Source organism: Aquarana catesbeiana, linkage group LG02, assembly GCF_042186555.1.
Source record: "Aquarana catesbeiana isolate 2022-GZ linkage group LG02, ASM4218655v1, whole genome shotgun sequence".
Classification (NCBI taxonomy): Eukaryota; Metazoa; Chordata; class Amphibia; order Anura; family Ranidae; genus Aquarana; species Aquarana catesbeiana.
In genome coordinates this window covers 184,452,689-184,564,754 of record NC_133325.1, presented here as the reverse complement: position 1 = coordinate 184,564,754, position 112,066 = coordinate 184,452,689, and the positions used below count along the sequence as shown (strand labels likewise).

The following is a 112,066-nucleotide window of genomic DNA, read 5'->3' as shown; positions in this document are numbered from 1 at the left end:
TAAGGGATGTGGGAGAAGTAGTTTACAGAAGAAAGATAACATTGTCTGTGCATTAAAGTGGGGTTCCCATTTAAAAAAAGAAAAAATTGGGGGCGTGGCTTGGATGGCTTCCGGAGCGGACGTGTCTCCTTAGAGCTCCTGACCAGATCCACCTGCAAACAGCTAAAAGCAGCTAAAAAGCACCGATAACATGGGCAAACCTCGAAAGGCTAAAGACCCAGAACCCAAGGGACATGCCACAAGATCTTCCTCGGCTCCCCCACCTCTCATAACGGAGTACTTTGGCCCCGGAGCTCTGGCGGGACACCACGAGGCCAAGATGGCGCCGGCGCCGACTCCACCATCATACGCAGCGGCCCTCTCCTCCTCTCCTCAGCGGCTCTCCCCGGGAAAGCGAACGGACAGGTATGCCTCTGAAGGGGAATTGTTACCCGATCGCCCGCCGCTCCCACCTATTAATACCCAGGCCGGCCCTATGCTATCCAACGCAGGAGACACACTAGGCAGCCTGTCTCAGCCGTTTCCTCCCTGCCTAATAGGGCCTGCATCGTCACCGAGTGCAGGCCAAGCCTCTCCTCTGTGGGAATCCTCAGCCCAGGAATGGGACCCATGTTCCCTGCCACAAAGATCCCAGGCTACAAGGGACAAGTTACCATCCTTATCCCTGCAGCACAAGGAGTCTAACCAAACGGCAAGGCCTTCCTCACCGCAGCGGCCTGAAGAGCTGCAGGAGGCTTATTCACATGTAGCTCATGTAGCATAAGTACATGCCAGTGATCCGGCAAGGCAGTCTAATTCCAAGACCCCTCCACATGCATTACAGAGGGGACTTACCCCACCGGGCACTTCCTCCATCGCCATGAGGGATCCACATGCCCACATCATAATGGACCCTGACCCTGAACCTGAAGCATGTACTTCATGGAGAGATTATGTCCGTTGCATGCCCACAAAACAGGACTTTCGTATGCTCATCCAAGAGGTACGTGACACATGTAGATCTGAAATTAACATGCTACGCACTGATCTACATCATCTGTCTGCTAAGGTCCATTCTATAGAAGAAGAAGCATATGATACAAGGATGGAAGTCTCCCACATACATGATCGACTGTCCATGCAAGCTTCGGCCCTTAGAGAGTTTCAACGCCATCTCGAGGACCTTGACAATAGAGGCAGACGTAACAATATTAGAGTCCGGGGCCTCCCAGAAGCAACCCAGGACGAGGACTTACAAGTCACACTGCAAGCTATTTTCAACAACGTTTTGGGTCGCCCGGAAAACCAAAGAGTTAAGCTGGACAGAGCCCATCGCGATCTTCGACCCCGAGGGCCAGGCCCAAGACCATGAGATGTAATCTGCAGGGTTCATAACTACGCTCTGAAGGAAGACATAATGAGAAAAGCCCGCAACATGCGCACCATCGATTTTGATGGTGCCCCTATACAGCTGTACCCGGACTTGTCCTGGATCACCCTTCAGCAAAGGCGCTCCCTACAGCCACTTCTCACAACACTGAAAGAACATGACTTCCGATACCATTGGGGTTTCCCCTTTAGCCTCACAGCAAAGAAAGATGGGAGATCCACCACACTGCGATACCCGGAGGACCTCCACTCATTCTGCAAGGACTTAGACTTTCCGGTTCCCCCCACACCAGGGTGGGACCCCTTACCCACTCCACCACCTCGCCCAGAGCCTTGGGTTCAGGTGAACGGGAGAAAGCGACAGAGGCCGCATTCCAACAGCCCCTCGGCAAACACCCACCAGAGATGACTTTTTGCTGTCTGAGAGGCTCCAGATCAGGATAAAACACTAGCAGAGAAGTCACGAATATTGCTTATTATGCTGAGAACTCAGGAAATAATCTGTTTTTCTTGTTCCCATTATAGAGGGTTAGACCTTAATTTTCAAATTTTTCATTTCCACTAGGTGGGAATACGGGTTAAAGGTTTAGCAATTATACAACTTTAAGGTACAATATTATTGTTGATATACTACGGTTACGCTTTAACTCTCATAAACTATCAATGGGGTCCCCCTCTCCATTATTCCCCCTCCCCTTCCATCCCGCTATCCTTGTCCTTTCCCCCCCCCCCACCCCATACTTACCATTCCTCACCCTCCCCTATCCCTCCCTGTCCTCCCATCCTATACCCCACTAGAGTGTACTAACATATGTACCTAACGGCCCTCGCCCTTCCCGGGTTCCTAAAGGGCTATTGGGAAGGGTTGTTGGATCTCTACCTTGCAGTACCCCCTATATTAGTTTGGTCGGTCCATCACTGAGTATAAACAGCAATAGCTGAACTTATCTGTTGCCTTGGTCTGGACCACATGGTTATCTGGTTAATAGCTGTTAAATGAAAGTTCTTCCTTATTTTGTTGCTTCACCACGGTGTGCTGCATAATTATTTAACTGCAGGCGGATCTGGGAGGGGATAGCGGCCGGTCTGGAGTTGTCCTATCCTCCCCCGGGAGTCCTTCGAATGGCTTCCCCTATAACCCTAGTGGAGAGTAGTGTTTTCAGTCCCCACATAGGGGGGGCCCTCCGAGGGTTTCCAACCCACCACTCGGTTTGAGTGGGTTAAACTTTATTTGGTTACTACTTGATTTTGTACTAATCTCTGTTTTTTTTGTTGTCTACTTCTTCTTCTATCATCTCGCTCCTGGCTTCTCTCCTCTCTCTTTCCCCCTAATCTGCCGTATTGTGGGTGCCCCCCGCCTCTGGAGCCCAGGTCTAGCCCGTAGGAGCATGTTCTTGGTTGGGTATGTACCTTATTTGAGAGTTCAGTCGATCATCATCCTCTACATCCAAGTGTGTTCCATTCATCTTGGTAAGCTAACGCTCCTTATATTTTTATCACCCAATGATTGACATATTATCATTAAATGTGAAAGGTCTTAATTCCAACACCAAACGAAGCTTAGCCCTAAGGGAATTTAAAAGATCTAAAGCTGACATCATTTTCACTCAGGAAACGCACCTCACTAAGACCGATAATATGGCATTTGCCACTAAGTACTACTCCCAGATATATCTAGCTTCTAATCCTCGTAAACGAGCAGGAGTGGCTATTCTGTTCAAAAAAGACTCCCCTTTCAAGTTACAATCACTAATTTTGGATCCCCTAGGACATTATATCATCCTGAGAGGCATGTGGAAGGATGCTAACCTTACACTCTGTAATATATATGCCCCTAACACTAATCAAACTTCCTTTTTATCTAAAGTGTATAAACAATTATTTGCATTTCCCCACCAGTACCTGGTCATTGGCGGAGATTTTAACCTGACATTCTCCTCCTGCTTAGATAGACACTCTCTCGGGCAGAGTCAGGCTCCTAAAGCCCTTGAGAGAAGGTCCTCTCTCTTCCGCCAACTGACCAGGAAATACGCCCTGTTTGACTGTTGGAGAACTGCAAACCCTTCAGCTAAACAATTCACTTTTTACTCCCACCCGCATAAGTCCCACTCACGCATAGACTATTTTTTTGTGAATGCTCCAACCCTGAGAGCACACGAGAGCTCAGATATTCAGGCTATCTCATGGTCGGACCATGCCCCAATAACCCTGTCCCTGGCACTGTCCCCAGGAACCCTTCATACATGTCACTGGCGTTTGAATGATTTTCTGCTTAAGCATGACCCCTCCAGAGCGGACCTGGAAAAAACAATGAAACTATATTTTGCAGAAAACAGCTCACCAGAGGTTTCCATTGCTACTCTCTGGGAGGGTCATAAAGCCGTCCTCAGAGGCCAATGTATCTCGCTATCCACGGCATTCAAGAGGAAAGCTAATACGGCTCGCGTAGCCCTATTGGCTAAGCTCAAATTGGAAGCACGGTTACTCTCCTCTCCGTCCTTAAAAACTCTAATGCCCCGTACACACGGTCGGATTTTCTGATGGAAAATGTCCGATCGGAGCGTGTTGTCGGAAATTCCGACCGTGTGTGGGCTCCATCGGACATTTTCCATCGGATTTTTTGACACACAAAGTTGGAGAGCAGGAGATAAAATTTTCCGACAACAAAATCCGTTGTCGGAAATTCCGATCGTGTGTACACAAATCCAACGGACAAAGTGCCACACATGCTCAGAATAAATAAAGAGATGAAAGCTATTGGCCACTGCCCCGTTTATAGTCCCGACGTACGTGTTTTACGTCACCGCGTTCAGAACGATCGGATTTTCCGACAACTTTGTGTGACCATGTGTATGCAAGACAAGTTTGAGCCAATATCCGTCTGAAAAAATCCTAGGATTTTGTTGTCGGAATGTCCGAACAAAGTCCGACCGTGTGTACGCCCTATGAGAGAGATTGTACAGGTACGGGCCGGTCTCAGCAATATAGACGTAGGCAAAATTGAGAAGGCGCTAATACGACTACGACAAACCTACTATGACAAGGCAAACAAACCGCATACACTACTAGCCAGACAATTATGGGATAAAATCGCGACTGCCTCTATTGCCCATCTTAACGATGGAAGGGGTACTCCCCAAACTCATCCCACTAAGATCGCTCAGATCTTTCATGACTATTATTCGACCTTGTATAATAATCCGGATGTTCCACACAACCCCCCCCCACAAGACCTCTCCCAAAGAATTCATTCCTATTTAGAGGAATGTGACACACCGAGACTCACCCCCTCCGCCTTGACCACCCTAAACTCCCCCATTACAGAGGAGGAGATCATGGATATAATTAAATCGCTTCCAAACAATAAAGCCCCAGGCCCTGATGGGCTTCCATATCAGTACTACAAAACTTTCCTACCGCACCTACTCCCCTATATGACAACATTGTTTAATTCATTTTTGTCTGAGACACCTATACCACAAGATATGCAAAATTCCTACCTTACGCTGATTCCCAAGCCTGGCAAAGACCATAGCTTACCTTCAAATTATAGACCTATTGCGCTACTTAACGCTGATCGTAAAATTTTTACGAAACTACTAGCTAACAGATTAAACAACTTTATGCCATCACTGATCCATAAAGACCAGGTAGGCTTTATACCCATGAGGCAAGCAGGGGACAATACCCGTAAGGTTAGTGACTTAGCAAACAGGACTAAAGTAGAGGCACTCCTGCTCAGTCTTGATGCAGAAGAAGCTTTTGATAGGCTAAGTTGGCCTTTCCTGGTTTGCGACCCTACGGCGAGCCGGAATCACGGGCCCCTTTTTGCGAGCCATCCATCACCTATACTCATCCCCATCAGCCATGGTGCGCACCCAGTACGCAACTTCTAATACCTTTTCGATCTCAAACGGAACGCGACAGGGATGCCCGCTCTCACCGCTCCTCTACGCCCTTTGCATAGAACCTTTGGCAGCCCACATTAGGGAAAACTTAAATATACATGGTATCCCAGTCCGAACCAGAGACTTTAAGATCTCCCTATATGCCGATGACGTTCTCCTTACACTCACGCAACCTCACATCTCCTTGCCGAATCTACATGTAGAACTGGATAGATACAGCGCACTATCGGGATATAAGATAAACAACTCTAAAACAGAGGCCCTCCCTATCAACATGCCTCCTCAAACACAAGCTGCCCTTTCGCAAGTATTTAATTACTCGTGGAAAACTTCCTCCTTAAAATACCTTGGAGTCCATCTCACTACTACATATGATTCCCTATATAAAGCTAACTTTCCACACATCTATACCACTATTAGAGCCTCATTGACTAAATGGAAACCCCTGAAATTGTCCCTTTTTGGGCGACTAGCTACCCTTAAAATGATGATTCTACCCCAACTCCTATACTTATTTGAGACGCTTCCGATACCTATACCAGCCACACACCTAAAGAGACTGCAGGGCGACCTGATTAATTTTTTCTGGAACTACAAGAGACATTGCTTGCTAAATCGGTTCTCTATGATCCCCGCAATCAGGGAGGCCTAGTGTTTCCTAACATAGCCAAATATTACTTGGCAGCTCATCTACGCCCTATAGCCTCTTGGTGCACCCTGCACGCCTTCAACCGCTGGACGCAAATCGAAAAGCTATGGTTAGCCCCTGTACATCCGAATTCACTGTTGTGGACTTCTCATGTAACTTCTGAAAACTTGCAGTTACTGGGGCCAATGTCCCTCCTATGTCAGCTATGGAGGCGTGCAAGATCGATATACCCACTTACCACCTCTTCATCACCAGTCACGTCCTTCTTATTTACCCCCAACATCACAGACAGTCTGACCTCTCAAATGTCCCATTTCTGGATGAAAAAGAACCTATTCCGCTATGGCCAATTGATAGACCCCAGGACCCGCATTTTAAGGTCATTTCAAGATCTGCAAAGAGAATTTGATATCCCCAAACAGGCCTTCTTTAGCTACTTACAAATACGACATTATGCACAATCCTTAGTCCCTGACCTTCATTTCTCCCCGTTAACTGAGTTCGCAAAGTTGTGTTTAGAGAGCTCATCCCCTAAAGGCATGATCCCACAAACCTACCAGCTCCTAACGCATGATTTCTCACCAGAAGGTCCCCGGCATGTATACATGGGCAAGTGGGAGCGAGCTCTGGGTGTGGATCTACCTCTCCACATATGGCAGCTTATCTGGTCTCAAGCTCTATGTGTACGCTATATAAAGAGAACCAGTACAAGATTTTGTTCCATTGGTATCAGATCCCCGACTTGCTCCACTCCATGTATCCACTGTCTGACTCTCGCTGCTGGCGGTGCCATAGGGACAAGGGGACGCTATACCATATTTATTGGACATGCCCTCTGATTGTGCCGTATTCCGAAATGGTTCACTCCCTCCTGGGGGCCATCCTTGGTGCGGAGGTGCCCTTCGATCTGAAGGTTTTTGTGCTGGGTCTCCCACCAATCTCCCTCCCTAAAAGATCCAAGAAACTTCTATCACATATACTAACTGCCGCACGCTGTTTGGTAGCATTGAAATGGAAACAGAGGGAACCACCTTCGGTGTCGGAACTGCACTCCAGGATCAGGGAGGTCAAGAGGATGGAGTACCTCACGGCCTCCTTAACTGACAATCTTGAGAAACATAGTCAAGTATGGGAACTATGGGTCCTTTTTGAAAATCCCATAACCTAAACCGTCACAAGATGGTCTCGGGAGGGTTGGTATCTGCCTCTGGTGGAGGGGACCGGGCTCCTGGGGCGGGGCGTGATTCCGGTGCCTTCATTCTTCTTCTTCCCTACTTCCCTATCCAATTCTACTCACCCCATCCTGGACTTTCTGCTAACCCCCCCTCTTCTCAATTCCTCTCTATATTATCTAATCTTATACTTTCTCCTATCAACCTCCCCTTTTTTTTCCTTTTTTTTTTTTTCTTTCTCTCTTTTTTCTTTCTTTTTTTTTTTGTTATGTTGTACAAGGTATACAACCAGTGGTATTAAACTAACGTATGTCCACCTAGTATAACTATTTCCTATTTTTCACACATTCAGGCAGACATGTACAGAGACACTAGCTTCATGTTATGATGGTTATTAGAGCTGGGCTCTTTTCTGGAAATAATTACTGCACTTTATTATGTATCACCTTGTACTTCAACCTACTATTTGTATTTATTTATGGAAAATTTAATAAAAATTGTCAATTTTTCAAAAAAAAATAAAAAATTAAAAGTCAGCAGCTAAAAATACTGCAGCTGCTGACTTTTAATCGAACACTTACCTGTCCCAGGGTCCAGCGATGCGGGGGATCGAAGCCCCACTCGTCCCCCCCACTGCTCGGTGGCGCCAGCATTTTAACTGTGGGCGCCCGGCTGTGGCTTCACAGCCGGGCACCCACTGCGCATGCGCGAGCCGCGCTGTGCGCCGTCACTGGCCCCGTAATCATCTGGAACCGATCACGTGTCACAGATAATTGACAAGAGGGAGGGTAGAGAGGCGATCTCCCTTCCTGCACCGAGGGAAGTGATGTCACCAGCCCAGGCACCGAAGAAGGCAGACTACAAGGGACCCCCTAGCAACAGCCATTTAGAGGTGAGTAAAAAAAAAAATTTCTCCAAATGTTTTTTTTTTTGTTTTTTTGTTTTTTTTTAAGCACAATACTATTTTTTTTTGGAGTGAAACTCCACTTTAAGTTCAGCCGACAAGGAAACTACATTTCTGGCAAGATCAACAGGTACAGTATTTTCTTTCGGGGATGCTCATATGTCCTTGGTCATAAGTACTGCTCAGATTTGCATATTTCTGCGTACAGCCACTGTATATTTCAGCCTGTCTGTATGCTGTATGCTGCGTTTAGAACTCCCAGGCAGAGAATTACACCTGGATGTAAGCTGTATGGCCCTCTTGCAGCCATGTGCATGAAGCAAACTGAAGTGAGAGCTGTATGGCACAGGGGCCCAAAGGTCAAAATAGGCTAGCAGGCTTGTGTAGAATTTCGATGAGAGTACAGGTTAAACTGGAAGGAGAGCAGAGAGGACGATGGCGCATTTCCCCTGAATACAGGCTAAACTGAAAAACTGGAAGGAGAGCAGAGAGGACCCTGAGGGCGGTCTAAAGTGAAAGGAGAGCAGAGAGGAAGATGGTGCATGTCCCCTGAGGACCGACTAAATTGGAAGGGGAATAGAGAGGTAGATGGTGCATGTCCAATGAGTATGGGCTAAACTGCAAGGAGAGCAGAGAGGATGATGGCGCATTTCCCCTGAATACAGGCTAAACTGGAAAACTGGTGCATGTCCCCTGAGGATGGGCTAAACTGGAGTGAGAGCAGAGAGGGAGATGATGCATGTCCCCTGAGGATGAGTTAAACTGGAAGGAGAGCAGAGAGGAAGGTGGTGCATGTCCCTCCAGGATGGGCTAAACTGTAAGGAGAGGAGAGAGGAAGATGGTGTATGTCCCCTAAGGATGAGCTAAACTGGAAGGAGAGCAGAGAGGGAGAAGATAGATGGGGGGAGAGTTTACAAACCAAAATTTTACTCCATAAGAGGCCTGCACTCCAGTAAAACCACAGACATGGATTAACAAAAGATGGTGACTGCAGCTAAGATCAAAATTAATTTGACCTGGTGGGTCATCAAATATAATAACTCTTGAGTGAATTTATCAGCACGTATTACATGAGTGCTAATCCTAATATACTATTGTGCATATTACTTGTTTACGTTTTTTTATTTGTTTGCTTTAGAAAAGAACCAAGGCAATTATAAAGATTGCTACCTTTCCTCTTCTGCTTGTGAATGTGTTTTCCACTGCCTAAAATATTGCAAAACATTTGTAACATGTAATGTAATGAAACTTTATTTATATTTGTATCATTCCCTGCACACCAGATAAAATTTAGAATTGGGCTGTACTGGCTGCTGAAATTAGAGAGGAAGCTTAGGGCTAAACTGAGTATATCTTTGAGTCATCCCTTAGCTATTACTTACATTAACCACTTCAGCCACGGAAGGATTTACCCCCTTCCTGACCAGAGCACTTTTTGCTATACGGCACTGCATCGCTTTAACTGACAATAGCGCGGTCGTGCAACATTGCAAAACAAAATTGAGGTCCTTTTTTTCCCACAAATAGAGCTTTCTTTTGGTGGTATTTGATCACCTCTGCATTTTTTATTTTTTGCGCTATAAACAAAAAAAGACAGACAATTTCGAAAAAAAGCAATATTTTTTACTTTTTGCTATAATAAATATCCCCAAAAAAATATATAAAAAAAAAATTTCTTCCTCAGTTAAGGCCGATATTTATTCTTCTACATATTTTTGGTAAAAAAAAGAAAAAAAAAAATCGTAATAAGCGTTTATTGATTGGTTTGCGCAAAAGTTATAGCGTCTACAAAATAGGGGATAGATTTATGGCATTTTTATTATTAATTTTTTTATTAGTAATGGCGGCGATCTGCGATTTTTATTGTGACTGCGACATTGTAGCGGACACATCGGACACTTTTGGCACTATTTTGGGACCATTGGTATTTATAGAGCGATCAGTGCTATAAAAATGCACTGATTACTGTGTAAATGACACTGGCAGGGAAGGGGTTAAACACTAGGGGGCGATCAAGGGGTTAACTGTGTTCCCTCACCGTGTTCTAACTGTAGAGGGGGTGGGCTCACTAGAACATGACAGAGATCACTGCTCCTGATCACTGGGAGCAGTAGATCCCTGTCATGTTGCTAGGCAGAACAGGGGAATGCCTTGTTTACATAGGCATCTCCCCATTCTGCCTCTCCATGTCACGATCGCTGGCCAGCGGTGGACATCGAGTCCGTGGGGTCCGCGGGCACACTGACACGGCGGGCGGCGTGCGTGCCCCACCAGCGGCGCATGCGCCCACTAGCCCGTGATTTGAATGGGACGTACAGGTACGCCCATTTGCGCAGCTGTGCCATTGTGCCGACATACATCATCGTGCGCTGGTCTGCAAGCGGTTAAAGTGAATGTAAACCCGATTCCTTAAATTTGAACTGGGCACATATATCTGCAGTGTTTTGTTATCTCTCTTCAAAGCCCTATGTCCAGTAGCTTTCTCCTGCTCAGTCCTTCTGTTATCAGCCTGATAACTTCTGACAAGTTCTCATCACATATGATAAAAGCAGCTGGAGTTTTGTGTTGGGGAGGATGCTATAAATAGATTAGCAAAGCCCTGAACTATTCAACAATCAGCTCTGAAAGTCTATACCTATGAGGAGAGGGGGGGTGTGCTTTTCCTCCAATCAGCTGTCTTGGCTGTATGCCCAGACTTCACTGTAGTGCTAACTAGGAAGAGAAAATCTCCTAACACGATCTGAACTTTCTAAAGAATATATAAAGCTAAAGACAGCAGATATACATGTAAAACTTATGTAGGGAGATTTGTTTCATCTCTGTGTATCATCTGAGGCTGTTCACTTCACTGGGTATATGTAAGGGTTTACATCCACTTTAACTAAAGTTAAAGCTGAACATCAGTTATAATCTTTATTCCATACTTACATTGGTCCAGCTTGGCACAATTTAAGTATATACTGTACATATCACATACCTGAGGGTGCACTGGGGACAATTAACATCACATACCCGAAGGTCCGCTGGAGAATTTGACCATTACTGTAGTAGTTGATGCTACTACAGTGATAGCAGCTATCTTCGGGGTCCTGTGCTGAAAGGCTTCTCCTCTACAGACTGACTACAGAGGGTCGCTCACTCAGCATCACCACCATTCATAGAATGCCTTTAATTTTTTTTCAGTGAATACAAGGCATTGTCTAATTGGATGATGTGGAGATGAGGGGTGTCATGAACTGTACCATATCTAATCAGAGATTGCATTGTATTTATATAAAAGATACAAAGAGCTCTGTAAATGGCAACAGTGCTGAGCAAGTGATCCTCTGTGGTCAGTGTGCAGAAGGGAAGCCGATAAGCACACAACCCTGAAGAACACATCTATCACAGTAGTAGCACTGACTTCCTGAGCTGAACCCTGGGTATTAGGTGTACAGTACATACTTACATTGGTCCAAGCTGGATTAATGTAAGTATGCAATAAAGATCATGCCTAGAGTTCAGCTTTATTATGACACTGTGCAGACATAAAAGAAGGTGGAAGTAGTGCTTAGACAAATGCAGATCAAACTGTGAAACTGTGCCCACAAAGACAAAATAATTGCAGGTTCAGAAAATGGGCTCATTATCTTTATAAAGAGGCTTTATAGCTTATGGGAAGCCGAAAGAGCAAATCCAAAAGCACGGATAAAAAGATTGTTCACACAGGCAGTGACCACTAAAATGGTTAGAAAATCTTTTTTTTTTTCCTTAATTTTTGACTACTCACATTATTTGTGGCAATATATTTTTTTACTTTCTTTTTATTAAAAAAAAATCCAAAATTTTATACATTTAGTTACAGAAAATATTGGTGTAATCATGAAGATACAGTAAAACCTTGGATTGTGAGCATAATTCATTCTGGAAACGTGCTCATAATCCAAAGCACTCATATATCAAAGCGAATTTCCCCATAAGAAATAATGGAAACTCAGATGATTCGTTCCACAACCACAAAAAAAAAAAAGTATCAATAGGGAATGCATAAATCAGAATCCAGCAGGAGCTACAGAGTATAAAAGAGAGGAGAGGCGCCTCTAGGTGTAGCAATATGGTTACATTTAATGAAAGTACAACATTTAGCAAACTCACATGGTTGATGATTAAAACAGGCACATCTAAGTATGCAGGCATCCTGAAGTTAAATATTAACCTTTTTCTAGTTAAACATTTGTTGATAACATCACTGTTCCTCCCTGTGACATGGATAGCCCCTCTCACTGAAGCCATATCAAATGGTTACAAATCTCACAGAAGTAGTGCTGAAGTAGTGGTTGAAGTCGAGCTTTAAATCGCACTACTTTAATTCATACCTGGTGTGACCGCAGGCTTCTACTCAGTTACTACTCGTATTGCATCGCTCGTTTATCAAGTTAAAATTTATTTAAAAAATTTGCTTGTCTTGTAAAACACTCACAGACCAAGTTACACGCAATTCAAGGTTTTACTGTATATCCAACATTGAAAAACGTATATTACTTCATGTACACTTAAAAAATGAAACAACAATACCACTGTAACCTAATCTATGCTTTATCACTTTAAATACAGGTGAGAACAACAAGTAGAGCAATATAATAAAGCATCTTTCAAGTACCGTATTTATCAGCGTATAACACGCACTTTTCCCCCCTTAAATTAGGGGGAAAATTGTGTGTGCGTGTTATACGCCGATATAGGCTGCCACCGAGGGGAAGGAGGGGACAAGCGCTGCCGAAATAGAGCCGGATCTCCTGTGTTCTCGGCTCAGCTCGCAGTCACGCTCAGTCCCGCCTCCTGGACATCTCCTAGCATTGACGTCCCGGCATTGGTCCGGCGTTATGTCCATCATAGGATCCGGGCCAAGGGGCGGGACTGGGCGTGAGATCCGGCTCTATTTCGGCAGGAGATCCGGCTCTATTTTGGCAGCGCTCGTCCCCTCCTTCCCCTCGGTGGCAGCCTATATTTCGGCAAGGCTGCAAATGGACACTGATCAGGCTGCAGAGAGGAGCAATGCTGCAGGTGGGCACTAATCAGGCTGCAGTGAGGAGCAAGGCTGCAGATGGGCACTGATTAGACTGCAGATGGGCACTGATCAGACTGCAGATGGGCACAGATCAGGCTGCAGATGGGCACAGATCAGGCTGCAGATGGGCACAGATCAGGCTGCATTGATGCTCACTGACCATTATTTTGCTTCAAAGTGGTTTATTTAAAAAAAAAAAAAGTTTATACGCCGATAAATACAGTAACTATCAACGGTATGTTCTTTGGATTTTGCATGAATAGCCGATTATTATACACCATCTTATAGTAAGGCGTAAAATATACAAAATGCAGACAACTGCTGTGTCCTAGGCTACGCATTTGTGGCTGGCAATATTTTAATAACACATTTGGGACAATGGCAGCCTAAATAAAGACCGATATAAGAATGTTCACATTATAATGTGTTTTCTTTGATCCTATTGGCACAATAGTGTCATTTTCCACAAAATGAGCATGTTGTGAACCTGAGAAAAACTCACACTTGAGTGGCAGGAGCAGCTGCTGGCAAGGGTGCATGAGATTGGCCCCGATTTTAGCAGCTTAGCCATGCTCTGCCAGAAATATCTGAGATAAGGCCCCTACAGCACAGAGTTATGTGCTCTGAAGAGCAGAGAATGCGCAGCGATATAAGCAACACAAATAGCGGGAGAACATTAGTATGGAATGTACCATGAAGCAGGCAGTCTTGTCAATGAGCATAAACAGTCTTCTGTGTATAGACCATTTGTATAAATGTCTGAGCTGTACTGCCCTGTACACACGATAGGATTTTCCGACAAAAAAATCCATGTTTTTTTTTCCGACGGATGTTGGCTCAAACTTGTCTTGCATACACACGGTCACACAAAGTTGGTCGGAAATTCTGAACATCAAGAACGCAGTGACATACAACACGTATGACGAGCCGAGAAAAATGAAGTTCAATAGCCAGTGCTGCTCTTCTGCTTGATTACGAGCATGCGTGGCATTTTGTGTTTCGGAATTGTGTACACACGATCGGAATTTCCGACAACAGATTTTTTTGTCAGAAAATTTGAGAACCAGCTCTCACATTTTGTGTGACGGAAATTCCTATGGAAAATGTGCGATGGAGCCTATACATGGTCGGAATTTCTGACAACAAGATTCTATAGAACATTTTCCGTAGGAAAATCCTATCGTGTGTACGGAGCATTAGAGGTATGTTTGTGGAGAATAAACCACCTATACCTCCCACGTATGCCTCTCACCACCAATATGGAGCGCATTTCTTTCATGTATATGCCCACTCTTATTCATTGCCATTACCTCCAGAGTACAGGGATTGTCCCTTTGAAACTAACATAAAAGGTAACATATGGCTGCATAGTTTATTCTCTATAAGACCTCATGGACACTGGACATTTTTTCTGCTGCTTCTAGGGGCATTTGGCTTTTTTTTCCCATGTTTTCTAAACGCCCTGCATTTCAGCCTATGTGTTAATGCGCACATAGGTGTTTAGCCACTTGAGATCCGCGATATAGCCAAATGACGGCTACAGCACGGACCTGCTTTGCCGGGACTACGTCTATTGACGTCATCCCGTGCCTGAGCAGCCTGCGTGCCCCATCACAGATCAGAGTAAGGGGTCGATCCCAACTCCTTAACACATGATCAGCTGCCAGCCAATGACAGCTGATCATGTGATGTCAACAGAGCCGGTAATCGGCTATTTTTTCTCCTCGCGCTGACAGCGTGCCGTGAGAGGGATCATCAGTCCCGATCACGGTGAGCTGCTGCATACCCTCATTGCCCACCTGTGCCCCCTGCCAGTGCCACCTAGCAATAGGCAGCAGTGCTGCCTACCAGTGCCCACCAGCGCCACCCATCAGTGCCCACAGTGCCACCCATCAGCGCCCACAGTGCCACCCAGTGCCCACAGTGCCTCAACAACAGTGCTGCACATCAGTGCCACCTATCAGTGCCCATCAGTGTCACCTACCAGTGCCCATAAGTGCCCATCAGTGCCGCCCATCAGTGCCACCCAGTGCCCATCAGTGCTGCCCATCAGTGCCACCTATCAGTGGTACCTATCAGTGCCCATCAGTGCCACCCATCCGTGCCACCCATCAGGGCCCATCAGTGGCCATCAGTCCCGCCTTATCTGTGCCCATCAGTACCGCCTTATCTGTCCCCATCAGTGTCGCCTTATCTGTGCCTCTCAGTGTCGCCTTAACTGTGCCCATCAGTGCCGCCTTAACTGTGCCTATCCGTGCCCATCAGTGCAGCCTATCAGTGCCCACCAGTGCCACCTCATCAGCGCATATCAATGAAGGAGAAAAATTACCTGTTTGCAAAATTTTATAATAAACTATGAAACATGATTTTTTTTTTTTTTCAAAATTTTCCATCTTTTTCTGTTTGTTTAGCAAAAAATAAAAATCCCAGCTGTTGTGATTAAATACCACCAAAAGAAAGCTCTATTTGTGGGAAAAAAATTATAAAAATTTCATTTGGGTATAGTGTTGTATGACCGCGCAATTGTCATTCAAAGTGCGTCAGTGCTGAAAGCTGAAAATTGGTCTGGGCAGGAGGGAGGTTTAAGTGCCCAGTAAGCAAGTGGTTAGAGAAGTTTAGAAGCACTGACATAAGGCATAGAACCCCCCCAGCTAGCGTGTCCAGGAGCAGCAGCGTTTTTGCAGAAAAAAAAAATGTTTGATGCACCTAAGCGCATGTAAACGCGTGTAAAATTGGAAGTACAGTTGTTTTTTAAACAAATGGCTGACAGACAGGGTATTTATGACAGAAGAAACCCTATTGGGCTCTTCTGCCATAAATGTATCTTTCAGCATGTGCAGCTCAGTGATCATTTACGGCCCAGATCGGCCCCTATCCGTGCCGCGGCAATGCGACTCTCATGCACATGCATGGGAGCGGCGTCATTGCAGCCTGGCCTATCATATGGCCAAAGGCATGGGACCCGGAGGGAAGACCGGACAAAGGTGGAAGCGCTGGGGGCCCGCCGGATCGGTCCCATCGCTGTGCTGAAGGACACCATATGACAGGTACAGTGCCTTGAAAAGTATTCATACCCCTTGAAATGTTCTACATTTTGTCATGTTACAACCAAAAACGTAAATGTATTTTATTGGGATTTTATGTGATAGACCAACACAAAGTGGCACATAATTGTGAGGTGGAAGGAAAATAAATGGATTTTAATTTTTTTTACACATAAATATCTGAAAAGTGTGGCGTGCATTTGTATTCAGCCCCTTTACACTGATACCCCCTAACTAAATTCTAGTGGAACCAATTGCCTTCAGAAGTCACCAAATTAGTAAATAGAGTCCACCTGTGTGTAATTTAATCTCAGTATAAATACAGCTGTTCTGTGAGGCCTTCAGAGGTTTGTTAGAGAACCTTTGTGAACAAACATCATCATGAAGACCAAGGAACACACCAGTTTGGTGATGGGATCAAGTTTGAGTCAGGGATAAAGTTGTGGAGAAGTTTAAGGCAGGGTTAGGTTATAAAAAAATATCTCAAGCTGTGAACATCTCACGGAGCACTGTTCAATCCATCATCCAAAAATGGAAAGAGTATGGCACAACTGCAAATCTGCCAAGACATGGTCGTCCACCTAAACTGACAGGCCGGGCAAGAAGAGCATTAATCAGAGAAGCAGCCAAGAGGCCCATGATAACTCTGGAGGAGCTGCAAAAATCCACAGCTCAGGTGAGAGTTTTATTTTTAAAAAAAACACTATATTTAACTAATTTTTTATATAAATTTTACTTCAGTTTATTTTTACTAGCGTGAAGTTTCCCTTTAATGAGTTAAGGTTAGGAGTCCTCTTTTAGTAAAAGTAAGAAAACCAATCAAAAAATACAGTTGGAGTTCCACTTTAGGGAGCATGTGGGTCCTTTAAGAAATGAGGAACCAATATATAACATTCAGCAATTAATAAAAATGATTAAGCTAATAGCTAAAAGTATGCCCAGGGTATTTAAGTAGGGAAGTCGACCTTTTATAATAATATGGATCCTTTAATAATTTAGGAACAGAGATGATATATACCAATATGTGGTTAACAAAAATATCTCATTAGGTGGTACTATTGTAGCAGTAGTCTTTTGGTAATGAATGCGTTAATGTAAGCCTAGGGTATATAAGAAGCAGAGCATACCATCATGGCGCCCCGCTCCTGATGACATCAGTGTGATGAAACGTGTTGGACAGAGGTGTAGATTTTAATGTCTTTATGGACTTTGCTTTGTGCACTGGTCCAAATCATTTGGTGGAGGGGCGATTATGGTGATGGGTTGGGCTTGGCCCCTTAGGTCCAGTGAAGGGAACTCCTAAGGCATCAGCATAACAAGACATTTTGGACAATTTTATGCCCCCAACTTTGTGGGATGGCACTTTCTTGTTCTAACGTGACTGTGCACCAGTGCACAAAGCAAGGTCCATAAAGACATGGATGAGCGAGTTTGGGGTGGAGGAACTTGACTGGCCTGCACAGAGTCCTGACCTCAACCTGACATAACAGCTTTGGGATGAACATCCCACATCAGTGTCTGACCTCACAAATGCACTTCTGGAAGAATGGTCAAACATTCTGTAGACACACTCCTAAACCTTGTGGACAGCCTTCCTGGAAGAGTTAAAGCTGTTATAGCTGCAAAGGGTGGGCCAACCCAATATTGAACCCTACGGACTAGGACTGGGATGCCATGAAAGTTCATGTGCGTGTAAAGGAAGGCATCCCAATGCTTTTGGTAATATAGTGTATGATGCTGTCAGGATTTTGGATTCCCTAGTTCAGTGGTTCTCAACTTCTGTCATCAGAACCCACTAACAGGCTAGATTTTAAGTATTACCTTGGGGAGATGCAGACTAGAATACTGCAATCACTGAGCAGCAAATGATATCACCTGTGATTTATTTCAGTTATCTTGCAAACCTGGCCTGTTAGCGGGTCCTGAGGAAAGGAGTTGAGAACCACTTCGCCTAGTTGTTGATAAAGGCAATCAGCTGATCTCACAAGTTATCACCTTCACCCCTTGTGGTCATCACGCAAATCACAGAAAATAAAATCACTGCAGCTAAACATAAGACATTATCAAATATTCATTGTAATGATATCAATTACAAAAGAAGACAGAGGACATCCACCATACAATAACTACACCTTTTTAAGGCTGCATTTAAACTCAGATCCATTACTAATGTATGATTATGCTGTATCATATACCAAAGTAGCTGGAATAATATGTACTAAGATTTCTTAAAATAGGAATGGAAAATAAACAATTTGTAAACAATTGTGTTCTGAACATTAGGGCTTGAGGTTAATAGGGATTAAAAGTACATAAAATTCTCGACCACTATATATGTTATTGGATTATTTGTTAAGTGTTATATTTAACGGCTCTGGGTGGTGTAATGTTTCTAAAGAAGAAGCATTTACCAAGAACTAAAATAGGCAGAAATATGGTCACAGATATACCCTTCCTTTTGTCCCAGACAGGCTAATTTGAGAGGGCTCAGGTATCGTCACAGAATAAGCTCCAGTTACTGTAGTCTTGGGAGTGCATATTTTATAGCATCCTGTAGCAAACCCACTTACATCACACCCCCCCCCCCCCCCCTTAGTGGATGTCAGATGACTGCTTTCAAAGCCATGCTGGACAGTTTAAAGAAAAGTCTACTTGTGCAAATACAAAATTGGTATAACTCACATAATTGCAACGCAACCATTTTCGAATGTAATGTTTTAGGGCTAATTTACACTGCATTTATTTCCATTTCCCAATCATGAATTCATGAACATCTGGGAAATAATTTCTTTTAACAGTTATTGTTTATACAAATGCACTTAAAAATGTTCTGCATGCTGAGTTTGATTTGTTTGCCTGCAGTTTGCCATTCAAATCAGCTGGAAGAAGGTCATTATAAAATGCAAACCAAAACACCTAAAAAGCATGTCAATGCAGCACGCATTAACACGCATTATGGTGTGAATAAGTCCAAAAAATGACCTCTCCATCTAAAGCCCGTCTCTCAAGTAATAACTATTTCCCACCAGGGAAAGAGACTAAGCTGTATTTAAAATGGATCCTCTCGGATTGTCTGAGACTAAAAGATGTTCTGAAAGGAAATGCTCTTTGTTCATTACTGGAATTGTGAGAAAGATATGGTACAACACCATGGGATGTTTGGAGATATAGACAACTCCAACATTTTGTGGAATCCCTCCCAAAACCTCTCTGCTCAGTCAGCAGGTTAAGCCCATGGGAAAGACTTGTTGACCAAAGGGAATAAACAGACAGGGTATTTCTAGAATATACAAGAAGTTGATAGACCCCCCCAGATTCTGGGTCCATGTATCTTTTGGAGAGTTGGGAAATGGAATTGAATCAGCCGTTGCCAGAAATACGCCCCTTTTTAACCGATGACACCACCAAACTTCTAATTCACTCCCTGGTCATCTCTCGTCTCGACTACTGCAACTCACTCCTCATTGGGCTACCTTTACATACACTATCCCCCCTTCAGTCCATAATGAATGCTGCTGCAAGATTCATCCACCTTACAAACTGTTCAGTGTCCTCCACCCCTCTCTGCCAATCCTTCCACTGGCTTCCATTCACCCAACGAATAAAATTCAAAGTACTAACAATAATTTACAAAGCCATCCATAACTCTGCCCCCAGCTACATCACTAACCTAGTCTCAAAATACCAACCAAGCCGCTCTCTTCGGTCCTCCCAAGACCTCCTGCTCTCAAATTCCCTTGTCATCTCCTCCCATGCTCACCTACAGGATTTCTACAGAGCTTCTCCCATCCTTTGGAACTCCCTACCCCAATCTGTCCAACTGTCCCCTAATCTATCCATCTATAGACAATCCCTGAAAACCCTTCTCTTTAAAGAAGCTTATCCTGCTTCTAACTAATACACTGTTTTACTTTCTCCATCAGCTCATCCCCCATAGCTATTACCTTTTGTATCAAATGATCCTCCCTCCTAGATTGTAAGCTCTAGCGAGCAGGGCCCTCTGATTCCTCTTGTACCAAATTGTAATGTAACTGTAATGTCTGCCTTCATTTTGTTAAGCGCTGTGCAAATTGTTGGCACTATATAAATCCTGTATAATAATAATAATAATAATAAATACTGAAACGTAAAGTTATTGATTATATACATTCCACTTCAACGGACACAAGGACAAAAGAAATGAATTATAAACTATTAACTAAGTGGTATTATGTTCCATCAAAATTGCATAAAATCAACCCTGATATTTCGCCTCTGTGCTGAAGGGAATGCGGGGTTGTGGGAACCCATGCTCATATATGGTGGCAATGCCCTTTGATCCAGCCATATTGGGAGGAAGTATTATACCTAATTAAGAAGATCAGTGGGGCTAAAATTGGGCAAGACCCTTGGCAATGTCTGTTCCATGCGATGGGTGACTCAAGGAAAAACTATAGAGCAGCAATTACTCCATTCCTGTTAAATGCAGCGAAGGCATTAATCCTGAATCAATGGAAATCAAAGAAAATACAGATGATAAAGGATTGGTTTAGGGAAGTGGATAAAACTAGGCTAATGGAAGAACTAATATACTTTCAAAATGACTCTGAAGTAAGATTCTATAGGACCTGGAAGAGTTGGTTAGAATTCAAACAATCCTTGATTTACTTGAGTTACATGGGTAGTGAGAGCGTTATTTAGAGGCCTTCTCTCTGTTCCCTCTCGACCCCCTCTCCCTCCCCCCTTTTTTTTGGGGGGGGTGGTTTTAGGTTGGAATCTAGGGGGGAGCTATAAGTAGTTATCCTACCCTGTATCCACCCTCTTAAAATTAAATAAATTTAATTATATTTACATTTTTGATACACGCAGTAATTCACGGTTTAGTAAGGGAGATTGGGAATAGAAAATTTGGTAGGTGTATTTGAAAATGTGGGAAGGAATAAGGGGAAATGGTGGTAAAGGGTTGAGACTCTCCCCCCCCCCTCTTAAATAAAAGGGAAGGGGAAAGACAAAGATTCACTTTACACAACAGAAAATTTGGTAGGGGTATTCAATATCTTGGGAGGGAATAAGGGGAATCATCCACTATAAACAATAATATAAAAAAATATATATATTCTCTTACATTATGTAATAGGGAGTGGGGATTTTGTATAAGTAAGTTGCGGGGGGGAGCGGAGTGAGTTAATGGAATATAGGCTCTTTCTTAATTTTTTACTTTTTCTAAGAACTTTGAAATTTTTGAGGATAATATATTCTAGGAGAGATCCATTCCTGTGTTTTTGAATGATTTATATATATATTTTTGGAATGATATGTAAGGCTTTATATTTGTATAATAATTTAATAAAAATAATCTAAATAAAGGCCTGTACACACGATACGAAAATCAGAAGTAAAATTTCATCCAACGAACGATCTGCCGATTTTCGGATCATTAGTAGGGTGTTTTCAACAGCCGATTCCGGTTTTTCGTCCGACAAAATCTGGATGTGCAGACTATAACATTTTTGTCATTGTGAACTCAACGTCCGATTTTGGTCTGAAAAAAATCCTGAGAGCAAGACTACCCATGCTCAGAAACGAAAGAATACATACAAAACTATTCAACACATTACGTCACTTCTGAAGTTGAATTCTGTCGTACAAAAATTTTCTTATTGTGAGTAACCTTTCGACATGAGACTAGCATGCCACAAAAAAAGGACGAACGGTTGTCCGAAAATCTGATCGTGTGTACGAGGCTTTAGTCTCTGATTTTCTAAAACTGACAATACATTTTAAAAATGTCAACCATATTACCGTAGAAGCGATCTGTACAAAGTTGATGTATGAAACACCCCGGGAAAAAGCATTTTTAGTTTTTGTGATTGGCACACTGCCTTACCCAGAAGTCTGCACCAAGCTTGGCGTAATATGTAAGGCATTATCACAATTCCAGTGAAGCTACCAACTTGGTGCAGTTTTCTTCTTGAGTTTGGGTGGGACTCATCAAGCACACTTGATCAAGCATAGTGCACATCAATAGTTGTCCAGTCTAGATAGATTATACTTGGCTTTTCCTTCCTGCATGGGTACATCAGGCAATGGGGTTGATTTACTAAGGGGGAAGGTGCACATTGTAAGGGAAGTTTGGCCAGTGCTTAGTGAATGTGGTGACATTTCACTTTGCAAACAATATCCAATCATGTGCAAGGAAAATGAAAAAAAATGCATTTTTGCTTGCACATGATTGAATGATAGAAGACAACAAGGGTTTGCCTCGTTCACCAAGTCACTTTGTGACAGTCAAATAGACATCTAGCTATCTGCTGTGGTAACAATATTGCTAACAGCAGGTTCCCACATCTGAGCAGGGTGGGAGGTATAGGTTAGGGCTGTTGTCTGGTATGTAATATGCTTGGGTTGAAATAAGTGACAAAAGGGGTCACACTGCAGGAGTAGCTCCAAAAGAGCAAACAACTGCTCCTCAAATGCCATTCATGTGTGGCATTTGAAGAGTAGAGACGGCATGGAAAATAGTCATATGCTTTCCAGCGCTGCCCTCTACTGCTAGACGTTTACTATTCCTAGGTAGAATATGGATAAATGACAAAAGGCTACAATGCCTCAGCATATAAAAAAGTAAATTTACACAGACTATCACACATATTATCACCCTTTAAATTTCACTAAATTAAAGAATATATAACATAATATCACTAACATCTAACTCTAAATCATTTTAAGGTTCTATGATGTGTATTTTGAGGAGAGTAGGAAAAGAAGCATTTTGGGATGAAGATAAAATAATGATCTAGGTCTAGAAGATAATATATAGAGTCCAGTAGTTAAATAATTATATAATAATGATCTAGGTCTAGGAGATAAAATATCAATTCTTACGTTATAGAGTCCAGTAGTTAAATAGTTATATACTTGTGGTAAGTTGACGTACTGGACACCTTTGCTGCCATTGTGCTATATACTTGGTGTCCAGTGTACCCCTGTGCCTTTAAGAAGGGGTGGGTTCCCTCCATGCTCACCTGATGTTATCTCTGCTCTTTGACATCCCTAGTGCCCAGGAGATGGCACTTGCAAGTAGGGGCAAGTATGTGGTAACCCTAGCCACTTGAACTGGTTTTTAGGGGTCCCTCAGAAGTAAAGTAAAAAAAAAAAAAGACACAACACCGGTCTTTATTAAATCTATTTTAAGTTAATACTTACCTTCCAGGGTCCAAAGATGTCCGAATGTGTCCTCAGGCATCAACAGGTAAGAAGGAAGAGGATCATCTATTCTCCCCCCTTTCAAACTGCTCAAGCCTCACCTGATCGTTTGATTTTAAGTGCCCAGGTTATTCTGGGGAAGGGGTTGCCCATTATATCACTGCCCATATTTGGTCTTAGTTCAAATATGGGCAACAATGGTCCTCATCTGGGGGATGAGGACCACTTTGTGTTTTTTTTCAAAAATAACATGAAAATGTATACAGGTTCATAACACAGGTTTAAAACAGTACACCCAATAGAGTTCAAGATTAAGGTACTGTAGGTGTGACCAATTTGTTAAAGCCACTTTAATTTTGTTAGGCAGGGGTATATAATTTGAATGGTAAAAATCGTTAATATGTGTAAGAGCAATTCCAAGGTATTTAAAGTGTAACTAAAGGCAAAACGGTTTGCTTTTTTAGTTTTGGATAGAGCGGACAAAGATTAAAATACCTCTCAGTTTTTATTGCAGCCTGCATCCCCGTTATATTTGTCCTGTTTACCATTGTCATTGAAAGTAAAAGAAAATCCCACATTTTGCTTTGTAATTAGAACATTAGGCTGGCCTTATATTATGCAACTTTCTTGTACAATTTTGCTTTAGATTTACCAACATTTTTAGGAAAATAATGAATTTAATCAATTTTGGAATAAGGCTGTAACATAATAAAATGTGGAAATTGTGAAACGCAGTGAAAATTTTATGGATGCACTGTAACCCTTTACTCTATTCAAAATGAAAAATAAATCTTTTGCTTTTAGTTTCAATTTAACCACTTCCGGACCAGCCGCCGCAGTTTTACTGTGGCAGGCTGGCTCCCCTGCGCGAAATCACGTTACTGTATGTGATCTCGCGGGGTCCGGATAGCAGGTGCGTGCGCCCGCCCGCTGCACAGCAGGGAAGCCGATGCTCGTGGCTGATGGTCACGATGACCGCCGGCCACGAGCGATTGTGACCAGGAGAGCCAGAACAGGGACTAGTGTGTGTAAACATTGCATACTAGCCCATTATGTGGCACTTACCTGCAAACAAAGCCTGCGATGTCCCCGCTGGTGGCCGCATCCATCTTCACCTCTCTTCCTTCCAGGGCTGCAGACTCTGGCTCTGTGACCGGCCGAAGAGGCGTGACGTCACTCCCGCGCATGCGCACGGGAGTCATCAGTCACGGCACTTGCTAGTGAAGAAACGGCACGGAGGTCCGTTTCTTCACAGCGCATGCGCTGATAATGTCGGGGCAAGCGTATATGGTAAAGCCTTATTATAGGCTTACCTGTAGGTAAAAATGGTGTAACTAGGTTTACAACCACTTTAAGTTAGTGATTTTGCCAAGCAAAATGAAATGCAGGGAGCAAGGCCTTAATTTCTATCCAAGGTATTGACAAATTAGGAATTCCTGACTTTGTTAAATTAGTTTTACATTTTGAAAGTCCCCCCTATTTGTTAAGCTCATGTAAAATAATAGGCAGAGAGAGTCTGTGGTTAAAAAGGTAAAAAAAAATATTGTCGTCTCCCTGTTTGAGATCTCTTCTTTTTTTTCAGTTTATTACTCTTGCTTGGCTATGTTGGCTGCAAGGGGATACTTTATATGAATTGTTATTTTCATGATTGTACTACAAAACTTCAACAAAAATATTGAAAATAAAAATAAAATATTGTCTGCCAATTTATGTTTCCTTTAGCCATCAGAAATTCCCCTTATGTCAATTAATTGCTGCCAGTAAAGATTTTAAAGATAATATTAACTATAATGGAGATTGTAGAGTGAGAAAATTAGCTTTTACTGGGAAGATGGACAAGTACAAAGAAACCCTATCCACATTTCTAACATTCTCGATCCTAAACCAAGGTAATGCTCAGTGGTAACCCCATATCCCAGTCTACCCTAGGTTTTTCATAACCTGTAGATAGAGTAGGAGTGGTATATTTTGCATTTCTTTAATGCTACATAATGTCAGATCCTTCCTTTCTTTAGTGAGGACAGTAATATGAAGTATATGATTCACAGGATGAACATCAGCCATTCTTCCTAAGGGGCTCTTTAGCCATTTTTTCCTAAGGAGAAGCAAATCCTGAAATTACTTCCATTAGGCTAGAGAAAATCATCCAGGCCACGGTGTTTACCAGCTGCAGTATATTTGATTGTGTAGCAAGGTCCCAGGCCTCCTTTGATCTAATGGGAACCTCCAGTGCCAGGGCAAGCTGACATTCTTCTGTATGTAGTGGGTTGTGAGGCATGGTGGGTGTAGAGTAATTAAGGTTATTGGGTGCCAGACACTTCTTGAATGCAAAAGAAAGTTTATTTCTCTTAACAAACTTTTTGGGGGAGAGGGGGTTAGGGTCTGGACACCCTTAGGTAGTTGCAAGATTAATTGGCACACTCCGAGACTTCAATTGGAGGACAGCCATGCAGGGAAAGGTATCCAGCAAGACGCCACATCTGCATGTGCAGGAATGTTGTCTCTTATGGCAACAGTCTTTAACAGTTCCTAACACAAAACGTAACAGTTCTTTCACTTTCACTACAATCGCTCCTTATAGTTCTTCAACCCACTGAGCTTGCGGTCTCTCACTAGACCCACTGATTCACTGCCACTGAATCCCTTGAGCTCCTCCAATCTTCACGGTGGTATCTACCTCAAGCGTCACCCCCGCTTCTCTGCTGGGTCCCTAGCTTGGCACTCTAGATACCTCTCAAGCGTCACTCCCGCTGGTCTGCTCGGTCCCTGGCTTGACACACAAGGCTGCTCTGCAAGCGTTACCGCCGCTGGCTGGGTCCCTGGCTTGATGCCCACTGAAGTTTCCAGATTCTTCATCCCGGTCCCTGGTTGGTGAGAATGCTGCTCCAGTACTTGCTTCAGATACTCACTGTGGTCCCTGGTAACCAGGCGGATAGTCCCTTACTGGCGACAGCCTCCCCTCTACCTCTGACTACGACAGGTTCTCCGGCTGGCAGAACTGTCACTTCTGGCTGGACTGCAAGCCGCAGTCCCAACCCCACGCCGCTCTGTTGCTTCAGGATAGGCCCTCAGACAGCCTAGCAGCCAGATGTACCCGGGATAAGCTCAATCTCCAGTCTAGCTGCCCGGGCAATACAACACACGTCCACTCAGACAGCCGTCCAGGTGGCACAGAACACAGGACACCTGACTCCACCCAGCAGGCCAAGGGAAAACCCCTGCCCATTGGCTGAGATGCCCCATATACCATAGTTCACCTTTTTGAATTATTTTACCTGCTGCCGCCTGTATTTGGAGACTTAACCTCCCCACCTGAGGGGGGCAGGTGATCTGCAGCAGGTATTTGGTCATTCTTATATATAGAATAACCTATTTTCTTTTTATACTAAGTACTAACATGAACTATGTCGTCTTCTTTTTCATTATTTTTATTTTATTCTTATATTTATATCAAATTTAACATCATTCACTTTATCTTTTGCAAGTTACTCATGTTAATAACCTTTTAACAGACCTCCAATTCCAGTTTAGGCACTTTTGTTCCTTTTTTTCAATCATTGCATTATTCATGTAAGCCAATTATTTCTCCTCCCTGGAATGTATTTTCACTATATACGTATTTACCTTTACCATTACACTCCTTTTGTATTTCCAGTTCTTTTAATTCCACTCCCTTTTATGCACCACATTGCAGGCTAGATCTCAGCCTTCAACTTCCCTCAAATTTCATCATGGCGTTCTTCCATGTGCACTACCCATTGACGGTTTTTCGTGACTTGACCCTGAGTCGCAATTTTAAGATCCTCATTTGGGTGAGCTTTTGTTGATGAGCATGTCAGTCAACAGTCCATTTCAATACATTATTCCTATCATTATTCTAATTCTTTTTATTGCTGTATTTCCAGTCCATACAACGGTTCTAACTTTGGCTTTTGCAGTGTTACATGTAACTGTTTCTAAATTATCCCCTGATGAGCCCGGAGGGGCAAAATATGTCGGGACCATCACTCCAATGTCATCTCAGAGTGATTTTACTTGTCATCTACTTTGAATTGTTGATGTAACCCTGTATTTGTGCACATAATTCATACCAAACCTTTTATTGTGTTCTGTACATAATAATAATAAACTTCCAATTTCCATACCCAGTATGGTTTTTAAAAAAACCTTTTTGTTTTTTCTTTCTTGGCACCCATAAAGTCCCGCTAAACAATCTCCCTTTCTACATTTATCTACAGGGATGTTGGTGCCCATTTTCTTGTGCTTGTTGTTGTCACCCACCCATATTGTTGTCGTTTATGCAACTTTTGCAAATGTGCTGTTAAATTTAATTGAATATGACTGGATGATGGAAGTTAGCAGGACTTTGCCTCGTTCACTAAGCTAAGGGGAAATTCCCTTGCAAAGTGAGCAGCCTTTCCGGTAATACCTAAACGTTGGAAATGTCATGTGTTGAGGACGGTGGGTTCCTTTGCTGTGATTACCCAAAGTTCCTCTGCTGCAGCATAATATTCCCCTCATCTCGTCTATCTTTTGTAGAGTATCCTTTCTTTGAATCATTATTCATTTATTTTATTTGTAATCTCATCCCTATTTGAACTGCTTCTAAGCTCATTAGTAACATCTGCATGTAGCTATTCCTTCTCTTATAGAGTGTTCACACATAATCGCACATGTTGTATTTCTGTTTATATATATTTTTTGTACCCTTACTTATCATGTGCTATCACTAACAATAAGTCGAAAAACTTCTCATGCATTTACTATGATTTTAGGTATTTTCCAATTTCGTTTTATTGAAAATGCATAGACAAAGAAACATACATTCACAGTACTATATGCCAAATTTGAAAAGACGTGCTGGTAGGTTAATTGGATCCTGTCTAAATTGTCCCTAGTATGTATGAATGTGAGTTAGGGACCTTAGATTGTAAGCTCCTTGAGGGTAGGGACTGATGTGAATGTACAATGTATATGTAAAGCGCTGCGTAAATTGATGGCGCTATATAAGTACCTGAAATAAATAAATAAAAATAAATAAATAAGTACAGGAAATACTATATACAGTCAGGCCCATAAATATTGGGACATTGACACAATTCTAATCTTTTTGGCTCTATACACCACCACAATAGATGTGAAATGAAACAAACAAGATGTGCTTTAACTGCAGACTTTCAGCTTTAATTTGAGGGTATTTACATCCAAATCAGGTGAACGGTGTAGGAATTACAACAGTTTGTATATGTGCCTCCCACTTTTTAAGGGACCAAAAGTAATGGGACAATTGGCTGCTCAGCTGTTCCATGGCCAGGTGTGTGTTATTCCCTCATTATCCCAGTTACAAGGAGCAGATAAAAGGTCCAGAGTTAATTTCAAGTGTGCTATTTGCATTTGGAATCTGTTGCTGTCAACTCTCAATATGAGATTCAAAGAGCTGTCACTATCAGTAAAGCAAGCCATCATTAGGCTGAAAAAACAAAACAAACACATCAGAAAGATAGCAAAAACATTAGGTGTGGCCAAATCAACTGTTTGGAACATCCTTAACCACTTGAGCCCCGGACCATTATGCTGCCTAAGGACCAGAGGTCTTTTTCCAATTTGGCACTGCGTCGCTTTAACTGCTAATTGCGCGGTTATGCAATGCTGTACCCAAACGAAATTTGCGTCCTTTTCTTCCCACAAATAGAGCTTTCTTTTGATGGTATTTGATCACCTCTGCAGTTTTTATTTTTTGCGCTATAAACGGAAAAAGACCGAAAATTTTGAAAAAAAATGATATTTTCTACTTTTTGTTATAAAAAAAATCCAATAAACTCAATTTTAGTCATACATTTAGGCCAAAATGTATTCGGCCACATGTCTTTGGTAAAAAAAAATGTCAATAAGCGTATATTTATTGGTTTGCGCAAAAGTTATAGCGTCTACAAACTAGGGTACATTTTCTGGAATTTACACAGCTTTTAGTTTATGACTGCCTATGTCATTTCTTGAGGTGCTAAAATGGCAGGGCAGTACAAACCCCCCCCCAAATGACCCCATTTTGGAAAGTAGACACCCCAAGGAAATTGCTGATAGGCATGTTGAACCCATTGAATATTTATTTTTTTTGTCCCAAGTGATTGAATAATGACAAAAAAAAAAAAAAAAAAAAAATATTTACAAAAAGTTGTCACTAAATGATATATTGCTCACACAGGCCATGGGCCTATGTGGAATTGCACCCCAAAATATATTCAGCTACTTCTCCTGAGTACGGGGATACCACATGTGTGGGACTTTTTGGGAGCCTAGCCGCGTATGGGACCCCGAAAACCAATCACCGCCTTCAGGATTTCTAAGGGTGTAACTTTTTGATTTCACTCTTCACTGCCTATCACAGTTTCGGAGGCCATGGAATGCCCAGGTGGCACAACCCCCCCCCCAAATGACCCCATTTTGGAAAGTAGACACCCCAAGCTATTTGCTGAGAGGCATATTGAGTCCATGGAATATTTTATATTTTGACACAAGTTGCGGGAAAGTGACACTTTTTTTTTTTTTTTTTTTTTTTTTTTTGCACAAAGTTGTCACTAAATGATATATTGCTCACACAGGCCATGGGCCTATGTGGAATTGCACCCCAAAATACATTTAGCTGCTTCTCCTGAGTATAGAGATACCACATGTGTGGGACTTTTTGGGAGCCTAGCCGCGTACGGGGCCCCGAAAACCAATCACCGCCTTCAGCGTTTTTAAGGGCGTGAATTTTTGATTTTACTCTTCACTGCCTAACACCGTTTCGGAGGCCATGGAATGCCCAGGTGGCACAAAACCCCCCCAAATGACCCCATTTTGGAAAGTAGACACCCCAAGCTATTTGCTGAGAGGCATGGTGAGTATTTTGCAGCTCTCATTTGTTTTTGAAAATGAAGAAAGACAAGAAAAAACTTTTTTTTTTTTTCTTTTTTCAAATTTCAAAACTTTGTGACAAAAAGCGAGGTCTGCAAAATACTCACTATACCTCTCAGCAAATAGCTTGGGGTGTCTACTTTCCAAAATGGGGTCATTTGGGGGGGTTTTGTGCCACCTGGGCATTCCATGGCCTCCGAAACTGTGATAGGCAGTGAAGAGTGAAATCAAAAATTCACGCCCCTTAGAAAGCCTGAAGGCGGTGCTTGGTTTTCGGGGTCCCGTACACGGCTAGGCTCCCAAAAAGTCTCACACATGTGGTATCCCCGTACTCAGGAGAAGCAGCAGAATGTATTTTGGGGTGTAATTTCACATATTCCCATGGCATGTTTGAGCAATATATCATTTAGTGACAACTTTGTGCAAAAAAAAAAAAAAATTTGTCTCTTTCCCGCAACTTGTGTCGCAATATAAAATATTCCATGGACTCGACATGCCTCTCAGCAAATAGCTTGGGGTGTCTACTTTCCAAAATGGGGTCATTTGGGGGGGTTTTGAACTGTCCTGGCATTTTATGCACAACATTTAGAAGCTTATGTCACACATCACCCACTCTTCTAACCACTTGAAGACAAAGCCCTTTCTGACATTTATTTTTTACATGAAAAAGTTTTTTTTTTTTTGCAAGAAAATTACTTTGAACCCCCAAACATTATATATTTTTTTTAAAGCAAATGCCCTACAGATTAAAATGGTGGGTGTTTCATTTTTTTTTTTCACACAGTATTTGCGCAGCGATTTTTCAAACGCATTTTTTGGGGAAAAAACACACTTTTTTAAATTTTAATGCACTAAAACACACTATATTGCCCAAATGTTTGATGAAATAAAAAAGATGATCTTAGACCGAGTACATGGATACCAAACATGACATGCTTTACAATTGCGCACAAACGTGCAGTGGCAACAAAATAAATACATTTTTAAAAGCCTTTACAGGTTACCACTTTAGATTTGCAGAGGAGGTCTACTGCAAAAATTACTGCCCTCGATCTGACCTTCGCAGCGATACCTCACATGCATGGTGCAATTGCTGTTTACGTTTGACGACAGACCGCCGCTTGCGTTCGCCTTAGCGCAAGAGCAGGGGGCGACAGGGGTGCTTTTTTTTTTTTTTTTTTTTTCTTTATTATTTTTTTGCTTTTTTATCTTATTTTTAAACTGTTCCTTTCATTTTTTTTTTTTTTAAATCATTTTTATTGTTATCTCGGGGAATGTAAATATCCCCTATGATAGCAATAGGTAGTGACAGGTACTCTTTTTTGAAAAAATTGGGGTCTATTAGACCCTAGATCTCTCCTCTGCCCTCAAAGCATCTGACCACACCAAGATCGGTGTGATAAAATGCTTCCCCAATTTCCCAATGGCGCTATTTACATCCGGCCAAATCTAAGTCATAAAATGCTCGTAGCTTCCGGTTTCTTAGGCCATAGAGATGTTTGGAGCCACTCTTGTCTCTGATCAGCTCTATGGTCAGCTGGCTGAATCACCGGCTGCATTCTCAGGTTCCCTGTTGAGACAGGAGAGCCAGAGAAAAACACGGAAGACGGTGGGGGGGGGGGCATTCCCTCCCACGGCTTGTAAAGGCAGTCTAGAGGCTAATTAGCCGCTAGGATTGCTTTTACATGAAAGCCGACCGCTGGCTGAAAAGAATGATACCAAGATGATACCTAAACCTGCAGGCATCATTCTGGTATAACCACTCAAAGTTGTGAATGGCGTACCTGAAGACAAAAAAATGGTTAACAATAAAGCACAGTAAACAGTAAAGTATAAATAATTACATACCTGAAAAACAAACATGATAAAACATAATAACAATAACAATAACAATAAAACACTGCAGAATAGAATACAGTAAAAAAAGAGCAGAACAATAGAGAGAGAGAATAGAGAGAGAGAACAATAAAACGACAACTATTTTTTTTTATTTTATATATATATTTTTTTTTTTTTACACTTTTTTTGTAACTAACTTTTATAACTGTAACCGGTTCCAGGTTCGGGTCTCTCAAAATGCGATGTCATCTGGAGAGACCCTGTGAAAGTGTGCCTAGTCTGTGCAATGCTGTACCCTACGCTAATACTCAACTAGTGTATGGTAGCGTTCAAAACATTCACCAATGCAAAGACCAGGATTGTCAGGACAGGAGGGACAATAATAGCGGGTGTCACGCCTATATCCGCGTTTGCTGCAGACACAACATCTTTTTGGGGGGGTTCGTTGGGTAGGGGTACTCGGGAGCACATAAAAATGCCTCTCATGCAGCCGACTGCATTTGGTTGGGGATGTGAATGGGGGAAGTACGGGCGCTGCAGAAGTGGTGGGTTCCCAATTAGGATTGGCGAATGCAGCAGGAAGGGCATTATGGGCACGACGGGCCTGTGTTTGTCTTCTTGGTGGCAGCGGGACACTACTTGTGCTTGCCACCTCACCAGCTTGAACTGCACTTATGGGACTCGCCACGTCACCAAGTGTTACTGCAGCGCTGGTTTGACTACGACCGGGGTATACTAGGCCGCTGGTGCTTGCCAGTTCAATAAAAAGCTTCCAAAAAAACTGTTAGCGATCGCAGGGATCAGGCCTGACTCTGCGAACGCTGCAGTTATGCGTTTAGTGTTTTGTAAGTGTCAGTGATCGATCGATACTGCACTTGGGTGGGCTGGACTGGGCCGGGCGGAGGGGCAAAACGCAGGTGCTAGCAGGTATCTGGGTTGATCCCGCTAACACTGTGTTTTTGGGAACCCTAAACTGCTGGGGACGCTAGTATAGATCTGATCGGATCAGATATTGATCCGTTCAGATACTATACCACTAAAGGAGGCGTATGCTGCGTGCGTGGGTGTTAGCGGTACTGGCGCTAACCTGACGCTGCCTGGGGCCGGTGCTTGCTAGTTCACCAAAATGCTACCAAAAAAACTGTTAGCGATCGCAGGGATCAGGCCTGACTCTGCGAACGCTGCAGTTATGCGTTTAGTGCCTTGTAAGTGTCAGTGATCGATCGATACTGCACTTGGGTGGGCTGGGCTGGGCCGGGCGGAGGGGCACAACGCAGGTGCTAGCAGGTATCTGGGCTGATCCCGCTAACACTGCGTTTTTGGGAACCCTAAACTGCTGGGGACGCTAGTATAGATCTGATCGGATCAGATATTGATCCGATCAGATACTATACCACTAAGGGAGGTGTACGGTGCGTGCGTGGGTGTTAGCGGTACTGGCGCTAACCTGACGCTGCCTGGTGCTTGCTTGCCAGTTCACCAAAATGCTACCAAAAAAACTGTTAGCGATCGCAGGGATCAGGCCTGACTCTGCGAACGCTGCAGTTATGCGTTTAGTGTTTTGTAAGTGACAGTGATCGATCGATACTGCACTTGGGTGGGCTGGGCGGAGGGGCAAAACGCAGGTGCTAGCGGGTATCTGGGCTGATCCCGCTAACACTGTGTTTTTGGGAACCCTAAACTGCTGGGGACGCTAGTATAGATCTGATCAGATCAGATATTGATCCGATCAGATACTATACCACTAAGGGAGGCGCATGCTGCGTGCGTGGGTGTTAGCGGTACTGGCGCTAATCTGACGCTGCCTGGGGCGACGCATATCACTGCCGGGCGATCAGGGGGCTAAACCTTTATTAGGTAATAAACGGCGGGTGCCCTGACACTATAAAAAATAAACGAACTAACCTGCGTCACCCGTAACGGTTATACGGTGATCAGTGGTGAAAGGGTTAACTAGGGGGCAATCAAGGGGTTAAAACATTTATTAGATAGTATATGGGGGTCCCTGTCACTATAAAACGCTGACGGCGAACCTAAATATTTACCTCACTAACTAGCGTCACCAGCGACACTAATACAGCGATCAGAAAAATGATCGCTTAGCGACACTGGTGACAGGGGGTGATCAAGGGGTTAAAACTTTATTAGGGGGGGTTAGGGGGGTACCCTAGACCTAAAGGGGGGTAATACTCACTGTCCCAACACTGTAACTGTCACAAACTGACACCAATACAGTAATCAGAAAAAAAAAAAAAAAAACCTGCTGGTGTCAGTTTGTGACAGGGGGGGGGATGATTGGGGGGGGGATCGGGGGGCGATCGGGGGGGGGATCGGGGTGTTTTGTGTGCCTGGCATGTTCTACTGTGTGTGTGTGTGTTGTGCACTCACATTGATGTCTTCTCCCCTCGGCGCTGGAACGGAAACTACCGAGCCGAGGGGAGATGACATCATTTCCTTTGCTGCTGTTTAGCATACAGCAGCAAAGGAGTGTTCCCATTGGCCGGCGGCGATCGCGAGGGGGGGGGCCACGAACGGATGGCCTCCCCCTCATCTCGGATCGCCGGGGAACAGAACGGGACCGCTTCGGGCACCGGGGGGGGGTCCGATCGGACCCCCCACCCGCTAGAGGCAAATCACGTACATGTACGTGATTTTGCCTGCCCGTGCCGCCTTGCCGACGTAAATCGGCGTTAGGCGGTCCTTAAGTGGTTAAAAAGAAAAAACGCACCGGTGAGCTCAGCAAAACCAAAAGACCCGGAAGACCACATAAAACAACTGTGGTGGATGACCGAAGAATTCTTTCCCTGATGAAGAAAACATCCTTCACAACAGTTGGCCAGATCAAGAACACTCTCCAGGAGGTAGGTGTATGTGTGTCAAAGTCAACAATCAAGAGAAGACTTCACCAGAGTGAATACAGAGGGTTCACCACAAGATGGAAACCATTGGTGAGCCTCAAAAACAGGAAAGCCGGATTAGAGTTTGCCAAACAACATCTAAAAAAAGGCTTCACAGTTCTGAAACAGCATCCTATGGACAGATGAGACCAAGATCAACTTGTACTAGAGTGATGGGAAGAGAAGAGTATGGAGAAGGAAAGGAACTGCTCATGATCCAAAGCATACCACCTCATCAGTGAAGCATGGTGGTGGTAGTGTCATGGCGTGGGCATGTATGGCTGCCAATGGAACTGGTTCTCTTGTATTTATTGATGATGTGACTGCTGACAAAAGCAGCAGGATGAATTCTGAAGTGTTTCGGGCAATATTATCTGCTCATATTCAGCAAAATGCTTCAGAACTTACTGGACGGCGCTTCACAGTGCAGATGGACAATGACCCGAAGCATACTGTGAAAGCAACCAAAGAGTTTTTTAAGGGAAAGAAGTGGAATATTATGCAATGGCCATGTCAATCACTTGACCTGAATCCGATTGAGCATGAATTTCACTTGCTGAAGACAAACCTGAAGGGAAAATGCCCCAAGAACAAGCAGGAACTGAAGACAGTTGCAGTATAAGCCTGGCAGAGAATCACCAGAGATGAAACCCAGCATCTGGTGATGTCTATGTGTTCCAGACTTCAGGCTGTAATTGACTGCAAAGGATTTGCAACCAAGTATTAAAAAGTGAGTTTGATGGATGATTGTTAATCTGTCCCATTACCTTTGGTCCCTTAAAAAGTGGGAGGCACATATACAAACTGTTGTAATTCCTACACCGTTCACCTGATTTGTATGTAAGTACCCTCAAATTAAATCTGAAAGTCTGCAGTCTTGTTGGTTTCATTTCAAATCCATTGTGGTGGTGTATAGAGCCAAAAAGATTAGAATTGTGTGGATGTCCCAATATTTATGGACCTGACTGTATTTCGGCATCAACTACCTCAAAATCCAGAAGATATCAGGATACTAAGTATCGAGTATACAGAATATAAGTGAATGCGTATATAACCACTTGCTGACCACCCTATAGTGGATTTACTGCTACAGGGCGATCGTTCTGTGCATGTGTATATATACGTATAGTAATTCTGCACTTCTGGATAGGGGGCGCTTTGGAGCAGGTTTTCACCAAGGATGTCTCTGTACATTGCTGCACTCATCTTTCCCTCGATCCTGACTAGTCCCCCAGTTCCTGCCACTGAAAAAATCTCCACAGCATGATGCTGCCATCACCATGCTTCACTGTAGGGATGTATTGTCCAGGTAATGAGCAGTGCCTGGTTTCCTCCAAACATAACGCTTGCCATTCAGGCCAAACAGTTCAATCTTTGTTTCATCAGACCAGAACTTTGTTTCCCATGGTCTGAGAGTCCTTCAGGTGCCTTTTGGCAAACTCCAGGCAGACTGTCATGTGCCCTTTACTGAGGGGTGGCTTCCATCTGGCAACTCTACCATACAGGATGACTGGTGGAGTGCTGCAGAGATGGTTGTTCTGCTGGAAGGTTCTCCTCTCTCCACAGAGAAACGATGGAGCTCTGTCAGAGTGACCATCGGGTTAACTGTGGGACCTTATATAGACAGGTGCGTGCCTTTCCAAATCATGTCCAATCAACTGAATTTACCACAGGTGGACTCCAATTAAGCTGTAGAACCATCTCAAGGATGATCAGTGGAAACAGGATGCACCTGAGCTCAATTCTGAGTGTCATGGTAAAGGTTGTGAATACTTATGTACATGTTTTTTTGTTTGTTTTGTATTTTTAATAAATTTGCAAATATTGCAAACAAACTTCTTTCCCGTTGTCATTATGTCATTGTTTGTAGAATTTTGAGGAGAATAATGAATTTAATCCATTTTGGAATAAGGCTATAACGTAACAAAATGTGGAAAAAGTGAAGCGCTGTGAATACTTCCTGGATTCACTGTAATGCCCTGTACACACGGTCGGACATTGATCGGACATTCCGACAACAAAATCCATGGATTTTTTCCGACGGATGTTGGCTCAAACTTGTCTTGCATACACACGGTCACACAAAGTTGTCGGAAAATCCGATTGTTCTAAACGCGGTGACGTAAAACACGTACGTCGGGACTATAAACGGGGCAGTAGCCAATAGCTTTCTTCTCTTAATTTATTCTGAAAATTTTATAGCAAGCTCTCAAACATTGTGTGTCAGAAATTCCGATGGAAAATGTGTGATGGAGCCCATACACGGTCGGGATTTCTGACAACAAGGTCCTATCACACATTTTCCATCAGAAAATCCGACTGTGTGTACAGGGCATAACTCTTTATTTTAGATGAGTTTTTTGGGGAATTGCAAAAATATTTTTGAAAATCGCTATGAGCTATTTTATCTCAGATTTTCAACAGTAAAATAACTCTTCGTGAACTGAGCACATTGATATTAATAATCATTCAATTTTCCATGGTTTGCCAACCAGCTTTTGCCACCACTGTGTTCAGATTCTGTATTTGTCTCCAATTGCTTCCTTTCCCCTATAATAGTCTTGTGCTTGAGTGCTCAAGTAGAAGTCACGTGTGGTTCTGCAACCAAGGTGATGCGCCAGGCAGAAAGCCCTAAGGCTGGATTCACACCAATGTGTTTTTAGTGCTTTTTGCATTTTACAGATTTGCACTACAGTCCATTTCCATTTAACATGGTTTCCTATGGAACACGTTCTGTAGTACAAATCTGCAAAATGCAAAAAGCACTAAATATGGATAGGTGTTAATCCAGCCTGAGTCAGAAAAAGTCAGATGTCACAGAAGTCAGGGTTTACCTTCAGGGAAAGTACATGAAGGTGGAATGAATAAATGACCAGTTCTGGGTGGACCTGGCATACTAAGTAGGCACACTGCAGAATTTGATGCGCGATGAGACCCTTACAAACAGGGCTGGGACAAGGGGTGGGTGTGAGGGGAAGTTGCCCTGGGTGCGGTGGTATTATGTGAGGTAGGTGCACCGCATGGAGAGTTCCTACCTATAAGCTGACAGGAGTGGTGACGGCAGCTTCACTACTCCTGTCAGCTTAGTGCTGGAGGAGACAAGCTAGATCTGGAGAGGAGGAGAGAGACGGGAGGAGTGACAGGTTGTGCTCTTTCTCCCCTCCAGCTCTGTTTCCTGGCACTGCAGCTCTCCTAAATCGGCACTGCTAGATAGCCACTGAGTTTGTTTATCTTCCAGCAAAGAACATGGGTAGGGGTCGGGTAAGCAAATACTGCACAGTGGCAATCTGACAGCCAGGGCCATCTCTTGTGCAGTGCCCCAACGCTGTGATCTTATAGCCCTCTATTGCCCCACTATAGTGCTTGAATTTTTATTTGGGGGAGTATGTCCATACATTTTGGGGGGGGGGGCGCGCCATTTGGCATTTTCGCCCTGGGTGCTAGATGACCTTGCCCCAGCACTGCTCACAAAGAATTTCCATGAGACACTCTTTTCCTAAGCTTTCTCAGATTCTACAGACTGCAGCCAGCTGAAGAAGATAGGGCAATGCCCAATCTGGCCCATTTTCCTCTTCTTTTAGGTTTCCACATTATGCTCTCCTCGCTATTGCAGCAACAACATGCGGACTAGAAGAGATGACTTCTCCCTTTCTCCTATCCCCCCATATCCCTACAGCAAAATGAGGGAATATGGGCTCAGAGACATTGGTCAAAAGGTCACAATTTTATAGTATGTTTTTAGCAACACCCAAATATATCCATGCAGCTGTTCCTATGGGGTAATACATATCTGTAGTCCCCTAGAACTTTGTCCAGTGGTATACTACTCAGTCCTGGTCCCTGTAACCAGTATGCAGTAATCTGTACTATCTAAAAAAGTTGGACTATAAAAGCTGTCATTTAATCTCCTGCAAAATGTATTAAACAAGCAAAGAATGAGTGATTCAGGCACTCTTGGTCTAGATAAGGTTTAAAAAAATAGTTACATTTTCACAGGATTCAAAGCACAGTAACTTTTTCCTAACTGTCTATTTTTATCTGTTCTGGCTCCCTGAATAATTCTGGACATGATATTTTTGGCAAGACACCACAGTGCTGCTGCTGGAGCTCCTCCAGACAACACTGTGACATTATTGGCAAAGTCATGAGGGTTTTCACAGCAGTGAGAGGACAAAGTCTCAAAAACTGCAGGAGCAAAGGTTTTCCTTGGACAGCACATTTTTTATAGGAACCTCAGCTAAAGAGTTTTATTGGTTAAAAATGCATCTACAGTGCCCAGTATTCATACCCCTTGAAATTTTCCACATTTTGTCATGTTACAACCAAAAACGTAAATGTATTTTCGTGGGATTTTATGTGATAGACCAACACAAAGTGGCACATAATTGCGAAGTGGAAAAAAAAATGATAAATGGTTTTCAAAAATGTTTACAAATAAATATGTGAAAAGTGTGGAGTGTGTAGCAAGGTCCCGGGTCCCCTTTAGTCTAATGAGAACCTCCAGAGTTAGGGACAACTGACATCCTTCTGTGTAGAGTGGGTTACAAGGCATAGTGGATGTAATGCAAGATAGATTCATGGGCGCCAGACACTTCTTTAATGCAAAGAGATTAATTTTCTCTTGAACAGAACTGTGGGAGAGAGGGTTTAGGGCCAGGACACCCTTAAGTAGTTGCAATGGTAATTAGCAGACTCCGAGACTTCAATAGGCAGACAGCCATGCAGGGAAAGGCACCCAGCCGGACACATCTGCATGTGTAGGAGCGCTGTCTCCTATGGCAACAGTCTTATAACAGTTTAACACAAGTTGTAACAAACTCCTTTACTTCCTCTACAATCTCCTCTTGTAGATTTTCACTCCACTGAGCTCCCAGTCTCTCTCACTAGAATTGCTGATCCACTGCCACTGAATCTCCTGAGCTGTTCCAACCTCTTCTCTCTAGCTTTGCACTCTAGATACCTCTCAAGCTTTACCCCATTGTCCTGCTTGGTCCCGGACTTGACACACAAGGCTGCTCTGCAAGCGTCACCTCCACTGGCTGGGTTCCTGGCTTGACACCTGCTTAAGTTTCCCACTTCTTCACCGTCCTCGGTTGGCGAGAATACTGCATATTTTTTTTGCAAAAAAAATGACATTTCTTTTTTTTTATTGCATTTTAGTGTAAATGTTAGATCTAAGGTCTATTTGACCCCAGATCTCATATTTAAGAGGTCCTGTCATACTTTTTTTCTATTACAGGGGATGTTTACATTCATTCTAATAGTGACCCCCCTTTTTTTAAGGACAGTGTAAAAATAGAAAATAAAAAAGTAAAATAAATAAGAAAAAAAAATGTAAAGCGCCCAATTCTGCTAAGTTCGCGCGCAGAAGCGAACACATACATAAGTCGCACCCGCATATGAAAACAGTTTTCAAACTACACATGTGAGGTATCGCTACGATTGTTAGAGCAAGAGAAATAATTCTAGCACTAGACCTCCTCTGTAACTCTAAACATGTAACCTGTAGAAATTTTTTAACATCGCTTATGAAGATTTATAAGGGTCAAAGTTTGTCGCCATTCCATGAGCGGGCACAATTTTGAAGCATGACATGTTGGGTACCAATTTACTCAGCGTAACGTTATCTTTCACAATATAAAAAAAATTGGGCTAACTTTACTATTGTCTTATTTTTTAAGTCAAAAAAAGAGTATTTTTCCCAAAAAAATTGCACTCGTAAGACCGCTGCGCAAAAACAGTGTGACATAAAGTATTTTATTCTCTAGGGTGTCTGAAAAAATATCTATAATGTTTGGGGTTCTAAATAATTTTCTAGCAAAAAAAAATTATTTTAACTTGTAAACAACAAGTGTCAAAAAGAGGCTCGGTCCTTAAGTGGTTAATATCCAGAATTAGGGGACCCATCCATCAGTAGCTCCTTCAGGAGGAAGCACTACAAATATATAGAAGGTAAGCTCAGAAGCGGTTTATTTATGCCCCTTTAACCATTTGCTGCACCCCGACATACCGGTATGTCGCAGGACTTCAAGCGGTTATACCGGGATGATGCCTCCAACTATAGGCATCATCCTGGTATTGTTTTTTAGAGCCTACAGAACACTTTCATGTAAAAGCAATCCTAGTGCTAAATAGTGCTATTGTGTTCTGCTGGCGGGGAGCCTTCCCCACCAGCAGAATACAGTGATCACTGCCAGGGGCTATAGCTACTTTGCTGTGTTTGTCACATGTAGGACATATAGGAATGAAGCGGTTGCCCTATGTGGTGCAAAAACGCTCAAACACGTGACACAATTTTGGCAAAAGATCTAAATGTGGGTCTAGCCTAATAGAGGCCACACACGCTTTTTATGAAAATGATTGAATTCACAAGCAATTGCATAGCCATAACTTCCCTGCTAATCGATTTAGAGCCCACTTAGATTGGATTTGATCAAACTGAGTGGATTATCCAGGGTGGAAAGTTATCAGTTGTTTTACATCAATTGGCAGCGCTAAAATACTTTCGTTCATGAATACGTTCATATGCCAGTTGATCAGATTGTGAGACTACACGGCGGAAATATGTAGGCAGGTTGAACTGTATTTGGTTATAGTATTCAGAGGCTGGCCCAGGCTGGGAGAAAGGGTTAAATGTTACAAGCTCAGTCCCCAGGCTTTTGCTCCTAACCAGCTCACTTGTGCTATAAAAAGTGGGACGGCTGAGGTCCAAGGGTTCCTGGGTTACGGTGGGTTCCAGATTACCTATGAGTGGAATTGTTTGGTGCCCCTAAGATACTGGGATTTTCGCAAGACATCCAGCCATGGACAATGCCATTATGGACTCTCCTCTCACTGAGGTGTGCCTAGACCACTACACTATTCTAGTTAGGGCTAAGGGAAGGATGTTGACAATATTGAACTGTTCTGCCACGTTTCATCAGTAAAAGTTACATTAACCATTATGAGCCTGGTCTGAAGATATTTAAATAGGTTCATGTGGGTACTGGTGTATGAAAAGAACCAAGGTCTGTAAAGCTCTATGGAGTATGAAGTAACACCATTACAAAGGGTTAACAAAACAAGGAGAGGAGAGTAGCTGCTATGGGTAACCAAGTAAAGAATCAAGCTACAAGCAACCAATCATTAGGAGTGGTACCTGGTAAGGTGACAGGTCCTCTGGTTTTGAGAGGGTTGCTGTCTGGCTCCCTCCCTAGTAGTTGGTATCTAATAGCAACCCGATCCGAACACGCGTTACAGAGATCTATGCTGTGATCATGAGGTACAGGAAGAAAGGAGTTAAAGGGGTTGTAAACCCTTGATGAGGTTCACCTTAATGCAGTCTATGCATTAAGGTAAAAAACCTCCTGTGATGCAGTAGCCCCCCAGAGCCCCCCTTTTACTTACCTGAACCCGGTCTTTCCAGTGACAGGGACGAACACACCAGCTCCAGCCAGTATCTTGGGTCCTGATTGGAGATATTGATAGCAGCGCAGCCATTGGCTCCCGCTGCTGTCAATCAAATCCAATGACATGGGAGCCGGGGGCGGGGCTGAGTCCTACTGTCTGTGTCAATGGATGCAGCAGCAGGACACAAGAGCGTGCCCGCACGAGTGTCCCGAAGGACAGCTGCTCTCCAACGGGGCACTCGAGAAGAGGAGGAGCCAGGAGCACCCCTGAGGGACCCCAGAAAAGGTGGATCGGGGGCACTCTGTGCAAAACCAACTGCACAAAGGAGGAAAGCATGACATGTTTGTTTTTTAAAATGAACCTTTACATATCCTTTAATGATCACGCATGAGGACTGCACTAGACCCCATTCTGTTACTGGGAGTGAGGTAACAGAGGTATGGTGGACTAGGGGAGTGGGCGCAGGATCCACACCTCCCTCCTAATGCAACATACAAGATACAGTGTGTAGTGACATAGGACAAGTCACTTTTCAGAGGAACTCTGCACTTTATTAGTGCGCACAGTGAAGGCTCATTTCTAAGTTGGGGAATTGCCTTAATGTTCGCTTCTTCACATGACCGCAGTCTCCACCTGGTCCCGGGCATTGATGAGCACGCTCTGCCTGAAGGGCCCCACATGCATGGGCGCTGATAACCCCGCCCACAATTAGAGTTGCAATCCAGTGGCGGCTGATGCTCATCACAATTAGAGATGCAATCCAGGGGCGGCAAACCAATGCCAACCCAACCCCCCCTGGGAGAAGGACGGGAATGCGGCGGCGATCAGAGGCCTCCTTACCTTAGGAGGCAGATCAGGCAGACATGGATCCGGGCTGCAGCTCCTCGCTCTGGGGCCACCGCCAGGACAGGCCGAAAAGGAAGTGGGTCCTGACTGAGGCCCGATTAGCCTAGAGTCCTAAGACTCCCTGGCCAATCGGGGCTCAGGAACTGCCTCATGATTGGCCAGGAGAAGAATCAGGAAGACAGTAGCTAATATTAATTTGCTATTGTCACGCAAGTAGGTGGGCACAGGATGCAGTGCCCTATGCCCCAAGCCCCCCCTTTTTTGAAGCCAATTAGAGCCTCAAAACCCTATTGAAATCCATGCAATCCATGTAGATTAGGAGGGCGGACGCATGGATGGGGGGGAAAGGTGCCCTTTCCCCCCCCTATGGATGGGCCGCCACTGATGCAATTGATGATTTACAATTAAGGATGATCTCCGGTGTGTTTGCACATGCCATGTGCAGAGCCCGCCAGGAAGTCAGCACTGCACTAATCACAGGCAGTGAGACATTTCCTGATCTATGCAGCTGCGCATCGGGACAATGTCTCACTGCCTGTGATTAGAGCAGCGCAGTGCCATCTTCCTGGTGAGCTCTGCACGTGGGCTGTGCGAACACGCCCGAGCCCATCCTTTTTTACAATCCCAGAACTACAAGTGTATCCTAACTATTGATTGAAGTCCACTTCCCTGTGTATGGCATATTGATTGTGAGTTGTCAACTATAGCTAGATAGATTATTCCTATTAGAAGAGATCAATTGGAAAAACCACCCTATTCAAATCTAAAAAAAAACAAAACAAAAAAAAAAGACAAAGCACCCTTACTAAAAGAACTTCAGGACAGGATACATAGATGGAACTGCTAGTGATGGAATGTACAGTATAACTGTGGGCAGTGTTGCTGTACACAGCGCCATCTGCAGGGTTATGTCGTACATTGCAGGCACAGAGTACAGCGCATGCTCAGTACAGGGAAGCGCTATTTGTCTAGGAGGGGGCGTACACTCCATTGGGCACAGTATAGAGGAAGTCCTCCCCTCCTCGGTCAGGTTCTATCATGCTCTCCCGGCTACTGAAGGAACATCAGGTTAAACAGAATGAGCGGAAGGAGCTGCAAGGTACGAGAACCCCCCTATATCATCCATAGCAGGGCCTCGGCACAGCACCACATTGCACAGCGCCTTCACTATAGAGGGACAGGAGCGCGGCTCGGGGTTTGCAGGACTCTGATTGGTGGATTCTCCTGTCAATAACTGCTGTGTTACCGGAAGTGAAAGTAGAACATTAGAGACCAGGAATGATGAATGTAAATAGTGGTTGTCATCCCTCCCTGTACTCCACTCATTACTTCTCAGCTATCATATGTGTGTATAGTGCAGATTTTAGTGTGTGTGTTGGTGCGATTCATGTACATGCTTTAGACCTGGAGCTGCAGTGACTACTAAACAAAATTGAAAGCTCCTCTGCTGTGTCTCCATAATAACAAAGAGGGGGAGAGCAAACCTTACCAGATCCCCAGAACATACCTTGGCTGTAGAGTGGCCATTGCCCCAGACACCAAAGCTGCTGATCTGGAATAAGGGTGTTGCAGATCCATTTAAACTGAGGAATGGGCCTCTAAGCCTATACCCTCACCGGACACTTTATTAGGTACACCTTGCTAGTACCGGGTTGGACCCCCTTTTACATTCAGAACTGCCTTAAAGGTTTTTCACCTTTAATGCATTCTATGCATTAAGGTAAAAAAACCTTCTGTCACTCAGTAGCCCCCAGCCCCCGTTATACTTACCTAAGCCCCGTGTTTCCCACAATGGGAACGAGCACACCAGGTCTGGCCGGTGTCTCTTGTCCTGAATGGATAGATTGATAGCAGCGCAGCCATTGGCTCCCGCTGCTGTCAATCAAATCTAATGTCGCCAAGGCCGAATCCTGCTTTCTGTGTCAATAGACGCAGAAGCAGGACATGGGAGCACGCCCACACAGGTGTCCCGAAGGAGAGCGCTTCTCAGACGGGGCACTCGAGAAGAGGAGGAGCACCGCTAAGGGACCCCAGAAGAGAAGGATCGGGGCCACTCTGTGCAAAACCAACTACACAGAGGGGGTAAGTATATGTTTTTTTTTAATTAATTTATTTTTTAAACCCTGAACCTTTATAACCACTTTAAGTCTTTGTGGAATAAATTCAAGAAGGTGTCGGAAACATTCCTCAGAGATTTTGGTCCATATTGACATTATAGTACCACACAGTTGCTGCAGATTTGTTGGCTGCACTTCCATGATGCGAATCTCCCTTTCTACCACATCCCAAAGGTGCTCTATTGGGTTGAGATCTGGTGACTGTGGAGGCCATTGGAGTACAGTGATCTCATTGTCATGATCAAGAAACCAGTGGTGAGATGATTTGAGCTTTGTGACATGGTGCATTATCCTGCTGGAGGTGGCCATCAGAAGATGAGTACACTGTAGTCATAAAGTAAAAAACTGCCGCTCACTGGATAATTTCTCTTTTTTTTTGGACCATTCTCTGTTAACCCTAGAGATGGTTGTGTGTTAAAATCCCAGTAGATCAGCAGTTTTTGAAATACTCAGACCAGTCCATGTGGCACCAACAACCATGCCACATTCAAAGTCCCTAAATCCTTTCTTCCCCATTCTGATGCTCAGTTTGAACTTCAGCAGGACGTCTTCACCCCGTCTAGATGCCTAAATGCTTTGAGCAGCTGCCATGTGATGGGAACTGTGTGTTAACAGTTTGGGGATGGCCCCTTTCCTGTGCCAACATGGCTGCACGCCAGTGCACAAACAAGGTCTATAAAGACTTGGTGGAGGAACTTGACTGACCTGCACAGAGTCCTGACCTCAACCCGATAGAACACCCTTGGGATGAATTAGAGAGGAGACTGTGAGCCAGACCTTCTTGTCCACATCAGTACCTGACATCACAAATGCGTTTCTGGAAGAATGATCAAACATTCCCAAAGACACACTCCTAAACCCTGTGGACAGCCTTCCCAGAAGAGTTGAAGCTGTTCTAGTTGCAAAGGGTGGGCCAACTCAATATTGAACGCTACGGACTAAAGGCTCGTAACACACTATAAGAAAATATGGCAAACATTTTCGGCCAAAGAATTTTCATACAATTTTTTTATAATGTGTACACAACTTTTGACAGGCCATTCCGACTTTTTGTACAAAAATTCCTGAAGGGACAAACGCCACAATTTTTCTTATACGGGAACAGAAGAAACAATTTTTGTTTAATGAGTACTGTTTTCATATCAGAAAAATCAGAAAAGACTGCGCATGATCGGAAAAAATAAGCAAAAGAAAAAGCCTTTTTCGTACGAATTTTTGTTCATCGGTTCCGATTTGTAGTGACATGAGGAAAATAAGACGATTGGTCGCCCAATGTTCTTGTAGTGTGTACCCCACTTGAGGCTCCATGCACACTAGCTTTTTTTTTTTTTTTTTTTTTTTTTTTGCTCCTAGAAGCTGTTATTAGCATTTTTTTCTGCTCCTGGAGGCTAAATAGTGTTCTCCTATGTGTTTATGCACTACTTTAGGCTGTTAATGTTTTTTGAGCTTCAGCGTCTAGGAGCAGAAAAAAAAAACATTTTTGTACAGTTTCCTGGAGCATTTTTCCAGTATAAACGAAACGCTCCTAAAATCGTTTGAGATTTTTTTTTTTGCAAAAAAAATGCTAATGTTCTTAAATGCTCCTAAAACGCTAGTACCAGAGTTTTTTTTTATCCAGTGATTTTTCCAGCGCTCTGTGACTGGCCCCGGCCAGTCATGGAGCCGGAGTCTGCGGACCGGGAAGGAAGACAGGCGAAAATGGATGCGACCTCCAGCGGGGACGACGCAGGCTTTGTTTGCAGGGAAGTGTCACATATAATGTGCTAGTATGCAATGCATACTAGCACATTATGGTTAAATAAAGTGTAAATACCGCGCTAAGACAAAAGCAAAATCAGCAAAAAAGCAGCAACAATAAACCATCTAATACCTAATGGTGCTAATAAATGTCAAAGTAAGAAAAGTTGCGCTACATTAAATATTTCTTATGTAAGAAATAGTGTGAACCAATACCATACAGAAAATCAGGACACACCTGAATCAAGAGTGCATCCTGAGTATCCTAAACTCCTTCAGGTGATGTATACATAAATGAATTGTGAAATAAACAAAATAGCGACAGCTGAAAAAAATCATGTGCACATCAATCAATAAATGAAAAACGATGTCCATAAGACCATTAGTGTCCATATACAAATAAAATGAGCAGCGTTTTCTTTAGATGTGATAGAAAAAATATGTGAATTATAATCCATAGCAGGTATCAAGGTCCAGATATTCAGCCTTAAAATGTCCACAAATGAAAGACAGCTCGATGTAAACTCTGTATGTGATAACCCTTACCGGAACCGGTGGACCCCCTAAAGAGCGGGGTCATACGAGCAGACAGATATAGCCCTCTGCGGGGACACTTGAATCCTCTGGTATCTCGAGTCCTTTGGTTGCCTTGAGCGGTCCGTGAGGATTTCGCCAGATAGCAGTAAATGCTTAGCAGCTGGATGTCCCCAATCTGAAAAGAGAAGCACACTCAGGCTCCCAGCCACGAGTGAGCAGACAGAAAGGGACTCCAGTCATGTAGTAAGTTAAAATTCAAAATTTTAATGTTAACTAGATAAGCAAAAGCCCCAAGAAGACGCAAGGTATTGCGAAACATGTAGGGCTGTGCGTTGTGCTGACGTAATCACGCCACATGTGACCCGGTACACGGGTGCTTTTTATTGTTTATTTTAGCTAGCCGGCTTTTTATCTATTCATGCACCTTTTATACAATTTTTCTGTGCAATATCCCTGTACGTTACCTCTGTACATGTTGTCTTATGAGCTTTTGCTTATCTAGTTAACATTAAAATTTTGAATTTTAACTTACTACACGAATGGAGTCCCTTTCTGTCTGCTCACTTCCCGCCCAGCATATAGTAGAATGATGGCCGGGAAGTGGTTCAGTTATCCTGACTGGGCGTCATATGATGTCCAGCAGTGCGGCGATGGGTGGTGTCAGTCTGACACACTCAAACTCCGGTCTAGGTATAGAGCCTCTGTAAACGGGAAAAGCTGTGTATCGGCTTTTCCTCACGTCTGACAGACGCGAGTAGAGGAGAGCCGATCGGCTGCTCTCCTGACGGGGGGTGGGTCTGCGCTGATTGATTATCAGTGCAGCCCCCCACCCATGACAACCAGGAATGACCACCAGGGATGCCAATCAGTGCCCATCAGTAATGCCTGCCAGTGCCTTCTCATCTTACTTATTTACAAAATTTTATAACAGAAACCAAGAAAACCCTTTTTTTTTTTTTTTTTTTTTTTTCAAAATTATTGGTCTTTTTTTACTTGGCAAAAAATAAAAACCCCAGAGATGATTAAATACTACCAAAAGAAAGCTCTTTTTGTGGGAACAAAATGATAAAAATGTTGTTTGGGTACAGTGTTGCATGATCGCGCAAATGTCATTTAGAAAGCGACAGCACTGAAAGCTTAAAATTGGCTGGAAGGGGGGGAAGTGGTTAATGACCAGGCCGTTTTTTTACGATACGGCACTGTGTCACTTTAACTGGCAATTGTGCGACGTTGTACCCAAATAAAACTTATGTCCTTTTTTTCCCACAAATAGAGATTACTTTTGGTGGTATTTGATTACTTCTGCGGTTTTTATTTTTTGCACTATAAACAAAAAGAGAACAATTTTCTGCTAAAATACATATCCAATAAAAAAATTAAAATCTAATGTCTTCATCAATTTAGGCCAATATGTATTCTGCTACATATTTTTGGTAAAAAAAATCCCAATAAGTGTATATTGATTGGTTTGCGCAAGTTATAGCGTCTTCAAATAGGGGATAGATTTACTTGTAATGAAGGTGATCAGCGATTTTTAGCGGGACTGCGACATTTCGGCGGACAGATTGGATACCTAGTTGACACTATTTTGGGAACCAGTGAACCAGCGACATTACAGTGATCAGTGCTAAAAATATACACTGACGCTGTATAAATGACACTGGCAGGGAAGGGGTTAACATCAGGGGCGATCAAAGGGTTAACTGTGTTCCCTCAGTGTGTTTCTATCTGTGTGGGGGGATGGGCTCACTACATGGACACTCTGATCTGTGTTCCTGATTAGCAGGGACACTAGATCTGAGTGTCCATGCCACAGCACGGCGGTCTGCTTGTTTACATCGGCAGACCGCCATTCTGTCTCTGTGGGGAGTGATCCGCACCCCCCTAGTGGCTATTGCCAAAATTACGTACAGGTACGGGATTTTGTGCAATAAAGTGCAATTATATGTACAGCAGGCAGTCGGGAAGTGGTTAAATGTCTCTGGCCATATTTTGTATAACAATTGCAGACAAACAATTTATGTAGTGAATGAACCATGAATTTTAAACTGTTTTATGGGGTTTTTTTAACAGAAAAAAAAAGAAGGGAAGCCATTGCAGCAGCTACAACTCTGACCGAAGCTTTGGTAGACCATCTAAATGTAGGGTGAGTAAATATGTTTTATTCTATTTTTTGTTATTATTGAGAAGCTTTAAATCAAACAAATGTCAGAATGATGGTTATACATTTCACTTTCAGCAATGCTGATATTTCACATGCACATTTCAAATGCAAAATATGCAAGCATGTAGACACACCTCTATGTACACTATTGTGTAAAAGTTTTAAGTAGGTGTGAAAATATAGAAATAGAAGCCCTTGCCGGTACCCACAAATGCAGCCTCGTCTGTGCCCACCAATGCAGCCTCCCCATCTGTGCCCATCATGCAGGGAAACAGAGTAGGTGATGAGTCTGGCTGATGAGAGCCCCGAGGTACATCACAGCTTTCATTTCAATTGCCGTGTGTTCCCGCCGCTCGGCGTCACATACAGCCCCGCCCCCTGGCCGGGGAACTTTGATTCATGTCACTCGTGATTGGAGGGGTGATCTGTCTATCAAAGTCCTGGGACCAGGGGGCGGGGCTGTGTGTGACAGCAAGTGCGGGGAACACACTGCTATTGAAATGAAAGCTGCTAGTGATGTTCCCCGCGCTCTGATGATCTGGCCGCCTGCTCTCCTCTCTTCCCCCTACGTGAGCGCTGGGAGAAGGACTCCCATACAACCCGCCTGCCGGCGGTGCTCACCCCTGCTCCCAGGTAGCCATAGCTCGCCAGCCCTCAAAATCCACTCGCAATGCGAGCAGGCAAGTGGAATTTTTTTAGGGCGATTTTATATAATAAAAAAAATATATATATATTTATATTCCACAGTCATAAGGCTGAATATTCATAGAGATTATTAATCCAGAGTGTGGCTGTTTGTGTTTTTCTCAAGTCGTCTTCCAGGACCGCACCCTGAGAGATGACTGGTCCACCTGACAGGAAACACAATCAATCAAGAGGTTAAAGGCCCCCCGCCCCTCCCGATGCTCCTCAGTTTTTGATTGTGTTTCCCCACAGCGAAACCGTTTGTTATTTTTCTGTTGACCTAAAAGCCTGGGGCTGGTGGTCTCCCCCTGGGCAGCCGCTGGGTCCATCCGGATGGTTCTCATCCTTCCTGGTGGGTTTCCCAATCCGTTTCTCGGGGGGGGGGGGGAGGCAGCAGAAGCGGGACCCTGGTCGGTGACCGGGCTTCTTTCCATAGAAGAGCCCCCCCGAGTGCTGAAGAACCCTGGGTATGGTGGTGTACCCAGAACTTCAGGGGCCAAATTTCCTGTTGCCCTTCCTTACCTGTGCGGTGGCCGTGCAGTTGCAGGAGTTGGTGGTTTTCCTTCTAATGGCTGCAAGACCACAGGGGGTGAGTCTGGGACCCGTTCTGGGGTCTGGCCAGGGCTGCCGTCCGTCCGCCTGTCCACCAGCCGACTGGAACGATCGTTCACGGGGGTCGCACGGCAAGCTCTGCATGAAGAGCTTTTCTCCTTTGCTGAGTGTAGCTCAGCGTCCTGGCGTTCAGCGCCATTTTCCTGAAGATCAGGGAATGACATCACTTCCTCCTCTATGAGGAGGGAGTGGGAAGGCTGCAGCAGGAGGGAGTGGGAAGGCTGCAGCAGGAAGTGACCTCAGGTCCAGTACCACTTCCGGTCTTCGGCAAGATGGCGATGGCGCGATGCAGCCAGTACACAGAGGATATAAAAAGCCACAGGGAAGAGGTGCCCATGTCTCCTCTGCGTTCCTGTATGCAGCACCTCCAGGGAGAGATCGGAAGTAGCATGGAACATGAGAAGGGGAGACCTGTAGGGTCTGCGGCCATGGAAGAGACCACAGGGGGTGAGTCTGACCTGCCTCCAGAAGTTTAGAGGGGGAGGGTACCCCAACTCTTCTCCTCCGAATCTCACAGTGTATGCCTGTGTGTTTTTCAGGGGACGATGCTATTGCCCGTGAGGTTGCCAGCCGTCCTGTGAAATCCTCCACCCGCTCTAAAAGATGTGGGAACTGTAATGACAGGCTACCCCCAGATCATCCAAAGCCCTTCTGTCTTAAATGCATACAGAAGTTGACAGGGAAGGAGACATCTCAGATGATGAAGGAATTCCTTACTATGCAAACCTGAGATGCTGTCCACCTTAAAGTCTTTTCAAGCCACCCTTAAGCCTAGGGATTCAGAGGCTCACTCTAGTAAGGATGCCTCTTCCCAGGAGAGCTTCGCCTCCTCTAGGAGGTATTGGGCGGATGTACTGAAGTATCCACTCCCCCACGATTCAGAGGAAGAGTGTGATTCAGAAGTTCCTAATCAGGAGGTTTCTGATGAAGGGGTGGTGGACAGCCAAGAGGAGGATGGGAGGGAGGACTCCAGGTCTAGCAGACCTATATTTTCTGCCGATGACATGGAAGATCTTCTGAAAGCTATTTATGCCTCAGAAGAGATTCAGGAGCCTGCTGCACAGGTGTCCGCTCAGGATAGGATGTATAGAGGCTTGATTAAACCTCAGGCCAGGGTCCTTCCGGTACATTCCGCCCTTAAGGAAGTCATCTTAAGGGAATGGAAAGAACCAGAAAGAAGGCTTCTGAAATATAAAGCCTGGAAGCGTAGATGCCCCTTCTCTGAGGAGAATGAGGAAAGGTTTTTCAAAACTCCTAGACTAGACGCCTCCTTAGCACAGCTCTCTAAGCAGTCGGATCTTTCCTTCGAAGATACCGGTAATTTAAAGGATCAAATGGATCGTAGGGCTGAAACCATTTTACGCAGAGCCTGGGAAGCTAACTCTGCGGCTATGAGCCCCGCATTGGCCTCAGCTTGCATCACAAGGAATGCCGACACGTGGGTCTGTAAATTAATGGACCACGCATCCCGAACCTCCAAATCCAGGGAGGACCTGGATTCTCTGGAGGTCATAGGGAATGCTGTTGCATATTTAGCAGATGCTGCGGTTGAGACAGTGCGTACAACCGATAAGACAGGTGCCTTACTAAACTCAGCCAGGCGAGCCCTCTGGGTTAAAACCTGGGATGGGGATAGCTCATCCAAAACCCATCTATGTGGTCTCCCTTTTGAAGGGACGCTCCTTTTTGGTGCTGGCCTAGATCAGGCTTTAGCCAGATCTACAGAGAAAGGGAAAAAATTTCCTACCAAACCTAGGAGAGAGAGGAAGCGTTTTTTTCAAGGCCCCCAGGCAAAGAATCTCTTCTCCGAGAAAAAGGTCTCCCCTAATAGACGTTGGGGCGCAGGAAAAGACGAACAAAAGACCGGGGTTCTCTTTTCCAGCCAGAAGTCAGTTGACAAGACCCCCAAATGACTTTCCGGTAGGGGGCAGACTTTCCCACTTTGCCTCTCAGTGGGAAAGGATCACCTAGAGCCCCTATGTTCTTCGGATCATAAGAGAGGGTTACAGATTGGAGTTTCTCTCCCCTCCACCCCCCAAGTTTCTCTTGACCTGCCTTCCCAGGGATCCCTGCAAAGTGGTAGGAATCCTTCAGAATATAAGAGAGCTGGCCAGTCAGGAGGTTATAATACCTGTTCCAGTGGACCAGCAGGGTCAGGGGTTTTATTCCCACATTTTTGTGGTACCAAAACCCTCAGGAAGGTATCGTCTTATTATAAATCTAAGGAACCTCAATGTTTTTCTTCGTTACAAAACATTCCGCATGGAGAGTGTCTATTCTCTCAGGAGACATCTCCTCAAAGAGGTGTTTATGGTGACCTTAGATTTAAAAGATGCCTACCTTCATGTCCCCATTTTTCAGGGCCATCAAAGCTTCCTGAGATTTGCGATCGCCTCTCCAGGGGGAGTGCAACACTGGCAGTTCACGGCCCTCCCCTTTGGACTGGCATCCAGTCCAAGAGTCTTCACGAAGGTCATGGCAGAGGTGGTGGCTTTCCTGCACCTCCAGGGAGTGGCATTGATTCCCTACCTGGACGACATTTTGATTTACAGTCTAAATCGGGATCAACTACTTCTGGATCTATCCAGAGTAATGGAGACCTTAGAAGCCCTGGGATGGATTGTCAGCAGGGAAAAGTCCTCGCTGACTCCTGCTCAGACAAAGCTGTATCTGGGTTTCCTGGTGGACTCCTCAGAGCAAAAGTTAGTTCTTCCTCAGGGCAAGGTAGAGGGCCTCATATCAGCGGTCACGTTGCTGTTACAGGCAAGGACCATCTCCTACAGAGGCATCATGAGAGTACTGGGTCTGATGACGGCATCTATCCCAGCAGTTCCTTGGGCACAGCTACACTCCAGGCCCCTCCAACACTTTCTTCTGTCCTCTTGGGACAGAAAAAGAGACTCTCTGGACATAGAGATAGCCATCCCGGTCGAAGTAAAGAACTCCCTTCACTGGTGGCTCCTTCCTCAGAGGCTGCAAGGGGGCCTCCTTTGGAGCCAACTTCAGCCTCTCAGGATAACTACAGATGCAAGTTCCTGGGGGTGGGGAGCCCACCTGGAGGATCTAATAGCTCAGGGGTCCTGGGATTCAGAACAAAGAAGGGCCTCCTCCAACTTTCGAGAGCTGTTGGCCATAGGAGAAGCACTAAAGGCTTTCGAGGGAAGGATCAGGGGCCAGGAGGTGCAGGTCTTGTCAGACAATGCCACGGCAGTGGCGTTTCTAAATCGGGGGGGTACCAGATCCACAACACTCCTATCCCTATCAGCAGAGATCCTGTCCTGGGCGGAAAGTCGGATTCCTTCCATCTCCGCAATCCACATAAAGGGGACGTTGAATGTAGAGGCAGACTACCTCAGTCGGCAGCCGATTCTGCAGGGGGAATGGGAACTGAATCCAGAGGTCTTTTCCCTGGTAAGTCAGCAGTTCGGCGTTCCAGAGATAGATCTCTTTGCCCGCAGGAGAAGCAGAGGGGTAAAGAGATTCTTTTCCCTTGCTCGAGAGAGAGGCTCAGAGGGGATAGATGCGTTGGCACAGGTCTGGGGCTTCCAACTGGCCTATGCCTATCCCCCTCTGGGACTAATTCCGAGGGTCCTTCAAAAACTGTTCCTCTCGGAAAGCAAGTTGATTCTAATAGCCCCTTGGTGGCCCAAGAGAGCCTGGTTTCCAACCCTGCAGGATTGGTCCATAGCCCCACTGCTTTACCTCCCTGTCCGGGGCGACCATCTCCTTCAGGGTCCAGTCCGCCACCCAGACCCCAGCTTCCTTAAGCTGACGGCCTGGCTCTTGAAAGGCAGAACCTGCGGGAGAAGGGACTGCCGGACAGAGTAGTGGGATACACTGCTCCTTAGTAGGAAGCCAGTCACAAGGCGTATTTATGCCAAGACCTGGGCGATTTTCTCTCGCTGGTGTCAGGAGAGAGGGACTTCTCAAGGAGAGATCCCTGCTATCTTAGAATTTCTCCAGGATGGTGCAGATCTAGGTTTGGCAACCAAGACCCTTAAGGCACAGGTTTCAGCCTTGTCCTGTTTCCTTGAGAAACGTTTGCCATTACACCCCCTGATCAAGAGATTTCGCTTGGTCAGGGAGAGGTTGTCCCCTGTTCAAATGTCCAGGTGTCCTCCTTGGGACCTTACACTAGTACTGGAGGGGTTAACAAAGGCCCCATTTGAACCAATAGATCAGATCCCCCTTAGGATCCTGACCTTTAAATTGGTTCTTTTTACTAGCAATCACCTCAGCTAGGAGAGTAGGTGACATTCAGGCTTTTTCTATTAAAGAACCATTTTTTTCTTTATTCGAGGACAGGGTTATACTTAGGCAGGACCCCCTGTACCTCCCTAAGCTAGCATCAAAGTTCCATAGGACTCAAGAAGTGGTGCTGCCTTCCTTTTGTAGTAACCCCAAAAGTGAAGGGAAGTTTCTTTTCATTGTCTGGACGTCAGACGCTGTTTATTATCCTACCTAGAAAGGGTTAAGGAATTCAGAAGGTCCAGCCATCTTTTAGTTAATTTTTATGGCCAAAAGAAGGGCCAACAGGCATCCAAGGCTTCTATAGCTAGATGGATTAAACATACCATTTCGTTAGCCTATGAGCAGTCAGGTAAAGCAGCTCCTAGAAATCTTAGAGCGCATTCCACGCGATCTCTGGCAACCTCCGAGCGGAAAGGGCCGGAGCTTCGGTGGAGCAGATATGTAGAGCCGCTACATGGTCAAGCCAGAACACGTTCCTGAGGCATTATAGAGTGGAGTTACTATCTCCTCAGGACCTGGCATTTGGCAGGAAGGTCCTGCAAGCGGTGGTCCCGCCCTAAAGGTAGGCCTGAGCTACTTGCTCTTCTCTCAGGGTGCCGTCCTGGAAGACGACTTGAGAAAATAACCAGTTACACTTACCGGTAACGGTGTTTCTGGGAAGTCTTCCAGGACGGCAGGCCTACTTCCCACCCGTTCTATTTAGGAAAGAGGTAATGTCTAGAGTGTGGTGGTGGTTATGTTTTTCTCTCGTGCACTGGTGTGGGTCAATACTTTGTCACAACTGAGGAGCATTGGGAGGGGCGGGGGCCTTTAACCTCTTGATTGATTGTGTTTCCTGTCAGGTGGACCAGTCATCTCTCAGGGTGCTGTCCTGGAAGACTTCCCAGAAACACCGTTACCGGTAAGTGTAACTGGTTATTTTTTTATTTTAATAGTATAAATTGTGAAATACTCAAACATGTTCGATAACGACTTTCCCATAAGGAGGCTACAGTTGATTTATTGAATACCTGTCATAACAAAATATGGGGCCTGTCACTGTTGAGTGCCTTTTCCATGCTTCAGTGTATGAAGTACATACTGGCCTATCTAGGAGGAGAGTCCATCACTTATTGATAGACTGAAAGACAATGGCATCATCTCTTTTGTGTCCCTGCTCTGAGTTCTTCGGCTGTCCATGTGAAACCTCAGAGCCTGCTACAGCTCAGGAGTAAACTAGAAATCTAAAATCCTAGAGTACCAGAATCACACTTGTCTCCTGTTGGCTGGAGCAGGTAAATATGAAATATTGGGATGAGATGTTCATGAGCCATATCTCATTATTTAAAAATAGTCACCACCCTAAGGCTGATCTCCAGCTTTCAGTGACGTTTAAATAGTTTGTTTGGCCCAAACTGGTCTAAACTATCTATTTACTTTACTAAGACTCGCAGTGGCTCACAGAGCTGTATGGACTGTACGTAGCCTTGGCTATATACAGGGCTATGTTCCGGCAATGGGATGAGAACTTCCCTTCCCACTCCCAGAACAAAATAGTCTGCTGAGCAGCGCTTTGCCTGCCTTTCACAGGGAGTTTTGTATTCTATGACTGAATAATTCTGAGTAAAATAGCAAAGAGTTTTATTTGTACAAAGTTTAACTTATATATAGGTCATACATCACGACAATTGAGTGCTCTACATACCTCAGAATATACAAGCAGATACATAAACAGGTTCAATCATATTAGTCATACTACGACCAGCTGTTGCCACTCCCTTGATAGATGGATTTAGCCCACATGGGCTTTATTCCATAAGGCATCATAGGCCAACTTTGCTAATATTGGTGTTTTAAGGTGAATATCTAAAATAAAGTAGTTATATGGTAATATTCTTAGGTGATGTGTTAGGTCTATTGATGTATAGGCAAAAAGACATCTCATGGTAGTGCAAGATGACACAAACTGTCCAAAGGGTGACGTGGGGCCCTTTAAATTCCCAACCTCACCCTTTTGGGAATTTAAAGGGCCCCACACCACCCTTTGGACAGTTTGTCACACATCACCTAAGCATACTACCATATAACTACTTTATTTTAGATATTCACCTACTTAAACACCGATATTAGCAAAGTTGGCCTATGATGCCTTATGGAATAAAGCCCATGTGGACTAATTCCATCTATCAAGGGAGTGGTAACAGCTCGTCGTAAGATAATTAATATGATTGAACCTGTTTATGTATCTGCTTGTATATTCTGAGGTATGTAGAGCACTCAATTGTTGTGACGTATACCCTATATATATTAATCATAGTATTGCAGTTGATTACTGTATATTTTCCATTTTGGTGGAGCTTGGCTGTAGTTCTCTTCCTGACGAAGCGTGCAAGAACCCATGGAATGCATCTGGCTATAGTAGGGCAGATGTGTGTGTGTATGTGTGTATGTATGTATGTGTATGTGTATGTATGTATATATATATATATATATATATATATATATATATATATATATATATATATATATATATATATATATATAATATTTATTTATATGTGTGTGTGTGTGTGTGTGTATATATGTCTGTGAGTGCAACAATTACCGTATATACTCGATTATAAGTCGAATTTTTCAGCCCTTTGTTTTGGGCTGAAAGTGCCCCCCTCGACTTATACTCGAGTCACCGCCATCTGTCTGCATGATCAGCGTGTCATGCGGCCGGCGTGTGATAATACCGTTCGGAGGCTATTCCAGCTTTTAAAAGCCGCGCCTCCTGCTCGTCTGATAGGCTGAACACTCCATTTCCCAGCTGTCAGTGTACAGCCTATAACGGACATTCTCTCATCCTCGTCCGTGGTATGAGAATGAGAGAATGTTCGTGATAGGCTGAGTGTTCTGCCTATCACAGACGAGGAGGAGGCGCGGCTTTTGAACAGTGGAATGGCCGCCGAAGTGTATTATCACACGCTGATGGGAGGATGGAGATCGCCACCGGGAGGATGCACACAGGACACATGCACACAGGGACACATGCACATGTACAGGACACAGAGAGATGCAGATGGGCATTGTTGACCCTCTTTCCACTTACAGTAACTGCTGCATTTCTCACCCTCGTCTTATACTCGGGTCAATAAGTTTTTCCCAGTTTTTTGTGGTAAATTAGGGGCCTCGACTTATACTCGGATCGACTTATACTCGAGTGTATACGGTATGTGTCTTTGTGCACTGTTTACATGATTTTAAACTTTTGTACAAATAAAACTCTTGCTATTTTACTTAAGTGGTACCGTTAAAGTCCTCTATCTAGTTTCCAGGGGTTTTTATGCAATTTTTGGTCATAGGATGTGTTACAGGACATCAATGTTGAACGTTTAACGGTCCCTCCTCCCCAATTTATTTTTCTTATTGAATAATTCTGAGTGGGAGAGGGCGGCAGATTATGACACAAATTTTAAGACAATACAAGTACCAGTACTTTTTTCAAGTACTCACCGATGTTTTGTTTTTTTTTTTGTTATGTCATGTGATGGGTGGCATTGATGAGACGTGGACAGTGTCAATAGTTTTTTATTTTTATTTATTTTTTTGCAATTTTATTTTGTACAATTTTTAGATTTTTTTTTTTTTTTTTTTAATCAACCCTGTTGGGGGGGGGGGGGGGGGGGGCTTTGGTGAGATGTCAGGGGTTTAGACCCCTGACATCTCCCCTTTGAGACATGGAAAGGGACTGAGGACACACATTCCCCGGTCCCTTTCTCTGTAGTCTCAGCTGCACAGAAGATGAATGGACAGGAAACAGCGGCTCCTCTATTCATAAATTAAAGCATCGTAAACATGGTCAGTTATGAATGGACAGAGTCAGTGACTGTCCATTCAGAAAAGGAAGGAGCCAGTAAATTACATATATACCAGCTCCTTCTTCTGTTCTCCATTCTGAAATATCAGGGGGGGGGGGGGTTAGAGGAACACAGAGATGGACCAGAGGGTGATCGGAGGAGGATACAGGGAACAGTCAGGGACGATCTGTGCGGCGATGGGGGGGAGTTACAATCACCGATCTCCCTGTGTGGCTTTCAATAAAGCAGCTGTAAGCCGGGGGGGGGGGGGGATGGAGGAGGAGGAGGAGGAGGAGGAGGAGGAGGAGAAGTGGCTGTTGGATGCTTTATTGAAAGCCACACAGGGAGACTGGCGATTTTTAACTCCCCACACTGCCGCACCGATCATCCCTGACTGTCCAGGTATCGGGTCAAGCATCGGAGCATTTGCACAAGTACTCATGCAAATGCTTGGTATTGGCACCAATACTAGTATCCTTTTCGATGCATCCCTAGTCACAGGAGAGGAGTGGATAAAGTAGCTTGTGTGTGTGTGTGTGTGTTGTTTACCTCTGCACATACATACGCACATACATAGGATATAAAAAAGTCTACACACCTCTATAAAAATGCCAGGTTTTTGAGATGTAAAAAAACAGACCCAGATAAGTCACTTATGATTTTTTTCCAACTTTAAAGTGATTTAAAAGGGTAAAGTATTCTTCTCTTTAAAATAAGAGGGTATATTTATATTTACCTGCTCTGTGCAGTCCCTTCTTCCTTTTTTTTTTTTTTTTTTTTTTTTCTCTTTTACAATTCTCCCACATCTTCTTCGTTCTGGAGCCAGGCTGTGTTTCCATAGACAAACACAGCGTGGCTCGGCCATGCCCCCTGCTCCCCCCTCACAGGATTTGACTGACAGCAGCTGCTGCTTGCCTGTGTCTCCTGTGAGACCAGGAACTTAGTGGAGTGATGCTGCAGACAGAACAGTGCTGGATTGTGAGAGGAGCCAGGTAAGTGTTTAGGGACAGGGATGCTGAAGAGCTAGTGGGACCTAGTGTAATTTAATGTGGTCAATAAGCTGCGCAATTCAGATAAAAACACTGAAATCTGAAAACTCAGAAATCTCTAAAAGGGAGTAAATCTAAAAAAAACGTACAATAATGTCGTTGTATAATTATGCACACTATTAATCACTTCAGCCCCGGAAGGATTTACCCCCTTAATGATCAGGCCATTTTTTGCGATACAGCACTGTTTCGCTTTAACTGAGAATTTCGTGGTTGTGTGACGCTGTACCCAAACAAAATTGAGGTCATTTTTTTTCCCCACAAATAGAGCTTTCTTTTGGTTCTATTTGATCACCTCTGCGGTTTTTATTTTTTGCGCTTTAAACAAAAAAAGACAGACCATTTTGAAAAAAAAAAAAAACAATATTTTTTTTACTTTTTGCTATAATAAATATCCCAAAAAATTAAAATAAACAAATCACAATAAGCGTATATTGAGTTTTTTTGTTTTTTTGCGCAAAAGTTATAGCGTCTACAAAATAGGTGATATATTTATGGCATTTTTATTTATGTAGATTTTTTTTTTTTTTTTTTTTTTTTTTTTTACACATAATGGCGGTGATTGGCGATTTTTAGCGGGATTACGACATTCAGATTGGACACTTGGGACTTTTTTGGGACCAGTGACATTTATACAGTGATCAGAGCTAAAAATAGCTACTGATTACTGTATAAATGACACTGGCAGGGAAGGGGTTAACACTAGGGGGGCGATCAAGGGGTTAGGTGTTCCCTAGGGAGGTGTTTTCTGTGGGGGGGAGTGTACTGACTAGAGCTCACTGTTCCTGATCACTAGGAACAGCAGATCTCTTTCTACTCCCCTGTCAGAACGGGGATATGTTTATTTACTTTGACAGATCACCCGTTCTGGCTCTCTGTGAAGCAATTGCGGCCGCTGGCCACGCACATCGACTCTGGCGACGCGCACCTGCTAAAGCCTTTAAAGGGACCGCCATATCAGTGCGGCAATTCACGCAGCCGAGCCAACCTGCCGCTGTATAATACGGTGGCTGGTCGGCAAGCGGTTAAACTAACTAATACTAAGCACCTTTTTGATTTTATGACAGTGTTCAGTCTTTTGGGGTAGGAGTCTATCCACATGGCCTTGGGAATCTTTGGCCACTCTTCCTTGCAGAAGTGGCGGCACAGTGGTGTAGTGGGTAGCACTCTCGCCTAGCAGTAAAAAGGGTCGCTCGTTGGAATCCCAACCACGACACTACCTGCCTGGAGTTTGAATGTTCTCCCTGTGCCTGCGTGGGTTTCCTCCGGGTACTCTGGGTTTCCTCCCACACTCCAAAGACATGCTGGTAGGTTAATTTGGCTTCTGTCCAAAATTGGCCCTAGTATATGAATGGGGACCTTGGATTGAGGGTACGGACTGATGTGAGTAAGGGATGTACAGGGTTAGGGACAATTGTAGACACACACTCACTCAGGTTGAACTGGATGGACTGGTGTCTTTATTCAACCTTACTAACTTACTAAGCGCTCCAAATCTGTTAGATTATGGTGGCTTCTCCTGTGCACAGCCCTCTTCAGGTCACCCCCCAGATTTTCAAAAAAAGGGGTCATTTGGGGGGTATTTGTACTGTTCTGGCATTTTAGGGCTTCAAGAAATGAGAGGCAGTCACTGCATCAGGATTGATCAATTATATCTATATCTATCCTAGTTTGTGGAATCTATAACTTTCATACAGAGCAGACTAAATGAGCACTGATTTATTTTTATTTTTTATTATTTTTTTGGATTTTGGGTTATTTTTACCATAGAAATGTAGCGGACTACGTTTTGGCCTAAATTTATCAAGAAAAACGTTATAACAGAACCTAAAACTCTTTTGGTATTTTTTTTTTTTTTTTTTGCTTATATAACAAAAAATAAACCCAGCAGTGATTTAAAGAATAAGTTCACACTTTGTAACATGTTAGACACATATTCAGGCTGTAATGTAACAGGTTACAAACGGATAAACCCCCCCCGCCCCCCAGTTCCCGTTTTGGAAGCGAGCAGAGGGATTTAATAGACCATAAATGTAATAGTAAGTAGCCAAATACGCATCAACAATTTTTTTCTTATCTTAAAAAAAAAAAAAAAGTAACAAAAAATAGTGAGATATAGCATATATATTGTGAGTGGAATTTGACCCACTATTATGACTGAATTTAAATAATGTTCATTACCATTATATTGTTTTACCTTTTCTATAAGAACCATTTATCATTCAAGTCAACAGCTTGTACTTTGAGCCTGGGTTCACACTATTGCGAACACAGACATTGCTTGTGATTCATACCTCATTGCTGTTCAGACCACATGCCTGATGTCTGTGCGATGCGAGATCAGCCATAGTTTGTATGGCTGAACTCACATTGCATTTGCATGAAAATGCTGCAGGAACTTTTTTTTCCCTACACTGGAATCAGATTGCATGGGTGATGGCACCCATGCGATCCGATTCCTGTCCGGATTCACAGTTCGCACTGCGATCTGTGAACCAATCTTGGGGTGTCCATTTGTATTGACACCTGCAGTGGTTCGCAAAGGGCAGTGTGAACTGCCTGCGATGGAGATGTGATGCGGGAACCCGCACTGGAATCTCGCTGGTCCCCGCATCGCAATAGTGTGAACCAGGGCTTAATTGTATATTTGTTGAAACTTTCACCAACTTGAATCACCATTGTTACTGTTGGAAAGAACAGCATGGTTGCCAATAAACTGACAATACTGTCGGTATGCATTATACTTATCTATGCAGAAGGTGGCGCTGTAGTATTATAGTGTTCTAGTATACTATGATAGTCAGAGCGAAAAAAAACAAACCTTTTATTGGACTTTTAAGGCACACCTAGTAAAAGTATTTGGAAGTATTACAGTAAAAGATTGTATTATTTATTAAATACATAAAAATAAACATATAAAAAAGGAATGTATTGTACTTTTATGATATTATCACCATCTTCCAGCATAACAGATATGATCCTCTTGCACCCAACACGTTTCAGAGTACAGATCTCTCCTTCAGGGGTGTATATTGAAGAGGAAAATGTATCTAGCATTTTTATTAGGGGTGCGCATCTTCACTGGTCTCACGATTCGATTACGATTATCTGGTCAATGATTTGATTCGGTTCCGCGATGCATCGCGATTACCGACGAGCTCCCACTTCCGCTTGGGTCGCCTAGGTGGCCCTTCCTCCCTGCAATCTTCTGGGACACATCACAGTTCCCAGAAGATTGCCTGGCTATGTAGGACAGCGCAGTGAGACAGGCACACCCGGCTGTGAAGCTGCAAGCTGTCACAGCCGGATGCCCACAGTGGTATTGCCAGCGCCGTGGACAGGCAGGGGAGAAAATGGAGGGTTTGGGTGGCCACGCCGCTGGATTGTGGGACAGGTGAGTGTCTTTTTATTAAAAGTCAGAAGATACACTTTTTTTGTAGCTGCTGACTTTTAATAAACAAAAAATTTACTAGGCGGCCCCTGCCTGCCAGCGATCTTCTGGGTCCCAGAAGATTGGCTGGCCAATGGCAGAGCACAGTGCGGCTTGTGCAGTCTGCGCCCGGCTGTGAAGCCATAAGCTGTCACAGGCGGGTGTCACTGCCCACAGTAGATATGACGGCGCCGAGGAAAGGGAGAGGAGTGAGACTCCGTGCGGCCGCATCGCTGGAGCGTGGGACAGGTGAATGTCTGATTATTAAAAGTCAGCAGCTACACTTTTTGTAGCTGCTGACTTTTAATAAACTAAAAAACTGGTGGAACTCCACTTTACGTAGTGTACTAATCCGGTGCACTACAAGGTACAGGAATTCACACACACGACTGCTGGGAGGTCAGGAGGGATTACAATCCACAACTGACAAACAGCCCTGTGAAGTTCCTGTACTGTCTCTGTGATGGCATTTCTCTGGGCTCCCCCGTTTGCACCTTCCAGCACACTAGGAGTTAACACAGTGGAATGTGCAAACTGGGGGGGGGGGGGCCCAGAGAAATAATGTCACAGAGCACATGTAGGAGACAGTGTAAGTAGAATACAAACACATTTGTACTCTACATTAGGGCTGAAACAACTAATCGATTAATCGACAACTAATCGATTATCAAATTAATCGATTACTATTTTCATAATCGATTAATCGGCCAGTAACATAATGGGGTTAAAAAAAACTAAAACGAGCCCCTTATAGTATAAAAAGAGCAAATAATCGCTACTGTAGATGTTACTTTCACAGTTCTACAATAAAAAAAAAAAATGAACCCCTTACAGTAGTGATTATCTGCTAGCAGGTTGTCATAGTAGACACAGCACGTCCTGACATCCAGCAAAAAATTGTGGTGGATACAGGACGTGCTCAAGATTGTGTATTAAAATACTCCTCTCCTCTCCCCTGCAGTCAGCTGGCGCCGATAATTGTGACAGCTGATGTCTCTGGAGGGAAGGGGAGGAAACAAGTCTCTCCGCACCGGTCCCCTGAGCCGCGTTCGCGCCACCTCGTCCACAGTGCACATGCGCGAAGCGCCGTCACGTTGGAACGACATCACGCGTGCGTCACCCACTGACACAGATGGCTTCACCGGTGGACTGCGCATGTCTGCTGGAGTAGCACGATGGAGGCCGGACAAAGATGTAGATATATCTGTAGCCTCACAGAGCCCGCCACGGGTTACCTAGCCAGGGCGGCTTAGTGTGCCGGGCGGTCCAATGGCCTTTCTGTGGGGCAGGGAAGCGGGAGTAAGACTGCAAAGGGGAGATGCATTTGTAAATTAATTATTAAAGGCAAATGCAATGTGTATCTACACATACGTGCATATACACATACATATTATTAATACAAGATGTAAACACACGTTCTAAATGACATGGATATTAAGGTAATTTGATATTACAGAGATCTGAGCAGAAAGCAGATGCACATAAATCTAAACAGCATTAGAACTTTTTACAGCAGAAAGATATTATATTACAGGATATTAAAACGAGAGAGCAAGGGAAAAACAAAACACACTTAAGCTATATTTGAAACTGTTGTATCCCAGATATCACAAAGTTAGTGACCTTTCCTCTAAGAGCCCTTTCACACTGGGGCGGTTTGCAGGCGCTATTGCGAAAGTGCCGCTGCTGTGTATCCAGTGTGAATGTCCTGAGGGCTTTCACACTGGAGCGATGCGCTGGCAGGGAGGTAATAAAGTCCTGCCAGCAGCATCTTCGGAGCGGTGTGTATACCGCTCCTTTACCACTCCTGCCCATTGAAATCAATGGGACGGCGCGGCTATACCGCCGGCAAAGCGCCTCTGCAGAGGTGCTTTGCGGTGGTATTTAACCCTTTCTCGGCCGCTAGCGGGGGGTAAAACCGCCCCACTAGCGGCCGCATACCGACGGTAAAATGCCGCTAATAATAGCGGCGTTTTACCGCTGACGCCGCCCCAGTGTGAAAGGGCTCTAAATATATAGTCCAGGTTACCAATGTATCGTTTATTTTTCCACTCCTCCCGAGGAGAACCCCTCGAAGTGGTTTGAAACAGCCTCATTCTGCCCTGGTGGCTGTGTGGCTTTCAAATTATGGATCCACCACAGCTCCATTTGGAGAAGGACTTTGTTTCAGTCCCCTCCCCTGGAGCTGGGATGTATCCGATCCAGAATCAAGAATTTAATATTTGGAAATTTACCGCCGTGTACTATCTTGGCATGTCGACCAAGAGGGAGATCTGGGTTGCATACCTGCATACTTATATGCCTGTATGCCCTCCTCCAGAATTCGAGTTTTGTTTTTCCAATTTAGAAGCAACTGCAATCGCATTGCAACATATATATCACTCCAATGGCTTTGCAGTTTGCAAAATGTTTTGGATGAAACATTTGCCCATTTTGGATAGGATAGGATTTTTTGGAGTGAGCATACATTTACAATAATTACAGGTCCCACACATGTAAGTTCATTTGTACGTACAATGGTTTTTATTTGCTTCTCCTTTAAACTCACTGTCGACGACCCTATCTCTAACTGATGTAGCTCTTTTGAAAGTAAAGCGGTGTCACAGGGACAAATTGTCCCAGTGTCGGGTCAAGTGATAGTATATGCCAGTATTTTTCTACAATTATTTGTTGATTAGTGAATCTTGTAATGATTCTTAGAGGGTTAGCATAGTTTTTGTCTGGGTTGTAGAGATGCTTGTTTATACAATCTTTTTAAAGAGGCATGAGTAAAGCCTCTTAACAATAGTCTATCTTGTAATTTTGCCACCTCCTATTTTATAGACATCATCATCTGAACATTTCTCTTATCCTTAGATACTGGCTATATGGTATTGAATCTATCAGAGCCTTTGGGTGGAAGCTTGAGGCATGCAGTATCGTATTGGCGGCTGTAGGCTTTCTGTATAATTTGCTGCAGAGGATGCCTCCCTCTCCTCTGTATATTTCCACATCCAAAAAGTGTAATGCATTCCCAATCATAGGAAATTGTGAATCCTAGGTTGAACTTGTTTTTGTTCATTCTAGAAAACGTCTTTTTTAGAACGGATCCTAACGGGCGCCAGGCCACTACAGCCCAATCTCAACACATACACACAAGTGGCACTATAACACTCCAATATACACAAGGAAAGATCGATTTAAATATAATCAATCTTTCATCACACAACCTGTCCGATGATGAAATAACAGTCCTTAAAAAGGGACTAAACTTCTGTCCTAGTCAAGATCTGGACAAGTTTGAAATATACAAAGACCTCCAATTGTTTGTCCGCAAATTAATTAAAAAAAAAACTGTATCAAAAACAAGAGGCAAATACAGATTGCAATCCACAAGAAAACCAAGCACTTGATCAACTCATTTCCCTCCTTGAGGAAAGTGACTCAGCTGATCTCATTGATCGCATTGACCTCCCACAGGTACTAGAACTAGTGGCGGCAACATTGTCTTATTAGACAATGAAAAAATATATCAACATGTGTAATAAAATCTTTAAAAAAAAATCAAGATTGGTACCGCCGGACATTGTGGAGAAATATAACAAGGAATTCTATGTACTAGTAGACACTGCCTATCTGAATAACACAATAACAAAATATATATGGGACTTCATTAAGAACAACTTCCCTTGAGTCCCTACTTTTTATGCACTTCCGAAAAGTCACAAAGACGCAACAAACCCACCCGGAAGACCTATTTCGGGGATGGGTGCCATTAGTGAAAATGCTAGCAAGTTGATAGATGAATTTTTGAGACCATATGTCATATCCTTACCTTCTTACGTAAAAGATACGGTTCATTTTTTACAAATCCTTGACAACTTATGCATTCCTGACTATGCACTGCTTGTCACAATAGATGTTGAAACGTTGTATAGTTCAATTCCCCAAGAGAAAGGCTTGGCAGCTATAAAACATATTTTACAACAGGGAGGCAATACAGATCCAGCCTATGATGAATTCATTCTTTCTCTGTTGGAATTTATCCTTGGACTTAATGGCTCCCACTACCTCCAGGTGCAGGGGGTTGCGATGGGGAATTTTTGTGCCCCATCGTATGCCAACCTGTATCAGGGGGAGTGGGAGAAAATGTTTCTGGCAGATGAGTTGGTGTCGATGTATACTGACCATATCCTGGGTTGGTATCGATAGATTGACGATGTTTTCATCATCTGGGATGGATCACCGGATATACCCTGTGTGACAGACTCATCCGGGATAGAGGCTTTTGGAGGAGACTGAATGTGAGCCTCTTGCCTACAGATTATGGGCCTTGGCATTTGGGGTACCCTTGTGGTGTTGTTACTTTGGCTTCGGGTCCTTGTCCCCCAGGACACACAGACTCTGGGGACCCTGTATTTGCCATAGTAGCAATAGTGACTGAGTCATACTGTTGGGACTCATACTGTGAGAAGATGCTAATGTCATCAACTCCACTCACCTGTCTGATGTCAGCTACAATGTGTTTAATGTAAATGAGTTTAGGCTGGCTTACCACAGGTTCTAAGGGTATTCAACTCATTGTTGTTCTAATTAACCCTGTGTTGATGTTTATGGTAATGTGTGTTGAATAGTCAATGAGCTAGGAGACGTAGTCACCTAGGCTGTATAAAGGATTAGATAATTAGCTCATGTTAATTAGGTTACAGTTGTATTGTTAGAGGAGGTTCCAACGGCATATAAAGTCTTGTAATTTTGATTCTAAATAAAAACAGTCCATGTTGGCATCTAAGCAAGTCTCGCCTTGTTTTATGCTTGAGAGCTGTTGGAATATCTGATATCTGTATCCAGACTACAAGGAAGTGGTATACTGACGGAAGCACTCAAGTGGAGTGTGGGACGTTCTGTGACACCCTGTAATATAATATCTTTCTGCTGTAAAAAGTTCTAATGCTGTTTTAGATTTATGTGCATCTGCTTTCTGCTCAGATGTCTTTAATATCAAATTACCTTAATATCCATGCAATTTAGAACGTGTGTTTACATCATGTATTTATAATGGTGTATGTGTGTATACACTTTGCATTTGCTTTTTAATATTTAATTTATAAATGCATCTCCCCTTTTGCCGTCTTACTCCTGCTTCCCTGCCCCACAGAAAGGCCATTGGACCGCCCGCCACACTAAGCCGCCCGGGCTTGGTAACCCGAGGTGGGCTCTGTGAGCCTACAGACGTATCTACATCTTTGTCTAACCTCCATCTTGCTACTCTGGCGGACATGCGCAGTGCGCTTCTCGCATGCGCACCGGGAACAAGGCCGCGTGAGCGCGGCTCAGGGGGGCAGTGTGGAGAGACTTGTTTCCTCCACCTCCCTCCAGAGACATCAGCTATTGCAATTATTGGCGCCAGCTGACTGGAGGGGGAGGAGTATTTAAATACACGATCCTGAGCATGTCCTGTATCCACCACATTTGTTTGCTGGATTTCAGGACCTGCTGTGACAACCTGTTTTAAATGGTAAATATGGCCATTTGCATCTATTTTACAAAAAATATTTTTGGGATAGTATGCATTAGAGCTAAAAAGAAAAAAAAAATTTCTGCGCTATGTACGAAAAAGGTGCAGCTGCTTGTGTTAGCCTAAATACAAAAAAGCTCAAAAACCTATGATCCAAAAAAACAAGCACGCATCCGCTAGTTCATTCTTGAACATAACCAAATATAAACATGACACCTTGGTAGCATGTATTACTATATTTGACTGTATAAAAACAGCGATATATTCCAGTGAGCAAAAATTTACAAATAAAAAAAAAACGCAACCCAAAAACGCCCATGTGAACAGTGGTGTGCACCGCAAAACCTATTTCAAAGGACATATGACAATAGTGCTATGATGCAAACAGAGTCCATTATAAGTGATAATGTGAGTATGAAACTTCTCAATGTTCTATAGCCTATAATGCTATAATGCAAATAAAGTCCATATACGTGATAATGTGAGCATGGAATTTCTCAATATTCAGGAGAAGTAGGATGTTCCTGCAGCCAAAAACTATATTTTATATTAGTGCCGCTTACCAGATCAGTTTAACCTCAAGTTATAGAGATCATGGTAGCCTGTTGCATCAGCCTGCCAGCACCGATAGCCTCCACCTGTCCTTCAATCCAGGGAATGCACTTTGTCAGCCCCAACGACCAAAGGTAACTCCTCTCTTCTCTTGAATACCACACTCCGGGAAAATAAACCACCCCTAATCCGGATCTTTTTGCAGTGATGGTCCCAGAGATTTATCACAGACATCAGGTGAAAATCATCCTTAAACTCCACAAATAAGCAGACTAAGTGTTAGGTCTGTATGGGTTCACACTGGGGGTTATTTACCAAAACCAAAGAGTGCAAAATCTGGTGCAACTCCACCTGTTTTTCACCTGATTTCAGTTAGTGAGATGTTAGTGATAGATATATATTTGTTTACATTGATATACAAGTATTTTCTACGATTTTCAGTCAAGTATTCAGGCTACATTCCTTTATAGCCTAGAATTTTATACGTCTTTTATTGCAGGATCTTTTCGCATTGACCTCAGTGAGTTCCTCTGGCCATTCCCCTTCTGTGGGGTCTAGGGAGGTTTGGGAGTCGGCCCTTTGGGATAGGACACATTATGCAGTTTTAAGACTTCCTTTGACGGTTGAGATATTGAAGCAGAAAGTCAGCAAACACAGTCCTTTTGATGGCTCCTTTGTTTTTAATTGTAATATGATGGAATGTCAATCCACCACATCACCATAATATATGTAAGTGTATCTTCCAATTCTCTGTACAATTGTCCTTTACAAATATACATGAATTTTTTCATGTTGCTCTATACTTACTACTTTTTAAATTATTATATTATAGATATATTTTCCTCTTCAATATACACCCCTGAAGGAGGAGATATCTGTACTCTGAAACACGTTGGGTGCAAGAGGATCATATCTGTTATGCTAATAGATGGTGATAATGTCATAGAATTACAATACATTCCTTTTTCATATATTTTTACTCAATGTATTTAATAAAATCTTTTACTGTAATACTTTTACTTTAATTAGGTGTGCCTTAAAAGTCCATTTAAATGTGTTTTTTTTTTTTTTCCTTCTCTGACTTTAATACTGGATGTGGCACCAAAAACACATAGAATTGCTGTCCTATATCTTTTTACTACTCTATGATATGAATGTACGTGTCTCCAAGTTCAGTGCACTTGTTTGTGGTTCCTGTTTCATATTTCTCATGCTGTAAGACATGCATTGCTAATCCTCCATAAAAACAAAGCTATTGCTGAAAACAAGAAGCTTCCAGCGCATTATTTCAATACTCTGCACAACAGGTTATGGGCCCAGGCATTGGAGAGGATACCCCAGAGCACCCAGGCATCCCCAGCAGCACCCAGGTACTGGAAAGAGAACTCTGCAAATCGGTGAGTACTATATACAAGCTACTGAAAGATGGCAAGTGGTTCAGATGTGTAGTTTGCAATAGCAAAGCTGAACAATGCCAATTACCAGCTGTGGAAGTTTAAACTAGAAATGTTTCTCAGCAAGGATGACTTGTGGCAAGTGCTGAATCTGAATACAGACAGACCCACAAATTGAGAGACGGAGGACTAGGACAGGAAAGACGGACAGGCAAAGGCGACTGTAAGCTTTAGTGGAAGATAATCCGCTTATCCACATAACCGAGAAAACGGCCAAAGGTATGTGGACTTCATCACAGAAACTGCATGAGTGTTCAAGTCTAAACAGCAAGTGCTCCTCTGCAGCCTTCCAGAGACATATACTGCTCTTATCAACGCTTTAGAAACCAGACCCGAGCAGGAGCTGACACTGGAATATGTCAAAGGGAAATTAATCCATGAATATGACAGTAGGAAAGAAAATGCGCACCATGATGACAAAGCTCTTAAGATGTACAAAGGCATAAAGCACAACAAAGAAACCAGAGACTGTTCTATCTGGAAAGCTGAGCAGCAAAAGCTATCCACAAAAGAGAGTCAAAGCAATCACAAAGGAAACTGCAGACACATCATGGAGTGGCACCTTTTAAAGTAACAGAGTGGCAAGCCACACGGCTGGTGCATAGACTCAGGTGCAACAAGCCACATGACTAGTGATGAGACCTTCTTCACAAACCTTGATTACCGTGCAAAAAACAAAGTTTTTCTAGCAAACGGGAAAAACATCACATCAGAAAAAGGCCAGGGCTTCCTGAACTGCATTACACCACAAGGCAAGCACAGTATCCTTTTAAAGAAAGTGCTGCATGTTCCAGAACTAGAAGGCAGCTTTCTATCAGTGAAAAGTCTTGCAGACAACACTCGAACAGTTAAGTTCCAGGGTGGTGAATGCACAAGTCAGAATAATAAGCGATTCCTCACTAAAGAAAAACTGGATGATCACTTATACAGTCTCATCACCAGCAAGCCAATATAGTCTCTAATGACCTACACAGCAAATGTATTCACTTATGGAACAGGCGGCTGGGGCACAGAAGTCCAGAAGCAATACAGGACATTATAAAGAGAGGCTTATCGGAAGATTTGACAATAGCGCCTTGCAAAGTGCTCAAGAAATGCAAGTCCTGTATTGAAGCAAAAGCCACACGTGCTCCCCTTCCACAGGCATCTCATAGAAAAACCACCCACCCCCTGCAGCTCAAACACAGTGACGCATGCGGTCCAATGAAAACTCCCACGGCAGGCGGGAACAGATATCTACTGACTTTCATTGATGATTATTCCAGGTACACAACAACTTATCTGATGAAACACAAGAAACCTCATCAGAGAAACTTCAAGAGCTCGTTGCCATGTCTAGCAATAAATTTCAACGCAAACGAGGAATAATGCGCACAGACAATGGTGGAGAATACATAAGCAAAGAAATGGCCTCATACCTGAAGAGACAAGGAATAGTACACCAGACAACTGCACCATACACTCTTGAACAAAACTTTGTAGCAGAAAGGAAAAAAATGCACTTTTTTTTTTTTTTTTTTTTATAGAAATGGCTAGGTGCATGTTGTCGCATGCCAACCTAGCTCACAAGTACTGGGGAGAAGCAGTCATGAATGCAACCTACCTACAGAACAGACTACCCTCGAGCTATTAAAAGTACTCTATTCAAAATGTGGCAGGGATAAAAGCCTAATAATAGGGCACATCAGAGTGTTAGGATGTAAAGCATATGCCTATGTTCCAAGTGAAAAGCGATCCGAGCTGGAGAACAGAGCCATAGAAGGCATTCTAGTAGGCTACAGCAAGCAAAGGGTTACACAATCCTACACCCAAAGACTGACAGTGACAATAAGCAATAGTGTTTATTTTGACGAGGGCCCATCACCAGAAACACTGATCCCTGAAAGCTGTTAAGTGAATATGCCCAACAAACCAGAAGAAAAGGTTGACCAAAGCAAACCTGTGCAGGAGCCAGAACAAGAGGTGGAACTCGTGCCTAAATCAACTTCCCCACCCGATCCTGCTGAACTGCCTGAAGTCTGAAGATCCACTCGGACTACAAAGGGGATACCACCCTGCAAGCTGTCATACACTGTCAAAACACACAGCATACTTGAACCAACATCCTGGGAAGATCTAGAAAAACTGCCAAAACATAAAGCCAATAAATGGAGAGGCAGCAGAAGAATTAAAGTAATTTCAAGAAAATAAAACCTGGATACTCAGAGCTCCCTCCTAATCGCAAAACTATAGGAAGTGAGTGGACTTTCAAAGTAAAGTCAGACGCAGAAGGGAATATCCACAAATACAAAGTCAGACTAGTTTCCAAGTGTTACTCCCAGAAATTTGGTGAAGATTACGATGAAACATTCACTCCTGACGTAAAACACTCCACCGTCAGAGTACTTCTTGGCATAGCAGCCAGGAAGGGCATTCAAGTCAAACACTTAGACAATAAAACTGCTTTCCTATATAGAGACATTAAGGAAGATCTCTACATGGAGCAAAAAACAGGGTTTGAGCAAGGAGACAACCTTGTGTGTAAACTTTAGAAGAGCATCTACGGTCTTAAGCAATTTGCAAGGATGTGGAATGAGAAAGTGAACAAAATACTTACCAGAAAGGGATTCTCAAGCTGTAAAGCAGACCTCTGTCTCTATTCCAGGAATCAAGGAGACAGATGGATATACATCCTTATCTATGTTGATGACATTATAATCCTTTTCTTGTTCAAAACAGGTTATAATCAGTTCACAAGCTGAAAGAAAATTTTGAATTTTAAAGAGCTAGGGAACATTCTCTATTTAGATTCCCATAGAGTAGCTAGAGAAGAAGATGGAAGTTATCTTCTCAACCAATTTCATATGCAAGATGCAAAGGAAGTAAACTCCCATGGAACCAGGCTATCAAAAGAGCAATGAAGCAGAAAACTTGCTACGCAACATGTATCGCAGAGCAATCGGTAAACTGCTATATGTTGCCACTGTGATAAGATCAGACATAGCCGCAGCAGTGAGCATACTATGCAGGAAAGTTTCAGCTCCCTGTCAACCTGACTGGAACACAGTAAAACAAGTGATGCAGTAATTTAAAACAAACAATGCAGATGAAGTTACGGTTACCAGCAACATCCAATCCAAAACTGCTCAGATGCGTGGATGCTGATTGGGTCGGTGACTGCACAGCCCGAAAATCCACAAGTGGATTCATCTTCCAGTATGGGGAAGGAACCTTAAGTTGGTCTAGTCGAAAGCAAGCAACTGTTGCTCTATCTTCAACGGAAGCAGAGTTCATTGCAGCAGCACATGCATGTCAACAAGCAATATGGATTTGTCAACTTTTTGTGGACATTGGGATAGACCTGTCAAGACCATATCCCATTTTTGAAGACAACCAGGGATGTGTAAAGCTTACGCAATCCGGGTCAATCCTAGGACCAAACAGATTGATGTCAAGTATCACCTACTGAGGCACAATTAGGGGTGTGCATCTTCACTGGTCTCGTGATTTGATTATGATTATCCTGTCAACGATTCGATTCTGCAATGCATTCCGCAATGCATTTTTTTTTTTTTTTTTTTTTCCCTTTTGCTCTTAGCGCAATATGCTGTTTGGGAAGGGTAATTCTCATAACCATCCCAAAAGAGGGCTAAAAATTATTCACTTTCAGTTCATTACAGAGAACAAAGGGGCATTCTTTACATCTAGAGGAAAAACAGAAAGTCTTCTTTGCTGTAAGAGCTGCGCAAATGTGGAATAGACTGACTCTCTCACAAACTAGTTCTGGGCTGCTCAGTAGATTGTTTTAACAAATACCAGAAATGCATTCCTGTCCTAAATGCACAAAATATAAGTGATGGTGACAGAAGGATGGTGGTTGGGGGATGGGATCAGGCAGAAGGATGATGGTGAGAGGCATGGGATCAGGCAGAAGGATGATGGTGGGAGGCATTGGATCAGGCAGAGGGAGGGAGGGATGGTGGGATGGATGGGATCAGTGGCGGTGGGATGGATGGGATCAGTGGTAGAGGGATGGTGGGATGGATGAGATCAGTGGGATGGATAGGATTGAGGCAATGGGATGATGAGATCAGGGGAAGAGGGATGGGGTCGGGGGATGGTAGGATGGATGGGATCAGGGGCAGAGGGATGGTGGTGAGGATAGGATGGGATCAGTGGCAAAGGGATGGATGGAATCGGGGAAGTGGGATTGATGGGATAAGGGGAAGAGGGATTATAGGATCAATGGGGCAGAGGGATGGTGGGGTGGATGGGATTAGGGGCAGAAGGATGGTGGGATGGATGGGATCAGTGGAAAAACAGACACCCACCCCCAGAGAAATGTCAGACATCTTCATCACAGCCATGAGCCAACTCCCCATAGATACAGAGCCCCCATCACAGACAGCCCCCTCTCTCCAGGGACATAGAGTCCCCAATTACAGACATACGGTACACCCATCAGAGACATCACCCATAGAGTCATTATTAGGTACCTGCTGATAACCGTAAATGATGGGTGAGGAGGATAGGTGTCTGGTGTCCATGTCCAGTATCCAGGCAGTTAGTCAGTGTCGCTTGTGGCTCTCGGGGCTGGCTGGCAGGCAGGCTGGCTGGAAGATGGCGCCGCTGAACACGGGCAGCTTTTAAATGACGTTACTGCTCCTTGGTCACAGCGGCAGCGCCCAAACAGGAGGGGGCTTTTTATCCAGCTCCCGCTCCAAGCTCCAAACCAATCCCCACCACTGTTTTTTACCTAAGAAAGGCAGGGCAGGTGCAGCGCGTGCGATGATGTAATTGCTAATCGATTGTAGCTGTTCTCCACATCGATGCTGAATCGAGAACAACTGCATCAAGATGCATCGATTCGCTGATCATATTCAACAGCCCTAAGTACAATCAAGAGCAAAGCGTTATTGACATTCAATACTGCCCGTCAGAGGAGCTTACTGCCAATGCACTCAAAGGAACGTCATAATTCTATCCAGAAGAAGCTGAATTTCATTTGACAAAGCACATGCTGTTGAGAAGGAGTGTTGGAAAGAACAGCATAGTTGCTAATAAACTGATCATACTATATGCATTATACTTATCTATGCAGCAGGTGGCGCAGTAGTGTTATAGTGTGTATTCTATGATATGACAGGCTGTACCGTCTGTCTAAGTTCTACTTCATATTCCCATTGCACACGTTCCTGTATAAGCTCTCAAAGTTTGGGTGCTGTCTAAGTTCAGTGCGCTTGTTTGTGGTTAGTTCCTGTTTCATGTTTCTCATGCTGCAAGACATGCATTGCTAATCCTCCATAAAAGCAAAGCTATTGCGCAAACAAAAAGCATTATTTTAATAGTCTGCACAACAGTTACATGTGTGTATGCTCTCTAATTGAGAGTAAGTGCTATATCTCACTATTTTTTGTTTGTTTCCGTCTTTTTTGTTTCTTTTATTTTTTTCTTTATATTTAAAAAAAAAAATAGGATTTGTTTTGTCAAACTTACCTGTAAATTCCTTTTTCTTGGAGTACATTACGGGGCACAGAGCAACCATAATAATGACTATATGGGTTATACGCCACCTACTGGTAGATGGACACTGGCAGATAGTCAAACAGGAAGTCCTCCCCTATATAACCCCTCCTACGCAGGAAGGACCTCAGTTTTGTAGCAAAGCAATGAATATACCAAAAAAGATGGGAGGGTCCTGTGTCCGGTGATGTACTCCATTTTCTTTATCGTACATCACTGGACACAGAGCAACCATAATAATGACTAATATGGGATGTCCTAAAGCAATGCGCTTGAGGGGAGGGAGACACAATCACAGAAACTGCCACCTGAGAAGGACTCCTCCTGCCACCCAAAACATACTGCTGCCAAAGCAGTATCCTCTGTGGCTTTAATATCTACAGTGGGGACGGAAAGTATTCAGACCCCTTAAATTTTTCACTCTGTTATATTGCAGCCATTTGCTAAAATCATTTAAGTTCATTTTTTTTTTTTCTCATTAATGTACACACAGCACCCCATATTGACAGAAAAACACAGAATTGTTGACATTTTTGCAGATGTATTAAAAGAAAAACTGAAATATCACATGGTCCTAAGTATTCAGACCCTTTGCTGTGACACTCATATATTTAACTCAGGTGCTGTCCATTTCTTCTGATCATCCTTGAGATGGTTCTACACCTTCATTTGAGTCCAGCTGTGTTTGATTATAGTGATTGGACTTGATTAGGAAAGCCACACACCTGTCTATATAAGACCTTACAGCTCACAGTGCATGTCAGAACAAATGAGAATCAGAGGTCAAAGGAACTGCCTGAAGAGCTCAGAGACAGAATTGTGGCAAGGCACAGATCTGGCCAAGGTTACAAATTTCTGCTGCACTTAAGGTTCCTAAGAGCACAGTGGCCTCCATAATCCTTGAATGGAAGATGTTTGGGACGACCAGAACCCTTCCTAGAGCTGGCCTTCTGGCCAAACTGAGCTTTCGGAGGAGAAGAGCCTTGGTGAGAGAGGTAAAGAAGAACCCAAAGATCAATGTGGCTGAGCTCCAGAGATGCAGTCGGGAGATGGGAGAAAGTTGTAGAAAGTCAACCATCACTGCAGCGCTCCACCAGTCGGGGCTTTATGGCAAAGTGGCCCGACGGAAGCCTCTCCTCAGTGCAAGACACTTGAAAGCCAGCATGAAGTTTGCTAAAAAAACACCTGAAGGACTCCAAGATGGTGAGAAATAAGATTCTCTGGTCTGATGAGACCAAGATAGAACTTTTTGGCCTTAATTCTAAGTGGTATGTGTGGAGAAAACCAGGCACTGCTCAACACCTGTCCAATACAGTCCCAACAGTGAAGCATGGTGGTGGCAGCATTATGCTGTGGGCGTGTTTTTCAGCTGCAGGGACAGGACGACTGGTTGCAATCGAGGGAAAGATGAATGCGGCCAAGTACAGGGATATCCTGGACGAAAACCTTCTCCAGAATGCTCAGGGCCTCAGACTGGGCTGAAGGTTTACCTTCCAACAAGACCATGACCCTAAGCACACAGCTAAAATAATTGAGTGGCTTCACAGCAACTCCGTGACTGTTCTTGAATGGCCCAGCCAGAGCCCTGACTTAAACCCAATTGAGCATCTCTGGAGAGACCTAAAAATGGCTGTCCACCAACGTTCACCATCCAACCTGACAGAACTGGAGAGGATCTGCAAGGAGGAATGGCAGAGGATCCCCAAATCTAGGTGTGAAAAACTTGTTGCATCTTTCCCAAAAAGACTCATGGCTGTATTAGATCAAAAGGGTGCTTCTACTAAATACTGAGCAAAGGGTCTGAATACTTAGGACCATGTGATTGTTTCAGTTTTTCTTTTTTATTAAATCTGCAAAAATGTCAACAATTCTGTGTTTTTCTGTCAATATGGGGTGCTGTGTGTACATGTGTGTGGAAAAAAAAATGAACTTAAATGATTTTAGCAAATGGCTGCAATATAACAAAGAGTGAAAAATTTAAGGGGGTCTGAATACTTTCCATCCCCACTGTATCTGGTAAATTTCTGTGACTGTATTAACAAAAGACCATGTAATGGCCTTAAATCCTGAGCCACCGACACCTGATGGCGGATGGCCCAATATGCCCCCACACTCCTGGTAGCGAGCGCTTTTACCAAAAAAAGGGGTGGGGGACCTTGCTCTGTCAAGCCATAGGCTCGAATAATTAACGGGCAAATCCAATGAAAATAGTTAACTTGGATGCCTCCTGCCCATCCTGGGCTCTACCGGCAGCACAAACCAGAATTCCTGAACTTTACCAACAAATCAAGTAATTCTGACTGCTAGAACTACTTCCAGAGTATTCAGTGACCTAACTCCTGCTAACTGAGGATCAGAAAAGAAGGCAAGACATTGTCTTGATTCAAGTGAAAACTAGACACCATTCTAGGCAAAAAATGGATGAGGACGCAACATCACCTTTATCATTATGTAAGACCAAGAACGGCTCCTTGCATGAAAGCCGCCAACTCTGACACTCCACTTAGGTGAAGTGATAGCCACCAAAGAAGCCACTTTCCAAGATAAAGACCAACAGAATCCCAGGATTGGTTCAAAAAGTAGCCTCTGCAAGGGCAGTCAAGATCAAATTCAAGACCCAAGGACACAAGAATGGCCTGACAGGTGGGACTGTCTACGTTACATGCTGTATGATTCAAGGAAACAACGAACTCTGACCCTTAACGGTACTTACGTACAGTCTCCTTTCCACTACTGATTGGAGAAATAAAAAGAAAATCTCCCACTCGCATTTCTGCGAGTGCCACTTCCTGGCTTCACCCCAGGCAAAAAATATTTCCAAGTCCTCTAATTGAAGTTCCCTGAAGCTGGCTTCCAGGGGCTCAACAGTGCTGAGATACAGGACTCAAGACCATTAGGTCCCGCTGGACTGGGAGTGTCCAAGGAGTGCCCCTGCAAGACTTGCTATGTCAGTGTACCAAGCCCTCCAAGCCTCTATTGACCTCGTCCCGTGCACGAGCAGCCTGCGCGCCCCCTGCAGGGCGCGCGCGGCGCGCTCTGTGATCAGCGAGTCTATGAGACTTGCTTGATCACAGATCGGAGTAAGGGGTCGGTTCCCAACCCCTTACCACGTGATCAGCTGTCAGCCAATGACAGCTGATCATGTGATGTAAACAGAGCCAGTAATCGGCTATTTTTTCTCCTCGTGCTGACAGCGTGAGGAGGAAAAAAAAGCCGATCACCGATCAGTCCCGATCACGGCAATCATCAGTGCCCACCTGTGCCCCCTGCCAGTAACACCTAGCAATAGGCAGCAGTGCCGCCTACCAGTGCCCACCAGCGTCGCACATCAGTGCCTACCAGTGCCCACCAGCGTCACACATCAGTGCCATCCATCAGCGCCCACAACAGTGCTGCACATCAGTGTCTCCCATCAGTGGTACCTATCAGTGGCCATCAGTGCCGCCTTATCTGTGCCCATCAGTACCGCCTTAACTGTGCCTATCACTGCCCACCAGTGCCACCTCATCAGCGCATATCAATGAAGGAGAAAAATTACCTGTTTGCTAAATTTTATAACAAACTATGAAACATGATTGATTTTTTTTTTTTTTTTTTTTTTCAAAATTTTCCACCTTTTTTTTTTTTTTTGTTAAGCAAAAAATAAAAATCCCAGCTGTGATTTAATACCACCAAAAGAAAGCTCTATTTGTGGGAAAAAAATGATAAAATTTTCATTTGGGTACAGTGTTGTATGACCGTGCAATTGTCATTCAGAGTGCGTCAGCACTGAAAGCTGAAAATATTGGTCTGGTCAGGAGGGGGGTTTAAGTGCCCAGTAAGCAAGTGGTTAATAAAATTGTATTGCACAGTTTGTGGGAGCGCAGCCATCCGATTTCTTTGTTTATCCTGATTTCTGCACCAGTGACAGGGCACCCTACTTTACAGATCGCTTAATCCAGCCTTGCAGAAATTGTTTCTCTTACTCAGCTGCTAAAACTCTAAATCTTTTATTTCAAAGCACTGCATAGTCCCATATACTAAGGTAAATACCTTACTAACTAATGCAGAGTCTCCAAAAAAAAGGAATGCGGAGATCAGTTGTGGTGGGATACAGGGAGCCACACTGGTATTTACAGCTTATAACAAATTGTCTTTCCAAGATATCACTATAATGCCGCCTACACACGGTCGGACTTTTCGGCTACAAAAGTCCGACAGACTTTTGGCGGACTTGCTGCAGACTTTCTAACGAACGGACTTGCCTACATACGATCACACAAACGTCCGACGGATTCGTACCGGACTAAAATAAGGAAGTTGAACGCCAGTAGCCAATAGCTGCCCTGGCGTGGGTTTTTGTCCGTCGGACTAGCATACAGACGAGCGGATTTCTGGGTCCGGCGTAGTTACGACGTAAAGATTTGAAGCATGTTTCAAATCTAAAGCCCGTCAGATTTGCGGCTGGAAAAGTCCACTGAAAGTCCGGGGAAGCTGACACACGATCGGATTGTCAGCCGGCTTTAGTCCGTCGGCGTCCGTTGGACTTTTGTAGACGAAAAGTCCGACCGTGTGTACGCGGCATAAGAGTTCCTCCCTTCTTGTCCCTTTTTTTTTTTTTTTTTTTTTTTTTTTTTTTTTAAAGAGACCCTGTCCCGCTTTTCATACCTCCTGAGCATTTTATTGCAAACGCTTGGACTTATTATTGCTTTTTCTAATTGTCTGATGAGAGGCTAAGCTGTAAATACAATGCTGGACATCATGTATGTTAAATATCGCTACGTCTGTAATTAATGAATGTTTTTACTGTATACTACTCAGTTTTAGAGGTTTGTAGTAGTTCTTCATAATGCATACAATGTCATTTCCTGGCTCGCTGTATAGTGATGGTGTTGAAAAACCATTCTTTCATTAGAGCGAGTCCCATCTAGACTTTTCACAGCCAGTAGCTACACCCTCTAATTCAGTAAATGAAATGACCGCATCTTCCTGATGTCGCAGTCTTCTGCAGAATCTTCCAATGGGTGAGGCATAACAGGAAGGAGATTATAGCAGTACAGATTAAACTTGTTTACTGAGTGTTCCTGGAAAGAGCTGGATATGGCGTAGCATGATTTTAACACTCAGGTCATATATTTAATAATTTGCTCAAAGAAGCCTATTTCCTGTATTGATATTACAGCATCCAAATTAATATTGCATTTTACAGTACACATAGAAACTGTGACATGTTACCCGGCATTAAGGCCCTTTTTTCACAAATGCGGACAATTAATTTTATCAGTTCAGTCACAGAACAAAACAGATGAAGTATTTATCACGTTTTCATCAGTGCTCATCAGTTATTTATTTATTTATTTTCCATCCACTACCAATGCAAAAAACGGATTAAAAACTGACCATTTGTCAGTTTAATTCCTTTTTTTTTTTTTTTTTTGTCCGATCCATTTTTTTAACGGAAGAAAAATAGAGCTTTGATCAGTTTAAAAAAAAAAGGATGATTGCGGGTGTAATAAACTGGTCACCCATTTACATCCGTTTTTCCATAGAGATGCATTGATGTCCATTTTTCATCCATCAATGGATGGATGAAAAAACGGACAAACGGACAGCATGTGTGAAGATTTGGTTCACACTTGTGCGATGCGGGAACCCTGGGAATCCACTGCGGGTTCCCGCATCGCACCCAACTCGCACGTCAGTTCACACTGCCATATGCGAACTGCCAGGGAGTTTCAATACATTGTTAATGACACCCCCATTTCAGCTCGCATATAGCACTGGGAACTGTCAGTTCGGACATGAATTGAATCGCATGGGTGTGAACGCCTATGTGATACGATTCTGGTGCGGACCAAAAAAAGGAAAAAGGTTCCTGTGCGAGTTTGGGCCAAATGCGATACAATATCAGCAGCCATACCATCTGTATGGCTGAAATCGCATCGCACGGACATTGCATGTGATTTGCGGTGCGAATCACATGTGATCTCGCAGAGCGCGGAAGTGTGAACCCGCACTAATAGTCATATCAATGTCCATGTCAGTTATACAAGTGCATACTGTAATTTCAGTATAAAATATTGAAATGGTAAATACATTTTAAAAGTGACGGTTGTGTATCAGGGTGGACATTGATTTTTTTTTTTACTGCACATACAGTTGCTTAAAGCTCTCTGTTGCTTCAGTAGACAGATGCTTCCGTGCTTCCTGCACATTACTGCCTCATTCAGCATTGGACCTCCATTGAGAGATCAACAGGAGTTGCCTGATCCCCTTGTGCTGCCCATTAATGAAACTTTGATAGTTGTAGGAGGGAAATAAATCCAGCAGAGGGAGCCCTTGTATTCCCAGAGACATAGGAGGCTGCTAGGTATTTTTATATGCTGATAGTTTAGCAACATATCAAGTATCTGTGTAGGTGTGTACTACTTCATTGAGTGAGTCACAGCATCATTATGTTTTCATTTTTTCTTTTATTTCTTATTTGTTTAGGGTGGCACAGGCATATGTTAATCAAAGAAAGCTTGACCATGAAGTGAAGACCCTGCAGATACAGGCTGCACAGTTTGCAAAGCAGACAACACAGTGGATTGGTTTGGTGGAAAACTTCAATCAGGCTCTGAAGGTGAGTTCTCACTCAAACGATGAAACCTTTAGATAACCCTTGTAGCGTACATGACTTAAAGAGAAACTGTAATGGCTCGAGACCGGAAACTTTCACACCCGTTCCTGCCCAGCCCATTTTTCAGTTTCAGCTCTGTCATGCTTTGACAATTTACTGAGGCATCTAACCCTGCACCCAAATTACATTTCTATCATGTTTTAAGACAGAGCTTTCTTTTGGTGGTATTCAATCACCATTTTTTGCTATATAAAGGGAAAAATACCATTTTTTCTTTTTCCAAACACAAAATGACAAAAAATTGCAACTTTAAAAACTTCACCATGCCTCTTACTAAATGCATTGCACGGTCTACTTTCCAAAAAGGAGTAATTTGAGGAGTAGTTGTACGATCCTGGCAGTTTAGGGCCGTAAGAAATGACAGGCAGTTATTAGGACTTATCAGTCTTCAAATATATAAATATATAATCTATCTCTCGTATAAGCCGAGTTTTTTAGCCTGAAAAACCCTGCCTCGGCTTATACTCGAGTGAATGTCAATTTAAAAAAAAAAGTGGAGGTGAAAAAGGGGCGGGGCCATCCTGCTGGGTGCCGCTCATGAATCGGCTCGGTGCCCCTGTCGGTTTCCCCTCCCTCCCATGCTGTGTGTCCAGCCGCATACCGATGTCCCGCCTCCTAGACCGCCTCTTGTGATAGACAGCACAGTGATCCAGTGCTAGGAATCATTGTGCCGTGTGTCATATGATAGGAAGCGGGACATCGTTACCACGGCTGCACGGCGATACAGATCTGACACAGCGGGACATCGTGACATCTACCAAGAACTGGTAATGCTGTATTTCATGGGCACTGATGGGCTGTATTTCATGGGCACTGATGGGCTGTATATAATGAGCAATTTACAGCCCACCAGTGCCCATGAAATACAGCCTGCCAGTGCCCATCATATACTGCTGCATTTCCCACCCTAGGCTTATACTCGAGTCAATAAGTTTTTCTTTTTTTTTTTTGTGGTAAAATTAGGTGCCTCGGCTTATATTTGGGTCGGCCTATACGCGAGTATATACGGTGTGTGTGTGTATATATGTATGTGTGTGTATATATGTATGTGTGTGTGTGTGTATGTATATGTGTGTGTGTGTGTATGTATATGTGTATATATATATATATATATATATGTATGTTGTTAAAATGATTAACAAAAATATTTTTACAGCATAGGCCTATTGTTAGGCTACATTCACACTAGTGATTAAGGCCAATGCGAATTGTAGCGAAAAATCTTTTGTGTATAGCTGCGGATCAGAGCAGCTAGGTGCATTTGTCGGCTGAGGAAAAAGCACAAGCTCCATACGAAGTGTAGCGTGTATCAATTTTTTAATGTGGATAAAAGCCTGTTACTCACAAGAGTAAGAATATCATGAGCTTAGAGTACTGCAGATCATAAGCATCATTGGAACGGGGCATCGGGATGTCCTCTGTGGCTGGGTTTGCGGAGGGATGTCACCGGTGGATTCCGGCGTGTCCTAAAACCGTGGAATGCACAGTGAGCCGATGGTGATGTCACTTCCCGCATGTGATGTAATGACGTAGGCGATGCGTTTGCGGATAATGTGCTCCTTCAGGCCTTGTCAGTGGCATTTTGGAAGAGTGCTTATAAGGATAAAGTGGCGGCCGCAGGGTCCTAAACTCCGGCGGCAGCCAGGGTCATATAATCAATATAACATCAGCGCTGAATCATATGAGTAAAAGCACAATCTCAAACAATACAAATCTGGATATAAATACAGACAGTGTGTATGTATGTATATGTGTGTATATATTAATTATATCTTCTTGTCATGAGGAACCAACAATACTGAAGGACACCATATGTTTACCTGCTTCAAAAGATTTATCCAGGAACAACACAAATGGCCAGGGGGATGGATTTTGGATACATATGAATAGTACCTGGATTCAAGCTATATGAAGACAATTTTTTTTTTTTTTTTTTAAGGAAAATACTTACCTTGGTTGTATCCGTCAAGACCTTAAGGGTCCCAGGTCATATATATGGGAGGATATACCTGAGTGAGAAACATAATGAAATGAATTAGGCCTCATGCACACAGGGCTTTTAGCAGTAGCAGACGTTTTTTTATATATATTTTTTTGCAGCTTAAAAACGCCTCTCCATGTTGTTCTATGTGTCCATGCACACACAGGCTTTTAGGAGCTGTAGGTGGCATAGGCATTTTCAAGCTGTAAAAAAACCCAGGGCCAGCGCGTTCTGAGGACCTGCGTTAGAGCTGTAAAAATGTCTGACGCTGGTAAAAGCTGCTAAACATGGCTCAACGCTGGATACAGCCGCGTTAAGCCTCGTCAAGCGTTTTTTTTTTTTTTTACCCCTACTCATTCACCCAAAAAAAGCGTTAAAAATAAAAACAGTGCACAGGGTTTTGACAAAGTAATTTTATTTAAGCAGCTCCGGCATCTTCTTTCTTCTTTCTTCTTTCAATTTCTTCTCCCTTCGGCGATGTCTTCATCCTCTGGTTCTTCTCCCTCCGCTGATGTCTTCTCCCGCTGTTGGTTCTCCTCTCTCTGCTGTCTTCTTCCGCTGTTGGTTCTCCTCTCTCCGCTGTCTTCTCCCGCTGCCAGTTTTCCCCTCTGCGCTGTCTTCCCCCGCTGCTGGGTCTCCTCTATCTCATCTGTCTTCTCCCTCTGTTCTTCCTCCGATGTTCTCCCAACGCTCTCTCCCGCTATAATGCTGGGTCCGCCGCGTGCCATTACTTATATAGCCATGAGGCGGGGCCACCCATTGGCGTCATTCAGAGGCCCCCACCCCTTGTAACGCTACCGTCCGGGGCATGATGGGGCGGTGATGTCACAAGGAAGCGGGGCCTCCGGATGATGTCACCAGGTGGCCTTGCCCCATGGCTATATAAGACCATGGCTAGTGGCCATGACATACAGGGATATCAGAGCAGCCACAGCAGTACAATGTCACTGTGGTGACACTGTACTACTCTGGGGTTCCCCTTAAAATCCATACCAGATCCGAAAGGGCCCACACTGTTTTTTGTTTTGTTTTTTTTTCGTTTTTGTTTTGTTTTTCCCCTTAATTTTTATTGCCGGCAATTGCTTTGCTTCCTCCATTGTTAAGGACGCGACAGCCAGCTTGCCAGCCCACTCCTTGACAACCAGCTATACACTGTTGTCAAGGATGCCGGCAGACTGCTGGCTAAGAAAAATGCTAGAAACTGGTGCTTAACAGTGGTTGACAGCGTTTAGGAGCTGTCAGCTTTTTCTTTTCTGCTGGAAAATCACTCCCAAAACACAAAGCGTTTTTTTTTGGTTCCTTGAAAAACGCTTCTAGCCTAAAATAGTGTGCATGGACACACAGGATAACGCTATTTGCTTCTAGTGGCAGAAAAAAAACGCTCAAAGCCGCTACTAGATGCTTAAAAATAAGCTAGTGTGCATGAAGCCTAAATGTTTCCTGTGGTACAGGAAGATAAATGGTCCGCTCACACATTTCAACATATCCTGATATTACATGGATGGTTAGTTATCTTGTGATAATATTGTTACCTAACGATGGTTCTTTAAAAAGTGACAATTAACAGGAAGTATATCTGGTACTCTATAGTAAGTAACAAAAAAAAAAAAAAACATTTTTGAACAAAAGTATACACAAGGATGATGCCATGTGCTTTTTATGGTGGCATTCATATCGGGTAAATCAAAGCTGTCCTATCCAGACCAACCATATTGTATTTTTTTTTTTTCTTTGTAGGAGATTGGTGATGTGGAGAACTGGGCTCGAAGCATTGAAAAGGACATGAGGATAATTGCTACTGCTTTGGAGTATATGTATAAAGGCCAGCTGCAACCCTCTGCCTCCTGAGCTTCCACAGTGAATTCTGGGAATCCGGATATGAGACGTTAACCTCACAAGTGTTTCTTGAATGCGAAAAGTCCTGAAATGTTGGCTGTTCCTTGGTGAAAGTGAGGATTATAGACTAACACTGTGCAGTGTACAGAAAATCATTATTTTGGCAGCCTGCAGTTATTGATTATAATGCTAACTAGGTTTCATAATGCCTCCTAAATACGGTACAGGGCACTGAAGCAGATATACAGCTTGGCATTCGGGTTCCTTTTGATGGAATTGACAGTTTAAAATGGACATCTGAGGGTTAACCCGGTTGCATCTCATGAACATTAAAGAGTATATTTTATACATTGCAACAAGATTTTTAATGCATTAGCAAACATTGATAAAATTCTTTACATTTAAGTTCATCTCTTTCCCTTATAATTAAAGACTTTAAATGCTTTTGAAGCTTGAAAATAATAAACAGCCTTGCTATATGTTGTGCAATATCCATACTCTGTAAAGGAATTATTTTTTCACATTGTACAAATGTAAGAAAATTGAAGTCTTACATTATAAGGTTTGTGCACACGGGCTTGGTTGAATCTTTCAACAGTTTCGCTGCCGGAGGCATTTTTTTTTTCTGCACACGTTTGAAAAAATAATTTTAGGCCAGAGGATTTCATAAAACCTCCATTATATATTTTCTGAAAGCAGACACCCTAGAGAATAAAATGGTGTTCATTCCAACTTTGTCTCACAATTTTAGTGCAACGGTTCGCAAAATGCACAATTTCAGTAATAAATACACTAAAGTTAATTTTATGACACACAAACAATATATTGCCCAACTTTTTTGGTAAAAATCTAAAAGATGAAGTTGCGGCGAGTAAATGGATACACAACATGTCAAACCTTAAATGTGTGAAACCGCAACAAACTTTGGTACTCTATATTTTCCATAGGCAACACTTTAAAAGCCCCTACAGGTCATCAGTTTGGAGTTAACTGTGAATACTGGGTCTAGAATTATTGATCTCACTCAGGTGTTTGCATATGTAATGTAATCAATGTTTTCACATGTAAACTTCCCTGATGCATGCTTTTACGTTTTGATGTGTGCCAAAAGTCCCCTATGTGATGCATTTTTGGTGGCAGGGTCACTTTATTGAGACATCAGTCCTCCAATTAAACAAATGTAGTGCAAATTGCACTGCATTTGTTTCTTCCCCAGTCCGTGTGTTTTTTACACGTTGCTTCTAGGTCAGTAACAGGAAGGGGAGATCACTGAACAAAGGACAAACTGGGTAGATGTTACCGGGGTGTGTGGACTATGAGTGTGGTTTGTCTGTTGCAGTGACAGGCGGGATTGAATCTGGGAGACTCAAATACACCACCTCCTATAAGTATGACAGAACAAAGTATACCCAAAGAGCACAGAATTGGAGTTTAAAGGTGCAGATAAATCCATCAAAAGCAAAATTTGCAAAAAATTGAAAATTTTATTACATAGATTTTATAAAGTTTAGGCCATAACAACCCAATGGTCGAGGTACACACAGTGGGATTGCTCTACATGTTTTACCACAAACGTGGCTTCTTCAGGAGATTTTGTAGAACCTTGTTTAATATTTGCCACCTTTTCAAAAATGGTCTTGATTCCAAATGATCCCCTAGACCAGTGTTGGCGAACCTTGGCACCCCGGATATTTTGGAACTACATTTCCCATGATGCTCATGCACTCTGCAGTGTAGTTGAGCATCATGGGAAATGTAGTTCCAAAACATCTGGGGTGCCAAGGTTCGCCATCACTGCCCTAGACCCATCAAAAGGTTTTATGGTGAACGTCTGTGCCAAAAAAGAGGAAAAAAACAGCATGCCCTATATTAGCACCTAGTTTTCCAGGTGATCGATCAATATTTCAATCTTTTCCCGTGTATAAACCTCTTCTCATGCCAGTAGATTTATAAGGTAATTACGCCATCTGAGCACTTCCCTCTTTTATAGTTTAACACTGTTCCTTGGCTCAGGGTCCGCAGGACACCTCTTTAACCAGTGAAAATTGACAAGAATTTTCTTTCAATCTTTCACAAGGGTTAAACCCTTTTTAACAGGTTAAGAGCCTCTCTAGCAACAGTGTGGCCATCATATAAAATACATTTATGTTTTTGGTTGTAACATGACTGTGGAAAATTTCAAGGGGTATGAATATTTTTTTCAAGGCACTGTATGGTGATACCACGTGTGAGATTTTTCCACAGCCTGGCCACATACAGAGGCCCAACATACAGGGAGCACCGTCGGGTGTTCTAGGGACATACATTTCAAATCTAATTTGACTACCCATTACACTTTTGTGAGGCACTGATGTGGCATGGATGAAGCATAGATGAGCCATGGATAAGGCACGTATGGATGAGCCATGGATGGTTGGATGGATGAGCCATGGGTCGAGCCCAGATGAAGCATGGATGGATGAGCACAGATTAGCGCTGTGGGAACTTCAGATCCAGCTCACAGCACTGATCTGATTTTATAAATTGTTTTTTATAGTATCTATGTAATAAAATGGGTGGAGCTTTGCACAATCATGTGAAATTTAAAAGTGACAATGGCTGTGGGGTAGATGAACCCCTGCATGCTGTTGCAGGAGGGGGTAGGGGGTCCCATTTAAAGCATGTTACACCCTGAATACTAGTGTAACATAAAGGCCAACTCCACCCTTTGCATTAAGTCTTTTGCTGCCACTGCTATAATTGGTGGCAGTACAGGCTTTTACACACAAAAGCAAGTTTTAGGGAATTAAACTAAAAAGAAAAAAATATATATATTTTTTTTTAACAGAAAAAGTATGTTTATTGTACGAACCAGTAAATACATATCAATTGTACAACCCAGCAAGTAAGGCATAGTATATTGGTATAGAAAAGAGATATGTGAAAAAAAGAGTATCACAATAGATAACAACCTATGACAAAAAAAATGATACGCTTTTTTTTTTGTATATGCAATATGAACATATAAAAGGTAATCATACCCATAATAATAGCATCAAAAGATAAAAGGAAAAAAAGCTTCAGTGCCCTGGGGACCAAGAAGAGAAACCTATGACTTTTTGTGACAAAAAATACTATGGAGCTCCAATACCTGGACCGAATCAAGTACAAAGATCCTCACACTCCCTAATAGGGACCTATCCCTGAAGAAGTCTGTCCCTCACCAGCTGCTGCAGTGCAAGTCCTGGGTCATCTAGCCATGGCAGTCACATAGAGAAGAATTTTCTAATTCTCTATGTTGATATGTTAGCTTTTCATGTATGAGCATTGTATTCACTTGTTCCACTCATTGCTGCCTGGTAGGCACATGAGAAACAATCCAATATCGGGTAATCCGTTTACGAGCGGTATATAACAAGTGTAACACCGCAGTGTGGGCATATGGACTCAGGGATTCCTCCTCCAAGGCACCAAACAGGCAAATAATGGGATATCTCGAAATCATAAATACTTGTGATATTGTGTCAAAGACCTCAGTCCAATAACGGAAAGCTTGGGACATCTTCATAATCTTGTTCACTCCTAGCCCCCCGTCTATGCAGTTGGACCAGCGTTCTATAAGCTTGTGTACAGTATTAAATCTATATCAGAGGGTTTTTGAGAGGCCAACACTGAGACTAAAAAGGCATATGACAAAGTTCCCAGGTCTTCCCAGCAATCGCACCCAGGTCTTTCTCCCATCCCTTTCTAAAATAATTTAATCCTCTTGCCCCTACATTCACATGCATATGTAAACTCCTGTGTGATGTGCACATATGTATGAAAACAACAATGATTGTGCAACAAATACTTGGTGTCACCACACACACCAAAGTGAGAGCAATAATTCTAGGGTCTTCATTTATGGTTAACAGTGATGACCTGTAAAGGGTACCAAAGTTTGTCACTGTGTCACCGGCATGCACGATTTAAAGGCTTGACTTGTTCAGTATCTTTTAACTCGCCACAACCTCATCTTTTATAATTTACCAAAAAATTGGTAATATAGTGTGTGTGCACTAAACTTAACTTTTAGTGTATATTATTATTAATTTTTTTTTACTAAAACCAGTTTAATCAGTTGCAGTAATATGTGACATAAAAAAATGCAACTACAACCATTTTGCTCTCCAGGGTCTCTGCTTTCAGTAAATATATAATATTATGCTAATCTTCAGGCCTACAAAAAAAAAAGATAATGCAAAAACAGCTTTGGCAGCAAAAGGTTTAAATTACTATCCATTTCCACTTTAGAAATGTTAACCGCAGAAAATGGTAGAAGTACTTACTGTTGCTTTATACAAGTTGCTTGCAGATTTCAAGTATTGCCGAAGGTTACTAAAGGCTGCTAGAAGCTTGTTTAACCACTTACCGACCAGGCCATAGCCGAATTACAGCTACAGCGCAGTCGGACGTCCTCCCAGAATCACGCTCCCGTGTGCCCCCTGGGACGCGCACTCAGGATTCTCTCTGACCGTCGGGTCTCCCAGACCCAGCGTGTCACGGATCGGGGTAAAGGGCCAATGACAGCGGTCCTTTACCACGTGATCACGCCATCCAATGATGGCGTGATTGCTTGTAAGTAAACCGGAGCTTGTCTGGTTTGGCTTCTCACACCGATCGGTACAGTGTGTGAGGAGAGGGAGAGAGCTGGGTGCAGCAGTGCTGTGGGCTGGATCTGAAGTTCCCACAGCGCTGATTTGTGCTCATCCATCCTTGGCTCATACATATCTCATACATCTATGCGTGCTCCATCCATGGCTTATCCATGCTTCATCTGTGCTCCATGCGTGCTCGACCCATGGCTCATCTATCCATGGCTCATCCATCCATCCGTGCTTCATCCATGGCTCATCTGTGCTCCACCCATGGCTCATTCATGCTCATCCGTGCCACATCAGTTCTCATCTGTGCCACATCAGTGATCATCCATGCCACATCAGTACTCATGCGTGCCACATCAGTTCTCATCAATGCCACATCAGTGATCATCCATGCAACATAATTTCTTATCCGTGCCACATCCATGCCACTACAGTGCCCATCAGTGCCTCACAAAAGTGTAATGGGTAGTCAAATTAGATTTGAAATGTATGTCCCTAGAACACTCAATGGTGCTCCCTGTATGTTGGGCCTCTGTATGTGGCCAGGCTGTGGAAAAATCTCACACGTGGTATCGCCATACAGTGCCTTGAAAAAATATTCATACCCCTTGAAATTTTCCACAGTCATGTTACAACCAAAATGTAAATGTATTTTGTTGGGATTGTATGCGATAGACCAACACAAAGTGGCACATAATTGTCAAGTGGAAGGAAAATGATAAATGGTTTTCAACATTTTTTACAAATAAATATGTGAAAAGCGTGACGGGCATTTGTATTCAGCCCCCCTGAGTCAATACTTTGTAGAACCCCCTGTCGCTGCAATTACAGCTGCAAGTCTTTTTTAGGATGTCTCTACAAGCTTTGCACACTCAGAGAGTGACATTTTGCCCATTCTTCTTTGCAAAATAGCTCAAGCTCTGTCAGATTGGATGGAAAGTGTCTGTGAATAGCAATTTTCAAGTCTTGCCTCAGATTCTCAATTGGATTTAGGTCTGGACTTTGACTGGGCCATTCTAACACATGAATATGCTTTGATCTAAACTATTCCATTGTAGCTCTGGCTGTATGTTTAGGGTCATTGTCCTGCTGGAAGGTGAACCTCCGCCCCAGTCTCAGATCTTTTGCAGACTCTTAACAGGTTTCCTTCTAAGATTGCCCTGTATTTGGCTCTATCCATCTTCCCAGTCCCTGCTGAAGAAAAGCATCCCCGCAACATGATGCTGCCACCACCATGTTTCTTGGTGGGGATGGTGTGTTCAGGGTGATGTGCAGTGTTAGTTTTCAGCCACACATAGCATTTTGCTTTTCAGCCAAAAGTTCATTTTTGGTCTCATCTGACCAGAGCACCTTCTTCCACATGTTTGCTGTGTCCCTTACATGGCTTCTTGCAAACTGCAAGCGGGACATCTTATGGCTTTCTTTCAACAATGGCTTTCTTCTTGCCACTATTCCATAAAGGCTAGATTTGTGGAGTTCATAACTAATAGTTGTCCTGTGGACAGATTCTCCCACCTGAGCTGTGGATCTCTGCAGCTCCTCCAGAGTTACCATGGGCCTCTTGGCTGCTTCTCTGATTAATGCTCACCTTGCCCGGCCAGTCAGTTTAGGTGGACAACCATGTCTTGATAGGTTTGCAGTTGTGCCATACGCTTTCTATTTTCAGATGATGGATTGAACAGTGCTCCATGGGGTGTTCAAAGCTTGGGATATTTTTCTATAACCTAACCCTGCTTTAAACTTTATCCCTGACCTGTCTGGTGTGTTCCTTGGCCTTCATGATGCTGTCTGTTCACTAAGGTTCTCTAACAAACCTCTGAGGGCTTTACAGAACAGCTGTATTTATACTGAGGTTAAATTACACACAGGCAGACTCTATTTACTAATTAGGTGACTTCTGAAGACAATTGGTTTCACTAGATTTTAGTTAGGGGTATTGGAGTAAAGCGGGCTGAAAAATAATGCACGCCACACTTTTCAGATATTTATTTGTAAAAAAAAATTGAAAACCATCATTTTCCTTCCACTTCACAATCACAGTATCTCACAAAAGTTGTAAATATTTTATTATATCTTTTCATGTGACATCACTGAAGAAATGACTCTTTATTACAATGTAAAGTAGTGAGTGTACAGCTTGTATAACACTGTAAATTTTCTGTCCCCTCAAAATAACTTAACACGCAGCCATTAATGTCTAAACCGCTGGCAACAAAAGTGAATACACCCCTAAGTGAAAATGTCCAAATTGGGCCCCGTTAGCCATTTTCCCTCCCCGGTGTCATGTGACTCGTTAGTGTTACAAGGTCTCAGGTGTAAATGGGGAGCAGGTGTGTTAAATTTGGTGTTATCGCTCTCACTCTCTCATACTGGTCACTGGAAGTTCAACATGGCACCTCATGGCAAAGAACTCTCTGAGGATCTGAAAAAAATAATTGTTGCTCCACCTAAAGCTAGTCTAGGCTATAAGAAGATTGCCAAGTCTCTGAAACTGAGCTGCAGCACTGTGGCCAAGACCATACAGCGGTTTAGCAGGACAGGTTCCACTCAGAACAGGCCTCGCCATGGTCGACCAAAGAAGTTGAGTGCACATGCTCAGCGTCATATCCAGAGGTTGTCTTTGGGTAATAGATGTATGAGTGCTGCCAGCATTGCTGCAGAGGTTGAAGTGGTGGGGGGTCAGCCTGTCAGTGCTCAGACCATATGCCACATACTGCATTAAATTGGTCTGCATGGCTGCCATCCCAGAAGGAAGCCTCTTCTAAAGCTGATGCACAAAAAAGCCTGCAAACAGTTTGCTGAAGACAAGACTAAGGACATGAATTACTGGAACCATGTCCTGTTGTCTGATGAGAACAAGTTAAACTTATTTGGTTCAGATGGTGTCAAGCGTGTGTGGCAGCAATCAGGTGAGGAGTAAAAAGGCAAGTATGTCTTGCCTACAGTCGAGCATGGTGGTGGGAATGTCATGGTCTGGGGCTGCATGAGTGCTGCCAGCACTGGGGAGCTACAGTTCATTGAGGGAACCATGAATGCCAACATGTACTGTGACATACTGAAGCAGAGCATGATCCCCTCCCTTCAGAGACTGGGCCGCAGGGCAGTATTCCAACATAATAAAGACCCCAAACGCACCTCCAAGACGACCACTGCCTTGCTAAAGAAACTGAGGGTAAAGGTGATGGACTGGCCAAGCAGGTCTCCAGACCTAAACCCTATTGAGCATCTGTGGAGCATCCTCAAATGGAATGTGGAGGAGCGCAAGATTTCTCTAACATCAGTCAGCTCCGTGATGTCGTCTTGGAGGAGTGGAAGAGGCCTCCAGTGGCAACCTGTGAAGCTCTGGTAAACTCAATGCCCAAGAGGGTTAAAACAATGCTGGAAAATAATATTGACACTTTGGGCCCAATTTGGACATTTTCACTTAAGGGTGTACTCACTTTTGTTGCCAGCAGTTTAGACATTAATGGCTGCGTGTTGAGTTATTTTGAGGGGACAGCAAATTTACATTGTTATACAAGCTGTACACTCACTACTTTACATTGTAGCAAAGTGTAATTTCTTCAGTGTTGTCACATGAAAAGATGTAATAAAATATTTACAAAAATGTGAGGGGTGTACTCACTTTTATGAGATACTGTATGTGCCACTTTGTGTTGGTCTATCACATAAAATCCCAATAAAATACATTTACGTTTTTGGTTGTAACAAAATGACAAAATGTAGAAAATTTCAAGGGGTATGAATACTTTTTTAAGGCACTGTACTCAGGAGGAGTAGCAGAATATATTTTGGGGTGTCATTTTTGCTATGTACATGCTATGTGTTAGAAATATCTTATAAATGGACAACTTTGTGTAATAAAAAAAAAATGCATTTTTATTTTCTTTCCACATTTTCCCAAAACTTCCAAAAAAAAATACATGTTAAAAAGACTCATGCCTCAAAGATTATACATTGGGGTGTCTACTTTCCAAAATGGGGTCATTTTTTAGAGCTCCTAATGAGCTCCTAATGTCGGAGCGTTTGTCGTACCAGTGTGAACCCAGCCTCAAGAAATTACATAGGCCATCAGTACATGTAATACATACAATAATTTACACTGATTTGGGTTATTTTTTACCAAAGATATGTAGCAGTATACATTTTGGCCAAAAATTATGAAGAAAAATTACTAATTTGCTAAATTTTATAACAGAAATTAAGAAAAATTCATTTTTTTTTTTTACAGAATTTTCAGGTACAGTGCAAAAGATAAAAAACCCAGAGGTGATCAAATACCACCAAAAGAAAGCTCTATTTGTGTGAATAAAGGACAAAACTTCATATGGGTACAATGTTGCATGACTGAGTAATTGTCATTCAAAATGTGAGAGCACTGTAAGCTAAAAATTGGTCTGGTTAGGAAGGGGGTTTAACCTCCCTGGCGGTTTTCCCGAGTGTGGCTCGGGGTTAAAATTCAGTACCATTAGCAGTAACCCCGAGCCACACTCGGGATCGCATTGCAGGATCCTGGGGCGGCGTTACTTACCTTGTCCCCGGGATCCTGCGATGTCCCCCGCAGTGTCCGAGGGCTCCGTCCTCCTCCGAAGCCTCTCCGTGCCAGGCTCCGTTCCCTGCGAGCGGCGCGACGCACGGGGGCGGAGCCTGGCGGCAAATTCAAAAAACTGTCAAAATCATAACACATACAGTACTGTAATCTTACAGATTACAGTACTGTATGAAATGATTTCACATCCCTTTTGTCCCCAGTGCTCTGGCCCATGCCCTGCATGCAGTTTTACATGATATACACTGTTCTTTCTGCCTGGAAACTGGAGATTGTCCATAGCAACCAAAAAGTGTCCCTTTACGTCAAAAGTGACTTTAGACCAGCTAGAAAACAGCGATAATAAATTAGAACACTTGCAGAATTGAGCGATAGTGAATTGTGGGGAAATTTATTTTATTACTATTTTTTAAAATTTTTTTTAATTATTTATTTTTATTTATTATATTATAATTTATGTTTTTGTGTTTCAAACTTTATCATACCCGGGATATCTACTAGACTCTGGTTTGGACAGATTTAAGTGTGTTATTGTTAAGATTTACAGACCTACAATATAAAACGCCAAATTTCCATGCAAAATAATGGTACCGCTTTCAGCACCTAAAATCCGAAATAATCATACCGCCAGGGAGGTTAAGTGCCCAGTGGGCAAGTGGTTAAAGTGGCGAGCAGCACTTCCAGGATCTGTTTACCATTTCCAAACTGGAGCTGAATGGTACTTTAAAGCTGAACTCTGGCTACAAAGATTTCCGAGTGACATTATCCTTATATTGTCAAATCAAGGGACAGGTTCTAGAAAACAAGGACAATTAACTACAGTATGTCATCAATCTTTTTTATGTAGTTGCTTTTTACAAATTTTCTGCACTTCTCGCTTGTTGAAACTTATCTTATTAGGTTTTTAAAGCTTAACTTCAGGTACAAAATTGTTTATTTAACCACTTCAGCCCCGGACCATTTGGCTGGGGAAAGACCTGAGCGTTTTTTGCGATTCAGCACTGCGTCGCTTTGACAATTGCGCAGTCGTGCGATGTGGCTCCCAAACAAAATTGACGTCCTTTTTTTCCCACAAATAGAGCTTTCTTTTGGTGGAATTTGATCACCTCTGTGGTTTTTATTTTTTGCGCTATAAACAAAAAAAGAGCGTCAATTTTGAAAAAAGAAAAGAAAAGAAAAATAAAAAATATTTTTTACTTTTTGCTATAATAAATATCCCCCAAAAAATATATAAAAAAACATTTTTTTTCCTCAGTTTAGGCCGATACGTATTCCTCTACATATTTTTGGTTAAAAAAATCTTAATAAGTATTTATTGATTGGTTTACGCAAAAGTAATAGCGTCTACAAAATAGGGGATAGTTTTATGGCATTTTTATTAATACATTTTTTTTTTTTTATTAGTAATGGCGGCGCAGTGCAATTTTTATTGTGACTGCGACATTATGGCGGACAGATCAGACACTTTTGGCACTATTTTGGGACCATTCACATTTATACAGTGATCAGTGCGATTAAAAATGCACTGATTACTGTGTAAATGTGACTGGCAGTGAAGGGGTTAACCAGAAGGGGTTACGTGTGTCCTAGGGCTGTGTTCTAACTGTAGGGGGGATGGGCTACGTGTGACACAACACTGATCACCGCTCCTGATCACAAGGAGCTGTGATCAGTGTCCTGTCACTAGGAAGAATGGGGAAATGCTTGTTTACATCAGCGTTTCCCCGTTCTTCCTCTCCGTGAGACGATGGCGGGTATCCTCGCGGAACCCAGGGGCCCTGCGATCACACGGAGCTCGCGGTAGGTGCACGCCCACAATGCCGCATCTTAAAGGGCAACGTACAGGTACGTTAATATGCCTGTGCATGCCCTTCTGCCAACGTATATCGGTGTGAGCCGGTCGGCAAGGAGTTAAATGTTGCTCAATAGTCATGAAGGATATACATGTAAATCCACCTTGTGTGCACCAAAAGTCTTTGAAATTCCAAGTATTGTAAATATAGTAGTGACATCATCACTGTGCTGCACATCGTCTGTGCAGAGAGCAAAGTTGTGGGAGGGGCCCAGAGGCCCACTCACTGCAAGCTGCCTGCAGAAAACTACAGGAAGGGGCAGAGACAAGACCAATCACCCTGTACAAGGAAAGAGAGCATCAGTGACCGGTCTTTATTACTGGAAGCTCCTGCACAAATGCCATCTCTATGACCCTGGGAAGCCATGACGTCACTTCCGGCACTGGCAGATGCATACCCTGCAATATTTTTTACCTGGAAAGCAGAGATGGATGTTTTTTTTTGTTTTTTTTTTATTTCATGCTTTCCAGGAAAGGAGATATTTGGGGTCTCATTGACCCCAGATGTCTCCATAAAGAGGACCTGTCATCAGTGTTGCCAACTCCCCGAAGTGAAATTTACTGGCAGAATGCCAAAATTTACAAAAGGCACCAATTTTTTTTTTTTTTTACTGGCAAAAAATCATGAAATTTACTGATGGATCCACATTCTTTACTGCCACTCCAAAAAGTACCTAAAATGACTGTTTTTAGTGCTAAACAGTGCAAATATCAATATTTGAACTATAAACACATAGCCAGTGCTATTAACAATGTGTTTAAGTTAAACAAAAGTCAAAATACATATTTCTCAATTTACATGAAGGTCAGGATACTATAACCCGGCCAGCACAGAGTTCTCCCTTACATCAGGGTCTGCAGGATGGTGACCAGAGACTACCTTCCGCAGAGTGAATACACTAAGGTAAGAGGGGATTACTAATATAGGGGGGAACCTTTATATCAGTGCCCCCTTACATTATTGTATTCACTCCCCCCTTACATCAGTGACCCCCCTCAGACTGGCCTGGTGGCGCTGTCACTGACCTGCTCTCAGGTGCACCGTGCAGGGCTCAGTCAGACGGCTCCAGCTTGGTGGCTCTGGTTTTATTCTATTGTCTCCTTTCCACAGTCCACACATGTCTGTCTCTTCCCGTAACCCCCATCCCGGCAGCGCTCCCACTCTTGACTCCTTTCTAGGATCCCCTCAGAGACTGCAGACATGATAAAATACAAGAGATGGTCAGAGGCTGCGGACATGATACAGGAGGTGGACAGAGGCTGCGGACATACTACAGGAGGTGTACAGAGGCTGCGGACATACTACAGGAGGTGGACAGAGGCTGCGGACATGATACAGGAGGTGGACAGAGGCTGCGGACATGATACAGGAGGTGGACAGAGGCTGCGGACATACTACAGGAGGTGTACAGAGGCTGCGGACATACTACAGGAGGTGGACAGAGGCTGCGGACATGATACAGGAGGTGGACAGAGGCTGCGGACATGATACAGGAGGTGGACAGAGGCTGCAGACATACTACAGGAGGTGTACAGAGGCTGCGGACATACTACAGGAGGTGGACAGAGGCTGCGGACATGATACAGGAGGTGGACAGAGGCTGCGGACATACTACAGGAGGTGTACAGAGGCTGCAGACATACTACAGGAGGTGGACAGAGGCTGCGGACATACTACAGGAAGTGTACAGAGGCTGCGGACATACTACAGGAGGTGGACAGAGGCTGAGGACATAATAGTGTCCTTCTCACCCCCTCACAGTAGCCTCCTCTTCTGCCCACCATCATATTACTTCTCCACACCAGTGTGCTGTGTCCTCCTCTCGTGCCCGTTTCACCTCTCCACAGGTCACTGCTGCCCTGACCTGTGGAGAGGTGAAAGGGGCACAGGACGAGGAGGACACAGCACACTGATGATGTGGACTGGAGAAGTAATATGATGGTGGACAGAGCACATCAGTCTCTGTCCCCCTGCATGGCATGGCAACTTTGTCACACATTAATCTAGCTTGAAAGCAGAAGGTCTGCAGGCAGTTATTAAAATTCCTGACTACAAGCTTACACCTATCATCATCTATTGTATCATCTTTTTTATCACTTCTAAAAAGAAATTCTTTTGTAGAAGGAAGAAAAGAAAATTAATCAATAAAGTCACCATTCCAGATTTTTTCCTTCCGTTCACTATTGACAGGTGAAAACCTAGCGTCTATAATTCACAAAGCATTGTCTCCTTTAAAGGAAGTCTCAGGAATGCTCTGCGGTCTGCAAGCATCCTGAGACTTTTCACTGACATTAGCAATTAACAGTAGTGGTACAAACATCAGACTATTTACTAAGACCCTTAACTAACCTAGACAATGAATTAGTTAAAGTACACAATAAATTCAAATGAGAGGACTTACCATGCAACAAAGCAGGCTGAGGGTTCTGCTGAGAAGGCTGGGTGCAGATCACAGGAATGCTGCAGGCTTCAGCTGGTCCAGATGAGAGAGCAGGGGATCCAACTCTGCCCAGGTGATCTTCTGTAAGGTGACCCAGATGCAGGACTGGTGGCCCCTCTGTTTCCTCTCAGCGTCCCTGTTTGCCCTGGTGACTGAGCTCCATCCCTGGAGAGAGATGCATAGCTCTGCCTTGCTTTGCCTATGGTACAGCCAGCAGCCATGCCTCCGCCTCTGACAGAGTCGCCAGCCACCGTGGTCTCTCTCCATCTATTCAAAAATGGCGCCGGGCGGCATAATCAGCCGACCGGTAAAGCGCGTACGAGCTTTCCCGAGCTGGCCGGCTTCAGAACGGCGCATGCGCAGACTTTAACGGGCAGCCCGAAAAAGGGTTTAAATTTACGGGCTGCCCGTAAATCTACGGGCGGTTGCCTGTCATGACTTATTCCTATTACAAGGGATGTTGATATTTCTTGTAAAAGGAATAAAAGTGATCTTAAAAAAAAAAAAAAAGGAGCTGTGTAAAAAAAAAAAATGTTTTAAGTGCCCTTTCCATCGTGTTCGCACGCACAAGCAAACGCATACGTGGGTTGCGCTGGCATCTGTGAACGCCATTTGAACCACCCATGTGAGGTATCGCTGCAAACATTAGAGCAAGAGCAATAATTTTAGTACAAGACCTCCCCTGTAATTGTAAACTGGTAACCTGTCAAAATGTTTAAAGCGTCGCCTATGGAGATTTTTAAGTACCAAGGTTTGGCGCCATTCCACGAGTGTACGCAATTTTAAAGCCTGACATGTTAGATATCTATTTACTTGGCGTAACATCATCTTTCACATTGTACAAAAAAAACTGGAGTAAATATTTTTTTTTTTTAATTTATGAAAGTGGTTTTTTTCCAAAGCAATTGTGTTTGAAAATAACGTGTGACATAACAAATTGCAACGATCGCCATTTTATTTGCTAGGATCTCTGCAAAAAATATATATGTATATAATGTTTGGGGGTTCAGAGTAATTTTCTAGCAAAAAAATGATAATTTTTACATGTAGGAGAGGAATGCCAGAATTGGCCTGGTATGGAAGTGTTTAACCACTTAAAGACCGGAAGATTTTACCCCCTTTTTTTGAGATACGGCACTGCGTCGCTTTAACTGACAATTGCGCAGCCGTGCGACGCTGTACTCAAACAAAATTGACATCCCTTTTTTCACAATAATAGAGGTTTCTTTTGGTGGTATTTGATCACCTCTGCGGTTTTTATTTTTTGTGCTATAAACAAAAAAAAAAACAGACAATTAAAAAAAAAAAAAAACAATCATTTTTACTTTTTGCTAAAATAAATATCCAAACAAATTTCTTCATCAGTTTAGGCCAATATGTATTCTATATATTTTTGGTGAAAAAAATCGCAATAAGCGTATATTGATTGGTTTGCACAAAAGTTATACAAAATAGGGGATATATTTATGGCATTTTTATTATTCTTTTTTTTTTTTTTTTTTCTAGTACACTTTTAACATTTTTTTGGGACCAGTGACATTTATACAGCGTTCAGAGCTAAAAATAGCCACTGATTACTGTATAAATGTCACTGGCAGGGAAGGGGTTAACACTAGGGGCGATCAAGGGGTGAAGTGTTTCTAACTGTGGGGGGAGTGGACTGATAGGGAGTAGAAAGATCGCTGTTCCTGATCACTATGAACAGCAGCTCTCTCTCTACTTCCCTGACAGAAGAGGGATCTGTCTGTTTACATTAACAGATCCCTGTTCTGGCTTGCTGAGGAGCAATCGTCGGCGGACATCGCAGCCGGTGGCCACGCGCATCGGCTCCGGCGTCGCGCGCCCCCTATAGCCCTTAAACCTGCCGCCGTACAGCTACTGGGATTTGCGCAGGAGAGCCAACCTGTCGCCGTATAACGACGGCGGCTGGTCGACAACTAATTAAAGTCCCATGACAAGTCACATCCCATGTGCGGCAATGGAACTATTCAAATCGCTGCGACTTTTAAAAAGTTTCCTGCACGATTTCAGTGCGACGTAATAAAATTGCACTAGTGTGAACCAGGGCTTAAACTGAAAGTTCATTTGTATTTTCTGTGCATGTTTTTTTCCTGAGCGGTGTTTGGCTACGCTTTATTTCACAAGTGTGGTAAACCAGTGCTAACTGAGGACATGGCCATAAAGGTATAGCCTGTGGCTGCTTTTTTTCCCCCAGAGGAGCAGACATGTCTTTTTATGCCTGCGGAGGCAGCTGGTTAATGTTGACGTTACATTTTGCAAGCCGTTCTGTACTGGTTTTTAGCAGGAAGGAGGGGCTGAGTGATGTCACAGGCTGGATTTTAAACACCTGCTGTTTCTCTCTATATGATTTTAAGGCTGCTTTTATGCCTTGAGCTTTATCATCTGCTCTGGAAAAGGGAAGCAAGCCATTAACGGCAGCATTGTGTGACAACTTCTAGCCATATGTTTGGAAAGTGCTCTCACAGCATCATTTTAATGAGCAGTTTGTACTACAGGGGGCGGGTAATGTGCATTATTAATGTTTGGTGCATATAGCATGAGGCTAATAATGTGCTACTGCTATAACTATTTGTATATGAAAGGGCGACGCAACATCATTCCCAGCCATTTCAGTTTCTTTATTCTAGCATTGTCCGTTGGCAGTTACTGTATTTTCTGCATGCTATTTTCTTATCTACAGGTAGCTTGTGTGTTAGGTATCGTATTAATGGTGAGATACTGTCTCTAATCTCATTAAGGACACGCACCAGTGCATTCCATAAATCCCCGAAAGTGAGAAGGCACTTGTGTGGGCTTTAAAATGATGTGTTTCTCTTAAATGGGTAACCTTGGGAAGCTGTTACAGCAAAACCAAAATTGCACATATAAATACGATTTTAAAGGAGGAAACGTCAACCAAAGAGGCAAAATACATATATACAATATACATTGGAACACATACAGAGGTAATGTTTATAGGATAACTCTACTTTCATGGGAAAAAAAACATCACAAAGAAATAATAAATAGTGCATCTATAATTGCAACACAAGCCATATTGTAATAGAACATTATTAAAAATGATCTTTCCTTTTCAATCTGCAGCACTGTAATTTTCTGTAAAATGTAATATGGCAACCTGGAGGCGTTCTGTACACAGATGGTGATTGGCTCACTGATTTTCACAGTCATTAAAGTGGTTGTAAAGGCTGATTTTTTTTTTTCAATTTTTATTCAATGCATGAAGGTAAAAAACATTGCTGCTCCCCTCCACAGCCCCCCAATACTCACTTGAGCCCCTTCTTGATCCAGCAGTGTGCACAATAGCCTCAGCTGTGCCAGGAATCCTTCTCCTCATTGGCTGAGATAGCAAAGGGAGCCATTGGCTCCCACTGCTGTCAATCCCAGCCAATGAGGAGAGCGCGGGGGACAGGGCTGAGCCACGGCTCTATGTGTCTTATGGACAAAGTATTAAACACCGTAGGCCTGTGTCTGGTTTGATTGTTTATGGTGTGGCTCAAAGTTGAGGTGAAAGCATATCCCTGTGTCTCAGAACATGGTGGTCCATTGGCTTCCACTGCTGTCAATCACAACCAGTGAGCCAATGAGGAGAGAGCGGGGGACAGGGCTAAGCCATTGCTCTATGTGTCTTATGTTTCAGCAAAGGCAAGGGGGTAGGGACTTTAAGGACATCTGGCCTGGTGAGGCTGATAGTCCATCCCTTGGGACTTTAATTGAAATTGTGGCCTGGTAAGGTCACATATTTCCATCCCTATTCTATATCAAAAGAAGAGGCGAGGACAGGGTGGTGGGACTTTAAATGAAGCATATGATGACGATAAAGTACAAATGGTGAAGTAATTGGAAGGATTTTTAATAATTGTCATGAGGTACAGTCAAATATAGAACATGTAAAATGTACAATACATAGCATTTATAGCATAATAATGTAAAACATAAAATGTTACAAGTTCATTGTCACATTGTATAATAGGCTATAACTTCCAAAATTTCACCAAGAAAGGTAAGGGTAGAAGTTGGTAATACATAGTAATCCTTGCACGGCCTATGACCACAAGATCCAAACCAGAAAGGGTAAAGAGGGTAAACATAATATCATGGGTACTAATTGGTAATCAAAACGTGTGGCAGCTCAACGCGTTTCGTGACTAGGCGGTCACTCGTCAGGAGCAAGCACATGATGAATCTGGGGGTAAGAGGGTTGGTTCAATTTAATAGGTTGTAAACATATATAAAATAGCGGGGTAAAACCCCCTATCTAAATGCCAATAGACTCACTAGGTTCGTATGGTGGCGGTGTGGTGCCGTGAAGCAAAGCCATCCGGAATGGCACTCCCACCCGGGAGCCGTGGCGGACATCTCCCCCGGAGCGCCCCCCGAGGCGACAACCATGGCAGGCAAAGGAACAAGGCAACCTGGACGAAAGAATGGGTGAAGGGGTGGGGCAATTAGTACCGAGGGAAAAAAGTGTGAGGAAAAGGGTGAAAGACCCAATTGGGGAGTGAAGGTGTGAGTAAAGTGAACAGCGAAAGGGGGCTGGATGCAGAGTGGAGTGCAGCTGGGGGTGAACCAAAAGGGGGTAGTGGGTGAAAGTGAGAGTAGAGACCAGAGATAGTGGTAAAAGTGACTGTACCTGAGTATTGGGAAGGGGTGTCAGCGAGGCAGAGCCTGGACTGGCGTGCGAACAAGTGTACAGGGAGCCTTGAGTGACAGAACCTGCCCAGAAGATGCTCAAGTAGGCGCCACGGCGAGGACGCCGCCGACGTCACGCCAGCGTAACAGGATGACGGGGGGGAGGGGGGAGGAGGCGGGGCGGGCATGGACCGCTCCACCCCCCAACCGCCGCCGCCCCCCTGACCTGCTCGCGAGCGTGGCTACCACGCGCCGGGCGCCGAAGCATCAGGCGTTCAGCACGGGATGCGTGACGTTGACGTGCGGTGACGGCGCCACCACCCCTCCAAGCATGAGGAAGGCAGAGGGTGGGAGGAGGCCCATCAGGCACGTCACAGCTCCCGGGAAAGGAGAACGCCCGGACGGCAAGCAGCACGGCCCAACCCACAACCAAGACGGACCAGCGCATGGCAATATTGACACTCGGTGGTATAAAGTACAAAACCAGAATAAAAAATGTGATAAAGCTGGAATTAGATAAAAAATATATATATGTAAGGAGTTGGGTAGTTAAATAACTATGATGTACACTATGGACTAGTAAAGATGAATCAAGGGAAATTGGTCATAGGATCAGGGTTGCAAAAAAGAGGGGAAAAAGGGTAATTACATGCTTCCATCCCTATATCTAGTATTTCAGCAAAGGCAAGGGGGTAGGGACTTTAAGGACATCTGGCCTGGTGAGGCTGATAGTCCATCCCTTGGGACTTTAATTGAAATTGTGGCCTGGTAAGGTCACATATTTCCATCCCTATTGTATATCAAAAGAAGAGGCGAGACCAGGGTGGTGGGACTTTAAATGAAGCATATGATGACGATAAAGTACAAATGGTGAAGTAATTGGAAGGATTTTTAATAATTGTCATGAGGTACAGTCAAATATAGAACATGTAAAATGTACAATACATAGCATTTATAGCATAATAATGTAAAACATAAAATGTTACAAGTTCATTGTCACATTGTATAATAGGCTATAACTTCCAAAATTTCACCAAGAAAGGTAAGGGTAGAAGTTGGTAATACATAGTAATCCTTGCACGGCCTATGACCACAAGATCCAAACCAAAAAGGGTAAAGAGGGTAAACATAATATCATGGGTACTAATTGGTAATCAAAACGTGTGGCAGCTCAACGCGTTTCGTGACTAGGCGGTCACTCGTCAGGAGCAAGCACATGATGAATCTGGGGGTAAGAGGGTTGGTTCAATTTAATAGGTTGTAAACATATATAAAATAGCGGGGTAAAACCCCCTATCTAAATGCCAATAGACTCACTAGGTTCGTATGGTGGCGGTGTGGTGCCGTGAAGCAAAGCCATCCGGAATGGCACTCCCACCCGGGAGCCGCGGCGGACATCTCCCCCGGAGCGCCCCCCGAGGCGACAACCATGGCAGGCAAAGGAACAAGGCAACCTGGACGAAAGAATGGGTGAAGGGGTGGGGCAATTAGTACCGGGGGAAAAAAGTGTGAGGAAGAGGGTGAAAGACCCAATTGGGGAGTGAAGGTGTGAGTAAAGTGAACAGCGAAAGGGGGCTGGATGCAGAGTGGAGTGCAGCTGGGGGTGAACCAAAAGGGGGTAGTGGGTGACAGTGAGAGGAGTGAGAGTAGAGACCAGAGATAGTGGTAAAAGTGACTGTACCTGAGTATTGGGAAGGGGTGTCAGCGAGGCAGAGCCTGGACTGGCGTGCGAACAAGTGTACAGGGAGCCTTGAGTGACAGAACCTGCCCAGAAGACTCTCAAGTAGGCGCCGTGGCGAGGACGCCGCCGACGTCACGCCAGCGTAACAGGATGACGGGGGGGAGGAGGCAGGGCGGGCATGGACCGCTCCACCCCCCAACCGCCGCCGCCCCCCTGAACTGCTCGCGAGCGTGGCTACCACGCGCCGGGCGCCGAAGCATCAGGCGTCCAGCACGGGATGCGTGACGTTGACGTGCGGTGACGGCGCCACCACCCCTCCAAGCATGAGGAAGGCAGAGGGTGGGAGGAGGCCCATCAGGCACGTCACAGCTCCCGGGAAAGGAGAACGCCCGGACGGCAAGCAGCACGGCCCAACCCACAACCAAGACGGACCATCGGTGGTATAAAGTACAAAACCAGAATAAAAAATGTGATAAAGCTGGAATTAGATAAAAAATATATATATGTAAGGAGTTGGGTAGTTAAATAACTATGATGTACACTATGGACTAGTAAAGATGAATCAAGGGAAATTGGTCATAGGATCAGGGTTGCAAAAAAGAGGGGAAAAAGGGTAATTACATGCTTCCATCCCTATATCTAGTATTTCAGCAAAGGCAAGGGGGTAGGGACTTTAAGGACATCTGGCCTGGTGAGGCTGATAGTCCATCCCTTGGGACTTTAATTGAAATTGTGGCCTGGTAAGGTCACATATTTCCATAACTATTGTATATCAAAAGAAGAGGCGAGAACAGGGTGGTGGGACTTTAAATGAAGCATATGATGACGATAAAGTACAAATGGTGAAGTAATTGGAAGGATTTTTAATAATTGTCATGAGGTACAGTCAAATATAGAACATATAAAATGTACAATACATAGCATTTGCAGCATAATAATGTAAAACATAAAATGTTACAAGTTCATTGTCACATTGTATAATAGGCTATAACTTCCAAAATTTCACCAAGAAAGGTAAGGGTAGAAGTTGGTAATACATAGTAATCCTTGCACGGCCTATGACCACAAGATCCAAACCAGAAAGGGTAAAGAGGGTAAACATAATATCATGGGTACTACTAATTGGTAATCAAAACGTGTGGCAGCTCAACGCGTTTCGTGACTAGGCGGTCACTCGTCAGGAGCAAGCACATGATGAATCTGGGGGTAAGAGGGTTGGTTCAATTTAATAGGTTGTAAACATATATAAAATAGCGGGGTAAAACCCCCTATCTAAATGCCAATAGACTCACTAGGTTCGTATGGTGGCGGTGTGGTGCCGTGAAGCAAAGCCATCCGGAATGGCACTCCCACCCTGGAGCCGCGGCGGACATCTCCCCCGGAGCGCCCCCCGAGGCGACAACCATGGCAGGCAAAGGAACAAGGCAACCTGGACGAAAGAATGGGTGAAGGGGTGGGGCAATTAGTACCGGGGGAAAAAAGTGTGAGGAAGAGGGTGAAAGACCCAATTGGGGAGTGAAGGTGTGAGTAAAGTGAACAGCGAAAGGGGGCTGGATGCAGAGTGGAGTGCAGCTGGGGGTGAACCAAAAGGGGGTAGTGGGTGACAGTGAGAGGAGTGAGAGTAGAGACCAGAGATAGTGGTAAAAGTGACTGTACCTGAGTATTGGGAAGGGGTGTCAGCGAGGCAGAGCCTGGACTGGCATGCGAACAAGTGTACAGGGAGCCTTGAGTGACAGAACCTGCCCAGAAGACGCTCAAGTAGGCGCCACGGCGAGGACGCCGCCGACGTCACGCCAGCGTAACAGGATGACGGGGGGGAGGAGGCAGGGCGGGCATGGACCGCTCCACCCCCCAACCGCCGCCGCCCCCCTGAACTGCTCGCGAGCGTGGCTACCACGCGCCGGGCGCCGAAGCATCAGGCGTCCAGCACGGGATGCGTGACGTTGACGTGCAGTGACGGCGCCACCACCCCTCCAAGCATGAGGAAGGCAGAGGGTGGGAGGAGGCCCATCAGGCACGTCACAGCTCCTGGGAAAGGAGAACGCCCGGACGGCAAGCAGCACGGCCCAACCCACAACCAAGCCGGACCAGCACATGGCAATATTGACATTCGGTGGTATAAAGTACAAAACCAGAATAAAAAATGTGATAAAGCTGGAATTAGATAAAAAATATATATATATGTAAGGAGTTGGGTAGTTAAATAACTATGATGTACACTATGGACTAGTAAAGATGAATCAAGGGAAATTGGTCATAGGATCAGGGTTGCAAAAAAGAGGGGAAAAAGGGTAATTACATGCTTCCATCCCTATATCTAGTATTTCAGCAAAGGCAAGGGGGTAGGGACTTTAAGGACATCTGGCCTGGTGAGGCTGATAGTCCATCCCTTGGGACTTTAATTGAAATTGTGGCCTGGTAAGGTCACATATTTCCATCCCTATTGTATATCAAAAGAAGAGGCGAGAACAGGGTGGTGGGACTTTAAATGAAGCATATGATGACGATAAAGTACAAATGGTGAAGTAATTGGAAGGATTTTTAATAATTGTCATGAGGTACAGTCAAATATAGAACATGTAAAATGTACAATACATAGCATTTATAGCATAATAATGTAAAACATAAAATGTTACAAGTTCATTGTCACATTGTATAATAGGCTATAACTTCCAAAATTTCACCAAGAAAGGTAAGGGTAGAAGTTGGTAATACATAGTAATCCTTGCACGGCCTATGACCACAAGATCCAAACCAGAAAGGGTAAAGAGGGTAAACATAATATCATGGGTACTAATTGGTAATCAAAACGTGTGGCAGCTCAACGCGTTTCGTGACTAGGCGGTCACTCGTCAGGAGCAAGCACATGATGAATCTGGGGGTAAGAGGGTTGGTTCAATTTAATAGGTTGTAAACATATATAAAATAGCGGGGTAAAACCCCCTATCTAAATGCCAATAGACTCACTAGGTTCGTATGGTGGCGGTGTGGTGCCGTGAAGCAAAGCCATCCGGAATGGCACTCCCACCCGGGAGCCGCGGCGGACATCTCCCCCGGAGCGCCCCCCGAGGCGACAACCATGGCAGGCAAAGGAACAAGGCAACCTGGACGAAAGAATGGGTGAAGGGGTGGGGCAATTAGTACCGGGGGAAAAAAGTGTGAGGAAGAGGGTGAAAGACCCAATTGGGGAGTGAAGGTGTGAGTAAAGTGAACAGCGAAAGGGGGCTGGATGCAGAGTGGAGTGCAGCTGGGGGTGAACCAAAAGGGGGTAGTGGGTGACAGTGAGAGGAGTGAGAGTAGAGACCAGAGATAGTGGTAAAAGTGACTGTACCTGAGTATTGGGAAGGGGTGTCAGCGAGGCAGAGCCTGGACTGGCGTGCGAACAAGTGTACAGGGAGCCTTGAGTGACAGAACCTGCCCAGAAGACGCTCAAGTAGGCGCCACGGCGAGGACGCCGCCGACGTCACGCCAGCGTAACTGGTCTCTACTCTCACTCCTCTCACTGTCACCCACTACCCCCTTTTGGTTCACCCCCAGCTGCACTCCACTCTGCATCCAGCCCCCTTTCGCTGTTCACTTTACTCACACCTTCACTCCCCAATTGGGTCTTTCACCCTCTTCCTCACACTTTTTTCCCCCGGTACTAATTGCCCCACCCCTTCACCCATTCTTTCGTCCAGGTTGCCTTGTTCCTTTGCCTGCCATGGTTGTCGCCTCGGGGGGCGCTCCGGGGGAGATGTCCGCCGCGGCTCCCGGGTGGGAGTGCCATTCCGGATGGCTTTGCTTCACGGCACCACACCGCCACCATACGAACCTAGTGAGTCTATTGGCATTTAGATAGGGGGTTTTACCCCGCTATTTTATATATGTTTACAACCTATTAAATTGAACCAACCCTCTTACCCCCAGATTCATCATGTGCTTGCTCCTGACGAGTGACCGCCTAGTCACGAAACGCGTTGAGCTGCCACACGTTTTGATTGCCAATTAGTACCCATGATATTATGTTTACCCTCTTTACCCTTTCTGGTTCGGATCTTGTGGTCGTAGGCCGTGCAAGGATTACTATGTATTACCAACTTCTACCCTTAGCTTTCTTGGTGAAATTTTGGAAGTTATAGCCTATTATACAATGTGACAATGAACTTGTAACATTTTATGTTTTACATTATTATGCTATAAATGCTATGTATTGTACATTTTACATGTTCTATATTTGACTGTACCTCATGACAATTATTAAAAATCCTTCCAATTACTTCACCATTTGTACTTTATCGTCATCATATGCTTCATTTAAAGTCCCACCACCCTGTTCTCGCCTCTTCTTTTGATATACAATAGGGATGGAAATATGTGACCTTACCAGGCCACAATTTCAATTAAAGTCCCAAGGGATGGACTATCAGCCTCACCAGGCCAGATGTCCTTAAAGTCCCTACCCCCTTGCCTTTGCTGAAATACTAGATATAGGGATGGAAGCATGTAATTACCCTTTTTCCCCTCTTTTTTGCAACCCTAATCCTATGACCAATTTCCCTTGATTCATCTTTACTAGTCCATAGTGTACATCATAGTTATTTAACTACCCAACTCCTTACATATATATATTTTTTATCTAATTCCAGCTTTATCACATTTTTTATTCTGGTTTTGTACTTTATACCACCGAGTGTCAATATTGCCATGCGCTGGTCCGTCTTGGTTGTGGGTTGGGCCGTGCTGCTTGCCGTCCGGGCGTTCTCCTTTCCCGGGAGCTGTGACGTGCCTGATGGGCCTCCTCCCACCCTCTGCCTTCCTCATGCTTGGAGGGGTGGTGGCGCCGTCACCGCACGTCAACGTCACGCATCCCGTGCTGGACGCCTGATGCTTCGGCGCCCGGCGCGTGGTAGCCACGCTCGCGAGCAGTTCAGGGGGGCAGCGGCGGTTGGGGGGTGGAGCGGTCCATGCCCGCCCTGCCTCCTCCCCCCTCCCCCCGTCATCCTGTTACGCTGGCGTGACGTCGGCGGCGTCCTCGCCGTGGCGCCTACTTGAGCGTCTTCTGGGCAGGTTCTGTCACTCAAGGCTCCCTGTACACTTGTTCGCACGCCAGTCCAGGCTCTGCCTCGCTGACACCCCTTCCCAATACTCAGGTACAGTCACTTTTACCACTATCTCTGGTCTCTACTCTCACTCCTCTCACTGTCACCCACTACCCCCTTTTGGTTCACCCCCAGCTGCACTCCACTCTGCATCCAGCCC

General features: G+C 43.8%; 1 protein-coding gene across 2 annotated transcripts; it reads left to right on the top strand.

Annotated features, from left to right (window-relative positions):
• The first annotated feature begins 44,057 nt into the window (after window positions 1-44,057).
• BLOC1S1 (biogenesis of lysosomal organelles complex 1 subunit 1) lies at window positions 44,058-87,506 on the top strand. Of its 2 annotated transcripts, XM_073614014.1 has the most exons (5): window positions 44,058-44,241; window positions 49,607-49,679; window positions 70,901-70,990; window positions 83,021-83,153; window positions 86,929-87,506. In XM_073614014.1, exons 1-5 carry the CDS (start codon window positions 44,181-44,183, stop codon window positions 87,037-87,039), a joined length of 468 nt encoding a protein of 155 aa, XP_073470115.1. In that variant the 5' UTR covers window positions 44,058-44,180; the 3' UTR covers window positions 87,040-87,506. The 2 variants fall into 2 exon arrangements, with proteins under 2 accessions (XP_073470115.1, XP_073470116.1); XM_073614015.1 differs by lacking the exon at window positions 70,901-70,990 and having other exon boundaries at window positions 44,062-44,241.
• The last annotated feature ends 24,560 nt before the right edge of the window (window positions 87,507-112,066 follow it).

Bases quoted from the DNA above. Each gene is read 5' to 3' on its own strand.
- BLOC1S1 (XM_073614014.1), top strand. From the start codon at position 44,181: ATGCTCTCCCGGCTACTGAAGGAACATCAGGTTAAACAGAATGAGCGG. The intron at 44,242-49,606 runs GTACGAGAACCC...TTTTTTTAACAG, and splicing joins TGAGCGGAAGGAGCTGCAAG to AAAAAAAAAGAAGGGAAGCC. The intron at 49,680-70,900 runs GTGAGTAAATAT...TCTGCACAACAG, and splicing joins GTAGACCATCTAAATGTAGG to GTTATGGGCCCAGGCATTGG.